Below are 144179 nucleotides of genomic sequence, written 5' to 3' on the forward strand. Positions count from 1 at the left end.
GCCCGCAGCCCCACCCCCCGCCCGCAGCCCCACCCCCTCCCCCTGCCCGAAGCCCCACCCCCTCCCCCTGCCCGCAGCCCCACCCCCTCCCCCTGCCCGCAGCCCCACCCCCCCCCTGCCCGCAGCCCCACCCCCTCCCCCTGCCCGCAGCCCCACCCCCTGCCTGCAGCCCCACCCCCTGCCTGCAGCCCCACCCCCTGCCTGCAGCCCCACCCCCTGCCTGCACCCCCTGCCTGCAGCCACATCCGCTGCCTGCAGCCACATCCGCTGCCTGCAGCCACATCCCCCGCCCTCAGCCCTACCCCCCGCCCGCAGCCCCACCCCCTCCCCGCAGCCCCACCCCCTCCCCGCAGCCCCACCCCCTCCCCGCAGCCAAACCCCCTCCCCGCAGCCCCACCCCCTCCCCCTGCCCGCAGCCCCACCCCCTCCCCCTGCCCGCAGCCCCACCCCCTCCCCCTGCCCGCAGCCCCACCCCCACCCCCTGCCCGCAGCCCCACCCCCTGCCCGCAGCCCCACCCCCTGCCTGCAGCCACATCCGCTGCCTGCAGCCACATCCCCCGCCCTCAGCCCCACCCCCCGCCCGCAGCCCCACCCCCCGCCCGCAGCCCCACCCCCTCCCCCTGCCCCACCCCCTCCCCCTGCCCGCAGCCCCACCCCCTCCCCCTGCCCGCAGCCCCACCCCCTCCCCCTGCCCGCAGCCCCACCCCCTCCCCCTGCCCGCAGCCCCTCCCCCTGCCCGCAGCCCCACCCCCTCCCCGCAGCCCCACCCCCTCCCCGAAACCCCACCCCCTCCCCCTGCCCGCAGCCCCAACACCCCCCCGCCCGCAGCCCCAACACCCCCCCGCCCGCAGCCCCAACCCCCCCTCCGCCCGCAGCCCCAACCCCCCCTCCGCCCGCAGCCCCAACCCCCCCCCGCCCGCAGCCCCAACCCCCCCCCGCCCGCAGCCCCAACCCCCCCCCGCCCGCAGCCCCAACCCCCCCTCCGCCCGCAGCCCCAACCCCCCCCCCCCCCGCCGCAGCCCCAACCCCCGCCCGCAGCCCCAACGCCCCCCCGCCCGCAGCCCCAACGCCCCCCCCCCCCGCCCGCAGCCCCAACCGCCCCCCCCCGCAGCCCCAACCCCCCCCCCCCCCGCCCGCAGCCCCAACCCCCCCCCCCGCCCGCAGCCCCAACCCCCCCCCCCCCGCCCGCAGCCCCAACCCCCCCCGCCCGCAGCCCCAACCCCCCGCCCGCAGCCCCAACCCCCCCCCCGCCCGCAGCCCCAACACCCCCCCCCGCCCGCAGCCCCAACACCCCCCCCCGCCCGCAGCCCCAACACCCCCCCCCGCCCGCAGCCCCAACACCCCCCCCCGCCCGCAGCCCCAACACCCCCCCCCGCCCGCAGCCCCAACACCCCCCCCGCCCGCAGCCCCAACACCCCCCCGCCCGCAGCCCCACCCCCCTCCCCCCGCCCGCAGCCCCACCCCCCTCCCCCCGCCCGCAGCCCCGCCCCCTCCCCCCGCCCGCAGCCCCGCCCCCTCCCCCGCCCCACACCCTGCCCCCTCCCCCCGCCCCACCCCCTCCCCCCGCAGCCCCACCCCCTCCCCCCGCAGCCCCACCCCCTCCCCCCTCCCCCCGCAGCCCCACCCCCTCCCCCCTCCCCCCGCAGCCCCACCCCCTCCCCCCTCCCCCCGCAGCCCCACCCCCTCCCCCTCCCCCCGCAGCCCCACCCCCTCCCCCCTCCCCCCGCAGCCCCACCCCCTCCCCCCTCCCCCCGCAGCCCCACCCCCTCCCCCCTCCCCCCGCAGCCCCACCCCCTCCCCCCTCCCCCCGCAGCCCCACCCCCTCCCCCCGCCCGCAGCCCCACCCCCCGCCCGCAGCCCCACCCCCTCCCCCCGCCCGCAGCCCCACCCCCTCCCCCCGCCCGCAGCCCCACCCCCTCCCCCCGTCCGCAGCCCCACCCCCTCCCCCCGCCCGCAGCCCCAACGCCCCCCCCCGCCCGCAGCCCCAACCCCCCCCCCCGCCCGCAGCCCCAACCCCCCCCCCCGCCCGCAGCCCCAACCCCCCCCCCCGCAGCCCCAACCCCCCCCCCGCCCGCAGCCCCAACCCCCCCCCCCCGCCCGCAGCCCCAACCCCCCCCCCCCGCCCGCAGCCCCAACCCCCCCCCCCGCCCGCAGCCTCAACCCCCCCCCGCCCGCAGCCCCAACCCCCCCCCCCGCCCGCAGCCCCACCCCCCGCCCGCAGCCCCACCCCCCGCCCGCAGCCCCACCCCCTCCCCCGCAGCCCGCAGCCCCACCCCCTCCCCCGCAGCCCGCAGCCCCACCCCCTCCCCCGCAGCCCGCAGCCCCACCCCCTCCCCCCGCCCGCAGCCCCACCCCCTCCCCCCGCCCGCAGCCCCACCCCCTCCCCCCGCCCGCAGCACCACCCCCTCCCCCCGCCCGCAGCCCCACCCCCTCCCCCCGCCCGCAGCCCCACCCCCTCCCCCCGCCCGCAGCCCCACCCCCTCCCCCCACCCGCAGCCCCACCCCCTCCCCCCACCCGCAGCCCCACCCCCTCCCTCCCCCCGCAGCCCCACCCCCTCCCTCCCCCCGCAGCCCCACCCCCTCCCTCCCCCCGCAGCCCCACCCCCTCCCTCCCCCCGCAGCCCCACCCCCTCCCCCCGCCCACAGCCCCACCCCCTCCCCCCGCCCGCAGCCCCACCCCCTCCCCCTGCCCGCAGCCCCACCTCCACCCCCTGCCCGCAGCCCCACCCCCTGCCCGCAGCCCCACCCCCTACCTGCAGCCCCACCCCCTGCCTGCAGGCCCACCCCCTGCCTGCAGGCCCTCCCCCTGCCTGCAGGCCCATCCCCGCCCTCAGCCCCAACCCCTGCCTGCAGCCCCACCCCCTGCCTGCAGGCCCACCCCCTGCCTGCAGGCCCACCCCCTGCCTGCAGGCCCACCCCCTGCCTGCAGGCCCATCCCCTGCCTGCAGCCCCACCCCCACCCCCTGCCTGCAGCCCCACCCCCACCCCCTGCCTGCAGCCCCACCCCCACCCCCTGCCTGCAGCCCCACCCCCACCCCCTGCCTGCAGCCCCACCCTCACCCCCTGCCTGCAGCCCCACCCTCACCCCCTGCCTGTAGCCCCACCCTCACCCCCTGCCTGTAGCCCCACCCTCACCCCCTGCCTGTAGCCCCACCCTCACCCCCTGCCTGTAGCCCCACCCTCACCCCCTGCCTGCAGCCCCACCCTCACCCCCTGCCTGCAGCCCCGCCCCCTGCCTGCAGCCCCGCCCCCTGCCTGCAGCCCCGCCCCCTGCCTGCAGCCCCGCCCCCTGCCTGCAGCCCCGCCCCCTGCCTGCAGCCCCGCCCCTGCCTGCAGCCCCGCCCCCTGCCTGCAGCCCCGCCCCCTGCCTGCAGCCCCGCCCCCTGCCTGCAGCCCCGCCCCCTGCCTGCAGCCACGCCCCCTGCCTGCAGCCCCGCCCCCTGCCTGCAGCCCCGCCCACTGCCTGCAGCCCCACCCCCACCCCCACCCCCACCCCCTGCCTGCAGCCCCAACCCCTCCACCTGCAGCTCCACCCCCCCACCTACAGCCCCCACCTGCAGCCCTGCCCCCCTACCTGCTGCCTCACCAGCCCCCACCCCGCCTCCCCACTTGCAGCCCCGCCTCCCCACTTGCAGCCCCACCCCCCACCTGCAGCCCCACCCCCTGCCTGCAGCCCCACCCCCTGCCTGCAGCCTCACACCTCCCACCTGCAGCCCCACCCCCTGCCTGCAGCCTCACACCTCCCACCTGCAGCCCCACCCCCTGCCTGCAGCCTCACCACCCCCCACAGCCTCCCCCCCCCACCTTCAGCCCTGACCTCCCCAGCAGCCTGGCCCCAATCCCACTGCCCCTCCCCCCCCCCCACCCTCCCACCCTCTCCCCCACCCTCTCCCCCCCCCACCCTCTCCCCCACCCCCCCACCGTGATGGCCAGTCCTAATTGCTGGCCTCCCTCCCTCTGTCACTCATTCCAAATGCAGAGTGGCAGTGAGACACCCCCATCCCCACTGATCGCCACCCCCCCCTCCCCCGAGGCTCTACCCCCCCACCAGGCCCTGCTCCCATTAGGCCCCACTCTCTTGGCACTGCCTGATGCCCGGTGGACAGTGCCAGGGGACCAAGGCTGAAACTGCCAAGGCGGCAATGCCCAGGGGGCACCCTCCCCGGTGCCCGATCCCCTGGGGAGACTCGATTGTCCCCACTTCACTCCAGCAGGGCTGGGCTCCCAGTTCGAAACCCCGCTGGAATGAACCACTCCTGGCGGAGGGGTGGCGGCTAGCGGGACCCAAGCCTGCTAACGCTATTCAAATTGTATTAACATGAGGGTCTGCATAAATTATGCAGTTCTGTGCCGATTTCTGGCACGGTGTGGATGGCATCGGAAATCTGGCTTCCAGAGACGTGCGGAGACCTTGGCACCCAGGGGAGATCCTGGGAAACGGCCTCTGCTGGATCTGCCGGTCCGCTGTGCTCCAAAAGGCGGCACGGTAGCACAGTGGTTAGCACTGCTGCTTCACAGCTCCAGGGACCTGGGTTCGATTCCCGGCTCGGGTCACTGTCTGTGTGGAGTTTGCACATTCTCCTCGTGTCTGCGTGGGTTTCCACCGGGTGCTTAAAATTGCCCCTTAGTGTCCTGAGATGCGTAGGTTAGAGGGATTAGTGGGTAAATATGTAGGGATATGGGGGTAGGGCCTGGGTGGTATTGTGGTCGGTGCAGATTCGATGGGCCAAATGGCCTCTTTCTGTACTGTAGGGTTTCAATGATTCTATGATTCTATGAAAAGCAGTGCAGTGGGATGGGGGAATCGCCCCCGCTGTGTTTGCAGTTTCAATGGATGTTTACTGAAATAACCATCAGTTTTATCATTAAAACATTCTCACTGCATGAAAGTTTCTAACAGCTGTCATTAGCAGTGTGGGTGCTGCAAGTTCACAGTTTGACAGACAGCTCCTATCGACTCTATTCAAGCATTAGGCTTGATGTTTAGCAGCGCAGCTGAGACAAAGGCCCAGAGCACTGAGGTGGGCCTTGTAGCCTGTCCACCTTGGCAGCCCCTGTGGTCACCTCCCATCAGCACTCCGGGACGGCAAGGCTGACCCCAGCACTAACGTGCCTCACAGCGCCAGTGACCTGGGTTCGATTCCCGGCTTGGGTCACAGTCTGTACGGGGTCTGCACGTTCTCCCTGTGTCTCTGTGGGTTTCCTCCAGTGCTCCAGTTTCCTCTCAGAGTGTCTCAGACATTGGGTCATTTAAGAGGTTGAAGTTTGGGATTGCTTTCTTTGAATCATTAGAGTTGACGGACAAAGAGCTTTTATCCATCAGTTTGATTGAGTTGGCCTGTGGTAAATCTCTACAATTCCTGTGGCAATAGGTTATCTGGAAGGGCAGACATTACTCAAACTCACTGGGGTTCTGACTCAGTATGGGTGCGGTGTATTTTGGTGATTCACACAGCTGCAGTACGAAACGCGATTACAAGCTGGAAGCAGTGAGACTGACGCTTACCTGTGCCGTGGCACTGATGATCATACTGCCACCTGATGCTCCCATCACCATCACTGATTCTTTGTCCTGTGATATTAATATGGACGGAGTCATGGACGAAGGTGGCTGTTGCCCTGCAACTGAGAATGACCGAATGTCAGAATGCAGACTTATCTCCCAGCTTCACTTTAACTGCGCCAGCGAGACTGCTGGGGTGTGAATGGAGGGAGATTCAAAATAGAATTCTCTACGTAGCGACAGGCTATTTGACCATGGTGGACTTCACAACTGGATCTCATTCCATCATTTTCGACACACTGGCCAGAAGGTGTCAATACAGAGTCAACAGGATCCAAAATCCAGGCTCCAGTATCCCGAATGCCATTCCCTAACTCAGCTCAGATCCAAGACGCAACCTCACAACCTTTTCCAGTTATCCAGAATAAATGCACTGATAACTGGATCTGTACCTAAAGCATTAAGCTCAAAAAGGACACGATTCATTTTACTTTGCTTTGAAACATCAGCCCTTTCCTCCCCTCACAGATGCTGCCAGACCTGCTGAGATTTTCCAGCGTTTTCTCCTTTGGTTTCAGATTCCAGCATCCGCAGTAATTTGCTTTTATCGTTTTACTAATGACTGCATTAGTAATAATTTGTGCCGGATATTATCTAATATATTGAGAAAATGACTCTATTGCAAAGTATTTGATCCCTAACATTTTTTGGTGACCTCTATAATAGCTGGAAATTTACACTCACAGGAGCAAGAAGGTTGGCTCCCCAGAATTAAGGCTTCAGTTCTTTTATCTGTACTTACCTGTTTTGATATCTGGAAATGTGCCATCTGCTCTGCAGAAATCTGCCATCTGATTATTCAAGATGATCCCCGTACTGCTGGAAAAGACCATGGAGCCAAATCTATAGAAACAAAAATACACCTTACCTCAAACCTCATAGAAGAAATCATAGAAACCCTACAGTGCAGAAGGAGGCCATTCGGCCCATCGAGTCTGCACTGACCACAATCCCACCCAGGCCCTACCCCCCACATATTTACCTGCTAATCCCTCTAACCTACGCATCCCAGGACTCTAAGGGGCAATTTTTAACCTGGCCAATCAACCTAACCCGCACATCTTTGGACTGTGGGAGGAAACCGGAGCACCCGGAGGAAACCCACGCAGACACGAGGAGAATGTGCAAACTCCACACAGACAGTGACCCGAGCTGGGAATCGAACCCGGGACCCTGGAGCTGTGAAGCAGCAGTGCTAACCACTGTGCTACCGTGCCGCCCACTGTGCTACCGTACCTTACCCAATTCCACTTAGAATCAGAGAATCCTACAGTGCAGGAGGAGGCCATTCAGCCCATGGAGCACAATCCCACCCAGACCTTATCCCCATAACACCATGCATTTACCTTAGTTAGTCTCACTAACACTGAGGGGCAATTTAGCACGGCCAATCCATCTGTGGGAGGAAACTGGAGCACTGGAGGAAACCCACATAGACACAGGGAGAACGTGCAGACCCCACACAGACTGTGACCCAAGCCGCGAATCGAACCCAGGTCCCTGGCGCTGTGAGGCAGCAGTGTTGACCACTGTGCCACCCCCCCCCCCCCCAAAGCCAATGTTCCAATTTCATCCCAAAACTGGCCATGCCAGATTCAATTTATATCTCAGCTGATTCTAACTCCCATCCTTTATCATATCCCAATTTCCCATTAGGTAGGGGGTCGGTTTAGCTCAGTTGGCTGGACGGCTGGTTCGAGGTGTGGAGCGACGTTAACAGCGCAGGTTCAATTTCTGCACTGGGCTGAGGTTATCCACCAGCTTTGCAGTGCCAACTTGTGCCAGGAGGCAGTGCTATTGTTGTAAAGTTCATTGATGAGGTGTCACATCGGCATGGTATGAATATTCAAAGGGGGGGTGGGAGGAACCATGTGGTGGGAAGCCCGTTAATAATACTGACATGTATTTAAATGAGGGAAAATCAGGAAATGAGAACTCGCCGGCAAGAATCCTTAAAAGAATCACAAATGGTCACTCAACAAAAAAGTCCAGAAAATGATGAATGTTTCCTCGGATGGATCCAGGAACGTTCCAGTTTGTTTAATACTGGCCCACTATTTTTTAAATCCATTCGTGGGACGTGGGCATTGCTGGCTGGCCAAGCCTAGTTGCTTTTGAACTAAGTGGTTTGTTAAACCATTTCAGAGGTCAGTTGAGAGTTGACCACTTTGCTGTGGCTCTGGAGTCACATGCAGGCCAGACCAGGGTAAGGATGGCAGATTTCCTTCCCTGAAGGACATTAGTGAACCATGACTTGAGGACCAATGGGAACTGAAAGTGAGTGATCGCCCCACAGGGTAAAGTCCTCTCTCAGGCAGAATATCTCTGGCAGTCATGTAGTCAACACCTGAAGACTTGAGCGCTGCTCCAGGCAGCCTCAGGTCAGACTGCTGCACATTGGCCTGGAAAAGATGTCACCTTCAGCTGTGAAGGGCTTTAGGGTTTCACTGTACAGACTGGCGCCAGTGTAGTCTGCTTTGCCACCAGTCAGTTACCATAAGGGAAACAAACGCCCGATATGTGTGCCACGACAGGAATGCAGGCACCTGCTCGTGCTGTCTCTGAAGATATACAGCAGCAGCCTGACTTTCCACCAGCCCCCTGCCTGCATCGTAGCAGTGAGGGTACAGAAGGTGAAGGCTGAAACAGGTCCATCGCAGTGACACTGGGGATGCAACCCTGGGGATAGTCCCTTCCCCAGAAACAGGAGGAGGGTGGGCGGGGATAGAAACAGCGGGTGGTGACCTGGTAGGCTGGTCATTTTTACACCTGCAGTTTTCCATCGCAGGAACCTGTGACAGGTACTCAGTGGTTGGTATCCAAACACAGGAATCGAGCTGTTACACGTGTCTGAAGCCCTGTGTGGTAATATTCTGGTTGCTGAACTTGATCGTCAATTAATGCTTCTTTACGTTCCAATCCCACAGAAATTTGATATGTTTATTGGCATCAAACTTGACTTATCATAGAATCTCTAAGTGCAGAAGGAGACCATTCAGCCCATTGAGCCTGCACCGACCACAATCCTATGGGATCATTTACATTCATCTGAAAAGGGCAGCTAGGGCCTTATCAGCAACATCAGACAGTGCAGCACTCTCTCAGTGCAGCAATGTGTATCAGTATGGATTTGGTGTATCAGTCTCTGCAATGGAATATGAAGCCAAAACCATCTGTGCCACAGGCCACGGTGCCACTCACTATGCCTCAACTGAGAACACAGTGACAGCATTCATTTAATCCGATGGCTGGGGAGTGCCTGATACTGTCTCAATGCGACATTCAACTAGACAAGGAATGATGGGTGAGAGTCCCTGGTCTCCCCGCGGCTACATGCCGCCACCATCAATGGGATTTCCCAGTGATTCCACCTCACGCTGCCTGGAAACCCGCGGCAGGCGGTGTGCTGTTGGCAGGACATGAAAATCCCGCCGGTGCAAACAGCTGGAAGACTCCACCTGATATCCTCACAACACATTCCATTCCCATTTCTGCTGCACCACAGAATCATAGAATCCCTACAGGGCGGAAGGCGCCCATTCGGCCCATCGAATCTGCACTGACCACAATCCCACCCAGCCCCAATCCCCGTCACCCCATGTATTTACCCTGTTAATCCCCCTGATAATAAGGGCCAATTCAGCATGCCCTATGCATCTAACCTGCACATCTTTGGAGTGTGGGAGGAAACCGGAGCACCCAGAGGAAACCCACGCAGACACGGGGAGAATGTGCAGACTCCGCAAAGTCAGTGGCCCGAGGCTGGGATTGCACCCTCACTGCGCAGTGAGGCAGCCGTGCTAACCACTGTGCCACCGTGCCACCCAGTAAATGGATTTGAGTCAAGTCCCTGTTTATACTATTTTAACAGAGCAATTGATTTGAACAGGAAAGATTCTAATGTGACTCAGAGGAATCACAGGCCTTTGGTTACGTGTCGTAGCTCGATTCCTGTGTTTGGATACCAGCCACTGAGTACCTGTCACAGGTTCCTGCGATGGATTTTCCTGGTATGTAACAAGCGAGTGGTTAAGTTGTGATACGTGGCAGGAGATTCCTGTACTTACGGGTAATTGATTGAACTGGTGACAGCTACAGCATTGCCATCTCTGTCTATGGCAGAAACATGACTGGTGCCATACTTGTCAAGTGCCTGAAGCCCTGTGTGGTAGTATTCTGGTTCGTGGACTTGATCGTCAATACGTTGTTGTATAAAGTTCGCAAACTGATCAGATAGCAGCTCAGATACCTGAATTAGAAGCAAAGAGAGGTCACAAGTCATGCCTGGGATCACTGCACAAACCTATCTCCTTTCCCACTCTAGGTTCTTAATTGGCAAGGGGATCAAAGGTTACGGGGAAAAGGTGGGAGAATGGGGTTGAGTGATTGAATGGTGGAGCAGACTCGATGGACCGAATGGCCTAATTCTGCTCCTATACTGAGGGCATGATATATCACAGGGTGCTGTTCTGAGACATATGGTGCATCAGAATGTTACAGTGAGGTCTCTGTAAAAGTTATTGATAAAGCTGTCCATTTTGGTATCTTTTCTCACCCAGTTTCCTACGTCTTACACACACTTTACACACTCACCTGGTGAAGGAGCAGCGCTCCAAAAGCTAGTGCCAAATAAACCTGTTGGACTTTAACCTGGTGTTGTGAGATTCTTACTGTGCCCACCCCAGTCCAACACCGGCATCCCCACATCACACACTTTAAATGTTGTGTCATCAAGAAAAACAACACAAACGTGCAGAAATATTTCCAAATAATGTTTAAGGCTTTTCAGGAAAGCAGGCAGTAAAATTCCCCTTGTAATGGGGTTCTGGTGAGCTGATTCAGTGATTAAATGCATCGTGCCTGGTGACACCAGGTCTGACATTCCACAAGGTCAGTGAGGGCTGTTCTATTCGATGGAATTGTTGGGCATCTGATGACCATGTGATCTGATTGCTGCTTCTGCATCAAGAACACAGGAAAGGGGAGCAGAAGCAGACCACTCGGCCCATCGCACCTGCTCAACCATCCAAAGCCATCATAGCTGATTTTGGCCTTCAACTCCACTTTTCCTTAATTCCCCAGAGTAATTTCAGCCTGGATAATACTAGACAGAACCATAGAATCATAGAATCCCTACACTGCAGAAAGAGGCCATTCAGCCCATTGAGTCTGCATTGACTCTCTGAAAGAGCATCCGACCCGGGCCCTCCCCCCCCAGCTCTATCCCTGTAACCCCATGCATTTACCATGGACAATCCACCTAACCTACATATTTTTGGACTGTGGGAGGAAACCGGAGCACCCGGAGGAAACCCACGCAGACACGGAGAGAATGTGCAACCTCCACCCAGACAGTGACCCGAGGCCAGAATTAAATGGCCATTACTACATGGATGGGGTCTGTGATTTTGTTAGTGACTTTCCCCTGGGTGAAATTGTCTGTCTAGGCTGACACAGAAGAATGTCAAATTCAATAAAGGTAATGGAGGGTTAACCTTGCCTCTGGAACTCTACTCCAGAAAGAATGTGAACTTCAGGCCGTTACTGAGCAAGAGATAGAAATACAAGTGTGATTATACATTGATAATCTTCCTTGCTGGTGTTGGTGAAGAGAGTATAAACAGGGGAACACTAACGTATGAGTGGTGCCTCTGATCTATCATTTTACTCAGCTGTCCATTTCCAAATTTCAAGGCCTCGATGATTCGATGGTACGTCTGCACCTTTCGCCTTCGCCCCATGGATTCTGGAGTAAATTTAAAACCTGTCGAGATCAGAACAAAATCTATTACCGTTCAATTCACTCGGAGTGAAATGCTGATCTACTTATTGCCGGGAGTAATCTCTGTCGATTTGATAAAAGAACTTGCATTGCCCATAAATAACCCTCAGAGCAGGTGGAACATGTTGATGCCAGGTTTATAATCACCCCTTGTTTGTATTCAGAAGCCACAGATGGAGGAATAAGTGACTGTGCGTGCCAAATCACCAGGGAAACTAGGTTTTGGTCAGCGATGTTGGCATCCCAAAAATGAATGAAAGCAGCATGGGTGAGATACAGAGTAAAGCTGCAACTACACTCTCCCTGTCAAACGCCCTGGGACAGGTACAGTTATATAAGGAGCAAAGCTCCCTCCACATAGACACAGCAAAGGTCTGCAGTGGAGGTAAGCTCCCCCTGCACTGACAATGTGCGGAATTTTCCTGTCCCACCCGCCATGGGGGGGGGGGGGGGGGGTGCATGCACAGGTCCATCGACCTGAGGTGGGATTTTCTGGTCTTGGGGCAAACCTGGCTGGGAAATCCTGCCCAATGTATCTCAGCCATGCTCTCATTATCGCACACACAGATATAAAGGAACATTTTCTCCTGATCATTCACGTATGTGGCCTCTCCGCGCTGTTCACTGGCGGCGGAATCCTTTGGTCCCAACACCGTCAATGGGATTTCCCACTGACTGCAGCCCCCACCGCTGGGAATCTGGCAGCGCGGGCGGCAGGAGGGGGGTGTGCGCTGATACAGGGCCAGAGGGTCCCTCCAGCGTAAACACCTGGAAAATTTCAGCCATATCTCTCTGGGGTTTCAGCAATCCTTCCAATCAGGTTATGGTAGCTAACTGGAGAACTGGCACAGAAACACAGACAGCTACATACCAGGCAGAAACACCAACAGATATCAATGAGGAGACAGGTTGGTGGGTGCAGTTCCTGGTCTAAGGTGATAATGTCAGACCTACCTTTCAGTACGTTGAGGATGAAGCTGAGAATGGCTCCCCTTGAAGGCAGGGGTGGAGTGTACATCGTGTAATCACCCAGCGAAATAGTCAGCGGCTCCGTCACTGAAACTCTGTACTGCTTCAAATCTTGTAATGTTATAAAGCTACCTACACACAAGGAGAGAACAAAGATCTCAGCTCCCTCTGAATGTCTATGAAATGCCCAGTGTTTGACCAGGAAGATCAGTCCAGCTTGCCAGGCCCCAAGGATCAGGCTGGAACCAACTCTTGGACAATCCCCAGCCCTCCGACAGTCCCTAGACTCTCCAACACCCTCCTGATGCCCCCTGACACTTTGACTCCCCCGTGACCCTACAACCCGGCACGGTAGCACAGTGGTTAGCACTGCTGCTTCACAGCTCCAGGGACCTGGGTTCGATTCCCGGCTCGGGTCACTGTCTGTGTGGAGTTTGCACAGTCTCCTCGTGTCTGCGTGGGTTTCCTCCGGGTGCTCTGGTTTCCTCCCACAGTCCAAAGCTGTGCGGGTTAGGTTGATTGGCCATTCTAAAAATTGCCCCTTAGTGTCCTGGGATGCGTAGATTAGAGGGATTAGTGGGTAAAATATGTAGGGATATGGGGGAAGGGCCTGGGTGGGATTGTGGTCGGTGCAGACTCGATGGGCCGAATGGCCTCTTTCTGTACTGTAGGGTTTCTATGATTTCTCTGAACCCCTCCCGTTTCTCAGTGTCTTCCCCCTCCTCCCCCCACCACACAACCTGACCCCAGCCTCCCATCTGACCCAGCTGGTATCCTACCAACCCAGCCACCCTACCCACACACACTCACTAACGTGGTGAAAAGCCATTTAAATGTCCCTAGGTTTTACACTGTGCGAGTGAATGAAGACATCAAAATACAACAGGCGGTGCTGCAAAAACTGGGAGTGAGGCTAGACTTCCCCACAAGATACTGACCAATGAGGGAACCTCTGAGAACAAGTGACTGTAACACTGTATCCCGCACCCTCTCCTTCTCCTATGTACTCTACAAACGGTATGCTTTGTCTGTGTAGCGCACAAGGAACAATACTTTTCACATGTCATAAATCAAATCAAATCATTTCTGGTTCTAAATTCTAGGCCAGAAATGTAAAGCACTGTGTAAACAAATAATCCAATGGCCATTGCCCTTGGAGTTTCACTCCTATTTATTGGTAAGAAAGGTATTGGAAGCACTGGGCGGCAGGGTGGCCAGGCTCGATTCCGGCCTTGGGTGGCTGTCTGTGCAGAGTCTGCAAGTTCTCCCCGTGTCTGCGTGGGTTTCTTCCGGGTGCTCCGGTTTCCTCCCACAGCCCGAAAATGTGCAGGTTAGGTGGATTGATCATGCTAAATTGCCTGTTAGTGTCCAAAGATGTGTAGGTTAGATGAATTAGCCATGGGAAATGTGTGAGGTTACGGGGATAGGACGGAATAGAGGGCCTGGGGACTCTGTCAGAGAGTTGGTGCAGGCTCGATGGGCTGAATGTTCTCTTTTGCACCGTAGGGATTCGATGATATGGGAAAAATGACCATTTTCCTGACAGCCAGGCATCATCCAATTGGTTTACTTGTGTTTGCTTGCCAACTGGCCAGAGGGAAGTGGGTGCTACAGGGCTTGATGTGTGTGGAGCATTGTCTATAAAACTTTGGAGCAAGCAAGGAGATGGATTAAGGGCTTGCCTTGTCGACTCTGAGTATTGGCTTTGTAATAGAAACATAGAAACATAGAAAAACTACAGCACAAAACAGGCCCTTCGGCCCCACAAGTTGTGCCGAACATATCCCTACCTTTTAGGCCTACCTATAACCCCCCATCCTATCAAGCTCCATGTACTCATCCAGGAGTCTCTTAAAAGACCCTATTGAGTTTGCCTCCACCACCACTGACGGCAGCCGATTCTACTCGCCCACCACCCTCTGTGTGAAAAACTTCCCCCTAACATCTCCCCTGTACCTACCCCCCAGCACCTTAAACCTGTGTCCTCTCGTAGCAGCCATTTCCACCCTGGGAAAAAGCCTCTGAGAGTCCACCCGATCTATGCCTCTCAACATCTTATATACCTCTATTAGGTCTCCTCTCATCCTACGTCTCTCCAAGGAGAAAAAACCGAGCTCCTCAGCCTATCCTCATAAGGCATGCCACTCAATCCAGGCAACATCCTTGTAAATCGCCTCTGCACCCTTTCAATCTTTTCCACATCCTTCCTGTAATGAGGCGACCAGAACTGAGCACAGTACTCCAAGTGGGGTCTGACGAGGGTCTTATACAGCTGCATCATTATCCCCGGACTCCTAAACTCAATCCCTCGATTGATAAAGGCCAGCCAGCCTTCTTATCCACCTCCTCCACCTGCGGGGCCGATTTTAGAGTCCTATGGACCCGGACCCCAAGGTTCTTCTGATCCTCTACAGTACTAAGAGTCTTTCCCTTTATATTGTACTCCTTCATCCCATTTGACCTGCCAAAATGGACCACTACGTATTTATCTGGGTTGAAGTCCATCTGCCACTTCTCCGCCCAGTCTTGCATCCTATCTATGTCCCTCTGTAACTTCTGACATCCCTCCAGACTATCCACAACCCCACCAACCTTCGTGTCGTCGGCAAACTTACCAACCCATCCCTCCACTTCCTCATCCAGGTCATTTATGAAAATGACAAACAGCAAGGGTCCCAGAACAGATCCCTGATTGACAACCATGAAACCATTGTCGATTGTCGGAAAAGCCCATCTAGTTGACTAATGCCCTTTAGGGAAGGAAATCTGCTGTCCTTACCTGGTCTGACCTACATGGGACTCCAGAGTCACAGCAATGTGGTTGATTCTCAACCGCCCTCGGGCAATAAATACTGGCCAGCCAGCGATGCCCATGTCCCACGATTGAATAAATTAAAAAAACCTCTGGGAATGGAGTAAATGTGAAAACATGTCCAGAGTAGCAGGTGGAGTGATTGCAACCCCATGTACTGGATCTACACACTGTGAGGTTCAGAGGAGTTGGTAAGTAACAGCAAAACAAGAACAGCTTCAAAGTGGTGATGCCGTGATCCATTGCTATCCGCAGGGAATGTCATTACAGGAAGTGAGCCACAGGTAGAATCCCTATAGCACATGAGGAGACCATTTGACCCATCGAGTCTGCACCGACAACATTCCCACCCAGGCCCTATCCCCGTAACCCCACATATTTACCCTCCTAATCCCCTGACTAAGGGACAATTTAGCATGGCCAGTCAACTTAATCCGCACATCTTTTGGACTGTGGGAGGAAACCCACGCAGACACGGGGAGAATGTGCAGATTCCGCGCAGATAGTGACCCAAGCCGGGAATTGAACCCGGGACCCTGGCGCTGTCAGGCAGCAGTGCTAACCACTGTGCCACACTCGGTCCAGAGCCTCAGAGATTCTGAGTGGAAAATCCATCCTCACTGCACTTCATCATTGCTACCACCTTTCACACCCCACTGGTATCATTGCATGAGACAACATAAGAGAAATACCTGAATCATTAACAGCTTGTATATCTCTGATGAGATTCTGTGCGATTTTGCCACTGTAGAAAGCATCAGGTCCTTCTTCTGCAATGACCTTCAGTGTTTCAGCAAGCTGAGGGTACGTCACATTCTTCAGTAGATGATCATCTTTGTAAAATAGTGAACTAAAGGGACGACAAGTGTGATTAATTTAAATCCCTGAACCATTTTGAACCGAAACTTAACAAACTGATACTGTGTCTCCCTAGCATTCACTCATAGTCAGAGGTTTGACTTCCTCCCTCTGTTATTTGGAATACGCTGATCAACACCTTCCAACTTTCTTAATATATCATTCCAACAACTTCCCATATCCAATCACATACCATGGCTGGGATTCTCTGCCCTCGCCCGGGGCTGGGATTCTCCGCCCTCGCCCGGGGCTGGGATTCTCCGACTTCGCCCGGGGCTGGGATTCTCCGACCTCGCCCGGGGCTGGGATTCTCCGACCTCGCCCGGGGCTGGGATTCTCCGACCTCGCCCGGGGCTGGGATTCTCCGACCTCGCCCGGGGCTGGGATTCTCCGACCTCGCCCGGGGCTGGGATTCTCCGACCTCGCCCGGGGCTGGGATTCTCCGACCTCGCCCAGGGCTGGGATTCTCCGACCTCGCCCGGGGCTGGGATTCTCCGACCTCGCCCGGGGCTGGGATTCTCCGACCTCGCCCGGGGCTGGGATTCTCCGGCCTCGCTGGGATTCTCCGGCCTCGCCTGGGACTGGGATTCTCCGGCCTCGCCTGGGACTGGGATTCTCCGGCCTCGCCTGGGACTGGGATTCTCCGGCCTCGCTGGGATTCTCCGGCCTCGCTGGGATTCTCCGGCCTCGCTGGGATTCTCCGGCCTCGCTGGGATTCTCCGGCCTCGCTGGGATTCTCCGGCCTCGCTGGCAGCAGTGACATTGCAGAATTCCGGTCCAAATCCCATTCAGCCACAGCACTCGTTCACTGACCTCCTGGTCACCAATGCTTCCAATTTAAAATTCCCATCTTCCTGCTTAAATCCACCATGACCTCCTCCTCTTTATCTTGAATCTCCTCCAGCCTCTACAGCCTCTGCAATATGTAATCTTGCTCTGACTCTCGCCACTTGTGTATCTCCCTAGTTCCCTTCTCTCCACTATTGGCAGCCCTAAATTCTGAAATTCCCAATCTAACCCTCTCTCTTACCTCCTGTAAGACATTTCTTTAAACCGACCTGTGATCACTCCTCCAATATCTCTTTCCTTCAGTCGATTTTTCACTGATTATACTGCAATGGAGCCCTTTTCCAATTAAAATTAATATTTAAACTCAAGATGTTAAGATATTCTTATAGGAACACGTGAATGAGTCTGTGAAAGGCAGCAGGGAGAAATGAATTCATCCCTTGGTGGGAAGACTAAGGAAACTTGGCATGTCCGCTACGCCTCTCACCAACTTTTACAGATGCACCATAGGAAGCATTCTTTCTGGTTGTATCACAGCTTGGTATGGCTCCTGCTCTGCCCAAGACCACAAGAACTACAAAAGATCGTGAACGAAGCCCAGTCCGTCACTCAAACCAGCCTCCCACCCATTGACTCTGTCTACACTTCCTGCTGCCTCAGAAAAGCAGCCAACATAATCAAGGACTCCACGTACCCCGGACATTCTCTCTTCCATCTTCTTCCATCCGGAAAAAGATACAAAAGTCTGAGGACACGTACCAACCGACTCAAGAACAGCTTCTTCCCTGCTGCTTTCAGACTTTTGAATGGACCTACCTTGCATTAAGTTGATCTTTCTCTACACCCTAGCTATGAATGTAACACTACATTCTGCACGCTCTCCTTTCCTTCTCTATGAACAGTATGCTTTGTCTGTGTAGCGCGCAAGAAACAATACTTTTCACTGTATACTAATACATGTAACAATAATAAATCAAATCAAAAGCAAACCATTTGGGTTTTGAGACAGTCTCACAGCTTCATGGTGGCTGAGCAGAAACTGAATTTCAATGGCATGAGAGGATATGAATGAGGACCAGGAGACATTCGGCCCCTCGGCTGAAATGATTGTGGCCTAAACTCCATGGTGGGGGAGGGTGATTCTCCCAGCCCGCTGTGCCAGGCTCTGATCAGGATCTGCTCCAGAGTGAGTGCGAACCTAGTCCCAGCTGATTTACATTTGAAACTTCTTACCCGGCTGAATGCCGTGTGTTTTCTCTCCTCCCAGTACGCAGGATGCAAACTGATTTCATGCTGGCCCTCTGGCAGGAATTGCAACCTGTCCATGACGGCTGGGAGAGAAAGATCTCACACTCATTCAACGCTGGCCTGAAACTGATTTTTCAGCTGCCGACACCCCTGCACCCCCCCCTCTCCCTCCCCATCCACCCCCACACTCGTCAATAAACCTGTTGTGGTGGGGACAGAAACAGTGCACCCTGGAACTGAATCCATTTGACTGAGCAATTAATCCGGTCACCCCATCTCTGTAATCTCCATCAGCACCACATTGGTGGAGGGACGGCACGGTGGCACAGTGGTTAGCACTGCTGCCTCGCGTCCTCAGGGACCCGGGCTCGATTCCTGGCTTGGGTCACTGTCGGTGCGGAGTTTGCATGTTCTCCCCGTGTCTGAGTGGGTTTCCTCAGGGTGCTCCAGTTTCCTCCCACAGTCCGAAAGGCGTGCTGGTTAGGTGCATTGGCCATGCTAAATTCTCCCTCAGTGTACCCGAACAGGCGCTGAAGTGTGGCGACTAGGGGATTTTCACAGTAACTTCATTGCAGTGTTAATTGTAAAGCTACTTGTGACTAATAAACTTTAAACTTTTTAAACTTTCATTCTCCAAGATCTCCGCACTCCTCCAATTCCAGACCCTTAAACTTCCCCAATATTTTTGTAACACCAGCTGTGGCCGTGTCTGTATTGGGCTAAACCGTTAATAATTGAATCTCTAATCCTCTCCATTTCTCCTTCCTCCTTTCAGACAGTCCTTAAAACACCTTGGACATAGTTTTTAATCTTTATGAGGTTAGGTGTCAGATTGTGTCTGATATTACTTCTGTGCATAGCTTTGGGGTGCTTTATAATGGTAAAGGTGCCACAGGAATGGAAATTGCTGTAAGGAGTTTGGCCAAAATACTGGAATGTTGCAGGATCACGAGGCCCTAACTCAATGCCAATTTTCAAATTAAACTCTGCACACGCTACCCGGTGCAAGGCCTTATCCTTACCTCAGTGACGACTTCTTTAATTGCTCACGAAACATCCGATGTGAAACAACTCTCTTTAAATACTCTGGGAACTGGAATCCATGTTCTGCAAGCTTAATTGAAGGTTCAAACAGGGATTTCCAGGGTAATTTCCCAAATTTCTGGTGTGCCTCCTCGTAACCCCGCAGTTCTCCAGGTACAGCAATCCATTGGGAACCTGGGCCTGGGGCAGAGTTAACACAGACACACATCAGCCTAATACTCCGTACAGCAAATACACAGCTTAATACCCCATATAGCAGATACACAGACAATTACTCAATACAACAGTGACACAGCCTAATACTCAATGCAGCAGTGACACAGGCTAATACTCCATACAGCAGACACACAGCCAAATACCCCATACAGCAGACACACAGCCAAATACCCCATACAGCAGACACACAGCCAAATACCCTATACAGCAGACACACAGCCTAATACTCAATGCAGCAGATACACAGCCTAATACCCCATACAGCAGACACACAGCCTAATACTCAATGCAGCAGATACACAGCCTAATACCCCATACAGCAGACACACAGCCTAATACTCAATGCAGCAGATACACAGCCTAATACTCAATGCAGCAGACACACAGCCTAATACTCAATGCAGCAGATACACAGCCTAATACCCCATACAGCAGACACACAGCCTAATACTCAATGCAGCAGATACACAGCCTAATACTCAATGCAGCAGACACACAGCCTAATACTCAATGCAGCAGATACACAGCCTAATACCCCATACAGCAGACACACAGCCTAATACTCAATGCAGCAGATACACAGCCTAATACTCAATGCAGCAGATACACAGCCTAATACTCAATGCAGCAGACACACAGCCTAATACTCAATGCAGCAGACACACAGCCTAATACTCAATGCAGCAGATACACAGCCTAATACTCAATGCAGCAGACACACAGCCTAATACTCAATGCAGCAGACACACAGCCTAATACTCAATGCAGCAGACACACAGCCTAATACTCAATGCAGCAGATACACAGCCTAATACCCCATACAGCAGACACACAGCCTAATACTCAATGCAGCAGACACACAGCCTAATACTCAATGCAGCAGATACACAGCCTAATACCCCATACAGCAGACACACAGCCTAATACTCAATGCAGCAGATACACAGCCTAATACCCCATACAGCAGACACACAGCCTAATACTCAATGCAGCAGATACACAGCCTAATACTCAATGCAGCAGATACACAGCCTAATACTCAATGCAGCAGACACACAGCCTAATACTCAATGCAGCAGACACACAGCCTAATACTCAATGCAGCAGATACACAGCCTAATACTCAATGCAGCAGACACACAGCCTAATACTCAATGCAGCAGACACACAGCCTAATACTCAATGCAGCAGACACACAGCCTAATACTCAATGCAGCAGATACACAGCCTAATACCCCATACAGCAGACACACAGCCTAATACTCAATGCAGCAGACACACAGCCTAATACTCAATGCAGCAGATACACAGCCTAATACCCCATACAGCAGACACACAGCCTAATACTCAATGCAGCAGATACACAGCCTAATACCCCATACAGCAGACACACAGCCTAATACTCAATGCAGCAGATACACAGCCTAATACCCCATACAGCAGACACACAGCCTAATACTCAATACAGCAGTGACACAGGCTAATACACAGCCTAATACCCCATACAGCAGACACACAGCCTAATACTCAATACAGCAGACACACAGCCTAATACACAGCCTAATACTCCATACAGCAGTGACACAGGCTAATACTCAATACAGCAGACACACAGCCTAATACTCCCGACAACAGATACACAGCCTAATACTCCCGACAACAGATACACAGCCTAATACTCCCGACAACAGATACACAGCCTAATACTCCCGACAACAGATACACAGCCTAATACTCCCGACAACAGATACACAGCCTAATACTCCCGACAACAGATACACAGCCTAATACTCAATACAGCAGACACACAGCCTTATACTCCTGACAACAGATACACAGCCTAATACTCAATACAGCAGACACACAGCCTAATACTCCCGACAACAGATACACAGCCTAATACTCAATACAGCAGACACACAGCCTAATACTCCCGACAACAGATACACAGCCTAATACTCAATACAGCAGACACACAGCCTAATACTCCCGACAACAGATACACAGCCTAATACTCCCGACAACAGATACACAGCCTAATACTCCCGACAACAGATACACAGCCTAATACTCAATACAGCAGACACACAGCCTAAGACTCCCGACAACAGATACACAGCCTAATACTCAATACAGCAGACACACAGCCTAATACCCAATACAGCAGACACACAGCCTAATACTCCCGACAACAGATACACAGCCTAATACTCCCGACAACAGATACACAGCCTAATACTCCCGACAACAGATACACAGCCTAATACTCCCAGACAACAGATACACAGCCTAATACTCAATACAGCAGACACACAGCCTAATACTCCGACAACAGATACACAGCCTAATACTCAATACAGCAGACACACAGCTAATTCCGACAACAGATACACAGCCTAAAACTCAATACAGGCAGACACACAGCCTATTACTCCGGACAAACAGATACACAGGCCTAATACTCAATACAGCAGACACCACAGCCTAATACTCAATACAGCAGACACACAGCCTAATACTCCCGACAACAGATACACAGCCTAATACTCAATACAGCAGACACACAGCCTAATACTCCCGACAACAGATACACAGCCTAATACTCAATACAGCAGACACACAGCCTAATACTCCCGACAACAGATACACAGCCTAATACTCAATACAGCAGACACACAGCCTAATTCTCCCGACAACAGATACACAGCCTAATACCCAATACAGCAGATTCACAGCCTAATGCTCCATACGTGGAAGCATTGGAGAGAGTGCAGAGGAGATTTACCAGGATGCTGCCTGGTTTGGAGGGTAGGTCTTATGAGGAAATGTTGAGGGAGCTAGGGCTTTTCTCTTTAGAGCAGAGGAGGATGAGAGGTGACTTAATAGACGTTTATAAGATGATGAGGGGGATAGATAGAGTGGACGTTCAGAGACTATTTCCTTGGGTGGATGTAGCTATTACTAGGGGGCATAACTATAAGGTTCATGGTGGGAGATACAGGAAGGATGTCCGAGGAAGGTTCTTTACGCAGAGAGTGGTTGGGGTGTGGAATAGACTGCCTGCTTTGATAGTGGAGTCGGACACTTTAGGAACTTTCAAGCAGTTATTGGATAGGCACATGGAGCACACCAGGATGATAGGGAGTGGGATAGTTTGATCTTGGTTTCGGACAAAGCTCGGCACAACATCGAGGGCCGAAGGACCTGTACTGTGCTGTACTGTTCTATGTTCTATATAGTACTGACACAGCCTAATACTGAATACAGCAATGACCCAGCCTAATATTCCAGAAAGGCGGCACGGTAGCACAGTGGTTAGCACTGCTGCTTCACAGCTCCAGGGACCTGGGTTTGATTCCGGCTCGGGTCACTGTCTGTGTGGAGTTTGCACATTCTCCTCATGTCTGCGTGGGTTTCCTCCGGGTGCTCCAGTTTCCTCCCACAGTCCAAAGATGTGCGGGTTAGGTTGATTGGCTATGCTAAAATTGCCCCTTAGTGTCCTGAGATGAGTAGGTTAGAGGGATTAGCGGGTAAAATATGTAGGGATATGGGGGTAGGGCCTGGGTGGGATTGTGGTTGGTGCAGATTCGATGGGCCGAATGGCCTCCTTCTGCACTGTAGGGATTCTGTGACAGCAGTGACACAGCCAAATACTCCATACAGCAGTGACACAGCTTAATACTCCATACAGCAGTGTCACAGCCTAATATTGCCTACAACAGATACACAGCCTAATACTACATACAGCAGATATACAGCCTAATACACAATATAACAGTTTCACAGCCTAATACTCGGTACAGCAGATACACAGCCTAATATTCAATACAGCAAGATACACAGCCTAATTCTCAATACAGCAGTGAAACAGCCTAATACTCCATAGGGCAGATACACAGCCGAACACTCCATACAAAAGACACACAGCCAAATACTCAGTACAAGGAGTGACACAGCCTAATATTCAGTACAGCACTGACACAATGTAATACTCCATACAGAAGATACACAGCGTAATACTCAATACAGCAGATACACAGCCTAATACTCAATACAGCACTGACATAGCCTAATACAGTAAGAAGTCTCACAACACCAGGTTAAAGTCCAACAGGTTTATTTGGTAGCAAAAGCCACTAGCTTTCGGAGCGCTGCTCCTTCGTCAGGTAAGTGGTTCTGTTCACAAACAGGGCATATAAAGACACAAACTCAATTTACAAAATAATGATTGGAATGCGAATCTTTACAGGTAATCAAGTCTAAAAGGCACAGACAGTGTGAGTGGAGAGAGCGTTAAGCACAGGTTCAAGAGATGTGTATTGTCTCCAGACAGGACAGTTAGTGAGATTTTGCAAGCCCAGGCAAGTCGTGGAGGTTACATAGAACATAACAGCGCAGTACAGGCCCTTCGGCCCTCGATGTTGCGCCGACCTGTGAAACCAATCTAAAGCCCATCTAACCTACACTGTTCCAATATCATCCATATGTTTATCCAATGATCCTTTAAATGCCCTTAATGTTGACGAGTCCACTACTGCTGCAGACAGGGCATTCCACACCCTTACTACTCTCTGAGTAAAGAACCTACCTCTGACATCTGACCTATATCTATCACCCCTCAATTTAAAGCTATGCCCCCTCGTGCTAGCCATCACCATCCGAGGAAAAAGGCTCTCACGGTCCACCCTGTCTAATCCTCTGATCATCTTGTATGCCTCTATTAAGTCACCTCTTAACCTTCTTCTCTCTAACGAAAACAGCCTCAAGTCACTCAGCCTTTCCTCATAACACTTTCTCACCATACCAGGCAACATCCTGGTAAATCTCCTCTGCAACCTTTCCAAGGCTTCCACATCCTTCCTATAATGCGGCGACCAGAACTGTACGCAATACTCCAAGTGTGGCCGCATCAGAGTTATGTACAGCTGCAACATGACATCATGGCTCCGAAACTCAATGCCTCTACCAATAAAAGCTAACACACCGTACGCCTTCTTAACAATCCTATCAACCTGGGTGCCAACTTTCAGGGATCTATGCACATGGACACCGAGATCTCTCTGCTCATCCACACTACCAAGTATCTTACCATTAGCCCAGTAGTCTGTATTCTTGTTACTCCTTCCAAAGTGAATCACCTCACACTTTTCCGCATTAAACTCCATTTGCCACCTCTCAGCCCAGCTCTGCAGCTTATCTATGTCCCTCTATAACCTGCAACATCCTTCCGCACTGTCCACAACTCCACTGACTTTAGTGTCATCCGCAAATTTACTAACCCAGCCTTCTACGACCTCATCCAGGGCATTTATAAAAATGACAAACAGCAGTGTCCCAAAACAGATCCTTGTGGTACACCATTAGTAACTGAACTCCAGGATGAATATTTCCCATCTGTCTTCTTACAGCTAGCCAATTTCTAATCCAAACCTCAAAATCACCCTCAATCCCATGCCTCCGTATTTTCTGCAATAGCCTACCATGGGGAACCTTATCAAATGCTTTACTGAAATCCATATACACCACATCAACTGCTTTACCCTCATCCACCTCTTTGGTCACCTTCTCAAAGAACTCAATAAGGTTTGTGAGGCTCGACCTACCTTTCACAAAACCGTATTGATAACCACTACAGATAGTGTGACATGAACCCAAGATCCCGGTTGAGGCCGTCCTCATGTGTGCGGAACTTGGCTATCAGTCTCTGATCAGCGACTCTGCATTGCCGTGTGTGGTGAAGGCCGCCTTGGAGAACGCTTACCTGAAGATCAGAGGCCGAATGCCCGTGACCGGTGAAGTGTTCCCCAACAGGAAGAGAACAGTCTTGCCTGGTGATTGTCGAGCGGTGTTCATTCACCCATTGTTGTAGCGTCTGCATGGTCTCCCCAATGTACCATGCCTTGGGACATCCTGTGTTTGTCTTCTGAGGAGGTCGGTGCGGCTTTTCGCTGTGGCGCATCGGAACTGTCGATCGATGAGTCGAGCGCCACAAACATGGGACACGGTGGACAGAGCACCCTTCGTTGTCCAGTACTTCCCCGGAGCGGAGAAGCTACGACATCTTCTCCGGAGCCTTCAACATGTAATTGATGAAGGCGAACATCTCGCCAAGGCCATCCCCACACCCCCACTTGCCTTCAAACAACTGCACAACCTCAAACAGACCATTGTCCGCAGCAAACTACCCAGCCTACAGGAGAACAGTGACCACGACACCACACAACCCTGCCACAGCAACCTCTGCAAGACGTGCCGGATCATCGACACGGATGCCATCATCTCACGTGAGAACACCATCCACCAGGTACACGGTACCTACTCTTGCAACTCGGCCAACGTTGTCCACCTGATACGCTGCAGGAAAGGAATTCCTGAGGCATGGTACATTGGGGAGACCATGCAGACGCTACGTCAACGGATGAATGAACACCGCTCGACAATCACCAGGCAAGAGTGTTCTCTTCCTGTTGGGGAACACTTCACCGGTCACGGGCATTTGGCCTCTGATCTTTGGGTAAGCATTCTCCAAGGCGGCCTTCACGACACACAACAACGCAGAGTCGCTGAGCAGAGACTGATAGCCAAGTTCTGCACACATGAGGACAGCCTCAACCGGGATCTTGGGTTCATGTCACACTATCTGTAACCCCCATGACTTGCCTGGGCTTGCAAAATCTCACTAACTGTCCTGTCTGGAGACAATACACATCTCTTTAACCTGTGCTTAATGCTCTCTCCACTCACATTGTCTGTACCTTTCAGACTTGATTACCTGTAAAGATTCGCATTTCAACCATTATTTTGTAAATTGAGTTTGTGTCTTTATATGCCCTGTTTGTGAACAGAACTCCCACTTACCTGATGAAGGAGCAGCACTCCGAAAGCTAGTGACTTTTGCTACGAAATAAACCTGTTAGACTTTAATCTGGTGTTGTGAGACTTCTTACTGTATTTACCCCAGTCCAACACCGGCTTCTCCACATCATGACAGCCTAATACTCCATACAGCAGTGAAACAGCCTAATACTCAATGCAGCAGTGACACAGTCTAATACTCCACACAGCAGATACACAGCCTAATACTCAATATAGCAGTAACATAGCCTAATACTCAATGCAGCAGTGACACAGCCTAATACTCCATACAGCAGATACACAGCTTAATACTTCATACAGCAGATACACAGCCTAATACTCCATACAGCAGATACACAGCCTAATACTCCAGCACCGTGGGGTATATAACTATGTTACTCACATTATATAAATGCGATTTGGCATTGCTATTGTGAGAAAGCATGAGAGCCCCCGCTCCTCCAAATTTCCCTGCCCCCCTCCCAAACCGCCCCACCTCCCCCGTCCCCCACTCTCCGCCTCTGCCCATGTTAGTAATTACGTGTATTTAGCTTAGCTCGGACTGCCAGGCACAATCATCCTTCGGGGCAGCACACCGCTTGGATTGGTGATGCACAGTCAAGATGCCTGCATACTGGCCCACCCAGCAATTCAGCACTGCTCAAGTGCAAAGCAAAGCTTTGTGGTCCCCCCAACCCTCCAGTCTCACTCTCCACTGCACCATTGTGACATCCATCCATTTATCATAGCTGCCTGGAAAATATTTCCCGCTGAATTGGGGCAGCATCGTGGCACAGTGGTTAGCACTGCTTCCTCACAGTGCCAGGGGCCCGGATTCAATTCCCAGCCTCGGATCACTGTCTGTGGAGTTTGCACATTGCCCCTGTGTCTGCATGGGTTTCCTCCGGCTGCTCCAGTTTCCTCCCACAGTCCAAAGATGTGCGGGTTATGTGACTGGCCGTGATAAATTGCCCCCTAGTGTCCAAAGGTGTGCAAGTAAATGAGAGTGGTTACAGGGAAAGGCTGGGGAGGGGGGTTGGACCTAGGTGGGATGCTCCTTTGGAGAGTTGGTGCAGCTTCTAAGGGCCGAATGGCCTCCGACACTGTAGGGATTCTGTGGTTCAGAGCCACACAGCAATTATGGGGTTAAAATGATTCTCGGATGCTCAGCTTATGAAGTACAGACTTGTGAGTCACATGTTTTTGTTTCAATGAACAACATCACAAAAACCTCTCACAAGGAGATCGGGCTGGAAGATTGGTGCTTAGCACCCACTCTGAGCCTGCATGCCCACCCCAGTGTTATTTCCTCATGTTAGTGTGCAAATGTTGTTTCCACAACTGAACACAATGGACCCTGGGCTGTCTCTGACTCCAAAGCAGAGATTCCTCTTCTTCTGTGACATGGGTGAATGGGTGTTGTCTGGGGCCATTTGGCTCGGACAAGGTCTCCTCTATTCCTTAATTGGATGGCATGTGGTAATTATCCTGTGCCATTGTTCAAGCTCCCAATGCCTTTGATAGTGTCAGCTGTGCTGTGATTGTAATGAAACTAGAATAATACATAATTAACATAAAAGCAAATTACTGCCGATGCTGGAATCTGAAACCAAAAGAGAAAATGCTGGAAAATCTCAACAGATCTGGCAGCATCTGTATAATAAATATTTATATATTTCTTTATCTGTATCTATAATAATACATAAACTGTTTAGAAACTCTATGGCTAGGGAAATCTCCTGGTTTACGAGTGAAGATTGCCTCCTCACCTGGGTAAGATTAAAGGCTGCTTGACATTTGAATGAATCTGACATCTGTGTGAATGTTGGTTTAAAATACTCCCCAACACTGCAATAGATTTCCAATGCTGGGGACAGTTAGGGGCAGTGAGTCACATTCCTGAACTATACCAGTGTCAGTTCTCCTTGCAATCCACAGGCAAACAGATTTCAATCCCAACCAGGCAGTTCAGAACATAGACGCAGAAATCTGTGCAGTGCCAGAAGGGTGGCACAGTGGTGAGCACTGCTGCCTCACAGTGCCAGGGACCCGGGTTCAATTCCCAGCTTGGGTCACTGTCTGTGTGGAGTTTGCACGTTCTCCCCGTGTCTGTGTGGGTTTCCTCTGGGTGCTCCGGTTTCTTTCCACAGTCTGAAAGAGGTGCTGGTTAGGTGGATTGGCCGTGATAAATTCTCCCTCAGTGTACCCGAATAAGCGCCAGAGTGTGGCAACTAGGGGATTCTCACAGTAACTTCATTGCAGTGTTAACTGTGACATTAATAATCTTATAAATAAGACTGGCAGATGGCTAATCATAGTCCAATAATTATGGATTTCAAAAGGGAAAGTTTTGCTTGATTAATTTAGCCTTGTTGAATTTTTTGAAGACATAACAGAGTAGTCAAGGGCAACACAATAGATGTAATTTATCTGGATAGATTACCACATAATAAATTAATGAATGAAGTCAGAGAGTGCACTGTCATGGAGGAAGCAACAGAATGGATAGCAAACTAACTTCAAGTCAGAGGGAAGGGGGTAAAGAATAGTTATATAAAGTTACAATGTGTAGGAAGCAGTGCTCCACAAGAATTAGTTACTGGGACCACAATCTGTATTAACAGTTTACATTAATGATATAGACTTTGGAATCTAATCTTTAAATTTGCAGATGACTCCAAACTGTGTGTGTTGGAGGTGGGGACAGGGTGGTGGCAACAGATAATTAGTTGATACCAAGAAGAGCTCAAATTGCATGAAGATATTAGCAAACTTATAGAATGGGTGTATAATTGTCGAATTAATTTCAACACATAGACATTACATTCAGAAAAATACGGAATTGCAGATTATTCAGGAAATAAGAATCGAAATGGGGTATAAGACAAAGGGATCTGGGAATGCAAATACACAAATCATTAAAAGTAGTGACACAGATTAACAAGACCATAAAATAGCAAACTAGGCACTCCTTTACTTTTAGCAAGGGAGAATCGAACAGGAAAAAAGTTATGCCAAGTTTGTGTCGAACTTTTGTTAGTCCACACAGTGCTGTATGTAGATCTGGTTGATATATTATGAAAAGAATCAAGGGGCAGGGTCAGGAAAGAATAAGAAGGGTGGTAACAGGCATGCATGAGAAGACATGTCAGCAGCGGAGAAACAGGCTGCGTATCTTTTCTCTTGGAGAGAGAAGGCGGAATGGTGACCTCACAGAGCTCTTTAAAATGATGTCAGATTTTGCTCGGGTTTTCAGGGAAAGAATGTTTCCCTTTTTCCACTTGTGAGAAAGTTCAAAACTAAGGACCACTGATTTACAAGGAATGAAGAAGCAGACAGAGTTAGATGTCAGGAGCTGCAGTAGAGCATAAGGATCAGTATGAAGTGGTTAGGCTGAATGGCCTATTTCTGGGCTGTATGTCCTACCTGCATAGGGACTGGAAGAGCGGTGACCACAAAGTTAACCGATATCTCACATGACCCTCTTCCATCCCCACGGATCTCAATCACATTCACCCCCTCAACCTTTCCCCTTTACCACCTCCCCCCCCCCCCCCCCCCCCCCCCCGCTGCTCCTCTCTCTCTCACACCCTTCTTCCCCTGCTGCACCCTCTCCCCATCCCACACAAGTCCCACCTTCCTCACACCCTTTCCATCTTCCACCAGCCCAATCTCCAACACACCCCACACTCCCACTTCAACCCACATCTTCCTCCCTGTGCCAACCTTCTCCCTCCTCTCAACACCCTTCCCTCTCAGTGCCCTGCCAACCCCCTCCACCACCCACCAACCTCCTTCCCATCACACCCACCACCTGCTCCCTTTCCTTTCTTACCTTGCTCATTGTTCCACAGGAGCAGGCTGAGGGTAAGGGAGCTTGTGTGTGCACTAATTTATTTAATTATTTTTTCAGTTAAATTAGTGAAAAAAATCGGAGGTTTTTTTTCTAAACAGGAAATAGGCCCAGCAGCAGCCTGGGAAGGTTTTGGAGGGTTTAAAAGTAGGCCGCACCTTTGAGCGGGCAGCGTCGTTAGCGGGCAGTGGAGTGAGCAGGGGACAGAGTGAGAGCTAAAAGGGCTTTGGCTCACAGGGCTTCGGCGAAGGCGAGGAAGGTTGTTTGTTTGTTTTTCTTCTGTTACACCCCCTTTTTGTTTTATCCCCAAAAACTAAAAAGGGCATGGCTGGTATGAGTGGGAGGCCAGTATACTGCATTCGGTGTGGGATGTGGGAGTTCCTGGAGACTACTTGCCTCCCGGAAGTCCATATCTGTGCCAGATGTGTGGAACTGCATCTCCTGAAGGATCGTGTAAGGGAGCTGGAGCTGAGGCTCGATGAACTCAGTTTAGTTAGGGAAAATGAGAGAGTAATAGATAAAAGTTATAGTCAGGTAGTGACACCAGGGTCTCGGAAGGAAGACACATGGGTCACAGTTAGGAGGGGTAATAGTCAGAAGGGTGATGTGCCAGAAAGTACCCCAGTGGCAGTCTCCCATAAAAGAAAGGAATCGGCAACAGATGGGAGAAGGGAAGGGAGTGAGCAGTCTGTGGAGGGATCCCCTGTGGTTGTCCCCCTCCAAAATAGGTATCTTGTTTTGGATTCTGTGGAGGGGGATGACCCTCCAGGGGTAAGCCACGAGGACCAGATCGCCTCCACGGAGACAGGCTCAGGGGTCCAGAAGGGAAAGAAGGGGTTTAGGAGAGCGATAGTTGTGGGGGACGCAATGGTTAGAGGCACGGACAGGCGGTTCTGTGGGACTGAACGAGAATCCAGGATGGTAGTCTGCCTCCCTGGTGCCGGGGTACTGGATGTCTCCGAGAGGGTAGGAAGCATATTTAAAAAGGAAGGTAGTCAAACGGATGTGATTGTACACATTGGGGGAAATGATGTAGGTAGGAAGAGCAGGGGGGATATACGAGAGAAATTCAGGGAGTTGGGTGCTAGGCTAAAAAGTAAGACCTCCAGGGTAGCAATATCTGGACTGCTCCCGGTGCCTAGTGCAAGTGAGGCTCGGAACAGGGAGATTCTACAGTTGAACGCGTGGCTAAAGGACTGGTGCAAGAGGGAGGGTTTTAAATTCATAGATAACTGGGAAATCTTCAAGTCAGGATGGCAACTGTACAGAAAGGATGGCTTACACCTTAACTGGAAAGGTGCAAATATCCTGGCTGGGAGTTTTGCTAGAGTGTTTCGGCAGGATTTAAACTAGTGTGGCAGGGGGGTGGGGAACAAAACAGGAGGTCAGTAAATACTGAGGCTGGGGTCGAGCTGGGGGCCAGGGCAAGGCTAGCTAAGAAGAGGAGCACTCTGGAGGAGGAGGACCTGACTGGGCCTGGAGGTCTGGAGTGCATCTGCTTCAATGCGAGGAGTGTAACGGGTAAAACAGACAAACTTAGGGCCTTAATGCTTGTGCGGAATTTGGATGTGGTTGCGGTGACGGAAACTTGGTTAAAAGAAGGACAGGACTGGCAGCTGAATATTCCGGGGTATAAGTGTTTTAGGCGAGACAGAGGAGGGGCTAAAAAAGGTGGGGGAGTAGCGATATTAGTTAAGGAGCATATTACCGCGGTGCAGAGGGTAGATAACTTAGAGGGGTCATGTACTGAGTCGCTGTGGGTGGAACTCAGAAACAGGAAGGGTGCAGTCACTATGCTGGGGGTGTACTACAGACCACCCAACAGCCCACGGGAAGTGGAGGAGAGGATATGTCAGGAGATTCTGGATAGGTGCAGAAAACATAGGGTTGTTGTAGTGGGGGACTTTAATTTCCCTGGCACAGACTGGAAAGTGCTTAGAGCTGGGGGACCGGACGGGGAGGAATTTGTAAAATGCGTACTGGAAGGTTCTTTGGAACAGTATGTAGATAGCCCGACACGAGAGGGGGCTATACTGGACCTAGTTCTGGGAAATGAGCCCGGTCAGGTCGTCAAAGTTTCGGTAGGGGAACATGTGGCAAATAGTGACCACAACTCTGTTAACTTTAGGATAGTAATGGACAAGGATGAGTGCTGTCCTACGGGCAGGGTGCTAAATTGGGGGAAGGCTGACGATAGCCGGATTAGGCAGGAATTGGTGGATGTTGATTGGGAGAGGATGTTCGAGGGTAAGTCCGCGTCTGGCATGTGGGAGTCTTTTAAGGAACTATTGATAAGGCTGCAGGATAGGCATGTGCCTGTAAAAAGGAAAGATAGGAAAGGTAGGATTCGAGAGCCGTGGATAACCAGGGAAATTGAGGATCTGATTAAAATGAAAAGGGAGGCGTACGTTAAGTCCAGGCAACTGAAAACAGATGGAGCTCTGGAGGAATACAGAGAGAGTAGGAAAGAACTCAAACGGGGAGTTAGAAGGGCAAAAAGAGGTCACGAGATGTTCTTGGCAGGCAGGATTAAGGAGAATCCTAAGGCATTCTATTCATACGCTAGGAACAAAAGATTTGTCAGGGAGAAAATCGGACCTCTCAGGGACAAAGGAGGGGAATTATGCTTAGAACCCAAGGGAATAGGGGAGATCCTAAATGAATACTTTGCATCGGTATTCACGAAGGAGAGGGGCGTGTTAACCGGGAGTGTCTCGGAGGGAGGTGTTGACCCGTTAGAGAAAATCTCCATTACAAGAGAGGAAGTGTTAGGTATTTTAGGGAACATTAAAACTGACAAAGCCCCAGGGCCTGATGGCATCTATCCTCGACTGCTCAGGGAGACGAGAGGTGAAATTGCTGGGCCTCTGACGGAAATCTTTGTCGCTTCTTTGGACACGGGTGAGGTCCCTGAGGATTGAAGGATAGCGAATGTGGTCCCGTTGTTTAAGAAGGGTAGCAGGGATAACCCAGGAAATTATAGGCCGGTGAGCTTGACGTCCATGGTAGGGAAGTTGTTGGAGAGGATTCTTAGAGACAGGATGTATGTGCATTTAGAACGGAACAATCTCATTAGTGACAGACAGCATGGTTTTGTAAGAGGGAGGTCGTGCCTTACAAATTTGGTGGAGTTTTTTGAGGAAGTGACAAAAACGGTTGATGAAGGAAGGGCCGTGGATGTCGTCTATATGGATTTCAGTAAGGCATTTGACAAAGTCCCACATGGCAGGTTGGTTAAGAAGGTTAAGGCTCATGGGATACAAGGAGAAGTGGCTCGATGGGTGGAGAACTGGCTTGGCCATAGGAGACAGAGGGTAGTGGTCGAAGGGTCTTTTTCCGGCTGGAGGTCTGTGACCAGTGGTGTTCCGCAGGGCTCTGTACTAGGACCTCTGCTATTTGTGATATATATAAATGATTTGGAAGAAGGTGTAACTGGAGTAATCAGCAAGTTTGCGGATGACACGAAGATGGCTGGAATTGCGGATAGCGAAGAGCATTGTCGGGCAATACAGCAGAATATAGATAGGCTGGAAAATTGGGCGGAGAGGTGGCAGATGGAATTTAATCCGGATAAATGCGAAGTGATGCATTTTGGAAGAAATAATGTAGGGAGGAGTTATACAATAAATGGCAGAGTCATCAGGAGTATAGAAACACAGAGGGACCTAGGTGTGCAAGTCCACAAATCCTTGAAGGTGGCAACACAGGTGGAGAAGGTGATGAAGAAGGCATATGGTATGCTTGCCTTTATAGGACGGGGTATAGAGTATAAAAGCTGGAGTCTGATGATGCAGCTGTATAGAACGCTGGTTAGGCCACATTTGGAGTACTGCGTCCAGTTCTGGTCGCCGCACTACCAGAAGGACGTGGAGGCATTGGAGAGAGTGCAGAGAAGGTTTACCAGGATGTTGCCTGGTATGGAGGGTCTTAGCTATGAGGAGAGATTGGGTAGACTGGGGTTGTTCTCCTTGGAAAGACGGAGAATGAGGGGAGATCTAATAGAGGTATACAAGATTATGAAGGGTATAGATAGGGTGAACAGTGGGAAGCTTTTTCCCAGGTCGGAGGTGACGATCACGAGGGGTCACGGGCTCAAGCTGAGAGGGGCGAAGTATAACTCAGACATCAGAGGGACGTTTTTTACACAGAGGGTGGTGGGGGCCTGGAATGCGCTGCCAAGTAGGGTGGTGGAGGCAGGCACGCTGACATCGTTTAAGACTTACCTGGATAGTCACATGAGCAGCCTGGGAATGGAGGGATACAAACGATTGGTCTAGTTGGACCAAGGAGCGGCACAGGCTTGGAGGGCCGAAGGGCCTGTTTCCTGTGCTGTACTGTTCTTTGTTCTTTGTTCTTCGACCTCCTCCCTCCCAACTTAGAATCCTACAGTGCAGAAGGAGGTCATTCAGCCCATCGAGTCTGCACTGACCATAACCCCACCCAGCCCCTATCCCCATAACCCCATGCATTTACTCTAGCTCGTCCCCCTGACACTGAGGAGCGATTTAGCATGGCCAGTGCACCTAACTTGCACATCTTTGAACTTGTGGGAGGAAACCGGAGCACCCGGAGGAAACCCACACAGACACGGGGAGAACGTGCAGACTCCACACAGGCAGTATCTGAGGCTGGAATTGAACCCCAGTCCCTGGTGGCGTGAGGCAGCAGCACTAACCACTGTGCCACCATGCCGCCCTTCCCAACACTGTCTTGACGGTGGGAGTGGGTGAGGTAGTGGTGTGGGCAAGGAGAGGATTGGGGGGGATCCTTCACCTAGGATCAGCCTCATGCCCGTGTTGTCCACAGATTTCTGATGGCAGCCTTCTTCTTTTACCTGGTTTTGGAAAAGAGCCGCATCCAGTGAAGGTTTCTGGCTTCAGATTCTGAGGGGCAGTTTCTCTGGCATTAATCACCGTCACGCGGCCTGAGGGAGAGACAAACCGAGGTTACACAGAGCACAGTACAGGCAGAAACGGGCTTTGTACACAGATTAACTGATCTTCACTGGCTCGTATAACAGGCAGCGCGTGCAATACTGACCGTTTAGTGATACAACATTGCTATTCAGGGATTGTAAGTACCTGCGAGTAATTTGATCACTGTAATTGGCTAACTTTGTTCTATGGCTCACATTCTGCTTCATAGGAACACAAGCTGGAACAATTTGGACTGATAGTGAGTCACCACAGCTTGGCTTGGCTCGAGGGCTGTTCAAGTATCAGTGAAAGTGAGAAAAGGCAGGAATCCGACTGACAGAAAAGTGAAACGTGAGCAGCAAGGGAAGAGCCAACAGCTTGGAGGGCTGAATTCCACACACGTTACAGCAAAAACAGTCAAACACCAAAAGGAACATGTCTCCTCCAATCAACATAAACCTTTACTCCAACACGCAGACACCAAGTGCTGAGCTTTGTCAATGATTCTGTTCCTGTGCTTGGCAATGCGAGGATTATTGATGCGATATTAATGCTGGAGATTGGAAAGCCCTTTCTCCCCCCCCCCCCCACCCACCCCATGCTGAGTCTGAGTCCGGAGAGGAGGAAATCTTAAACCAATGAAGAGCAAACTCCTGGCAGAACGGATCTGACTCCAGGCAGCTCACATCCGGAGAACCTTTCCTCCTGGAGGAATAGCGAAAAACCATCTAAAAAGGGCACGGGATAAAAGAAACAACAAAAATGATATATGGCCAACCTCAGAGCTACGTGGGAGAAAGGGAAAAGCTATCGATTGTCCATAGCTGCAAATCACTTCCACTGTGTTCATTGTGAATCAGAAACACAATTTGTAGTTGAAGTTATCAAGGTTATGCTGCAGCTTTATAGAACCTTAGTTAGGTCGCACTTGGAATATAGTGTTCAATTCTGGTCGCCACACTACCAGGAAGATGTGGAGGCTTTGGAGAGGGTACAGAAAAGATTTACCAGGATGTTGCCTGGTATGGAGGGCATTAGCTATGAGGAGAGGTTGGAGAGACTTGGTTTGTTCTCACTAGAATGACAGAGGTTGAGAGGTGATGCGCACGGAGGTTTACAAGATTAGTTAAAGTTAAAGTTTTATTTATTAGTCACAAGTAAGGCTTACATTAACACTGCAATGAAGCTGCTGTGAAATTCCTCTAATCGCCACACTCCAGCACCTGTTTGGGTCAATGCACCTAATTTATGAGTGGCATGGACAGAGTGGATAGAATAGAATAGAACCCTACAGTGCAGAAAGAGGCCATTTGGCCCATCAAGTCTGCACCGACCACAATCCCACCCAGACCCTACCCCCATATCCCTACATATTTTATCCACTAATCCCTCTAACCTACGCATCTGAGGAAACTAAGGGGCAATTTTACATGGCCAATCAACCTAACCTGCACATCTTTGGACTGTGGGAGGAAACCGGAGCACCCAGAGGAAACCCACGCAGACACGAGGAGAATGTGCAAACTCCACACAGACAGTGACCCGAGCCGGGAATCGAACCCAGGTCCCTGGAGCTGTGAAGCAGCAGTGCTAACCACTGTGCTACCGTGCCGGGTTGAAGGTGGTGGAGGCTGGAAACCTTACAACATTTTAAAAATATTTGGATGAGCACTTGAAATATCATAACATGCAAGGATATGGGACAAGTGCAGGAAAATGGGATTAGTGTGACTTTAATTGTAGTGATTGTCGGTGCAGACTCGATGGGCTGAAGGGCTTTTTCTGCGATGTACAACTCTATGACTATGACTCTATAACACCAGAAAGTGCAATATCCTTCTCAGCCATTTTAGCTCAGGCACAGCAAGATCCAAGATCATTCGCAGAATAATTAATGGACAGAAGCCTCTTTGCTTTCTCCATTTCCATCACTCCCCCACTGGCACTTTGTGCCTTCAGTTGTTAAGGCTCTGGAACCCAAACCCTAAACCTCTCTATCTCTCTCCCTCTGTTAAGATGCTCTTTAAAAACCTACATCCAGTTTTTGATTAAGCATCCTGCGATTTACTTTTGGGGCTGTCAGGCCAGTACAAAAATAACAAATAAGAATAAAACCAGACAGGACCATCTGACATCGACCTAAGCAAGTTGACTGATATCTAGACCCTTATGTCAAAACTGGGAGATGAGTCCCCCGCACCAATGGTCTGGCATAGTCATAGTCACAGAAGCTTCCAACGCTCCCTCAGATGATGAATCAATGCTTCACCACTGGCAAGAAGCACTGAGGGTAGCAAAGGGCACAAAACGTTCTCTGGGAGGGGGCTTCAATGTCCGTCACTGAGTGGCTCAGAAACCCTGGGCCAGTACTAGTATATAAGTGACCAGAGTGAGTTAGGGGTTTCACACGGACAGGCATCTGGTTCTTGGGGAAGGAGGCCATGTTGGATCACATGTTTACCACTTAATAAAACCCCTCAGCCTTCATGGAAGAAATGGGACACTGCACATCGACAAATGAGACATATTGCCACCCTCAGCACATCAGTGCAAAAGATCAGGCTGAAGCATTCACAACAATCTTCAGCCAAAAGTGCCAAGAGGATGATCCACCTCGGCCTCCTCCAGTGGTCCCCAGCATCACCCATGACAGTCTTCAGCCAATTCGATTCACTCCGTGATCAAGAGCTGAAGGCACTGGATGCTACAAAGTCCAGTGATGGTCCTGAAAGCTTGTGCTCCAGAACTAATCGTGTCCCTAGCCAAGCTCTTCCAGTACAGTTACAACACTGGCATCTACCCAGCAATATGGAAAATTGCCCAGGTATGTCCTGTACACAAAAAGCAGGACAAATCCAACCCGGCCAATTACCGCCCAATCAGTCCACTTTCAATCATCAGTGAAGTGATGGAAGGGGTCATCAACAGTGCGATCCAGCAGCACCTGCTCAGCAATAACCTGCTCAGTGGCGCCCAGTTTGGGTTTCGCCAGGGTCACTCAGCTCCTGACCTCATTACAGCCTTGGTTCAAACATGGACAAAGGAGCTGAATTCAGAGGCGAGGTGAGGGTGACAGCCCTTGGCAGCATTTGACCGAGTGTGGCATCAAGGAGCCCTCACGAAACTGGAATCAATGGGAATCGGGGGAAAACTCTCCACTGTTTGGAGTCAAACCCAGCACGAAAGTGGCTGATTGTGGTTGTTGCAAGTCAACGATCTCAACTCCAGGACACCATTGCAGTATTTCATCTGGTCCTGGGCCCAACCATCTTCAGCTGCTTCATTAATAACCTTCCCTCCGTCATAAGTCAGAAGTGGACATGTTCGCTGATGATTGCACAATGTTCAGCATCATTCACTTCTCCTCAGATACTGAAGCAGTCCATGTTCAAATGCAGGAAGACCTGGACAATCTCCAGGCTTGAGCTGGTCAAGTGGCATTTAGCATTCATGCCACACAAGTGCCAGACAATGGCCATCTCCAATAAGAGAGAATCTAACCATTGCCCTTTGACATTTAATGGTATTATGATTGCGGAATTCCCCACTATTAACATCCTGGGGTTATCATTGGTCAGAAACTGAACTGGACTAGCCATATAAATGGCTACCATACTATAAGTGGCTACCAGAGCAGGTCAAAGACAGGAAATTCCACAGTGAGTAACTCATCACCTGACTCCCCAAACTCTGTCCATTATCTACAAGGCACAAGTCAGGAGTGTGATGGAATACTCCCCACTTGCCTGGATTAATGCAGCTCCAACAACACTCAAGAAGCCTTACATCACCCAGGACAAAGCAGCCCCGCTTGATTGCTACCCCATCCATAAACATTCACTCCCTCCGCCACTGATACACAGTGACAGCTGTGTCTACCATCTACAAGATAGACTGCAGCAACTCATTAAGGCTCCAGGAGTTTGTCCCAATGACAGTGAAGGGATGGCAATATTTCAAGTCAGGATGGTGGGTGACTTGGAGGGGAACTTCCAGGTGGGGATGTTCCCAGGTATCTGCTGTTCTTACCCTTGTAGATGGTAGCGGCTGTGGGTTTGGAAGGTTCTGCCGAAGGATACTTACTGAGTTTCTGCTTCAAATGCTGGTTTTTATGTCCCATATTAACCTCCACCAGCAACTCTTCATATTCGCCTACCAACTGTTTGTCTGTTCCTATCCCTCTTTATGTAGTTTCCCTTTGAACACGTTATAATCTCTAACAATAAATATTCCTCCTCCCTCAGAAAGTGCAGAGGAATGACTGTGAAACATAGTTTTTAACTAGACTTTATGTATTGAGTTTTTTTAAGAAGTATCTGAAACGCCTCCTATGAATGTGAGCAGGCGCTGAACTCCAGTTACACCAGAATCAACTGTGTGGAGTTTGCACGTTCCCCCCCGTGTCTGCGTGGTTTTCCTCTGGTGCTCCCGTTTCTTCCCACACCCCAAAGATGTGCGGGTCAGGTGGATTGGCCATGCTAAATTGACCCTTAGTGTCAGGGGATTAGCCGGGTAAATATGTGGGGTTATGTGGGATAGGGTCTGGATGGGATTGTTGTCGGTACAGACTCAATGGGCCGAATGGCCTCCTTCTGCACTGTAGGGATTCTATAAACTTCACCCCCCTATCGAGGAACGTTTAACATTTGACACATGACAGACATTGAGCCTCAGCAACACGTCACTCAACCCAATCACTGACAGGGATTACCTGTTGATGCATTATAGATGGTGAAAATGGCTCCTCCGCCAATACCAATACTCTGGGGGTTGACGAGAGAGGTACAGAGCAGTGCAGCAATCGCACCATCAACAGCTGACCCACCATCCAGCAGGATGTTCCTAGAACAATGAACAGGAAAAATGTGTCACATGTAGATAAGTCAGAGAAACTCAAGGACAATAATATAAGTGTAACAGTCAGGCCTTGGGGTGGGGGTGGTGAGCATTGGGGCAGGGGTGGAATTAACTAACTGGTTGTAGCAGATCCATTCAGATTTTCTTCCATGCATTAGACTGAGTCAATCTAATAGAAAATAACAATACCAGGAAACTCTGCTTGCAACGTTAATCCACTGATTAAATCCACAGGAATGTTTTGCTATTTTAATGTATTTCAGTGTGAGCTTACTATGGGTTCATTCCTTCCAATGTAAACTTACACATCACAAAAGGAAACCAAAAGAGAAAATGCTGGAAAATCTCAGCAGGTCTGGCAGCCTCTGTAAGGAGAGAAAAGAGCTGGTGTTTCAAGTCCTTATGCCTTTTAGCTTTGACTAAGGGTCATCTGGACTCGAAACGTCAGCTCTTTTCTCTCCTTACAGATGCTGCCAGACCTGCTGAGATTTTCCAGCGTTTTCTCTTTGGGTTTCAAATTCCAGCATCCGCAGTAATTTGCTTTTATTACGAAAGGAAGCTATGTGTTCAAATTTTAAAACTCATGAAAGAGGGTACAGAAAAGATTTACCAGGATGTTGCCTGGTCTGGAGGGCATTAACTATGAGGAGAGATTGGAGAAACTTGGTTTGTTCTCACTGGAGCGACGGAGGTCGAGGGGCGACCCGATAGAAGTCTACAAGATTATGAGGGGCATGGACAGAGTGGATAGTCAGAAGCTTTTTCCCAGGTGCAAGGGGCAAGGTTTAAAGGAGATGTACGAGGCAAGTTTTTTACACAGAGGGTGGTGGGTGCCTGGAACTCGCTGCCGGGGGAGGTAGTGGAAGCGGATACGATAGTGAGTTTTAAGGGGCGTCTGGACAAATACATGAATAGGATGGGATTCGAGGGATATGATCCCCGGAAGGGTAGGAGGTTTTAGTTCAGTCGGGCAGCATGGTCAGTGCTGGGTTGGAGGGCCAAAGGGCCTGTTCCTGTGCTGTAATTTTCTTTGTTCTTTGACTGCTGTACGAGTTCTCTGCACTAATCGCATTTTTGCTGCTTAATAAATTAACATTCTCACCAAACCAGGAAAGAAGTAACAAAGTGAACAACTTTAGAAATGAAAAGGAAGCACAGAAATGTATGTTTGGCAGCATTTGTGCAGAGGGAAACAGAGGCCACAAATTTTCAGCATGGCCTCAGGAATTGGAGTCAGAAATGTTCCCAACATTGTGATCCTGCCCAGAGTCCAGGGAGCACGGGCTTGCACATGCCTGGTGGAAGGGGAAACTGCCTGGAGTCAGGCTGAGGTGGAAATGAAGGCAGATCCATGGTGAGGTGGCTGGGTTAAAAATCCCTCCTTCAGTCACAGAGACAGCAGCCCAGTGCTACAAATCAGTGTGAGGCCTTCCTACTGTCATTTGCTACCCCCTCATCCACACCCTTACCCATCTACCACTCCCCTTATCTCCCTACCCTCTACCATTCCCCTTGTCCCACCACAACCTCTTACGCCCTCAAACATCCTTACTCTCCCTTACCTATTTGCAACCCTCCTCCACTTATTCCCTTCAGCACTTTACTTCCTTTATCCCCCCTGCAACCCATTATCCCAGTATCCACTATAAACAGAACTCACACATCCTATAATAACTGTTAGAATTCTCTGAATAGCTCATAAATCTGTCAAAATAAACAAACACTTGAAAGCCACTTAAAAATTATTGATCTCTTCAGAAGCTGTTAATTCTGCTGAGATAAACATGGTCACATTCATCTGAAAGCTGATAAACAAACCCTGCTCAGCTGAACCCATTAATGGTTTGGTCGTAAGACAAGCCCAAAAATTGACATTCCCCTGAACAACTATGTAAACTAACCCTGCTGAGCAAAATCCATTTGAAGACAGCTAAAAGCTCATACATCTGTCACAGCTTTGAAACAGCAAAATAGATGGCTGTGCTGAAATTCAGAGTTAAAGTGAAAGCAATGGGGACAACTCCCACAATGGACTCTGGAATTCAAATATGCTAACTTTTCAACATTGTTCAACATAGATTTATATAATATATAAAAAGCAACATAAATAAGTGTTCTAGTGGTAATAGAAGTGGGAACCCTCATAACTTTTAACAAGTATTTTAATTTGATTTGATTTATTATTGTTACATGTATTAACATACAATGAAAAGTATTGTTTCTTGTGCGCTATACAGACAAAACATACCGTTCATAGAGAAGGAAATGAGAGAGTGCAGAATGTAGTGTTACAGTCATAGCTAGGGTGTAGAGAAAGATCAACTTAATGCAGGGTTGGTCCATTCAAAAGTCTGATGGCAGCAGGGAAGAAGCTGTTCTTAGAACCATAGAAAAACCATAGAAAATTACAGCTCAGAAATAGGCCTTTTGGCCCTTCTTGTCTGTGCCGAACCATTTTATGCCTAGTCCCACTGACCTGCACTTGGACCATATCCCTCCACACCCCTCTCATCCATGAAGCCGTTCAAGTTTTTCTTAAATGTTAAAAGTGACCCCGCATTTACCACTTTATCCGGCAGCTCATTCCACACTCCCACCACTCTCTGCGTGAAGAAGCCCCCCCTAATATTCCCTTTAAACTTTTCTCATTTCACCCTTAACCCATGCCCTCTGGTTTTTTTCTCCCCTAGCCTCAGCGGAAAAAGCCTGCTTGCATTCACTCTATCTATACCCATCAAAATCTTATACACCTCTATCAAATCTCCCCTCAATCTTCTACGCTCCAGGGAATAAAGTCCCAACCTATTCAATCTCTCTCTGTAACTCAGCTTCTCAAGTCCCGGCAACATCCTTGTGAACCTTCTCTGCACTCTTTCAATCTTATTTACATCCTTCCTGTAACTAGGTGACCAAAACTGCACACAATACTCCAAATTCGGCCTCACCAATGCCTTATATAACCTTACCATAACACTCCAACTTTTATACTCGATACTCCGATTTATAAAGGTCAATGTACCAAAGGCACTCTTTACGACCCTATCCACCTGTGACGTCACTTTTAGGGAATTCTGTACGTGTATTCCCAGATCCCTCTGTTCACCTGCACTCTTCAGAGTCCTACCATTTACCCTGTTCGTTCTACTTTGGTTTGTCCTTCCAAAGTGCAATATCTCACACTTGTCTGCGTTAAATTCCATTTGCCATTTTTCAGCCCATTTTTCTAGTTGGTCCAAATCCCTCTGCAAGCTTTGAAAACCTTCCTCACTGTCCACTACACCTCCAATCTTTGTATCATCAGCAAACTTGCTGATCCAATTTACCACATTATCATCCAGATCATTGATATAGATGACAAACAATAATGGACCCAACTCCGATCCCTGCGGCACACCACTAGTCACAGGCCTCCACTCAGAGAAGCAATCCTCCACCCCACTCTCTGGCTTCTTCCATTGAGCCAGTGTCTAATCCAATTTACTACCTCCCCATGTATACCTAGCGACTGAACCTTCCTAACTAACCTCCCATGAGGGACCTTGTCAAAGGCCTTGCTGAAATCCAGGTAGACAACATCCACCGCCTTCTCTTCATCCACTTTTCTGGTAACCTCCTCGAAAAACTCTAATAGATTGGTCAAACACGACCTACCACGCACAAAGCCATGTTGACTCTCCCTAATAAGTCCCTGTCTATCCAAATATTTTTTAGATCCTATCCCTTATCACACCTTCCAATAACTTGCCCACCACCGACGTCAAACTTACTGGCCGATAATTTCCCGGATTTCTTTTGGAACCTTTTTTAAACAACGGAACAACATGAGCCACCCTCCAATCATCCGGCACCTCCCCCGTGAATACTGACATTTTAAATATGTCTGCCAGGGCCCCTGCAAGTTCAACACTAGCTTCCCTCAAGGTCCGTGGGAATACCCTGTCCGGTCCTGGGGATTTATCCACTCTGATTTGCCTCAAGACAGCGAGCACCTCCTCCCCTTTAATCTGTAAAGGTTCCATGGCCTCCCTACCAGTTTGCCCTATTTCCGTAGACTCCATGCCCGTTTCCTCAGTAAATACGGATGCAAAAAAACCATTTAGTATCTCCCCCATCTCTTTTGGTTCCATACACAGTCTACCACTCTGGTCTTCAAGAGGACCAATTTTATCCCTCACTATCCGTTTGCTCCTAACATACCTATAGAAGCTCTTTGGATTTTCCTTCACTCTGTCTGCCAAAGCAACCTGGAATGCGAGTTTTTACAGGTAATCAAGTCTTAAAGGTACAGACAATGTGAGTGGAGAGAGCGTTAAGCACAGGTTAAAGAGGTATGTATTGTCTCCAGACAGGACAGTTAGTGAGATTTTGCACATCCAGGCAGGTTGTGGGGGTTACAGATCGTGTGACATGAACCCAAGATCCCGGTTGAGGCCGTCCTCATGTGTACGGAACTTGGCTATCAGTCTCTGCTCAGCGACTCTGTGTTGTCGTGTGTCGTGAAGGCCGCCTTGGAGAACGTCTTGCCGGATCATCGACACGGATGCCATCATCTCATGTGAGAACACCATCCACCAGGTACACGGTACATACTCTTCTGACTCGGCCAATGTTGTCTACCTGATACACTGCAGGAAAGGATGTCCCAAGGCATGGTACATTGGGGAGACATTGCAGACGCTACGACAACGGAGGAATGAAAACCGCTCGACAATCACCAGGCAAGACTGTTCTCTTCCTGTTGGGGAACACTTCAGCGGTCACGGGCATTCAGCCTCTGATCTTCGAGTAAGCGTTCTCCAAGGTGGCCTTCACGACACACAACAACGCAGAGTCACTGAGCAGTGACTGATAGCCAAGTTCCGCACACATGAGGAAGGCCTCAACCGGGATCTTGGGTTCATGTCACACTATCTGTAACCCCCACAACCTGCCTGGATGTGCAAAATCTCACTAACTGTCCTGTCTGGAGACAATACAAACCTCTTTAACCTGTGCTTAACCCTCTCTCCATTCACATTGTCTATGCCTTTAAGACTTGATTACCTGTAAGGACTCGCATTCCAACCATTATTTTGTAAATTGAGTTTGTGTCTTTATATGCCCTGTTTGTGAACAGAACTCTCACTTCCCTGACGAAGGAGCAGCGCTCCGAAAGCTGGTGGCTTTTGCTACCAACTAAACCTGTTAGACTTTAACCTGGTGTTGTGAGACTTCTTACTGTGAAATCAGAGATCATAGGAAGTTTAGGAGATGATCATAGAATCCCTACAGTGCAGAAGGAGGCCATTCAGACAACCGAGCCTGCACCGACCACAATCCCACCCACGCCCTATCCCCATAACCCCACGCATTTACCCTGCTAATCCCCTGATACTAAGGGGCAATTTTGCATGGCCAATCCACCTAACCCGCACATCTTTGGACTGTGGGAGGAAACCAGAGCACCTGGAGGAAACCCATGCAGACATGGGGAGAACGTGCAAACTCTACACACAGACAGTGACCCGAGGCTGGATTTGAACCCGGGTCCCTGATGCTGTGAGGCAGCAGTGCTAACCACTGTGGCACAGTGCCGCTCAGTAAAGAAGTACTTTCACAGTGATGTTTAATCGCTGTTATAATGTCAATAATACAGCAGCTAATCTGCGCACCAGCAAGTTCCTACAAGCAGCAATGATACAATTTCCAGATAATCTGTTCTGGTGATGTTGTTTGAGGGATAAATATTGGCAAGGTAGAAATACCCTGTGATCATTAAATAGATCATGTGATCTTTCCTAGCCAGCTGAGAGGCCAACACGGGCTCAGTCTATCTGAACGTGGTCTCTCTCATCCCGGGCACTGCGGGCCTGAGTGGAAACAGACACATACACTGAGGGGCATTGCTTTCAACGTGGGGCTGAGGTGTATTTTGTGGAAGTGTGGAGTGAATTTACTGTTGCTGGCAAGGCTCCCTCTAAACTGTGCAGGTGTGGGGGGTGGGGGGGGGAGGGTGTGGATAGCCCTGGTTTGTGAATCTCATTTAACAATTGAACTACTTATGAAGGAGTGTTACAAACTTTTATCACCTTTTGTGACAGAGTGTTGCCTAATTCCACTTCTGAAAGGTCAGATTTCACTTTTTAGACTGCAGTGCTAGACTCCCCAAGTAGTTACTGTCTCACCACTCTATCCGCACCTGTTAATATTGTGAACATTTCAATCAAATGAACTTGTTATCTTCTGAATTCTGAGTGGTATGACCCCAGTTTGTGTACACCCTCCTTGTAATTTAACTCTTGCAGTTCAAGTATCAAACTCAACCCTTCACTCCATTCAATGTCAATATATCCTCTTCCTCAGGAGGGCAATTGCTTCCAGTACTTACCTCCTTAATCTGTGAGCTGGTATAGAACATAGAAAGCCACAGCACAAACAGGCCCTTCGGCCCACAAGTTGCGCCGATCACATCCCCACCTCTAGGCCTATCTATAGCCCTCAATCCCATTAAATCCCATGTACTCATCCAGAAGTCTCTTAAAAGACCCCAACGAGTTTGCCTCCACCACCACCGACGTCAGCCGATTCCACTCACCCACCACCCTCTGAGTGAAAAACTTACCTCTGACATCCCCCCTGTACCTACCCCCCAGCACCTTAAACCTGTGTCCTCTCGTAGCAACCATTTCAGCCCTTGGAAATAGCCTCTGAGAGTCCACCCTATCCAGACCCCTCAACATCTTGTAAACCTCTATCAGGTCACCTCTCATCCTTCGTCTCTCCAGGGAGAAGAGACCAAGCTCCCTCAACCTATCCTCATAAGGCATGCCCCCCAATCCAGGCAACATCCTTGTAAATCTCCTCTGCACCCTTTCAATGGCTTCAACATCTTTCCTGTAATGAGGTGACCAGAACTGCGCGCAGTACTCCAAGTGGGGTCTAACCAGGGTCCTATAAAGCTGCAGCATTATCTCCCGACCCCTAAACTCAATCCCTCGATTAATGAAGGCTAGTACGCCATACGCCTTCTTGACCGCATCCTCCACCTGCGAGGCCGATTTAAGAGTCCTATGGACCCGGACCCCAAGGTCCTTCTGATCCTCTACACTGCTAAGAATGGTACCCTTCATTTTATACTGCTGCTCCATCCCATTGGATCTGCCAAAATGGATCACTACACACTTATCCGGGTTGAAGTCCATCTGCCACTTCTCCGCCCAGTCTTGCATTCTATCTATGTCTCGCTGCAACTTCTGACATCCCTCCAAACTATCCACAACACCACCTACCTTGGTGTCGTCAGCAAACTTACCAACCCATCCCTCCACTTCCTCATCCAGGTCATTTATGAAAATGACAAACAGCAAGGGTCCCAGAACAGATCCCTGGGGCACTCCACTGGTCACTGACCTCCATGCAGAGAAAGACCCCTCCACAGCCACTCTCTGCCTTCTGCAGGCAAGCCAGTTCTGGATCCACAAGGCAACAGCCCCTTGGATCCCATGCCCTCTCACTTTCTCAAGAAGTCTTGCATGGGGGACCTTATCGAACGCTTTGCTGAAGTCCATATAGACCACATCCACCGCTCTTCCTTCGTCAATGTGCTTGGTCACATTTTCAAAGAACTCAACCAGGCTCGTAAGGCACGACCTGCCCCTGACAAAGCCGTGCTGACTACTTTTGATCATACTAAACTTCTCTAGATGATCATAAATCCTGTCTCTCAGGATCCTCTCCATCAACTTACCAACCACTGAGGTTAGACTCACCGGTCGGTAATTTCCCGGGCTGTCCCTGTTCCCTTTCTTGAATATAGGGACCACATCCGCAATCCTCCAATCCTCCGGAACCTCTCCCGTCTCCATCGACGATGCAAAGATCATCGCCAAAGGCTCCGCAATCTCCTCCCTCGCCTCCCACAGTAACCTGGGGTACATCCCATCCGGTCCCGGCGACTTACCAACCTTGATGCCATTCAATAGTTCATGGAATAAGATTGGAGAGTATATTTACTCACACATTGAGAATCAAGTGACTGATATTTCATATTTCTCCCTCTGTGGTGGACCAACCATCGTTTAAATAACCTCATCCTGTTGTCTTTACTGAGCATCACTTTCAATCCATACAAATGGCCAGGCATGGTGGCACAGTGACACGGTGGCACAGTGGCACGGTGGCACAGTGGTTAGCACTGCTGCCTCACAACACCAGGGACCTGGGTTCGATTCCCGGCTTGGGTCACTGTCTGTGCAAAGTCTGCACGTTCAATAACACGAGACAACAACACCTCCTCCACAATCATCCTCAACACCGATGCCCCACAAGGCTGTGTTCTCAGCCCCCTACTATACTCCTTATACACCTATGACTGTGTGGCCAAATTCCCCTCCAACTCGAATTTCGAGTTTGCTGACGACACCACTGTAGTGGGTCGGATCTCAAACAATGACGAGACAGAGTACAGGAATGAGATAGAGAATCTGGTGAACTGGTGCGGCAACAATAATCTCTCCCTCAATGTCAACAAAACGAAGGACATTGTCATCGACTTCAGGAAGTGTAAAGGAGAACATGCCCCTGTCTATATCAATGGAGATGAAGTAGAAAGGGTCAAGAGCTTCAAGTTTTTAGATGTCCAGATCACCAACAACCTGTCCTGGTCCTCCCATGCTGAACTATAGTTAAGAAAACCCACCAACGCCTCTACTTTCTCAGAAGACTAAGAAATTTGGCATGTCCGCTACGACTCTCGCCAACTTTCACAGATGCACCATAGAAAGCATTCTTTCTGGTTGTATCACAGCTTGGTATGACTCCTGCTCTGCCCCAACCGCAAAGAACTACAAAAGGTCGTGAATCTAGCCCAATCCATCAGGCAAACCAGCCTCCCATCCATTGACTCTGTCTACACTTCCCACTGCCTCAGCAAAGCAGCCAGCATAATTAAGGACCCCACGCACCCCGGACATTCTCTCATAGAGTCATAGAGGTTTACAGCATGGAAACAGGCCCTTCGGCCTAACTTGACCATGCCGCCCTTTTTTTAAAAATCACTCAGCTAATCCCAATTGCCCGCATTTGGCCCATATCCATCTATACCCATCTTACCCATGTAACTGTCTACATGCTTTTTAAAAGATAAAATTGTACCCGCCTCTACTACTACCTCTGGCAGCTTGTTCCAGACACTCACCACCCTCTGTGTGAAATAATTGCTCCTCTGGACACTTTTGTATCTCTCCCCTCTCACCTTAAACCTGTGCCCTCTAGTTTTAGACTCCCCTACCTTTGGGAAAAGATATTGACTATCTAGCTGATCTATGCTCCTCATTATTTTATAGACCTCTATAAGATCACCCCTCAGCCTCCTATGCTCCAGAGAAAAAAGTCCCAGTCTATTCAGCCTCTCCTTATAACTCAAACCATCAAGTCCCGGTAGCATCCTAGTAAATCTCTTCTGCATAGTTTAATAATATCCTTCTTCTTAAAATCCTATCCACCTTCTTCCATCAGGAAAAAGATACAAAACTCTGAGGTCATGTACCAACCGACACAAGAACAGCTTCTTCCCTGCTGCCATTAGACTTTTGAATGGACTTTCCTTCCATTATGTTGATCTTTCTCTACACCCTAGCTATGACTGTAAAACTACATTCTATACTCTCTCCTTTCCTTCTCTATGAACGGTATGCTTTGTATAGCGTGCAAGAAACAATACTTTTCACTGTATGCTAATACATGTGACAATAATAAATCAAATCAAATCAAAACGTACTCCCCGTGTCTGCATGGGTTTCCTCCGGGTGCTCCGGTTTCCTCCCACAGTCTGAAAGACGTGCTGGTTAGGTGCATTGGCCAAGCTAAATTCTCCCTCAGTACCCGAACAGGTGCCAAAGCATGACGACTAAGGGATTTTCACAGTAACTTCATTGCAGTGTTAAAGTAAGCCTACTTGTGACACTAATAAATAAACTTTACTTTAAATAAGCAGCTCTCCAAATTCCTTCCTTACAAGATTGTGTTCAACTCCAGAGTCAGGATTACATAATCCAGGTTAGCACTCGCACTGAGGGGGGTCATAAACTGTTAGAGGTGCTGTGTTTTTTGAGTTAAATGTAAAGACTCTTCCTCTGGGCCAGACCACTGAGTACAATTGCAAAGAATAAAAGGGCTGTTATCAATGGGAAGTATTTATCCCTCAACCAATGGGACTAAAGAGAATGATATGCTCATTGTAGCTTGAGGGACATTTTGTGTGAAAATTGGCTGCTTTGGGTGGGATTCCCCCCGCCCCTCCCCCCACTCCTCTCTGCACATATCACTGCGGCAGAGGCAGTGGGATCTTCAGGTCCTGCCGCTGCCAATGGGCTTTCCAGATGTGTGCACCACTCCCCACCCATCCCCCGGAACCAGGAAACCCATGGTGGGGGTTCGGCATCAGCAGGACTGGGTTTCTCCCTGGTGGGAATGGCTGAGCGCTTGTTTCCAAAATTCCTATAGTAACTAGGCTTCAGCAAAGTAATGGATGCCTTGAGGCCTGAAATGCACCGCATAAATACCAATTATTTTTCTGGTTGATTTAGTCAGAGAGGGGAGGAAGGTTGACGACTGAAAGAAAATCACACATTCTCATTCCGTGTGGCGTGTTTCAGATATTTTAACTTCTGCACATACACGGGAATGACCCAGCCATTAACCCTGGCCTACCCCCCAAGCTCAATCCCTCAGACACCTGTACTCACTGCTGTTTGAGATTTTCAGTAGCTGGAGGAGAGCCTTGCTCCTTTGGGACTGCCATTTATCAGTGACTTGCCCTCGGATAGAAAGGCATTGCTGCTCTGGCACGGAAACGTACCCAGACTGACGGCACTCAGCAATTAATGCTTCTCGGAAAGATGAACCCAAGAAACACAAAACTGACCTCGAGCCATTCGAGCGTGTTATCTATCTGCAAATAGACAGCCTGTCCCAAACAGGCGCCACTGGGGGATTTTCACAGTAGTTAATGCAAGCTTACTTGTGACATGAATAAATAAACCTTAAAACTTTATCTCAGGCATCACATCACTGTCATTTATGAAATGCCCCCTGAAACCTTGCTCCCTATGGTACAATAACGAAACAGGGTGACACACTGACGGGATGAAGTAAATAACTTGGTGGAGCTTCCTTGAACTTCTTAAGTTAAGCGTTTCTGAATGGAAGGCTGTGACTAGCGGTGTTCCACAGGGATCAGTTCTGGGACCTTTGTTGTTCGTAGTGTATGTAAATGATTTGGAGGAAAAAGGTAGCTGGTCTGATTAGTAAGTTCGCAGTCGACACAAAAATTGGTGGAGTTGCTGATGGTGAAGAGGATTGTCAGTGGATACAGCAAGATTTGGACCTGTTGGAGACTTGGGCAGAGAAATGGCAGATGGAGTTTAATCCAGATAAATGTGAGATAATGCATTTTGGAAGGTCCAATGCATGTAGGAATTATACAGTAAATGATAGAACCCTTAGGAGTATTGACAGGCAGAGAGATCTGGGCGTATATATCCACCAATCACTGAAAGTGGCAACGCAGGTGGATAAGGTATCAAGAAACAGTAAGAAGTCTCACAACACCAGGTTAAAGTCCAACAGGTTTATTTGGAATCACGAGCTTTTGGAACGCTGCCCCTTCATCATTTGACTCACAAATAAACCTGTTGGACTTTAACCTGGTGTTGTGAAACTTCTTACTATGCCCACCCCAGTCCAACGCCGGCATCTCCACATCGTAGTCAAGGCGGCATAGAGCATGCTTGCCTTCATCGGTCAGGGCAGTGAGTATAAAAATTGGCAGCTCATGTTGCAGATGTACAGAACCTTAGTTAGGCCTCATTTGGAATATAGTGTTCAATTCTGGTCGCCACACTACCTGAAGGATGTGGATGCTTTGGAGAGGGTACAGAAGAGGTTTACCAGGATGTTGCCTGTTCAGGAGGGTATTAGCTATGAGGAGAGGTTGGATAAACTCGATTTGTTCTCACTGGAATGACGGAGGTTGAGGGGTGACCTGATCGAGGTTTATTGATTATGAGCGGCATGGACAGAGATAGTCAGATGCTCTTTCCTAGGGTAGAAAAGTCAAGTACTAGGTACATGGGTTTAAGGAGCGTGGGGAAACGTTTAGAGGAGATGTGCGAGGCACGTTCTTTACACAGAGGGTGGTGAATGTCTGGAACGCGCTGCCCGGGGAGGTGGTGGGAGCAGGTACGATAGCAGCATTTAAGCAGCATGACGAATACATGAATAGGATAGAAATGGGAGGATACGGACTCCGTAAGCGCATACGGTTTTAGTTTAGGCAGGCATCATGGCTGGCACAGGTTTGGAGGGCTGAAGGGCCTGTTCCTATGCTGTACTTTTCTTTGTTCTTGACCCATTCACTGAAGCCCCCGTCACGCCTCAGAGAGCCCCTCACAGGAGAATTTGTAATTCGGGAGGGGTGGGGGGGAGGAGGGGCGGGTGGTTAGCAAACCTGGCTGGACAAATTCTTGCAGGTTTTTCCACAGGGTGACACACCTCGAACCACCCCATCCAATCAAACTGCCTTTTCCCCATGGACAGAAAATGGAGCAACTTAACAATCACTTCAATATTGTCCCGACAATTTTTATCCACTTCCTGGGGGTGAAGCCTTCATCTGGAGATACTCCGGGACAATCCTGGGGAGCTAACAACACGAAGGATACTTTCCAAAGCCAAGATTGTGGATGTGAGCTTAGTCTTATCTAAACCACCCCCTGCTGCACTCATACAATTACTGAATCCCTCCAGGGCAGAAGGAGGCCCAAATGGCCCATCAAGTCTGCACCGACTCTCCCAGACAGAGCATCTTACCCAAGCCCCACCTTCCCCCTGCATTCCAATAACCCCGCACATTTAGTGTGGCCAATCCACCCAACCTGCACATCTTAGACTGTGGGAGGAAACCGGAGCACCCGGAGGAAACCCACGCAGACACGGGGAGAATGTGCAGACTCCACACAGACAGTGACCCGAGGCCGGAATTGAACCCGGGTCCCTGGCACTGTGAGGCAGCCGTGCTAACCACTCAATTTACATTCAAGTCCAACCCCTCATCACTCAGTTTGCAATGAGGTGTAGGTACTGTTTAATGTCGGAAACACAGCAGCTGAATTGCCCTCTTTTTAGGTCAAACCAAATAAACAAACTCAGATTAAATCAGGACAAAGTAAAAGGGGCAGCTCCCCAAAAAGGAGGGGGAACAGCCCGAACAGAAATCAAAGTACAAAGGAAACTTAAAAACATCAAATTAAAATGTGATTATTAGGGTCAATGATGCACCCCAACCCCTGCGGTGCCCAGCGGGCGCGGAAAGCGTCAACCGCGCCCGTGGACACCGCATGCTCCCAGCAAGTTCCTATACTCATCAATTTGTTAATGATCAGATAACCTGTGTTGTTCATTAAGTGGAAAATGTCAGCAAAACTCCCCTGTTCTCCTTCTAATAGAGCTGGGTGGTCTTTAACATCCACAAGAAAGTGTGGGCATCTTACCCATTAGAGAGAGTGGGCATCTCACCCAGAAGATGCCCCTCTGACAGTGTGGCAGAGCCCGAGCACTGCATCAGGCATGTTGGCCTGAATTCCTGCTCAAGTCTCCACAGGGACAATCTCTGCTGGGTTCATTTTCCTGTAAATGTTCCTGTCCACCACTCTTTAGTCAATTTCTTTCACTTTCTGTAAATAGAAATCCCCGCTTAAAGGAGCCAAGTTTTTATCTGACTGCTCTCAGTAACATTGTTCCTCATTCTTCTGATTACACACCCTGCCTTTCATCTCCAGTTTGAAATGTTCCCCCGGGACTGTCCTCGCATTTTAATAAAGTTGGATAATGTTTGATACAAAGCTGATTAATCTGATTACAGTGCTAAGCAATAAAAACATGGACAGCTTCCCTCAGTGTTCCTGCCATTATTCTCGAGTGAGCTGATTTGTGGGGTGCAGTGAGGGATTTGGGAGCCATTGCCCATGGGGGAGGGGCGGTTTAGCTCAGTTGGCTGGACAGCTGGTTAGTGATGCAGAGCAATGCTAACAGTGTGAGTTCAATTTCCGTACTGGCTGAGGTTATTCATGAAGGCCGCGCCTTCTCAGCCTTGCCCCTCACCTGAGGTGTGGTGATCCTCACCATAGAATCCTGTCGTGCAGAAGGAGGCCCATCGCACCTGCACCCACAACAATCCCACCCAGGTCCAATCCCCATAACCCCACATATTTACCCAGCTAATTTCCCTGACACGAGGGTCAATTTATCCTGGCCAATCCACCTAATCCGCACATCTTTGGACTTTGGGAGGAAACTGGAGCACCCGGAGAAAGCCCACACAGATACAGGGAGAACGTGCAGACTCCACACAGACAGTGACCCAATCCGGGTCCCCGGCACTGTGAGGCAGCCATGCTAACCACTGTGACACTGTATTGCCCCACTGATCCTCAGGTTAAATTGCCACCAGTCAGCTCACCCCCCTCAAAGGGCCGATGGTCATCTGGGACTTTACCTTTTACTACGTTGCCCAAGTGTTACCCATTCTTCAAACTAGAGAGTGAACATCAGCTGACTGTTCAACTGTGGAGGGCATTGCAGGCAAACCTATTCTGTTCCCGTTTATTGTCCAAACACTTGCCTTGTGAGGAAGGGGGTCAGTGGAGAACATTGGGGAACAGGGGCGAGCTTTGAAGAAAATGAAAGACTTGAATTTATAAAGGCAAAATACTGCGGATGCTGGAATCTGAAACAAAAACGGAAAATGCTGGAAAATCTCAGCAGGTCTGTGGGGAGAGAATAGATGTGGAGATGTGGGGAGAATAGGGCCAACGTTTCGAGTCAGGATGACCCTTGGTCAGAGCTCTCCACACTTGAGGTTTTCCAGCATTTTCTGTTTTTGTATTGAATTTATATAGCACCTTTCATAACCTCAGTACATCGCTAAATGCCTTCCAGCCAATGAAATACTCTGAGATGTGGTCAATCTTATAATGTAGGTCACACAGCAAGATCCCACAAACAGCAATGTAATAATAAGCAGCAGTTTCTGTGATGTTGACCCGGGTAAACTGGCCAAGATAGTGGGGGGACCTCAACCACTCTTCTCTGAAATAATGCCATCCACCCAGGGAGTTAGACAGGCTCTCAGTTAAACAGTTACTCAGGAGGTGTCACCTCCAGCAGGGCTGCACTCCCTCAGCACAACACTGAAGCGACAGCCCACATTACATGCCGCACGGATCCACAACCTCCTGACTCCGAGACAGGAGAATGACACCATGCACCATCACAGCGAGTACTCAGTATCAATGGTCCCAGTGGAATCTGGTATTTCCACTGGTATTGTCACTGAAAGTGGCAATGCAGGTGGAGAAGGTAGTCAAGAAGGCATATGGCATGCTTGCTTCATCGGCTGGGGTATTGAGTTTAAAAATTAGCAAGTCATGTTGACGCTTTATAGAACCTTAGTGAGACCACACTTGGAATATAGTGTTCAATTCTGGTCGCCACACTATCAGAAGGATGTGGAGGCTATGGAGAGGGTACAGAAAAGATTTACCAGGATGTTGCCTGGTATGGTGGGCATTAGCTATGAGGAGAGGTTGGAGGAACATGGTTTGTTCTCACTGGGATGACAGAGGTTGGGGGAGGACCTGATAGGAGTCTACAAGATTATGAGAGGCATGGACAGAGTGGATACTCAGAAGCTTTTTCCCAGGGTGGAAGAGTTAATTACTCGGGGGCATAGGTTTAAGGTGCGAGGGGCAAGTTTTAAAAGAGATGTACGAGGCAGATTTTTTACACAGAGAGCGGTGGGTGCCTGGAACTCGCTGCCGGGGGAGGTAGTGGAAGCGGATACGGCAGTGACTTTTAAGGGGCGTCTGGACAAGTACATGAACAGGATGGGAATAGAAGGATATGGTCCCCGGAAGGGGAGGGGGTTTTAGTTAAGTCGGGCAGCATGGTCGGTGCAAGCTTGGAGGGCCAAAGGGCCTGTTCCTGTGCTGTAACTTTCTTTGTTCTTTGTTCCTCAGCAAAGCTGGAGGGGAAAGGATTCATGTTGAAAACAGTTTAGCTTTGGCAATCAGCCTTTGTCTAAATCAGGCCTGAAGCCTGCCTTGCACTGGCCCAGCTGGTTCACTTCACTCATTATGTTCCTGTGCCTATCAAATTCCTGATTACACCCTGTTCCTGGAATTCTAACTGGAGTTAAAATCACAGAGTGATTGAAGCCACAGTAGTTGGAACAAGGCACTCATGACAAGACTTAACAACCATGAATCTCCATGACATTCTAAATTACAGCTCCGAGCCAGGTTTAAGAGAGATACAGTTCGCACAGAAGCTATCGAAACATTCCCTGAATCAGAGTGGCTGAATGAACATGTCCTGACACAATCTCAGAGCCACACCGTTACTTCACAGCAGCTTGCACTGCATCTATCATTTCTCTGACGAGTGTCATGCAGTTGGGTATTCCAGAATTGCCAAAATGAAAGTGTGATTGATGACAGATCAAACATCAACTAAACCGTTTGGGCTCCCTCAGCATGCATTGCTCAGCTTTGCTCTGACAAGGTAAGCAGCTGAGAGAGAGAGGATATAATGACAGGGTAAGATGAGAAATGTTGAAAGAAAGCTGATCTGGATGATAATTGTGAGTGTCTGTGGCCATTGGCCTGTTTCTGTGTGGTAAATGCTTCAGAATGCAGGCAATAGCTGAAACAGGAGGCTCCATGGCACAAATCGCTGGCCGATGACGGCAACCTCCATTGCCCCAACAAGTCATCCAGTGGAATTCCCCGTCCAACTCTGGGTCTGCTTGCTTGGCGCCAGGGATCCACTAGCCATTTCTGGGCCCTGGTGTCCCCTCGGCCCCGGGCCCTGGTCTCCCCTCGGCCCCGGGTCTCCCCTCGGCCCCGGGCCCTGGTCTCCCCTCGGCCCCGGGCCCTGGTCTCCCCTCGGCCCCGGGCCTCCCCTCGGCCCCGGGCCCCGGGTCTCCCCTCGGCCCCGGGCCCTGGTCTCCCCTCGGCCCCGGGCCCTGGTCTCCCCTCGGCCCCGGGCCCTGGTCTCCCCTCGGCCCCTGGTCTCCCCTCGGCCCCGGGTCTCCCCTCGGCCCCGGGCCCTGGTCTCCCCTCGGCCCCGGGCCTCCCCTTGGCCCCGGGCCCTGGTCTCCCCTCGGCCCCGGGCCTCCCCTCGGCCCCGGGCCCTGGCCTCCCCTCGGCCCCGGGCCCTGGCCTCCCCTCGGCCCCGGGCCCTGGCCTCCCCTCGGCCCCGGGCCCTGGCCTCCCCTCGGCCCCGGGCCCTGGCCTCCCCTCGGCCCCGGGCCCTGGCCTCCCCTCGGCCCCGGGCCCTGGTCTCCCCTCGGCCCCGGGCCCTGGTCTCCCCTCGGCCCCGGGCCCTGGTCTCCCCTCGGCCCCGGGCCCTGGTCTCCCCTCGGCCCCGGGCCCTGGTCTCCCCTCGGCCCCGGGCCCTGGTCTCCCCTCGGCCCCGGGCCCTGGTCTCCCCTCGGCCCCGGGCCCTGGTCTCCCCTCGGCCCCGGGCCCTGGTCTCCCCTCGGCCCCGGGCCCTGGGATCCCCTCGGCCCCGGGCCCTGGGATCCCCTCGGCCCCGGGCCCTGGCTGAGGGGATGCCTCAGAAAGTGATGATGGAAGTTATAAATCAGCCTTCTGGCGATTAGCAGTGAGCCCCCCTCCCCCCCGCCCCTCAGAATGCACAGTTGGGACCTGATCAGATCCTGTATCAATAGGCCGTCGACCATTGCTATTGCACCAATAAACAATTGCTGCTAGCTTTCCAACCCTGCTTTAACAGCCTCCTTACCCCATGTGGGTGTCCAGTGTACATCCCGTAGTGACTGCCAGTCTCCTGAAACTGGTAAGATTCTGGGAATATTAAAGAGCAACATGATCCCACGTTTCATTAATGGAAAAGAAAGAAGTGTGGGATGTAACATTGTCTGCCATTTCATTACAACACCCGCCCACTCTGTGGGACCAAATAGTCCAGAGAACTTTTGGATAAGGAAGAAAAGGAAGGCTTAAGGCAGATACATGGGGCTGAAACCAGTGGAGGCCCAAGAGGAGTATAGAAAATACAGGGAGGTATTTAAAAAAAGAAATCAGGAGAGCAAAAATGGAAAAGCGCTGTTGAGCAAAATAAAGGAAAATCCCAAGGTGCTTTATAATATATTAAGGGCAATAGGGTAACCAGGGAGAGGAGAGCCCATTTGGGACCAAAGTAGCAACCTGTCTGTGGAGCCAAAAAATGTAGGTGAGGCATTAAATGAGTATGTTCACTTGGGAGAAGGATGATGTAGGTATAGAAGGGGGACAGTGATAGAATTTAACAGATCAGCATTGAGAGGGAGGAGGTGTTAGCAGTTTTACCAGGCATAAAAATGGATAAATCCCTAGGCCCAGATGAGATGTATCCTAGGTTGCTGTGTGAGTAAGAGAGGAGATTGTGGGAACTCTGAGGCTAATTTTCATATCCTCTCTGGCCACCACCTGACGAAGGAACAGCCTGTTCCGAAAGCTAGTGGCTTTTGCTGCCAAATAAACCAGTTGGACTTTAACCTGGTGCTGTTAAAACTCTTACTGTGTTTACCCCAGTCCAACGTCGGCATCTCCACATCACCGAAGATGTGCCAGAGGACTGGAGGACAGCTAATATGATATCATTATTCAAGAAGGGAAGTAGGGAAAAACCAAGTAATTACAGGCCAATGACTTTAACATCAGTAGTAGGGAAATTATTGGCTAAAATTCTGAGGGACACAATTAATCTCCAGTTGGAGAGGCTTGAATTGATCAAGGAAAGTCAACGTGGCTTTGTCAAGGGGAGATAATGGGCAGAATTTTACCAGCATGTCCGCTCAAGGTTCGTGTGATCCTGCCCGAACCAACGGAGAATGCCGTTCTCCGAGCCTCACCCGCACCCGGAATCGGGGTGGGCGCGCTGGTAAAGTTCTGGCCAATATTTAACAAATTTGACTGAATTTTTGAGGAGGTGACTAGGTGTGTAGATGAGGGCAGTGTAGCTGATTTAGTCTATGTGGACTTCAGTAAGGCTTTTGACAAGATCCCGTATGGGAGACTGATCGAGAAGGTAAGAGCCTATGGGATCCAGAGTAATCTGGCAAATTGGATCCAATCTACTTAGTGGCAGGAGGCAGAGGGTGATGGTCGAAGGTTGTTTTTGTGACTGGAAGCCTGTGTCCAGTAGTGTGCCGCAGGGATCAGTGCTGGGTCCCTTGCTGTTTGTAGTGTACATTAATGATCGATACAGGAATGTGGGGAGTGTGATCAGTAAGTTTGCAGATGACACAAAAATTAGTGGGGTAGTAAATGGCAAGGAAGAAAGCCCTAGATTACAGGATAATATAGACGTCTGGTCAGATGGGCAGGACTGTGGCAAATGGAATTTAACCCTAAAAAGTCTGAGGTGATGCATTTTGGGAGCACTAACAAGGCAAGGAAATACACAGTGAATGGTAGGACGCTCGGAAGTACATAGGACCAGAGGGACCTTGTCCATAGATCCCTGAAGGCAGCAAGACAGAGAAGTTGGTTAAGAAGGAATCTGAGATAATTGCCTTTATTAACCGAGGCATAGAATATAAGAACAGGGAGGTTATGATGAAGCTGTATAAACCGCTCAGTAGGCCACAGCTGGAGTACTGTGTGCAGCTCTGGTCGCCGCACTATAGGAAGGATATGATTGCACTGGAGAAGGTGCAGAGAAGATTCACCAGGATATTATCTGGGCTGGAGCGTTTCAGCTACGAAGAGAGGCTGGATAGGCTGGGGTTGTTTTCCAAAGAGCAAAGAAGGCTGAGGTGTACAAAATTATGAGGGACATAGTGTAGATTGGAAGAAACCTTCCCCCTTGGTAGAGGGGTCAATAACCAGGGGGCACTGATTAAAGGTCAGGGGCTGGAGATTTAGGGGGAATTTGAGGAAAAACCTTCTCATCCAGAGGGTGGTGGGAATCTGGAACTCTCTTCCTGAAAGGGTGGCAGAGGCAGGAACCCTCACAACATTTAAGAAGCATTTAGATGAGCACTGGATGCCACAGCACACAGGACTACAGACCAAAGTGCTGGAAAATGGGATTAGAATGGATAGGTGCCTGATGGCCAGCACAGACACAGTGGGCTGAAGGGCCTCTTTGTGTGCTGAACTCTATTAAAAGATTACTGTTTGTGGGAGTTTGCTGAATATAAATCTGCTTCCTGCACTATCACTTCAAAAATACTTGTTTTTCTAGAAACACTTGGGGATATCCTGAGGAATGAAAGGTGCTGAATAAAAATGCAACATCTTTTTATCGTGAACGTAAAAAAAAAGTTGCACCCAGTTGCCACAGTGTAAACAGGATTGATATGGCGAGAGGCAGAAAGTTCCTCCCTGCATGTTTTATGAGGATAATGGCCCTTATCTGGCAGACTCGAGTCTATTTGCTGTGGTATCACACGATATAATGCTGTGCAAAATCCAGGTATAAGATCCCAGCTAAGGAAGCAACTGGTTCATTAATATGGAAAATTATAGCTTATTTCCCCCCACTGCTGTCCACACCTCTGTCAAGCAGTAAGGATGCTGAGAGGAAGGCTCTATTGTGGGGAGGAAGGCTTTCCACTGACAGGATAAAGATTGTTCTTATGAGGCGAACAATCAAACATGGTCAACAAAGGGTTTAGCTCAGGAAAGAACTGCTGACCTCATTTCTTTTCCATCCTTCCTGAGAATGTTCCAGATTGGATAAATTGGTATCGTGATCGTTGTAACTCATTGTAGGATGGCACAGTGGTTAGCACCGCTGCCTCACAGTGCCAGGTCCCAGGTTCAATTCCTGACTTGGGTCACTGTCTGTGTGGAGTTTGCACATTCTCCCCGTGTCTGCGTGGGTTTCCTCCGGGTGCTCTGGTTTCCTCCCACAGTCCAAAGACGTGTGGGTTAGTTTGATTGGCCATGCTAAATTGGCCCTCAGTGTCAGGGGGATTAGCAGGGTAAATATGTGGGGTTACCGGGATAGGGCCTGGGTGGGATTGTGTTGCTGCAGACTCAATGGGCAGAATGGCCTCCTTCTGCACTATAGGATTCTATTCTATTCTATTCTATTCTAACTCCACCCAAGGATGCTGCTTCATTTAAAGAACTCTTACTGCTCTCACACCCCCTGCTACAGGAGGACACAGAGAGTCTGCAGAGAGATTTGGATAGGCTAAGTGAGTAGGCAAGGATCTGGCAGATGGAGTATAACGTTGGTAAGTGTGAGGTTATCCAGTTTGGAAGGAATAATAGTAAGATGGACTATTATTTAAACGTTGAAAAATTACAACATGCTACTGTGCAGAGGGACCTGGGGGTCCTTGTGCATGAATCACAAAAACACAGTTTGCAGGTGCAGCAGGTGATCAAGAAGGCAAATGGAATGTTGGCCTTTATTGCGAAGGGGATGGAGTATAAAAGCAGGGAGGTCTTGCTGCAACTGTACAGGGTGCTGGTGAGGCCGCACCTGGAGTACTGTGTACAATTTTGGTCCCCTTATTTAAGAAAGGATATAGTAGCTTTGGAGGGGGTACAGAGAAGGTTCACCAGGTTGATTCCGGAGATGAGGGGGTTAGCTTATGAGGAGAGATTGAGTAGATTGGGCCTGTACTCATTGGAGTTTAGAAGGTTGAGGGGAGATCTTATAGAGACATATAAGATAATGAAGGGGCTAGACAGGGTAGAAGCAGCGAGGTTATTTCCACTTACAATAGAAACAAGAACTAGGGGGCATAGCCTCAAAATACGGGGGAGTCAATTTAGAACAGAGTTGAGGAGGAACTTCTTCTCCCAGAGGGTAGTGAATCTTTGGAATTCTCTGCCCAATGAAGCAGTAGAGGCTACCTCGTTAAATGTGTTTGAGTCACAGATAGATAGATTTTTAACCATTAAGGGAATTAAGGGTTATGGGGAGCGGGTGGGTAAGTGGAACTGAACCCACTATCAGACCAGCCATGATCTTATTGAATGGCGGAGCAGGCTTGAGGGGCTAGATGGCCTACTCCTGCTCCTTGTTCTTATGTTCTTATGTTCTTATGATAAACTACTTACTTACAAAATAAACTGATAAAATGTGATGCCGCGATGTCGTCCCACAAATTATGCAAGATTTAATTCTATTATGGTTTTTTCCTGATCTCTGGCTGGATGTGTTTTCGGAGCTCCGAGACCCTTCTTCAGCCCCTGAAGCAGGGGCTTGGAGCTCCGAAAGCTTGTGTGGCTTTTGCTACCAAATAAACCTGTTGGACTTTAACCTGGTGTTGTTAAACTTCTTACTGTGTTTACCCCAGTCCAACGCCGGCATCTCCACATCATGGATGTGTTTCACAGTCATTGGATTCCTGTTGAAGTGTTAGTCACTAGTGCTTTTTGGAAAATGCAACAACCGGCTTCGTCGTAGCAGGTTCCACAACAGCAGTGAGATGATGACCAGATAACCCATTCTTTCACACTGATGTTGGGACAAATCCTCTGAGGAGTGGAAATCACCATCAGATTGTAATGGGGCTCCTCATTTTTCATCCAGACTTCCCAACTGGGCCTCTGAAGAAAGGTGAAGTCATTCAGGGGAAGCCAAGCCACGCTGCCTTTTTTTAAAAAACTGCCTCACTGTCATATTCCAGCAAGTTTAAATGTCCTAAAACCACTTTGGGAAGCTACAGGGAGAAAGTAAGTGTGTGATGAGTGAGTGATGGCTTGGGTGGCAAGTAAATGGGTGAGAGGTACAGTGGGTCATGATAGATTCTTTACACCTGAGGTGTATCCTCAGGAATTCACTCCACGGACAGACGCCCGGGAATGTAGGTATTTATTGCTGTCTTACTCACTCCACACTCTAAACAACTGCCCTTTCTGGGCGGTTCCTGGGCAGATCACCCCACACCCAGGGTCACCTGGCCTGTTCCCTTAAAGGGGTAAAGCCCCAATATACATAACAGGTCGGAGGGTGGTGTTGGGAGATGTAGTGCGGGGGAGGGTAAGAGGGTGGTAGTTAATGTGGAGGTGGGGGGGGGTGGCTCCAGTGCGAAATGTCAGAAGTATAGTTACTAAGGAGCTAGAACTGGTTTTACTCCTAACTTTTCCTGGGTAACTATTCTGCTGGGTAAGTCTGAAGCATCAGCAAAGCCTCCAACTTTTAACTCATGGGGTGCAATCTTATCGGCCGATCACGCCGCGCTCCCGCAAGATCAGAGAATTTAACGCCTAGCCATAGAACCATAGAAACCATACAGTGCAGAAAGAGGCCATTTGGCCCATCGAGTCTGCACCGACCACAATCCCACCCAGGCCCTACCCCCATATCCCTACATATTTACCCACTAATCCCTCTAACCTACACATCTCAGGACAATAAGGAGCAATTTTATCATGGCCAATCCACCTAACCCGCACATCTTTGGACTGTGGGAGGAAACCGGAGCACCGGAGGAAACCCACGCAGACACGAGGAGAATGTGCAAACTCCACACAGACAGTGACCCAAGCCAGGAATCGAACCCAGGTCCCTGGAGCTGTGAAGCAGCAGTGCTAACCACTGTGCTACCGTGCCGCCCTCCATTCACTGCGGTGGGTTGGGAAAATCCTGCCGGCATGGATGGTAATATTCCAGCCACACAGTTTCAGAAGGTTTTAAAAGCAAAATAATTGTCCAATGGAAGTGAAATCTCCTCATTTCCATGTCGTCAGTGAATTTGGAAACCCTAACTGCTTTAAGCTTAGGAGGTTTGCCTGGATTTGTTAAACTCCTGTTGCAGTAAAGGAGTATTCCCACACTATTCAGTCTTTCACTGATACCCACTGTGGTCATTCGCCCTCCGTGGTAATCATCCCTAAACTTTGTAGAATTGTGAAACTAATTGCTTGCAGCAATTATTAAATAAACCCAGTTCATAGCTTACCTCCCACTGGGTAAGGATGGCAGATTTTCTTCCCTAAAGGACATTAGTGAACCAGATGGGGTTTTCCGACAATTGACAATGGTTTCACGGTCATCAGTAGATTCTTAATTCCAGATATTTATTCAATTTAAATTTCACTATCGGCTGTGCTGGAATTCGAACCTGGGTCCCCAGAGCATCACCCTGGGTCTCTGGATCACTAGTCCAGTGACTATACCACTGCACCGCTGCCATTAAGGGGAAGCAGTCGAGGGTCAAAAGGAACATAAACACTGTTATGTATGCTTTGGGCTGAATGTTTCTGCACCATACACAGTGACAGAATTGCTATAGTGCAGGAGGAGGCCATTCAGCCCATGTGTCTGTCCCAGCTCTCCAAATAAGCATATCAATTACTGCTGCTCTCCTACCCTCTGCCCGTAACACTGTACATTTTCTGCTTTTCTTTCACTTCATTCTCAAAGTTACAAAGCCAATGCTCAGAGCGGAGTGGACTGAATCCATCTCCTTGCTTGCTCCAAAAACCAAATTCCAATCAAATCCAATTCATGGTCCCCTCAAGAGAGACAACAAGATCCAAGCTGACAGGATGAGGCACTGTATCCCATCTTGGGCTTGATCTTGGCCTAAAGGCTGAGAAGTGATAGCCTTACCATTCTAATGAGGATAGAGCTCCTGCACATTGTTGCATTTTAAATAACAATCTAATTCTCTTCTGAATGCCTTGATCTGAACCCGACTCCAGCAAACGTAGGCGTCCCAGACATTAACCATTGTGTAACCAATCCTCCAGAAAAAATTCCCATGACTGTTTCAGAGAGAATTAGGGAAGTTTTCCCTGCTGCCCTGATCAGCAATATTCTTCAGTCTACATTACTAAAGCATTAGTCACTGCTGTATTGCTATTGTGAGAGTTTACTGTATGCAAATTGGCTGCCCTAATTCCTGCATTACAACAGCGACTCCACTTCGAAAGTACATCATTAGTTGTTAATGTTTCAGGATATTCAGGGATTGTGAAAAGTGTTATGTAAGTACAAGACTTTTTTACTCTATCAGTGTATAACACATACCCACAAACTCATACCTACACACTTAATTATACAGGCACAAACAGACTCACCTACTCAACACACAGGTGCTCACACATGTGCTACACATCCTCTCACACAGACATCCGCATTCTCACACGGACATTCACACACGGACGTCCACATTCACACATGTACATCCACATTCACACACGGACATTCACACACGTACATCCACACTCACACATGTACATCCACATTCACACACGGACATTCACACACGTACGTCCACATCCACATCCCCCCCACCCCCCCCCCCCCCCCCCCCCGCCACCCCCCGCACCCCCCGTCCCATCCTTAAAAAAATTTTGAGGAGGTAACAAATGAGGGCAGATAAGGGTCATGCATTTGATGTAGTCTAATGGAGTGCCACAATGCTATTAATAAGGTGAGGCTAGTGACAGAAGTAAAGGCCCATGGGATACACAGCAAAGTGACGCAGAAACATCGAAACTAAAAGCAGGAGGAGGCCATTCGGCCCTTCGAGCCTGCTCCACCATTCATTTTGATCATGGCTGATCATCAAATTCAACATCCTGATCTCCCCCTTACCCCCATATCCCCCTTTAGCCCCTAGAACTATATCTAATTTCTTCTTGAAATCAGACAACGCTTTGGCCTCAATTACTTTCTGCGTTAGTGAATTCCACACATTCACCACTCCCTGGGTGAAGAAATTTCTCCTCACCTCAGTTCTAAAGGTTTACTCCTTATCTGGACTCCCCACCATTGGGAACATTCTTTCTGAATCTACCCTGTCTAACCCTGTTAGAATTTTATAAGTTTCTACAAAAACCCCTCTCACTCTTCAAAACTCCAGTGAATATACTCCTAACCGACTTAGTCTCTCCTCATATGACAGACCTGTCATCCCAGGAATGAGCCTGGTAAACCTTCACTGTACTCCCTCTATAGCAGAGACATCCTTCCTCAGATAAGGACACCAAAACTGCAGAACCCCACTGGTAACTGCTTGCCAATCAGAAAAAGACCCATTAATGTCAACTCTTTGCTTCCTATCTGCTAACCAGCTTTTTATCAATAAGTTGGCAAGTTTATCCTAATATGGCTCAGAAAAAGAAAGTGAAGGGCAATAGACGATAGATGTTTTTGTGACTGGAAGCCTGATTGTACCCAGAAATGATTCTGTGCCATAAAGGAAGAGGAAGTGAGGATGTTCTTAATCTAGACCCCTTGTTTTCTGGTGGTACAGATTAATGCCTTGGACTTGAATGGGGAAGGTATGATTAAGAGGTGTGCAGACAATGCAAAAATTCATGAAGGAGAAAACCGTTGATAGCAGGAAACTATTGATGGATTAGTCAGTGAGGTGGGACAATGGCAAATGGAAATCAATCCCAAGAAGTATGAGATACTATATTTGTAAGAAGTCTCACAACGCCAGGTTAAAGTTCAACAAGTTTATTTGGAGCTTTTGGAGTACTGCTCCTTCATCAGGTGAGTGGAGGTAGGTTCACAAACATGGTATGTACAGGCAAAGACACAATTGCAAGATAATTACAGATTGGAATGTGAAGAATGGTTGGAATGCGAGTCTTTACAGGTAATCAAGTCTTTACAGGTACAGACAATGTGAGTGGAGAGAGGGATAATCACAGGTTAAAGAGGTGTGAATTGTCTCAAGCAAGGACAGTTAGTAGGATTTTGCAAACCCAGGCAGTAGGTTGAGGGTTACAAGTAGTGTGACATGAATGTAAGATCCCAGTTGAGGCCGTCCTTATGCGTGCAGAACTTGGCTATCAGTTTCCTTACTATATTTGGAGAAGGATAAGAAGACAAGAGAATACACAAGAAGTGATACACAAGATGCTGAGAAACATAGAACCTTGGAATGCATGTCGACAGAACTCTGAAGGTGGATAGACAGGGGGACAAGGTGGTCAAGAAAGCATAGGGATATTTACTTGTCTTAAGAGCTGTGAGTTATACTGAGAAAGTTCCAAACGCTGGTTAGGGTAGTGAGTGAAGTTCTGGTCACTGCACTGTCAGAAAGATGTGATTGTAATGGAGATTTAGCGGAATGCTGCTGGCATTGGAGAATTTTAGTTATAAGGAAGGATTGGATAGGCTGGGTTTGTTCTCTATGGCATGGAGGAAGTTGAGGGGAGACCTTATCAAAATGTGTAAAATTCTGACTAGTCCAGATAAAAGTGGATTGGAAAGTCTTATTCCCCTTGGTCAAGAGGTCCAGAACCACTGCTTGAAAGTGTGATAGAGACAGAAACACTCATAATATTTTTTTTAAGTACTTGGTTATGAGTTTGAAGTGCCTTAACCTACAGGGTTACAGACCAGGAGCTGAAAAGTAGGATTTTTTATAAATTATTTTATGGGATGTGGGTGTCGCTGGCTAGACCAGCATTTATTCCCTATCACTAATTGTCCTCGAGAAGGTGGTGGTGAGCTGTCTTCTTGAATCGCTGCAGTCCGTTTGGTGTCAGTACACCCACAGTGCTGTTAGGGAGGGAGCTCCAAGATTTTGACCCGGCGACTGTGAAGGAACAGCGCTATATTTCCAAGTCAGGATGGTGAGAGGCTTGGAGGAGAACTTGCAGGTGGTGGGGTTCCCATATATCTGCTGCTCTTGTCCTTTGAGGTAGTAGTGGTCGTGGATTTGGAAGGTGCTGCCTAAAGAGCCTTGGTGACTTCCTGCAGTGCATCTTGTAGATGGTACACACTGCTGCTACTGAGCGTCGGCAGTGGAGGGAGTGGGTGTTCAAGATGACATGCTGATCAAGTGGGCCGCTTTGTCCTGGATGGTTTAATCCAGGCTTGTCCAACCTTTTTTTTACTCAGGGTGTCTCATTTGCATATTTTTCTCACTCAGAGGCCGATAAGCAAATTTTGGAAAGATAAGGTTTGACACAACAATAAACTGAATTTTTTTTTAAAGTTGAGGTTTTAAGGAAAGAAGCAATTGCTGAACAAATGTAAAGCAATGTCATAGCAATAAACTGTCGAGTTTAAAAAAAGGGTAAGCATCAACATTTATCAAAATGTTGGAAGGTCAGTGTGTGGGTGAGAAAACTGAGAATGTGTGTAAGACAAACTCACACCCAATCACTCACTCCCACTCAATCAATGCAGCACACACACCACCCACACTCACCCACACACACCACACCCCACACACACCCACACACACACACCCACACCCACACACACCCCACACACACCCACACACCACACCCACACACACCCACACCCACACACACACCCACCCACACCACACACACACACACCACACCCCACACACACACTCACTGCCCCACCCCCCCCAACCTCTATCAGAATTGGTGCAGACTTGATGGGCTGAATGACCTCCTACACTGTAGGTTTTTTATGATTCTAAGATACTCACACACCCATATGTACTCTTCCACTCATACATCCATACACACGCACTCTCATTCACACAAACCCACACGGAATTCTTGACACCCACATCCCCTCACTGACACATATGCTCGCTTGGTGTGTGGCTGTTGGAAACCCACTGATGAAGTTTACCCTTAAAACTTTACACATGAATGAAATTGTAACGGCAAAATATTGCCAATAGTTTTTGCTCTGTATTCTGCACAAGTAGCAGAATTTGGGAAAGCTTTATCTTGTTTAACAGTGCCAAAGTTTGCAACTGGTCAAATTTCTCTTGTATTTGTAAAGTTTTTTAAAGTTTATTTATTAGTGTCACATTAACACTGCAATGAAGTTACTGTGAAAGTCCCCTCCAGCTCTCAATGTGAGGCTGTGATGACACAATGGAACATTTATTAACAGGCAGCTCTGTGCCTGCCCTGTATTGCTGGTTCCGATAGCAACGGCCAACATAAGCTGTGAGTTTTTAGTAACCCAACTTCTAAATGATTACTGACAGTTGTGGTTCTTGAATTCCGAGCACTGCTTTCTGGAGCCAGCTCTTTCTGCAGAATGTTCCAAGTACTGAGCTGGAGAGATTTAGGTGGCAGTAACTCAGCTGATGAAACTATCCAGGGATCACACACAGAGGACATGGAAAAAGAGTTCACCCACTCCCCCCAGGTGATTTTACCTGTCCATTTCCCATGAATTCTTACTGGATATCAGTATTCTGAGGCAGCAATTGTAGCGTCTCCATCAGTGGAGTAATAAATGCAAGGTATGTTAAAACATTTTGGGATAGGATTTGGTCTTGGGCGCTGCTACTGGGTTGTCAGTTACACAAAAATACCAAAGTCATATCCACCGCTGTTGTAATGTCCTAACTATGTTAGGAGTTGTGGGTTTTAAACAAAAAGAAAAAAATGTGGTTTGCACACGTAGATTCAAAATAACGACAGGTTTATTGAGGAGCTGTCACCCGTACAGAACAGAAAATGAAACTAAGCCTGTGAAACACCCCAATGACATCACCATCAAATTATGTGACCAGCTCTTAAAGCAATCATGCAACCACTTAAATACGTAACAGCAGTTAACATCTAATGTTAGTGTCAGCCATGACTCAGTAAGGATGGCATATACTCTTATTTCTTGTTAGTAGGCTGTAGGTACAAATCTAAACCCAGGAACACGAACAGAAAGTTCAGTTGATACTCCAGTGCAGTACTGAGGGAGTGCTGCATTGTTGGATTTGCTACCTTTCCAACAAGACATCAGATGGAGTCTGCCTTATCAAATCCATCCAGTTTGAAAATCTATTCCTACATTACAGGTGCAAAGTTCCCCAGTGATGTGATGGATAAACAAAAGCTCTTAAAAACACATTCCTCTTACAATTCGTTTTTGATACAACAGACACATGGCTCTCCATCAAAGGGAGAAAGGTGACTGGACATCAATGATCAAGGCAGAATCTATATGAGGCAACCAAAATGTAGAAAAGGAGGATTTTGAGAAAATGTTTTTAAAAGGAGATGGGGGTGAGGGGGTAAAAATTTCAGAAAATAAGACTCAGTTAACTCAAGGTTTTGCCCTTTCTTGCAGGACTGGCCTCCATCAGGCAGGCTCACAGGACTCAGTTCTGTGACCCCTGCCCTATTCCTATTGCCGTCAATTTGGAAGGGTGTGGGAACAGGTCATAGGTCATGACCCTATTAGCAGTTATCCCAATGTTATTGGCTCCATTGTAGAGTTGGGCATTTCAGATGATTTTGACAAAGTCAAGCCAACTTCTGAAAGCAATATGGATGACACCAGCTCAGAGGTGTTGCTATCTGTGGAGGAACCTTTTCCTGGTGAGGGAACGGGTAAGTTCAAAAGGTGTTGTGAACTTGACATTTCATAATGAAATGTTATATGATAAGTTAAATACGTCTTTATTGCAGTGAGGCAGTAACCATTAAGTTGACTAACATTGTGAAAGTGGAGAAGTCTTCCGATGCATTAGAGTACATTACCCATGGAGAAAGTGTTTGACTGCATTGGTCAATATTGAAATTCAGATTTGATTCTGTCTGTCCCTTATTCTGTCACCTTTTGATTGAATAATAGCTCAGACATCTTTTTGACTACTTCAAAGCTTGAACACAAGGTTAAATTCTTTGAATTACGTCAAATGCTTTAACGTATCCAGCTCTGGAGGTTTTGTTGACAAAGTTGCACAATTGAACCTTATTATAATAGCTTGGTTGAGCTCTGACTTCACTAATGATTCCACTCAGCAAGGATTGGTGACACAGTCATTCCATAAATTATTACAATTGCTTAGCTACAACACCACTAATTGATTCAGCTTAGCAGGGATTGTTGACACAGCTATCGGGGGACTGTGAATTTATTTATATTGATAGTTTGATGAGTTCCTTCTAAGATAGTGGCATTTTAAGATGGTTTTGAATGACAATTTTGACAATATTTTTACTCTTAATAGGATAAGGTATTTTTGAATGACTGGATATTTATTTTTACAGTTTTACAAACATCTCAAAAGATTTCCAAGTGTCATTATAGTGCTCAGGAGTTCTGTAATTGGTTGACAGTGAGTGAATGGGCTTAAGGGAATCGGGGGAAATGTAGGCTATATGGGGATTTGGGAGGGTGGAAAAGAGTTGAGGGGGATGGGTGAGGGTTAGGTGGCCTCACACCCATCTTCTGAACTGGGTCATTGTTCCAGTAAATGAAGGCACACCTTTTAACCTGCCCTCTCAGCATCCACTCCACCATGCAGCCCATTCCCACCATCCCACTATGCAGTTACAAGTAATGACCAGCAGGAGGCAGGTTCATGATGTCGGGAAAGGGCTCCAATCACAACTCCCATCTCCCAGATAGAAATCAGGCCCCAATTCAGTCCCCACGGAGAGAGGTAACAGACCTCAGGGTGCCAGATCAAAGAAGAGCAGGAGAGATCCCTGTGATAGCCTGGCTAATTGAGAGAATCATAAATAGATTGTAGAATGATAAGCTCAGAAAGAGGCCATTTAGCTGACTGTGCCTGGGCTGACTTGTTCAAAAAGCTAGCCAATAACTCTGTGTTTGCTCATCTTTCTGCACAGTGCTATCAATCCTTTCCCTTCAGGCACTTTGATCCAATTCTATCTGGAAAGTTACTTTCACAGCTGCTCCTTCCAAGCAGCGCTCTCCAGATCACAGCTCCTTGCTGGAGACAGAAGTGTTTCCTTGTTTCACTTCTGGGTTTTTTTGCCAATTAATTTAAATCTGTGCCCTCTGATTGCCAACCTCTCTGCCAATGGAAAGTTTCTCTTAATTTATTCTGTCAGGACAATTTTTGCAAGGGCAATTTTTTTCACACAGAGGGTGATGAGTGTCTGGAACAAGTTGCCAGAGGTAGTGGTAGTGACGGGTATAATTTTCTCTTTTAAAAAGCGTTTAGACAGTTACACGGGTAAGATGGGTATAGAGGGATATGGGCCAAATGTGGGCAATTGGGACGAGCTTATTGGTTAAAAAAAAAAGGGCGGCATGGACAAGTGGGGCTGAAGGGCCTGTTTCCATGCTGTAAACCTCTATGACGCTATGACCAGTCGTGTTAAAGTTTATTTAATAGTCACAAGTAGGCTTACATTAACCCTGCAATGAAGTTACTGTGAAAATCCCCTAGTCGCCACACTCTGGCGCCTGTTCAGGTATACTGAAGGAGAATTTAGCATGGCCAATGCGCCTAACCAGCACGTCTTTCAGAATGTAGGAGGAAACCGGAGCACCCGGAGGAAACCCACGCAGACACGGGGAGAATGTGCAGACTTCACACAGTCAGTGACCCAAGCCGGGAATCGAACCCAGGTCCCTGGCGTTGTGAGGCAGCAGTGCTAACCCCTGTGCCACCGTGCTGCTGACTTGGATTACACGTATCAAACTTCCTCTTAACCTTTTTTGCTCTAAGGCGAGGAACCCCAACTCTTTCCCATTCATTCTCGGTCAGTGGATGACTCTGACTGGATTGGTTTCTATTGTCTATTCTGTTGCCTTTGGGGAGGTGGTACTCAGTCTTTATGAATATGTCTGCAGTCCATGTGCTGCCCTTTCCTCGTCACTGACGCTGCCCCTCTCTCTTCTAACTGCCGGGAGATGACCAAACAGTTTGCAATCTGATGTTACACTTAACCACGGGATGAGCTCCCTCTGAGCCGTCATTAAGACCATCTATTTCCACCCAATAACACTGCCTCAATCTACCCCTACCTCAGCTCAGCTGCAGCTGGACCCCTCATCAATGCTTTTGACTATTGCAACTATTGCAAAAGATTTACTGGGATGCTACCGGGACTTGATGGTTTGAGTTATAAGGAGAGGCTGGATAGACTGGGACTTTTTTCTCTGGAGAATAGGAGGCTGAGGGGTGACCTTATAGAGGTCTATAAAATAATAAGGGGCACAGATCAGCCAGATAGTCAACATGTATTCCCAAAGCTAGGGGAGTCTAAAACTAGAGGGCATAGGTTTGAGGTGAGAGGGGAGAGATACAAAAGGGTCCAGAGGGACAATTATTTCACACAGAGGGTGGTGAGTGTCTGGAACAAGCTGCCAGAGGTAGCAGTAAAGCAGGTACAATTTTGTCTTTTAAAAAGCATTTATTCAGTTACATGGGTAAGATGGGTATGGAGGGATATGGGCCAAACGTGGGCAATTGGGACTAGCTTAGTGGCAAAAACTGGGTGCTATGGACAAGTAGGGCCGAAGGGCCTGTTTCCATCCTGTAAACCTCTATATCTCTATAACCCACTGTTGTTAACCTGCCACCTGTGATCCTGCTTAAATCTGGTGTCATTCAAAGCTCTGCTGTCTGCGTGCTTGTTTACACTGATATGCTGACAGTAGGAAGATCTGTGGGAATGTAAGCTGCGAGGAGAACACAAAGAGACTGCATTCTAGTAATAGGAATGAAAAAACAGAATCTTTTTTCAAAAATTCAGAGTGACTTTGGTGTACTCTTAAAAAGAACAGGGAAAGTTAGTGTCCAGATAGAGCAAGCAATTATAAAGGCAAACAGCATGTTGGCCTTTGTTGCAAGGGGAGTGGAGTAGAGTTGGGTGTGGAGTTTTTAGGTGTCGAGATCACCAACAACCTGTCCTGGGCCCCCCAGGCCGACACGATAGTTAAGAAAGCCCACCAACACCTCTACTTTCTGAGGAAACTAAAGAAATTTGGCATGTCAGCTACAACTTTCACCAACTTTTACAGATGCACCATAGAAAACATCCTTTCTGGTTGTATCACAGCTTGGTATGGCTCCTGCTCTGCCCAAGACTGCAAGGAACTCCAAAGGGTCGTGGACGAAGCCCAATCCATCACGCAAACCAGCCTCCCATCCATTGACTCTGTCTACACTTCCCGCTGCCTCAGAAAAGCAGCCAGCATAATTAAGGACCCCACGCACCCCAGACATTCTCTCTTCCACCTTCTTCCGTCAGGAAAAAGATACAAAAGTCTGAGGACATTTACCAACCGACTCAAAAACAGCTTCTTTCTCATTGGGTGTTTTGATGTTAGTTCTCAGCGGGGGAATCAACCTCCGCTTTATAACAATACCAATAGATGGAGCAAAGGCAATGGTTATGCGATGACATCACATAGAGAGAGACAATGATAGTATCTCCTTGGTGTTAGGCAGGGTAATTCGCCATATCTCAGACATTTTGCTGCCACTGGGAGTTTTTCTGTAAAGCGTTTGTCTCAGGTAGCAAGCCACGCTACACAGGATGTGACTCAAAATTCAGAGTTTGTCCTGGCATGTTGCATTTTTCTGAATCTTCTTTCAATGCAAGTACAGTCTAACATGAACTGACACACTCCTTACATGTTATAGAACAAAACATTGCATATTCCAGAAATTTTAAATAAAAACAGAACATTACAGGAACATTCAACATGTGAGGCAGTATCATTCCAGCTCCATAGCTTTTATCTTCCACAGCCTTTTGTGTGGTACCATAATGAATGCCTTCTGAAAATCCAAGTATTCGATATCTAATGGTCCCCTGGTATCTACCCAACTTGTTGCATCCTCAAAAACCCGAATAAAATTTGTCAAATGTGGTATCCCTTTGGTAAAGCCGACTTTGTCGAGAGTCATTGAGGTTTACAGCATAGAAACAGGCTGATGCGCGATAAATCACACGGGAGGCAGGATGTACCCGGGAAATAAAGGCTTTTATTGCCAACAATAACGGAGCTACTATATACAGTATACAATCCCAGACTAAAGGGTCACCAGGCAGAGCAGTGACCTTTATACCTCTCCCAGAAGGCGGAGCCAACTGGGGTGCACCTTAGGACTGTATTAACAGGTAGAACAGCCCAACCCTAACCCCAACAGTAACATATCTACAGACTCATAGTACTGTCCAGACCATGGCTCAGCACTCCTGGTGGTAACCAACAACGGTTCACCACATTCACCCCTCCTTTGAAAACAAAGGCCGGCGGGGTACAAAACACAGAACAACTGTTCATCTGTCTATAAGTTCAAACGGTCTGGGGGACCGCACCGTCGCTGTGACCTCCTCAACACCGGCGATGATGCCGGTTCAGGCAATCGCGGTGACCTTCTCTCCAAGGCGGTGTCCAGTGACTCCTCCAGTGCCTCACGGGCCGGTAGACCACGAGGTGGTGACAATCCGCTGGACTCGGGCACGCCTCGAAGTGGCGACAATCTCCTGGACTCAGGCAAGCTGTACATGGGAGTAAGAGGGTTAGGTGGTGGTCCCGATACTGCCCGCGCCGTGTCAGGAGGGGAGATGATGGTCGGGGGGTCCCTAACTGGGGGTGTGGGAGCAACAGGGGTTTCCAAGCCCCCTGCTGGCGCCAGATCCCGAATCGAGACCGTGTCCTCTCGCCCGTCAGGATATGCCACATAGGCATACTAAGGGTTGGCGTGGAGGAGATGGACCTGTTCAACCAAAGGGTCGGACTTGCGGGTCCTAACATGCCGCCGCAGGAGGACAGGTCCTGAGTACGTCAACCAAGACGGTAATGAGGTCCCAGAGGAAGACTTCCTAGGGAATGAAAACATTCTCTCATGAGGAGTAGCGTTGGTTGCCGTACACAGGAGTGAGCGTTTGGAGTGGAGCGCATCAGGGAGCACCTCTTGCCAACGGGAGACTGGAAGACCTTTAGACCTCAACGCCAGTAAGACAGCCTTCCAGACTGTAGCATTCTCTCGTTCGACCTGTCCGTTACCCTTTGGGTTGTAGCTCGTGGTTCTACTAGAGGCAATCCCATATGAGAGCAGGTATTGCCTCAAGTCGTCGCTCATGAACGACGAGCCCCTATCGCTGTGAATATAACAGGGGTAACCGAACAGGGTGAAAAGATCCCGTAATGCTTTGATAACCGTGGCAGCGGTCATATCAGAACAGGGAATGTCAAAAGGGAATCGTGAGTACTCATCAATCACATTGAGGAAGTACATGTTCCGATCTGTCGAGGGAAGGGGGCCCTTGAAGTCCACACTCAGTCTTTCGAAAGGACGAGTGGCCTTAATGAGGTGTGCCCTGTCAGGTCAGTAGAAGTGCGGTTTGCATTCCGCGCATACCTGGCAGCTTCTGGTTATGGACCTGACATCCTCCACCGAGTAGGGTAGATTCCGGGCCTTTATGAAGTGGAAGAGCCGAGTGACCCCCGGATGGCAGAGGTCATTGTGGAGAGCCAGTAATCGATTCTCCTACACACTAGCACATGTTCCACGCGACAGGGCGTCCGAGGGCTCGTTGAGCTTCCCTGGACGGTACATGATATCATAATTGTAGGTGGAGAGTTCGATTCTCCACCTCAAGATTTTATCATTCTTGATCTCACCCCGTAACGTGTTGTTGAACATGAACGCCACGGACCGCTGGTCCGTGAGCAGAGTGAACCGTTTTCCCGCCAAGTAATGGCGCCAATGCCGAACGGCCTCCACAATGGCCTGGGCCTCCTTTTCCACCGCCGAATGCCGAATTTCAGGGCCTTGGAGGGTGCGAGAGAAAAAGGCGACGGGCCTGCCCACCTGGTTAAGTGTGGCGGCCAGGGCGAAATTAGATGCATCACTCTCCACCTGGAAGGGGATGGACTCATCAATAGCATGCATCGTGGCTTTCGCGATGTCGGTTTTTATTCCTGCAAAGGCTAAGCGAGCCTCTGTTGTTAGGGGAAAGGAGGTAGACTTGATGAGCGGACGGGCTTTGTCCGCGTAATTGGGAACCCACTGTGCATAGTATGAGAAGAAGCCTAAACATCTTCTCAGTGCTTTGATGCTAGTGGGCAGGGGGAGTTCGAGGAGGGGACGCATACGGTCTGGATCAGGGCCAAGGACCCCGTTTTCCACCACGTATCCAAGGATAGCTAGGCGGCGCGTGCGAAATACACACTTCTCCCTGTTATAGGTCAGATTCAGGCGAGATGCAGTGCGTAAGAATCTAAGAAGGTTGGCACCGTGGTCCTGCTCGTCATGGCCGCAGATGGTGACGTTATCCAGGTACGGGAAGGTAGCCCGCAGCCCGTTCTGGTCCACAATTCGGTCCATAGCACGCTGGAAGACCGAGACCCCATTCGTGACACCAAAGGGAACCCTTAAAAAATGGTACAGGCGACCATCCACCTCAAAGGCTGTGTATTGTCGGTCCTCTGGGCGAATGGGGAGCCGGTGGTAAGCAGATTTTAAGTCGATGGTGGAGAACACCCGGTACTGCGCAATCTGATTGACCATGTCAGATATGCGCAGGAGGGGATACGCATCCAGCTGCGTGTATCTGTTAATGGTCTGACTATAGTCTATGACCATCCGGGGTTTGTTCCCATTCTTAACCACCACGACTTGCGCTCTCCAAGGACTAGCGCTAGGTTGGATGATCCCTTCCTTGGGGAGCCGCTGAACGTCAGATCGAATGAAGATCCGATCCTCAGCGCTGTAACACCTGCTCTTTGTTGCGATGGGCTTGCAGCCTGGCACGAGATTCTGGAATAGGGAGGGTGTGGTAATCCTGAGCGTCGAGAGACTACATGTGGAGCGCGTTGGGCAATTTAGAGGCTGTGGATCTCCCACTGAAAGCGGAGGGAGTGGCCCATCGTACTGCAGGGTTACACTCTTCAGGTGGACCATAAAATCTAGTCCTAGGAGTATCGGCGCGCAAAGGTGCGGTAACACAAGGAGCCTGAAGTTCTCGTAAACCGTGCCCTGCACCGTCACGTTGACCACGCAGCTCCCTAGCACGGTGACAGACCGGGACCTTGACGCCATCGAAATTGTCTGCTTGACAGTCCGAATCTGGAGACCACACCGCTTCACGGTGTCCGGGTGAATGAAGCTCTCCGTGCTCCCGCTGTCAAACAAACAATAAATCTGGCGTCCGTTTACCTGTATGTCCATCATGGACTTGTCGAGTCTGTGAGGCTTGGCCTGGTCCAGGATGATTGACGCCACCGTTGGTTCGTGGGTGCAACTGCAGGCAGCTGAGATGGTTGATGACGGCCCCTGCTGGTCATTCGCGGTCGATGCCGACCAAAATGGCTGTCCCCATAGGTCGCACGTGGACGATGGCGCCAAAACCTGCGGCCCCTGCAGGTCGCATGTGTCTTGCGACTCCGTCGTTAGGAATGGCGACGTCCTGGAACCGCACGTGTTGGAAGACCTCGAAGACGCAGAAGACCAGGATACCAGCTCCGGGGAATCACACGCCGCACTGCTATGTTTGGAGGGTGGTTTGGTCCGGCAGACTTTGGAACAATGTCCCTTCTTGCCACAGGCGGAGCACAATACCGCTTTAGCCAGACATCGCTGCCGAGGGTGTTTCACCCCCCCACAGAAGTAACACCGCGGGCCACCTGGAGCTGCTGCCGTCGTCAGGTCCGAGGCTGGAAACACAATCGCGCAGTTTTTCGAACCCGCTGAATAAAGTGGAGTCTGAGGCTGCCCCTGCCACAATGTCCCCACGCGGTCGTCGGGGTACATCTCCAGACTTTTGGAGGCCGTTTCTAGAGCGTCAGCTAACTCTATGGTTTTAGTGAGATCGAGGTTACCTTGCTCCAGGAGCCGAAGGCGGATGTACGACGAGCCGATTCCCGCCACGAACGCATCTCGAACTAAGTCGCTCATATACTGGGCTGCCGACACTGGCTTGCAGTTGCAGGCTCTGGCTAGCTGCTGAAGTTCACACACGTACTGTTCTGTCGTTTCGCCGGGCTGCCGCCGTCGAGTGGCTAGAAGGTGTCGAGCATGGATCTCATTCGGCGGTTTGTTGTATCGCTTTTTGAGAAGCTCGAGGGCCCCTTTGTAATCTGGGGCCTCACGGATCGCTAAGTATACAGCGTCGCTTACCTTCGCGTGGAGGACCCGGAGTCTGTCGGCGTCGTCGGTGACCGCTGTGGAGGCGTCGAGGTAATCTTGGAAACACTTCAACCAGTGGTCGAAAGTGTTCGATGATCCCGCCGCACGTGGGTCCAACGTAAGCTGTTCGGGTTTAAGCATTTGCTCCATGGTTTTCTTTTGTTGTTTTTTTTTCAAAAAATTTTACTTGTTGGCAATAAAATTGATGCGCGATAAATCACACGGGAGGCTGGATGTACCCGGGAAATAAAGGCTTTTATTGCCAACAATAACGGAGCTACTATATACAATCCCAGACTAAAGGGTCACCAGGCAGAGCAGTGACCTTTATACCTCTCCCAGGAGGCGGAGCCAACTGAGGTGTACCATAGGACTGTATTAACAGGTAGAACAGCCCAACCCTAACCCCAAGAGTAATATATCTACAGACTCATAGTACTGGCCAGACCATGGCTCAGCACTCCTGGTGGTAACCAACAATGGTTCACCACACAGGCCCTTCGGCCCAACCTGTCCATGCCACCTAGTTTTTAAATTAAGCTAGTCCTAAGTGCCCACATTTGATCCATATCCTTCTATACTCATCTTACCAAAAGCTGTCTAAACGCTTTTTGAAAGACAAAATTGTACCCGCCTCTACTACTACCTCTGGTAACTCATTCCAGACACTCACCACCCTCTGTGTGAAAAAATTGCCCCTCTGGACCCTTCTGTATCTCTCCCCTCTCACCTTAAACCTATGCCCTCTAGTTTTAGACTCCCCTACCTTTGGGAAAATATATTGACTAATTAGCTAATATTTTAGCTCATTATTTTATAGACCTCTATAAGATTACCCTTCAGACTCCAATGCTCCAGGGAAAAAGTCCCAGTCTATCCAGCCTTTCCTTGTTACTCATACCATCAAGTCCCAGTAGCATCCTAGTAAATCTTTTCTGCACTCTTTCTAATTTAATAATATCCTTTCTATAATAGGGTGACCAGAACTGTACACAGTATTCCAAGTGTGGCCTTACCAATGTCTTGTACAACTTCAACAAGACGCCCCAACTCCTTTATCCAATTTTCTGACCAATGAAATCAAGCATGCCGAATGCCTTCTTCACCACCCTGTCCACCTTTGACTCCACTTTCAAGGAGCTATGAACCTGCGTCCCTTGATCTCTTTGTTCTATAACTCTCCCCAATGCCATACCATCAACTGAGTAAGTCCTGCCTTGGTTCGATCTATCAAAATGCATCATCTCGCATTTGTCTAAATTAAACTCCATCTGCCATTCATTGGCCCACTGGCCAATTTGATCAAGATCCCTTTGCAATCCTAGATAACCTTCTTCACTGTCCACCATGCCACCAATCTTGGTGTCATCTGCAAACCTACTAACCATGCCTCCTAAATTCCCAGCCAAATCATTAATATAAATGGCAAATAACAGTGTACCCAGCACCGATCTCTGAGGCATATCACTTGTCACAAGCTTCCAGTTAGAAAAACAACCCTCTACAACTACACTCTGTCTTCTGTCAGCAAGCTAATTTTGTATCCAATTGGCTTCCTCACCCTGGATCCCATGAGATTTAACATTATGCAACAACCTACCATGCGGTACCTTGTCAAAGGCCTTGCTAAAGTCCATGTAGACAACATCAACCGCACTGCCCTCATCTACCTTCTTGGTTACCCCTTAAATAAACTCAATCAAATTCATGAGACATGATTTTCCACTCATAAAGCCATGCTGACTGTCCCTAATCAGTCTTTGCCTCTCTAAATGCCTGTAGATCCTGTCTCTCAACCATCCAACAACTTACCTACTACAGATGTTAGGCTCACTGGCCTGTAGTTCCCAGGCTTTTCCCTGCAGCCCTTCTTAAACAAAGGCACATTTGCCACTCTCCAATCTTAAGGCACCTCACCTGTGGCTGTCAATGATTCAAATATCTCTGCTAAGGGACTCGCAATTTCCTCCCTAGACACCCACAACATCCTGGATACACTTCATCATGTCCTGGGAATTTATCTACCTTGATGCTCTTTAAGACTTCCAGCACCTCCTTATCTGTAATATTTACACTCCTCAAGATATCCCTATTTATTTCCCCAACTTCCCTAACATCCATGCCTTTCTCAACAGTAAATACTGATGAGAAATATTCATTTAGGATCTCACCCATCTCTTGTGCATTGCACATAGATGACCTTGTTGATCCTTAAGTGGCCCTATTCTCTCCCTAGTTACTCTTTTGGCCTTTATGTATTTGTAGAAGCTCTTTGGATTCTCCTTTGCCTTATCTGCCAAAACAATCTCGTGTCCCCTTTTTGCTCTCCTGATTTCTCTCTTAACTCTACTCCTCCACCCCCTATACTCTTCAAGGGATTCACTTGATCCCAGCTGCCTATGCATGTCATGTGCCTCTTTCTTCTTCTTGACCAGGGCCTCAATATCCTGAGTCATCCAGGGTTCCCGACTTCTACCAGCCTTGCCCTTCACTCTAAGAGGAATGTGCTTACCCTGAACCTTGGTTAACGCATTTTTGAAAGCCTCCCACTTACCAGACCTTTACTTGCCAACAGACTACACCAATCAACTTTTGAAAGTTCCTGCCTGATACATCAAAATTGGCCTTGCCCCAATTTAGAATTTTAACTTTTGGGCCAAACCTATCATTCTCCATAGCTATCTTAAAACTAATAGAATTATGGTCACTGCTCCCAAAGTGATCCCTCACTACACTTCTGTCACCTGCCCTTCCTTATTTCTCAAGCGGAGGTGAAGTTTTGCCCCCTCTCTTGTTGGGCCATCCACATACTGAATGAGAAATTCCTCCTGAATACATTCAACAAATTTCTCTCCATCCAACCCTCTAATACTATGGCTGACCCAGTCAATGTTGAGAAAGTTAAAATCTCCGACTATTACCACCCTATTTTTCTTGGAGCTATCTGTAATCTCCTTACATATTTGCTCCTCAATTTCCCACTGACTATAGGGGGCCTATAGTACAACCCTTTCAAAGTGATTTCCCCCTTCTTATTTCTCAGTTCTACCCATATAGACTCAGTGGCCGAACCCTCAGATATATCCCATCTCAGTACTACCGTGATGTTCTCCCTAATCAAAAATGCAACTCCCTCCTGCTCTCTTACCTTCTGTTCTATCTTCCCTACAGCACCTGTACACAGGAACATTGAGCTGCCAGTCCTATCCCTCCTTTAGCCATGTTTCAGTAATAGCTATAATATCCCAGTCCCACGTACCCATCAATGCCCTGAGTTCATCTGCCTTGCCCGTCAGGCCTCTTGCATTGAAATAAATGCAGTTTAATCTGGACTTTGCTTGCTCTCTGCCCTACTCTTGTCTGATCTGTCTGGTACTAGCATTACTGACACTGCCTTTATTATTTAATGTGCTCTCTTTAACTTGCGTGCTGTCCTCAACCTTCTCTTCTGTCTCCCTACTGCTTTGGGTCCCACCCCCCCCTGCCAAACTAGTTTAAACTAGTGCTTCTGGCAAATCTCTCCGCCAGGATGTTAGTCCCCTCCAGTTCAGGTGTAACCCATCCCTCTTGAACAGGCAAAGAGCAAGCGAGCAGTAGTACATAGAACATAGAACAGTACAGCACAGAACAGGCCCTTCGGCCCACAATGTTGTGCCGAGCTTTATCTGAAACCAAGATCAAGCTATCCCACTCCCTAGCATCCTGGTGTGCTCCATGTGCCTATCCAATAACCACTTAAATGTTTCTAAAGTGTCTGATTCCACTATCACTGCAGGCAGTCCATTCCACACCCCAACCACTCTCTGAGTAAAGAACCTACCTCGGACATCCTTCCAATATCTCCCACCATGAACCCTATAGTTATGCCCCCTTGTAATACCTCCATCCACCTGAGGAAATAGTTTTTGAACGTTCACTCTATCTATCCCCTTCATCATTTTATAAACCTCTATTAAGTCTCCCCTCAACCTCCTCCGCTCCAGAGAGAACAGCCCTAGCTCCCTCAACCTTTCCTCATAAGACCTACTCTCCAAACCAGGCAGCATCCTGGTAAATCTCCTCTGCACTCTTTCCAGCGCTTCCGCATCCTTCTTATAGTGAGGTGACCAGTACTACACACAATATTCCAAATGTGGTCTCACCAAGGTCCTGGACAGTTGCAGCATAACCCCACGGCTCTTAAACTCCAACCCCCTGTTAATAAAAGCTAACACACTATAGGCCTTCTTCACAGCTCTATCCACTTGAGTGGCAACCTTCAGAGATCTGTGGATATGGACCCCAAGATCTCTCTGTTCCTCCACAGTCTTCAGTACCCTATCTTTGACCCTGTAATCCACATTTAAATTTGTCCTACCAAAATGAATCACCTCACATTTATCAGGGTTAAACTCCATATGCCATTTTTCAGCCCAGCTTTGCATCCTATCTATGTCTCTTTGCAGCCTACAACAGCCCTCCACCTCATCCACTACTCCACTAGTAATCGGGGACTCGCTAGTTAGAGGCACAGACAGGCATTTCTGTGGCCGCAATCGAGACTCCAGAATGGTGTGTTGCCTCCCTGGTGCCAGGGTCAAGGACATCTCTGAGCGATAACAGGACATTCTCAAGGGGAAGGGAGAGCAGCCAGAAGTTGTTGTACATATTGGTACCAACGATATAGGTAGGAAAATGGATGAGGTCACCCCTGCCCCAGAAGAGATCCCAATGATCCATAAATCTGAATCCCTGGCCCCTGCACCAGCTTTCAAACCACACATTCATCTGCCTGATCTTCCTATTCCTACTCTCTCCAGCACGAGGCACCAACAGTAGTCCAGAAATCACTACCCTCGAGGTCCTGCACTTTAGCCTTTTGAATATAGAGAGCCTAACTCTCTATATTCAAAATTCAGGACCTCATTCCATTTTTGTCTGCAGAGTGCGCAAGAAACAATACTTTTCACTGTATACTAATACATGTGACAATAATAAATCAAATCAAATCAGTTAGATTACCAAGAGACAAGCTTCATCATATGCTTTAGTGATAGTTCAACGGCTTCCACTTTAATTTACACAATGTTGATTATGCCAAAGAGAAACATAAAGAAGGAAGCTGGTATCTGCTATCGACGTAGATATCAGCCGTGGATCATCTTGGAGTTAAAAGACTGTGGTTTCAAGCCCCAATGCGAAGACTTAAGTAGAAACTCCAGTTGACACTATCAGTATTTTAGTACTACTGCAGTACAGCAGTGGCACAGTGGTTAGCACTGCTGCCTCACAGCGCCAGGGACCCAGGTTCCATTCCTGACTTGGGTCACTGTCTGTGGGAGTCTGCACGTTCTCCCTGTGTCTGTATGGGTTTCCTCCGGGCATTCCGGTTTCCTTCCACAGTCTGAAAGAAGTGCGGGTTAGGTGATAGTTGCCCCTTAGTGTCCCAAGATGTCTGGTTTAGGGGAATTAGCGGGGTAAATGCGTGGGATAGGGTGGGGGATGGGCCTGGGAAAGATGCTCTGTCAGAGGGTCGGTGCAGACTCGATGGGCTGAATGACCTCCTTCTGCATTGTAGGGATTGTACGATTGTTGAGGTCAGGGTTTTGGATGAGGTTATCTGGTCACTTTGCTGTTTGTGGGATTTTGCTCTGCACATACTGGCTGCTGCACTTCCCACATTACAATCCTGAATACACTGGCTGGAAAGATCACCCGACATTGTAACAGTACCATTTCCTGCTCTCAATACCCAACCCCCCCCCCCCCCCCCCCCCAGGCAGGCAGCCTCACCGGGGAAAGGCTTCTGGAAATGTTTATATACACAGGTCTAGAAACACCAGGTCATTGAATTTTTTGTCCCGGTGTGTAATGATTAAACAATTTGAAAGCGGCTTTATTATGGAGAGGCTGTCTGGAGAATCCCCCAGCCCGTACAGCAAAACCCCAATCCCAAACTCTCACCCCCAAATATAGACCACAGCACCAACCCCGAGAGCTGCTCAACATGCATCAGCAGCATTGAAACCTACACTGATGTGTGAATTCACCAGTAAACAAGCTTGTTAAAATATTCCTGTAATGTTTTTAAAGATTTTAGACATTTTGGATTTTACCCTTCATTTGAACTCTCGGAAGTTCTCTGAAGTTTTTGTCAGCCTCCAATGAATGTCGGGGTGGCGGTGGGGGGGGGGGGTGGGGGGGAGTCTGGGGGTTGGAGTCTGTGTATGGTGACTCTGGAGTGTTACTGTGTAATGGGGGCTCTGGAGTCTTGCTGTATAATGGAGGCTCTGGAGTCTTGCTGTGTAATGGGTGGCTCTGGAGTTGTGATGTGTAATGGGGCTACTGGAGTCTTCCTGTGCAATGGGGCTACTGGAGTCTTGCTGTGTAATGGGGCTACTGGTGTCTTGCTGTGTAATGGGGCTACTGGAGTCTTGCTGTGTAATGGGGCTACTGGAGTCTTGCTGTGTAATGGGGCTACTGGAGTCTTGCTGTGTAGTGGGGCTACTGGAGTCTTGCTGTGTAGTGGGGCTACTGGAGTCTTGCTGTGTAGTGGGCTACTGGAGTCTTGCTGTGTAATGGGGCTACTGGAATCTTGCTGTATAATGGGGCTGCTTGTGTCTTGCTGTGTAGTGGGCTACTGGAGTCTTGCTGTGTAATAGGGCTACTGGAGTCTTGCTGTGTAATGGGGCTACTGGAGTCTTGCTGTGTAATGGGCTACTGGAGTCTTGCTGTGGAATGGGCTACTGGAGTCTTGCTGTGGAATGGGCTACTGGAGTCTTGCTGTGTAATAGGGCTACTGGAGTCTTGCTATGCAATGGGGCTACTGGAGTCTTGCTGTGTAATGGGGTACTGGAGTCTTGCTGTGTAATGGGGCCACTGGAGTCTTGCTGTGTAATGGGGCCACTGGAGTCTTGCTGTGTAATGGGGCTACTGGTGTCTTGCTGTGTAATGGGGCTACTGGTGTCTTGCTGTGTAATGGGGCTACTGGTGTCTTGCTGTGTAATGGGGCTACTGAATCTTGTTGTGTAATGGAGTCTTGCTGTGCATTTACAATGGAGTCTTGCTGTGTAATGGAGTCTTGCTGTGCATTTACAATGGAGTCTTGCTGTGTAATGGAGTCTTGCTGTGCATTTACAATGGAGTCTTGCTGTGTAATGGAGTCTTGCTGTGCATTTACAATGGAGTCTTGCTGTGTAATGGAGTCTTGCTGTGCATTTACAATGAAGTCTTGCTGTGTAAATGGAGGCTCTTACCTGCCGATCTCTGAGCATCTCTGGGAATCGGCCGCCACCGCAGCCTCGGGGAACAGGTTGTCCCCCTGGCACCGCGCTCTCCACAGCAGCAGCAGCACCGTGAGTGCGGCCAGCAACACCGCCACCAGCAACAGCACCACGCAGCAGCAACTCCTCCGGTTCTTCATCCTCCCGTCCTGGGGCTCCGCACCCTCTGTCAGCGCTCTCTATCCGGGGCTCCGCACCCTCCTGTCCCGGGGCTCCGCACCCTCTGTCAGCGCTCTCTATCCGGGGCTCCGCACCCTCCTGTCCCGGGGCTCCGCACCCTCCTGTCCCGGGGCTCCGCGCCCTCCTGTCCCGGGCTCTGCTGCCTGTCTATCGCTCTCTCTCTCTCAGTGACTGAGCCTTTCTCAGTGTTCCTCTCTGCGTGTCTGGATCTTTCACTCCGGCTATCCTGCCTCTCCCTGTGCCTATTTATTTCTCCCTGCGTTTCTCTTATTCCCTCCTTCTCCCTTGCTCTCCTTTTATTTCTGTCTCAGCCTTGCTCTCTCGGTCTTAATGACCTTCCCTCTCTGTCCCTATATTCCTCGCCTCCAATCGGAGGGGGGGGGGGGATTTTCCTTCCGTTCGAGTTCCTGGTACAGATTTTGCATTTCTTGCGAGTCCGTAATTGCACGGAGTTGATGAAAATATTTAAACCAACTGTGCCAACAATTCAACCATTGGGAGCTGAAAGCCACACTTTCCCCCTGTGGAGTGGCTCTGCCACAGACTGGCGCTTTAATGCTGTTTGCTTCATTTATTAGACATGAGAACAGCGCAAGTCTCCTCCTCACCTACATTCCTCACGACTCTTGGTTTTCTGAGAATAGCTTCACTCTCCAGTCCCTCTCCGAGCTCCGAAACTCTGCCAACCGTGTCCACTCGCTCACACTCACCCATCGCTGCTGACCTGGATACCGAGCCCTGGAATTCCTTCCTCAACTCTTACACCTCCACTTTTTTTACTATTACACAGGATGTGTGCATCTTTGGTTAGGCCAGCATTTATTGCCCATCACTAATTGCCCCTGAGGTGGTGGTAAGCTGCAGTGCCCGTGGTGTAGGTACACCCACAGTATTGATAGGGAGTGACAGTGAAGAAATGGCAGATACATTTTTATGATGTGGAGATGCTGGTATTGGACTGGGGTGGGCACAGTAAGAAGTCTCACAGCACCAGGTTAAAGTCCAACGGGTTTATTTGGAATCACGAGCTTTCGGAGCGTTGCACTCACCTGATGAAGGAGCAACACTCCGAAAGCTCGTGATTCCAAATAAACTTGTTGATACATTTACAATGTCATATTTTAAATGTCAGTATTCACGAGGGAGGTGCTGGATGATTGGAGGGTGGCTCATGTTGTTCCGTTGTTTAAAAAAGGTTCCAAAAGAAATCCGGGAAATTATCGGCCAGTAAGTTTGACGTCGGTGGTGGGCAAGTTATTGGAAGGTGTGATAAGGGATAGGATCTACAAATATTTGGATAGACAGGGACTTATTAGGGAGAGTCAACATGGCTTTGTGCGTGGTAGGTCATGTTTGACCAATCTATTAGAGTTTTTCGAGGAGGTTACCAGGAAAGTGGATGAAGGGAAGGCGGTGGATGTTGTCTACCTGGATTTCAGCAAGGCCTTTGACAAGGTCCCTCATGGGAGGTTAGTTAGGAAGGTTCAGTCGCTAGGTATACATGGGGAGGTAGTAAATTGGATAAGACACTGGCTCAATGGAAGAACAGTAAGAAGTCTCACAACACCAGGTTAAAGTCCAACAGGTTTATTTGGTAGCAAATACCATAAGCTTTCGGAGCAATGCTCCTTCGTCAGTAGGAGTGGTCTCTGTTCTCAAACAGGGCACAGACACAAATCAAATTACAGAATACTGATTAGAATGCAAATCTCTACAGCCAGCCAGGTCTTAAATGTACAGACAATGTGGGTGGAGGGAGCATTCAACACAGGTTAAAGAGATGTGTATTGTCTTTAGACAGTACAGCTTGTGAAATTGTGCAAGTCCAGGAGGCAAGCTGTGGGGGTTACTGATAATGTGACATAAATCCAACATCCCGGTTTAGACCGTCCTCATGTGTGCGGAACGTGGCTATCAGTTTCTGCTCAGTGACTCTGCGCTGTCGTGTGTCGTGAAGGCCGCCTTGGAGAACGCTTACCTGAAGATCCAAGGCTGAATGCCTGTGACTGCTGAAGTGCGCCCCCACAGGAAGAGAACAGTCTTGCCTGGTGATTGTCGAGCGGTGTTCATTCATCCGTTGTCATAGCGTCTGCATGGTTTCCCCAATGTACCATGCCTCGGGACATCCTTTCTTGCAGCGTATCAGGTAGACAACGTTGGCCGAGTTGCAAGAGTAGGTACCGTGTACCTGGTAGATGGTGTTCTCACGTGAGATGATGGCATCCGTGTTGATGATCCGGCACGTCTTGCAGAGGTTGCTGTGGCAGGGTTGTGTGGTGTCGTGGTCACTGTTCTCCTGAAGGCTGGGTAGTTTGCTGCGGACAATGGTCTGTTTGAGGTTGCGTGGTTGTTTGAAGGCAAGAAGTGGGGGTGTGGGGATGGCCTTGGCGAGATGTTCGTCTTCATCAATGACATGTTGAAGGCTCCGGAGGAGATGCCGTAGCTTCTCCGCTCCGGGGAAGTACTGGACGACGAAGGGTACTCTGTCCACCGTGTCCCGTGTTTGTCTTCTGAGGAGGTCGGTGTGGTTTTTCGCTGTGGCGCGTCGGAACTGTCGATCGATGAGTCGAGCGCTATGTCCTGTTCTTATGAGGGCATCTTTCAGCGTCTGGAGGTGTCTGTTGCGATCCTCCTCATCCGAGCAGATCCTGTGTATTCGGAGGGCTTGTCGGTAGGGGATGGCTTCTTTTACGTGTTTTAGGGTGGATGCTGGAGAAGTGGAGCATCATGAGGTTATCCGCCAGAGAGTGGTTGTGGAGGATTGCTTCTCTGAGTAGAGGCCTGTGACTAGTGGTGTGCCGCAGGGATCGGTGTTGGGTCCATTGTTGTTTGTCATCTATATCAATGATCGGGATGATAATGTGGTAAATTGGATTAGCAAGTTTGCTGATGATACAAAGATTGGAGGTGTAGTGGACAGTGAGGAAGGTTTTCAAAGCTTGCAGAGGGATTTGGACCAACTAGAAAAATGGGCTGAAAAATGGCAAATGGAATTTAACGCAGACAAGTGTGAGATATTGCACTTTGGAAGGACAAACCAAAGAAGAACGTACAGGGTAAATGGTAGGACTCTGAAGAGTGCAGGTGAACAGAGGGATCTGGGAATACAGGTACAGAATTCCCTAAAAGTGACGTCACAGGTGGATAGGGTCGTAAAGAGTGCCTTTGGTACATTGGCCTTTATAAATCGGAGTATCGAGTATAAAAGTTGGAGTGTTATGGTAAGGTTATATAAGGCATTGGTGAGGCCGAATTTGGAGTATTGTGTACAGTTTTGGTCACCTAGTTACAGGAAGGATGTAAATAAGATTGAAAGAGTGCAGAGAAGGTTCACAAGGATGTTGCCGGGACTTGAGAAGCTGAGTTACAGAGAGAGATTGAATAGGTTGGGACTTTATTCCCTGGAGCGTAGAAGATTGAGGGGAGATTTGATAGAGGTGTATAAGATTTTGATGGGTATAGATAGAGTGAATGCAAGCAGGCTTTTTCCGCTGAGGCTAGGGGAGAAAAAAAACAGGGGGCATGGGTTAAGGGTGAAATGAGAAAAGTTTAAAGGGAATATTAGGGGGGGCTTCTTCACGCAGAGTGGTGGGAGTGTAGAATGAGCTGCCGGATAAAGTGGTAAATGCAAGGTCACTTTTAACATTTAAGAAAAACTTGGACGGGTTCATGGATGAGAGGGGTGTGGAGGGATATGGTCCAAGTGCAGGTCAGTGGGACTAGGCATAAAATGGTTCGGCACAGACAAGAAGGGCCAAAAGGCCTGTTTCTGAGCTGTAATTTTCTATGGTTCTATGGTTCTATATATTTTCAAGTCAGGATGGTCAATGGCTTGGAGGGCAACTTTCAGGAGCTGGTGTTACCTTGCTACATGTACTGCCTGTGTCCTACCAGGTGGTAGACGTCACGAGGGTTTGAAATACACTGTCGAAGGAGCTGTGATGAGTTGCTGCAGTGCATCTTGTAGATGGTTCACACTGTTACCATTGTGTGCTAGTGGTGGAGGGAGTGAATGTTTAAGGTGGTGGAGAGGTGTCAATCAAGCTCTCCTTTAAGATCTCTTACATTTATGTGTCTGCTATAATACAGCAAACCATTGCAACAGAAGCATTAGCTACCATATACAGCAAAATCCATTGCAGGTGAGCCTGTGTGGGATGCTCTGTCAGAGAGTCAGTGCAGACTGGATGGTCTCTTTCCACTCTGAAGGATAAGATGGGTTCTATGAACACTTGGGTAACCAAAAGGTATTTTTAAGGGAACACCTGGAGAGAGAGAGAGATAAAGTTCAGGAAGAGATGGCAGTTGAAGGAATGGCTGTCATTGGTGAGTTGAATGAAACAGGAGATGGCCAGAAGTGGAGGAGTGCAGAGGTCTTTGAGGGTGATAGGGCTGGAGGAGCTGACAGAGATGGGGAACAGCAACGGCCATGGATGAGTGTGAGAGAGGGGAGAATGAGTGAAGCTGAATGTCATTGCAGGAATCCGAGGAAGATGGTGAATGAGGTGACTTGCTCTCAACGTTAATAAACTAAACAGACTGGAAGCCTCTGCATGTAACCACCAGTCTCTGTCCCAGTGGGTGAAGGAGGCTTTCTATAAGAGTAGTGGGGTTGTTCTTGGGTGTCCTGACCTATATTTTGAAAAAAGGGTGACACGGTGGCACAGTGGTTAGCACTGCTGCCTCACAGCGCCAGAAACCTGGGTTCAATTCAGGCCTCGGGTCACTGTCTGTGTGGAGTCTGCACATTCTCCCCGTGTCTGTGTGGAGACACGGGTGTCCTGGTTTCCTCCCACAGTCCAAAGACGTGTGGGTTAGATGCATTGGCCATGCTAAATTGACCCTTAGTGTCCGGGGATCTAGCAGGGTAAATGTGTAGGATTACGAGGATAGGGCCTGGATGCAATCGTTGTCGGTGCAGACTCGATGGGCCGAATGGCCTCCTTCTGCGCTGTAGGGATTCTATGATTCAATAGGCTTTGCGCTTAGGGCTGATGAAATGCTGGCATAGTTATTTGAAGTATTTTAACAGGCTTATACAATTCCAGACTTGTGAGAAAGGCAGGGGGAATGAACTCAAGCTCATGGAGCTTATTTCTCTCATTCTTATCTCATGAATCCCCTTGAATAAATTCCCAGCTATCCTCCAAGCCTGTCTTGGCAGATTGTGGCACCAGTACTGATCCTTCCAACAGCATCAACTGACCATCCTGGTCTCTGTAGCATACGGTTCACCCTCTCCAACCTCCTCCCTATCCATTTCATTGTGCCCCATCGGAATGCCACCCCCACCCCCAAACCAGGCATTACTGTTGCACTCTCACCTCTACAGGCTTCCAGAATATTCACTTACTGAGAAACAAGGCCCTTGTCACCCATGACCTTTTTGGAGAATGTTGATGATTGTATTGGCTTCATGTCATAACAGGTTGAGCTGTCATTAACTGCTCTTCCCCACTGAGTTGTTGTTGTTTCTCTTCTCCAACTAGTGGTGCACGGGGTAGCCCTCCACCTGTTCCCATCGTTGAACAGGTCACCAGAGGCTTATAGCCGACGGGAGGGAGAGTGGGGGGCACTTCACTCCACTTAACATCACTCCACCCCGCTCCGCCCCACTCTGCTCCACTTCACACCAAGCTTGGCTGAGCAGAAGTCTCTCCTGCTCTTACAGCCTGCCATTGACTTTGCCATAACGTCCTGGATTGGGACTTGAACCCAGAGCTACTGGCTCAGAGGCAGCGATACCACCACAGGACCTCCTGGGTTATACTATAGCCCTGTCTAAATCGCTGCTGTGCAGACACAGCCCTGATCTCCAAGTTATGCCCTGAACTTTCACCATAATCCTTTGGGATCCATTCCTCCTCACCAGTTTATAGCCCTTAGAGTTTTATTTACATTTTTGTCATTTATTTCCCCCCTGCACCTCCCACTCCAAATTCCTCCCCATTTTGTCCCTTAATGCTTCTTTCAATTGTTACCTCCAACGTTCTCTGGATTCACCCTCCCCCTGTTCTTGGTCATCGCATGAATTAAAGGCAGCATATTGTGGAACTGTGCAACTAAGTCCTGCTGAATGGGATTGTGCTTAAGCAAGACGTGGTTTATTAACTTAAAGTGAAATTAACATTTTTATTGGAAATATCTTTTTCCTGTGAATTTGTATGTAATTAGTGCTGGCTCTCACCACGTTAATGTACTAAAAGTGAATGCTGTTGGTAATCTCTTCAGTGGAGGGTGGTTTGGTGGATGGTGTTATTTTGGTTTACAGTTCTCCCATGGGAATCATAACGGAAGCTGCAAACTCCTGGGAAAAGGTGGACACTGCCAAAGTAGGAAGCAGAGAGTAAGGGTGGTCCAAGACAGCGGTACCCTCTGGCAGCTGTGGCGCCAAGGGGATGGTGGGACCATTAAAGGAGACTTTGCCTTTCACCTGTTTTCAGCCAACTGCCGGACTTTGACCTGAGTGAGGGGGGGGGGGGGGGGGGGGTGGAAACAGGTATTTTTTTTAAAGTTTATGTATTATTAGTCACAAATAAGGCTTACATTAACACTGTAATGAAGTCACTGTGAAATTCCCCTAGTCGCCACACTCCAGCACCTGTTCGGGTCAATGCACCTAACCAGCGCGTCTTTCAGACTGAGAGGAAACCAGAGCACCCAGAGGAAACCCACGCAGACACGGGTAGAACGTGCAAACTCCACACAGACAGTCACTCCAGCCAAAATTGAACCAGGTCCCTGGCGCTGTGAGGCAGCAGTGCTAACCACTGTGCCACAGCCGTTTGCCATTGGGAAGATCCCAGTCATGTGATCATTCTGCTCCTAGCTGTGCCCCACATTGCCAATGATTGACAAATGTTGCTGTTCTGGACTCTCCTCAGCAAGGCTGCTCAGAGGTGGGAACGTGTTGGGTCCAATCCCCAACTCATTACTTTCTAAAATTCTCAACTCCTGCCCCCAGAGCCTCCTCCATGCAATCGGTCAGAACATTGAATACAGGAGTTGGGACGTCTTGTTGAAGTTGTACAAGACATTGTTAAGGCCACACTTGGAACACTGTGTACAGTTCTGGTCACCCTCTTATAGAAAGGATATTATTAAACTAGAAAGAGTGCAGAAAAGATTTACTAGGATGCTACCGGGACTTGATGGTTTGAGTAACAAGGAAAGGCTGGATAGACTGGGGCGTTTTCTCTGGAGCGTAGGAGTCTGAGGGGTGATCTTATAGAGGTCTATAAAATAATGAGGGGCATATATCAGCTGGAAAGTCAATATCTTTTCCCAAAGGTAGGGGAGTCTAAAACTAAAGGGCATAGGTTTAAGGTGAGAGGGGAGGGATACAAAAGTGTCCAGAGGAGCAATTTTTTCACACACAAGGTGGTGAGTCTCTGGAACAAGATGCCAGAGGTAGTAGTAGAGGCGGGTACAATTTTGTCTTTTACAAAGCATTTAGATAGTTACATGGGTACAATGGGTATAGAGGGATATGGGCCAAATGCAGGCAATTGGGATTAGTTTTGGGGGTTTAAAAAGCAGCATGGACAAGTTGGGCCGAAGGGCCTGTTTCCATGCTGTAAACCTCTATGACTCTATAAACTGGAAATGTTCCCTTGTACCACGAAGACCACATTTCCATCGATGACCCTTTGCTAATCAATCCTAATCTTCATTACCTCCAGACTTAACTATTTTAATACTATGATAAAGGCAAAATACTGTGGATGCTGGAAACAAAAACAGAAAATGCTGGAAAACCTCAACAGGTCTGTCAGCATCTGTGGAGAGAGAGTAGAGCCAACGTTTCGAGTCTGCATGACCCTTCTCTTCATTTTCTGTTTTTGTTAGTTTTACACTAACCCGACCAACCTTCCCTTCTGGAGGCCTTGAGAGCTCTGACTTGTCCAAAACTCTGACACATACATTCTGTCCTGCACTATCCAATTTGCTCACTCTCCATCTCATCATATCAGACTTGCACTGGCTCCGTGCCTTCCCATGTATTAACATTGAAATCCTTATCCTAGTCTTTCATTACTCTATATCCTATATAGGGCAGCACGGTGGCACAGTAGTTAGCACTGCTGCCTCACAACGCCAGGGACCCGGGTTCAATTCTGACCTCAGGTCACTGCCTATGTGGAGTTTGCACATTCTCCCCGTGTCTGCATGGGTTTCCTCCGGGTGCTCCGACACTCCAAAGATGTGCTGGTTAGGTTGATTGGCTGTGCTAAGTTACCTCTTATCGTCAGAGGGATTAGCAGGGTAAATATGTGGGGTTACAGGGATGGGGGCTGGGTGGGATTGTTGTCAGTGCAGGCTCAATGGGCCAAATGGCCTCTTTCTGCACTGTCGGGATTCTATGATCCTACCTCTCTCTGTCATCTCTCCGATCCTGTGACTCTGATATTCTGTGTGGTGTCTCTCCATCCATATGCTATTCTGTACCTTCACCCATCTGGGTCCTACTCTGAAATCCTTCTAATACCGGCAGCAGAGGTTAGGATGAGCTCAGGTTTCTGGAGGATACTGGCTGGGAGACCAGTCAGGGGAGGTATAAGTACAGCCGAGTCTGGAAATCACCACAAGGAAAAAGGTAGGTTTCAGCAGCAAATGGGCAGAGATAGGCAATGTGGCCTTGATGATGGAGAGAGTGTGCGGTTGGAATATTGTGCTCATTAGTGGGTTGGTGTGATCACAGCAGGGAGTATACTAGTCCGTACAGTGTCAGGCTGAGTACTGCAGGGTTAGTATTTGCATTGTGCCCCATCTCAATGTGGTTCTTGGATAAGGATGTGTGTTAACACCGGGGAGGGTGGTGGTGAGCTGGAAGACTTTCCTTTCAGCACATTATCCACCTGAGAAACTCAGATCACATTCTACGTCACTCTGCATTGTAAGAAGTCTCACAACACCAGGTTAAAGTCCAACAGGTTTATTTGGTAGCAAAAGCCACACAAGCTTTCGGAGCGCTGCCCCTTCATCAGGTGAGTGGGAATTCTGTTCACAAAAAAACAGGGCATATAAAGACACAAAGACACAACCCTCTGCATTACCAGACAGGAGACGTCAGGTTAAACTGAGTAGTAATCTGTGGTGATATAAACAGGGTCTAGTTTTAAGGCTGATAAAATTGGATATCCTAAATTAAAGAATTGGGCATATTGAAATCAAACACAGTCAAACCTCAGGCAGGCCAATTGTACAAATACACAAATGTGTCTGGGCCTGACCCATCAACCACCCATCAAAGGTCGTTACACTCTACTTGAGACTTAGCAGGAGATCATGGCACCTCATTGAAATGCTTCGGTCTATTGTTAGAAGCCCAGATCGGGCCAGACTTCCTGTCACCAAGAGTTCCTGTAGATACCTTACCGGATAACAAGTTCAACAACATGGAGATGGACACCTGGGGGGTGGACCCTGGTGTCCTGTCAGGCAGACATCAAGAAATCCACTGGGTATTGGAACCCCCTCCTGGGACCTCATTGGCCGGAAGCCAGAGAAGTTTCTAGAAAGGCAAGCAGGCTGGGGATAAAGGGACACACTCAGAGGCACACTGCAGCCAAGACTCGATGAGGGAGGCAGTTGTGACCATTCGGAAGACTGACCAGAGAAGGAAGAAGCTGCCATCGAGACTCACCTTCGTGACGACAGACCAGAGGGACTCAGAGAATCGGGCCTGCAGTTCAACCAAACCATCTTTACGGGTAGTATACTTGAATCTGGGGTATCCTCTTGTTTTATGTGGGTAATTTAAGGGTTAATAGTGTTATTATTAATAAACTTGTTGAACTTTTACTTGTGTTTGTCCTTTGTCCACCTTGCAAATAAGGGCACCAGGGTAAAACCTTGGAGTAAGCAAACTGGTTGAAAGTATCTGAGAATTAACAGGTGCAACAAATCAAACTATCAAGATGGTCATTATGTTGCTGTCTGGAGGTTTGGCGGTATACATTCTGGGCATCAAGGGAGAGAGCTCACATTAATGGGAACACAAAAAAATAACCAACAATCACTTTGGATTCAATTATCAGGATAAACCAATCCAACAGGACAATCCAATCATAGAATCCCTACAGTGCAGAAGGAGGCCATTCAGCCCATCGAGTCTGCATTGACCACAATCCCACCCAGGCCCTATTCCCATAACCCCACATATTTACCCCGCTCATCCCTCTAACCTACACATCCCGGGACACTAAGGGACACTACAGGATACTGCGAGGCTTGGATAGAGTGGACGTGAAGAGGATGTTTCCACTAGTAGGAAAATCTAGAACCAGAGGGCACAGCCTCAGGCTGAAGGGACGATTCTTTAAAACAGAGATGAGGAGGAATTTCTTCAGCCAGAGAGTGGTGAATCTGTGGAACTCTTTGCCGCAGAAGGCTGTGGAGGCCAGGTCATTGGATGCCTTTAAGACAGAGATAGATAGATTCTTGATCAGTAAGGGATACAGGGGTTATGGGGAAAAAGCAGGAGAATGGGGATGAGAAAAATATCAGCCATGATTCAATAGTGGAGCAGACTCAATAGGCCGAGTGGCCTAATTCTGCTCCTATATCTTATGGTCTAATTTACCATAGCCAATGCACCTAACCTGCACATCTTTTGGACTGTGGGAGGAAATGGTGCACTTGGAGGAAATCCACACAGACACAGGGCGAACATGCAGACTCCACACAGACAGTGACCCAAGCTGGGAATCGAACCCAGGTCCCTGGTGCTGTGAGGCAGCAGTGCTAACCACTGTGCCACCATGCTGCACCATCCCCCAATCCATCAGAAACAATCAGGACAAACGCAGAAGGTGAGTCTGATAACCTAGAGTCTGCAGGAAATCCAGTTGTGTGAGTTTGTATGAGGTTATTGAATGATTACAATAGTTATAGTTGCTGGTATCTGAGTAATGAACATGTGTTTTAAACATTATTCTTGAGCCTGAACCACAAGGCATCGCATCAGTGAGTTTGAGGTTTCCCACATGCTCACATTCCCAAATGGCTTTGAGTTAAATCTGCAGACAAGCATGAATTGCTGGACACAATTCCGATGGAAGGGGGTATAGTTTGAGACCAAGTAAACTAAAGCAGTGGCCTACCCTTTCAGTGGTGTAGTGAAGTAAATCAGTGGATGGTGTGTAGGGTATTTCTGATTGTGTGAGGGCCATTCAGCCTTACTGACCACGGCTGAAATCATTTCTTTACGTCTGGAGGTCTGGGTTTACATTTCTGAAGCACACTGAAGGATGGTGAATAGTACAATCCCACATGGCCTCTAGATTTCGGATAAGAAGAGAATGTTTATTAACATAGAGTTAGCCTAGATTTGGCTCGGTTAAACATTCTTATGTGCTAATAACAAAACACATTACTACCCCTCCTGCTTCACTGGAATAACCCCTCCGGCTTCATAGAACCATAGAACATTACAGCACAGAAACAGGCCTTTTGGCCCTTCTTGTCTGTGCCGAACCATTTTTCTGCCTAGTCCCACTGACCTGCACCTGGACCATATCCCTCCACCCCTCTCATCCATGAACCCGTCCAAGTTTTTCTTAAATGTTAAAAGTGAGCCCGCATTCACCACTTCATCTGGCAGCTTATTCCACATTCCCTTTAATATTCCCTTTAAACTTTTCCCCCTTCACCCTTAACCCATGTCCTCTAGTTTTTTTCTCCCCTAGCCTCAGTGGAAAAAGCCTGCTTGCATTCACTCTATCTATACCCATCATAATTTTATACACCTCTATCAAATCTCCCCTCATTCTTCTACGCTCCAGGGAATAAAGTCCTAACCTATTCAACCTCTCTCTGTAACTCAGTTTCTCAAGTCCCGGCAACATCCTTGTAAACCTTCTCTGCACTCTCTCAACCTTATTAATATCCTTCCTGTAATTAGGTGACCAAAACTGCACACAATACTCTAAATTCGGCCTCACCAATGTCTTCTACAACCTCACCATAACATTCCAACTCTTATACTCAATACTTTGATTTATAAAGGCCAATGTACCAAAAGCACTCTTTATGACCCTATCTACCTGTGACCCCACTTTTAGGGAATTATGTATCTGTATTCCCAGATCCCTCTGTTCTACTGCACTCTTCAGTGTCCTACCATTTATCTTGTATGTTCTACTTTGGTTTGTCCTTCCAAAGTGCAATATCTCACACTTGTCTGCATTAAACTCCATCTGCCATTTTTCAGCCCATTTTTCTCGCTGGTCCAAATCCCTCAGCAAGCTTTGAAACCTTCCTCACTGTCCACTACACCTCCAATCTTTGTATCATCAGCAAACTTGCTGATCCAATTTACCACATTATCATCCAGATCATTGATATAGATGACAAACAACAATGGACCCAACACCGATCCCTGCGACACACCACTAGTCACAGGCCTCCACTCAGAGAAGCTTCACTGGAATAACCCTTCCGGCTTCACTGGAATAACCCCTCTGGCTTCACTGGAATAACCCCTCTGGCTTCACTGGAATAACCCTTCTGGCTTCACTGGAATAACCCCTCTGGCTTCACTGGAATAACCCCTCTGGCTTCACTGGAATAACCCCTCTGGCTTCACTGGAATAACCCTTCTGGCTTCACTGGAATAACCCTTCTGGCTTCACTGGAATAACCCCTCTGGCTTCACTGGAATAACCCCTCTGGCTTCACTGGAATAACCCTTCTGGCTTCACTGGAATAACCCCTCTGGCTTCACTGGAATAACCCTTCTGGCTTCACTGGAATAACCCTTCTGGCTTCACTGGAATAACCCCTCCGACTTCACTGGAATAACCCCTCTGGCTTCACTGGAATAACCCTTCTGGCTTCACTGGAATAACCCCTCTGGCTTCACTGGAATAACCCCTCTGGCTTCACTGGAATAACCCCTCTGGCTTCACTGGAATAACCCCTCTGGCTTCACTGGAATAACCCTTCTGGCTTCACTGGAATAACCCTTCTGGCTTCACTGGAATAACCCTTCTGGCTTCACTGGAATAACCCCTCTGACTTCACTGGAATAACCCCTCTGGCTTCACTGGAATAACCCTTCTGGCTTCACTGGAATAACCCTTCTGGCTTCACTGGAATAACCCTTCTGGCTTCACTGGAATAACCCTTCTGGCTTCACTGGAATAACCCCTCCGACTTCACTGGAATAACCCCTCTGACTGCACTGGAATAACCCCTCTGGCTTCACTGGAATAACCCTTCCGGCTTCACTGGAATAACCCCTCTGGCTTCACTGGAATAACCCCTCTGGCTTCACTGGAATAACCCTTCCGGCTTCACTGGAATAACCCCTCTGGCTTCACTGGAATAACCCCTCTGACTGCACTGGAATAACCCCTCTGACTGCACTGGAATAACCCCTCTGGCTTCACTGGAATAACCCCTCTGACTTCACTGGAATAACCCCTCTGGCTTCACTGGAATAACCCCTCTGGCTTCACTGGAATAACCCCTCTGACTTCACTGGAATAACCCCTCTGACTTCACTGGAATAACCCCTCTGGCTTCACTGGAATAACCCTTCCGGCTTCACTGGAATAACCCCTCTGACTTCACTGGAATAACCCCTCTGGCTTCACTGGAATAACCCCTCTGGCTTCACTGGAATAACCCCTCTGGCTTCACTGGAATAACCCCTCTGGCTTCACTGGAATAACCCTTCCGGCTTCACTGGAATAACCCTTCCGGCTTCACTGGAATAACCCTTCTGGCTTCACTGGAATAACCCTTCTGGCTTCACTGGAATAACCCCTCTGGCTTCACTGGAATAACCCCTCTGGCTTCACTGGAATAACCCCTCTGGCTTCACTGGAATAACCCTTCTGGCTTCACTGGAATAACCCCTCTGGCTTCACTGGAATAACCCCTCTGGCTTCACTGGAATAACCCCTCTGGCTTCACTGGAATAACCCTTCCGGCTTCACTGGAATAACCCCTCTGACTGCACTGGAATAACCCCTCTGACTTCACTGGAATAACCCCTCTGGCTTCACTGGAATAACCCCTCTGGCTTCACTGGAATAACCCTTCCGGCTTCACTGGAATAACCCCTCTGACTGCACTGGAATAACCCCTCTGACTTCACTGGAATAACCCCTCTGGCTTCACTGGAATAACCCCTCTGGCTTCACTGGAATAACCCCTCTGGCTTCACTGGAATAACCCTTCTGGCTTCACTGGAATAACCCCTCTGGCTTCACTGGAATAACCCTTCTGGCTTCACTGGAATAACCCCTCTGGCTTCACTGGAATAACCCCTCTGACTGCACTGGAATAACCCCTCTGGCTTCACTGGAATAACCCCTCTGGCTTCACTGGAATAACCCTTCCGGCTTCACTGGAATAACCCCTCTGGCTTCACTGGAATAACCCTTCTGGCTTCACTGGAATAACCCTTCTGGCTTCACTGGAATAACCCTTCTGGCTTCACTGGAATAACCCCTCTGGCTTCACTGGAATAACCCTTCTGGCTTCACTGGAATAACCCTTCTGACTGCACTGGAATAACCCCTCTGGCTTCACTGGAATAACCCTTCTGGCTTCACTGGAATAACCCCTCTGGCTTCACTGGAATAACCCTTCTGGCTTCACTGGAATAACCCTTCTGGCTTCACTGGAATAACCCCTCAAACCTCACTGGAATAACCCTTCTGACTGCACTGGAATAACCCCTCTGACTGCACTGGAATAACCCCTCTGGCTTCACTGGAATAACCCCTCTGGCTTCACTGGAATAACCCCTCTGGCTTCACTGGAATAACCCTTCCGGCTTCACTGGAATAACCCCTCCGGCTTCACTGGAATAACCCCTCTGGCTTCACTGGAATAACCCCTCTGGCTTCACTGGAATAACCCCTCCGGCTTCACTGGAATAACCCCTCTGGCTTCACTGGAATAACCCCTCTGGCTTCACTGGAATAACCCCTCTGGCTTCACTGGAATAACCCCTCCGGCTTCACTGGAATAACCCCTCTGGCTTCACTGGAATAACCCCTCCGACTTCACTGGAATAACCCTTCTGACTGCACTGGAATAATCCTTCCGGCTTCACTGGAATAATCTCTCCTGAGGTCAACGGACCTCTCCTGCCCCAACCTCCCAGGGGGGTCTTAATGGCCTCTGTCCCTACCAGTGCGGTGATCAGGCCTGGTCCCCGTTGATGAGTACGAGCTTTAATCCCTGCTGGTGGGAACCTCTCCCAGAGGGGCAAGTTGGGGGGGGGGGGGGGGGTGGGGGCGGGGGGGGGGGGGGGGGGGGAGAGGGGTCGGTGACATTAGCGAGTCTGGAGGTTACCACCCCAGCTCGCTAATTAAATGGAAATGTGATTTTCCATATTGTGATCAGCCTCGTGCTGATTTCCGATGCGAGGCTGATTATGCCTGGGAAAGTTACAATTGGCCGGATGCCAGTCGTGACTCCCGCTACAGGCCCCCCACTGACATTCCCTAGCCCGCTGTGCTACTCGGGCAGCGGGCCGGGAAAATCACTCCCCTCAATCGTTTCTGAAAACGTTGTATCTGTGAATATGAAGTGCCAGCTTCCTCACCGTGATCCGTTATTACTATTGTCACATTTTCACAGTGCCTGTTCGTGCCTGCATTATTGGACTCACAGCAACATATGAATGTGGTGGTCAATGTTTCTCATATTTGAAGATTTCACTCTGTTCTGTGAACTGAGCTGCTGATTTTTCTGTCTCATTCATTTGGATCAGATCCTCATTGAAAGTTGTCTTTTTCCAGTGTAAATCCTGGCCCTTTAGTTTTCGTACTGAGTTATGGTTGCAATCCTCTCATTCCCAAACACTCGCATGACTTGTTGAACCCAATTCATTTCCCAGAACTACTTTTACCCCTCATTGGTCTAGAAACACACCAATCGCCAGAGCAGAGATTTACTGGATTTCTTTCTTCCCTTTTCCTCTTGGTTGGTCAATTGCTTTCGTGCCAAGTGTTCTCACATGGTCACACCTCTTGTGTTCCCAATAAAGACATGGCTTTCCTTCACTCCCATTTTTCCAAGGTGCCATTGGGATGCCAGGCAGATCGGACAGAGATTAGGCTGCACTCGAGGCTGGCTACACCCACCTGTTAATGATCAACTTCCAGTTTTTCCAGGAACAGGTCCACGTCGCTGGTGTTAGCTGCAGAATTGATTACCTTTAAAAACTCAACTGAGTGCTTCAGGCTGGGACTGAAATCACAGAAACCCTACAGTACAGAAAGAGGCCATTCGGCCCATCGAGTCTGCACCGATCACAATCCCACCCAGGCCCTACCCCCCTATCCCTACATATTTACCCACTAATCCCTCTAACCTACGCATCTCAGGACACTAGGGGCAATTTTAGCATGGCCAATCAACCTAACCCGCACATCTTTGGACAGTGGGAGGAAACCGGAGCACCCGGAGGAAACCCACGCAGACACGAGGAGAATGTGCAAACTCCACCCAAGCCGGGAATCGAACCCAGGTCCCTGGAGCTGTGAAGCAGCAGTGCTAACCACTGTGCTACCGTGCCGCCCGTTGTCCAAATAAAATTACTCAGACACTTGAGGCCCTATTTTACCATTTTGATTCTAAGGGCTGGGTGGACTTGAATCTGGGAGTGTTTCAGATCCGATTTTTAGACCCGTTCTCCGGCACCCCCCATACGCATTCTGCCTGAAAAAACATCAGCGATTCTGAATCGCGCTGCAGTAGCCTGTGGGCGGGGCTTATTGTGCCCAAAACACTGCTGCTCCGATCGGCACCTCCAACCGCGAATGCTCACAAAAAAAGATGGAATGCTGCTCCCCTACCACATCGCGTCCAGGCCGGATAACTCCTCCCCCCGGGGCCCACAGACATTGCCCCACCCCCACAACATTCCTGACCCCCTTATCCCCCCCACCCGCCCACCACCCAGACCTATCTTGATCCCTTTCCCCCCGCGATCTCAAGCAGAGTGGCAGTGGACCCCCCCCCCCTTCCCCCTCACTGATCTCAGGCAGAGAGATCCACCCTGCTTCCTCCACCCTACAGATATCAGGCAGGGTGACCCCCCTCACCCCAGCCCAGACCCTCCTGCACAAGGCCCCCATCTCCTCTGGACTCTGATGGCTGTGTGACGCCTCTCCCTCTCTCCCCTGTCCCCAATCATTGAGGCACTGATCTACCCCGCCCCTCCCCATCAGCACACCTGCAAGTGCTCACGTGCCTTCCCCTCAATGCTAACAAGCAAACTGCATGGAACTTGCTGCAATGTTCTGCCAAACTGCCTGCAGCTGATCTGCCTTAACGAGGGGCATCTCCATTAAAAACTCAAGAATGGACAGGCAGGCAGGCATTCCTGCACAAAATGTGCGCACGACCAGCCCGTCCCCGATTCTCTGAGGGTGACCTGGGGAGGCTACTGGGTGCAGCAGAGGCGAGGCGGGACACCCTCTTCCCCCCAGGAGGATGCAGACCAGGGGGAGGCTGTTGAAAAGGCGGCCTGGGAGGAAGTCGCCGCCTCGGTCAGTGCCAGGGCACTGGCAGGGGCGGAGCCAGGATCTAAAGTTAGGGGGAGCGAGCACATAAAAAAGGCGCCACGACGCACACCAAATAATTTCAGTGATGAGTAATAAAGTTTCGATAGAGTTAAGAACTATTAAAAAGTGTATTTACTTTTTGGAAGCTGGACCAAAGGGCAAGTCTGGAATAAAAACAAATCTTGTGGCAGGCTGGGGTGTTCCCGCTCTTTGGTTGGAGTTAAAGGGTTTACACTTGGCAGCTCTCTCGGGATTAATCGCCACTGGCGGTGGACATGTCAAAGCTGGTAGAGCCCCCACTACCGGCAAAGGCATTTCCAACACGGACAGTGCGACCCGGGCACACACCGAGAGGTCTCAGCCGCATCCAAACATCCTGCGAGCGGACTGGACTCCCTGCAACGTCCCGGCCATTCCTGCAGCAACTAATTTAAACTGGACGGATAAAGCAGACTGGGCACTGACCCTCCCTGATCCTTCCCCCGCCCAGGGAGGTGAGCCCTCCATTGCCCTTCCTCCATTCCTCTTCCTCCATTGCTCTTCCTCCATTGCCCTTCCTCCATTGCCCTTCCTCCATTGCCCTTCCTCCATTCCCCTTCCTCCATTCCCCTTCCTCCATTCCCCTTCCTCCATTGCCCTTCCTCCATTCCCCTTCCTCCATTGCCCTTCCTCCATTCCCCTTCCTCCATTCCCCTTCCTCCATTGCCCTTCCTCCATTGCCCTTCCTCCATTGCCCTTCCTCCATTCCCCTTCCTACATTGCTCTTCCTCCATTGCCCTTCCTCCATTGCCCTTCCGCCATTGCCCCTCCTCCATTGCCCTTCCTCCATTGCCCTTCCTCCATTGCCCTTCCTCCATTGCCCTTCCTCCATTCCCCTTCCTCCATTGCCCTTCCTCCATTGCCCTTCCTCCATTCCCCTTCCTACATTGCTCTTCCTCCATTGCCCTTCCTCCATTGCCCTTCCGCCATTGCCCCTCCTCCATTGCCCTTCCTCCATTGCCCTTCCTCCATTGCCCTTCCTCCATTGCCCTTCCTCCATTCCCCTTCCTCCATTGCCCTTCCTCCATTGCCCTTCCTCCATTGACCCTCCTCCAGCTCCACTCACCCAACTCCGAAGCCACCGCCATCCTCTCGCGTGCGCGCCAGCCCTGCCGCGATTGCACAAGCTCCCCGCCTTCCAAACTCCAACCGCCCCGCCTTGCGCCCAGTCGGCCACACCCTCCGGCTGACAGCTCTCCCAATCAGCAACTGGGAAATGGAGGCAGGCTTGAGGACTTCAGATCTCGGGAAGAGATCTGAGGGGCCCGTGAGGAACACCCAGTTGAAAAGCCGCCACTTTTGAAGAATGCGCTCAGGGGGAGCGGTCGCTCCCTCTGCTCCCCCTCTAGCTACGCCACTGGGCACTGGCCCCCCGAAACGGGAAGCGGTGCTGGGAAAAAGTCAATGACCTCCTCCGTGCAGCAAGGGGGAGTGCTGAACCCCATTTTGCATCTCCCCCCATATCTCCCCCAGATCCTCCCATCCCCAGCACCCTGCATGTTTCCAGCTCTTGACCCCCAAGCACCTCGTTCCTCTCCCCCCAATGAGCCTGTGCTTGCCCTCTAAGGGCCACCACCTGATACTCTGCAGGAGTCACGACACCATTTCTTTTATGGCTCCTTCTGTCGCCACAGGAGAAGACCGAGCACAACACTCGTGAGAGGGCAAAGACAGGGTGGTGAGCCAGACCTCCGGGTCCTCACCCCCTTTGAGGAGCGGGCGCTGGAGCTCTCCAGAGAAGGGGAGAAGCGGGCCGTCAGCGACAGCATGGTCGGGCTGCCATCCAGACGTGAGCACCTGTCATTCCTTCAATCACTTTGAGGCAACTTCTTGGGGGCACGACTTTCGGGTACGAGGGGCAAGGTGTAAAGGAGATGTACGAGGCATGTTTATTTGCACAGAGAAGATAGTGGGTGCCTGGAACTCACTGCGCGGGGAGGTCGTGGAAGCAGATACGATAGTGAGCTTTAAGGGGCTATGTGAATGGTCCCCAGAAGGGTAGAGGGTTATAAATCAGATGGGCAGCCTGGTCCCTACAGGCTTGGAGGCTTGGAGGGCCGAAGGGCCTGTTCCTGTGATGTAGTTTTCTTGGTTCTTTGTTCTATGTTCAATGGAGAAATGTGAATCATGTGTTTGGCATCCCGGATTCCTCTCCCTCCCTTGCACTTAACCTTGTGCCCTGTGTTGCAGGGACAGATCTCGATGGCCCTGGGGCCTTCTGGAGTACAGGCCCCAGCTACAGCTCCCGCCCCTCCTGGTCCAGACAGTTCGGATGATATGGGTGAAGGGACCTCCGAGAGTGGCACCGGTTTGGCATCAGCTTCCGCCTCACAACTCACCATCCCAGGAACTGACACGGTGGGTCCATTTAGTGTTGAGGCTTCTAGGTCACTCTCTGGTGACCATGACACATCTGCTGATGTACATCGGGTGGAGGAGGGAATGGCTGAGGCCTCTGGCATGTGAGGGTCTGCCGGCGGCGTGGACTCGGTGGCCCCAGGCTACATGCTGGTCCTCTGAGACCACTTCTCCCTCAGCTGCAGGAGATGCAGCAACAGAACCAGGGAATTCAGGAGGGGCTGACGGCCACTGTAAATTCAGTGAGGAGTTGAGATGGAAAATTAGAATAGCTTACAGCATGGAAGTGAGGCAATAATATAGAAGAGAATAAATGTTTTTTGTAAGTATGATGAAAATTAAAAGATCAAAGCACTGCCCGGTGATTTTAAAAAACTAGGTTTCATCAGAAGTTGCAGATAAGACAGGGAAATAATTAACTACTTTGTACCAGTGCTTTGAAGCAATGATGTTTATCTTACTGATGCGCGATATAACACACGAGAGGCTGGATGTACTCGGGAAATAAAGGCTTTTATTGCCAACAATAACGGAGCTACTATATACAATATACAATCCCAGACTAAAGGGTCACCAGGCAGAGCAGTGACCTTTATACCTCTCCCAGGAGGCGGAGCCAACTGGGATGTACCATAAGGACTATATTAACATGTAGAACAGCCCAACCCTAACCCCAACAGTAACATATCTACAGACTCATAGTACTGGCCAGACCATGGCTCAGCACTCCTGGTGGGAACCAACAATGGTTCACCACAGTTACTAAAGCAAGATATGAAATCAAGTAATAACGGGATTGATTCCAAAAAGGATTAGTGAAACTCTAGATAAGTGCAGACAATGTAACATTTGTGTTCAGAGAGGGGGAAGGATTGCACAACAGGTAACTGATAACTTGTTCAACTGTCAGTTAAAAAGAAAGCAAATCCTGAAATCATGGAGCACTTCTCACAACCACTGGACATCCCAAAGCAGTTCACAACCAACGAATGACTTTCCAAGTGCAGTCACTTAGTTATGTATGGAGCTGTGGGCAAACACTCAGGGTGCCATCTTACCTGCCATTCCCGCCAGGCTCCCGCCACAGCCAAGGCGGAGAATTTGGCACCCAGCCAAATCTCCATTCACTGCGGCAGGATGGGAAAATCCCACTGGTGTGAACGGTGGTAAGATTCCAGTCTTAGAATCAACAGTCTGAGGTAAAGTTGGCGAGGATTTAGAAGGCAGAGGTGAGTCAGGGATAGTCAGCATGATTTTGTTCGGGAAAGGTGAGTGTCTTATTGATTTAATTATAGCTTTTGAGGAAGTAACGAGGAGGATTGATGAGGGCGGTGCAGTGGATGTTTTGTACATGGATTTCAGTAAGGCAGTTGACAAGGTCCCACATGGCAGACTGGTCAGAAAAATCCAATCCCATGGGATACGGGAAGGGGGCAGGTTAGATTCAAAACTGGCTCAGTGACAGGAAACAAAGGTAATGATCGATGGATGGTTTTGGAAATGGAAAACGGTTTGCAGTGGTGTTCCTCAGGGCTCAGCCTTGGGGCCCTTGCTGTTTGTTGTATATATTAATGAGTTAGACTTAAGTGTGGAAGCATGATTGGGAAATTTGCAGATGATACAGAAATTGGCCGTGTACTTGATAGTGAAGAGGATAGCTGTCAACTCCAGAATCATCAATAGTTTGGTGGAGTGAGTGGAAAAGTGACAAATGGAATTTAGTCCAGAAAAGTGAGAGGTAATACATTTGGGGAAGGTAAACAAAGTAAGGGAATACTCACGAAACAGGAAGATAGTGAGAGGGACTGAGAAGTGAGACACCTTGGAGTGTATGTCCACAAGTCCTAGAAGGTGGTAGTTCAGGTGGACAAGTGGTAAAGAAAGAATATGGAATGCTTTCCTTCATTGGGTGAGGTATTGAATATAAAAGCAGGGATGTAATGCTGGAACTGTATAACACGCTGGTTAGGCCACAGCTGGAATTTTGTGTACAGTTCTGGTCACCATATTATAGGAAGAACATAATTGCACTGGATTGAGTACAGAGGAGATTTACAAGAATGTTGCCAGGGCTTGAAAATTGCAGCTATGAGGAGAGATTGGATAGGCAAGGGTTGTTTTCCTTAGAACAGGGGAGGCTGAGGGGTGACCTGAATGAGGTGTACAAGATTATATGGGGCCTGGATAGAGTAGACAGGAGAGACCTGTTTCCCCTAACAGAGGGTGACACGGTGGCACAGTGCTAGGGACCCAGGTTCAATTCCAGCCTCGTGTCACTGTCTGTGTGGAGTTTGCAGATTCCCCCCATGTCTGCGTGGATTTCCTCCCACACTCCAAAGATGTGCAGGTTAGGTGGATTGGCCATGCTAACTTGCCCCTTAGTGTCAGGGGGACGAGCTAGGGAAAATGTGTGGGGTAGGGACAGGGTGGGATTGGTGTCAGTGCAGACTCGATGGGCCGAATGGTCTCCTTCTGCACTGTCGGATACTATGGTTCAGTGAGGGGCCAATTACCAGAGGGCATAGATTTAGGTAGAAGGATGAAAGGGGACATGAGAAAAAAGGTCTTCACGCAGAGGGTGCTGGCTGTTTGGAGCTTGCTGCCTGGTTTGGTGTTAGAGAAACGTTCAGCTCATTTAGGTGCATCTGCCGTAACCTGCAAGGCTACAGACTGGGAGCTGGAAGGTGGGATGAGAATGAACAGCTGGTGCCAGTTTCTGTCCTGTAATGTTCCGTGGTTCTAATGAAAAACAGCACAAATTTATTAAAGGCAATTGTAGTTTCCACAGATCAGAAGGGTTTTTTTGGAAGTATTGGCTGATTATGTAGATAAAGGAAATGCTGTGTGTGTTTGTGTGAGAGTGTGTTTGTGTGTGTGTGAGTGTGTGTGTGTGCGTGAGTGTGTTTGTGTGTGTGTGTTTGTGTGTGTGCGTTTGTGTGAGTGTGTTTGTGTGTGTGTTTGTGTGTGTGAGTGTGTGTTTGTGTGTGTGTGAGTGTGTTTGTGTGTGTGTGTGAGTGTGTTTGTGTGTGTGAGTGTGTGTGTTTGTGTGTGCGAATGTGTTTGTGTGAGTGTGTTTGTGTGAATGTGTTTGTGTGAGTGTGTTTGTGTGTGTGTGAGTGTGTTTGTGTGTGTGTGAATGTGTTTGTGTTTGTGTGATTGTGTTTGTGTGTGTGTGAATGTGTTTGTGTGAGTGTGTTTGTGTGTGTGTGTGTGTTTGTGTGTGTGTGTTTGTGTGTGTGAATGTGTTTGTGTGAGTGTGTTTGCGTTTGTGTGTGTGTTTGTGTGTGTGAATGTGTTTGTGTGAGTGTGTTTGTGTGTGTGTGAGTGTTTGTGTGTGTGAGTGTGTTTGTGTTTGTGTGTGTTTGTCTGAGTGTGTTTGTGTTTGTGTGAGTGTGTTTGTGTGTGAGTGTGTTTGTGTGTGTGAGTGTGTTTGTGAGTGTGTTTGTGTGTGAGTGTGTTTGTGTGTGTGTGAGTGTGTTTGTGTGTGTGTGTGCACTGAGGGACTGCCGCACTGAGGGACTGCCGCACTGAGGGACTACAGCATTGAGGGACTACAACACTGAGGGACTGCCGCACTGAGGGACTGCCGCACTGAGGGACTACAACGCTGAGGAACTGCCGCACTGAGGGACTGCGCACTGAGGGACTGCAGCACTGAGGGACTACAACACTGAGGAACTGCCGCATTGAGGGACTGCCACACTAAGGGACTGCCGCACTGAGAGACTGCCGCACTGAGAGACTGCAGCACTGAGGGACTGCAGCACTGAGGGACCGCCGCACTGAGAGACTGCCGCACTGAGGGACTGCTGCACTGAGGGACTGCAGCACTGAGGGACTGCCGCACTGAGAGACTGCCGCACTGAGGGACTGCAGCACTGAGGGACTGCCGCACTGAGAGACTGCCGCACTGAAGGACTGCTGCACTGAGGGACTGCAGCACTGAGGGACTGCCGCACTGAGAGACTGCAGCACTGCGGGCTGCTGCACTGTGGCACCGACGGACTGCTGCATTGAGGAACTGCCGCATTGCAGGACTGCCGCACTGAGGGACTACAACACTGAGGGACTGCCGCACTGAGGGACTGCCACACTGAGTGCTGCTGCACTGTGGCACTGACGGACTGCTGCATTGAGGGACTGCCGCATTGCAGGACTGCCGCACTGAGGGACTGCCGCGCTGCGGCACTGAGGTATTGCGGGTCTGTGGCACTGAGGGACTGCCGCACTGCAGGACTGCTCGACTGTGGCACTGAGGGACTGCCGCACTGCAGGACTGCTCGACTGTGGCACTGAGGGACTGCGGCACTGCGGGACTGCCGCACTGCGGGACTGCTCGACTGTGGCACTGAGGGACTGCGGCACTGCGGGACTGCTCAACTGCGGCACTGAGGGACTGCGGCACTGAGACCCTGCTGCATTGAGGGACTGTAGCACTGAGGGACGACAACACAGAGGGACTGCCGCACTGAGGGACTGCCGCACTGCGGCATTGAAGGACGGCGGCACTGAGGGACGGCGGCACAGAGGGACTGCGGGACAGAGGGACTGCCGCATTGAGGGACTGCGGCACTGAGGAACTGCCGCACTGAGGGCCTGAGGCACTTGTGCACTGAGGAACTGTCGCATTGAGGGACTGTCGCACTGAGTGACTGCAGCACTGAGGGACGGCAGCACTGAGGAACTGCCGCACTGAGACCCTGCCGCACTGAGGGACTGCAGCACTGAGGAACTACAACACTGAGGGACTACAACACTGAGGGACTGCTGCACTGAGGAACTGCTGCACTGCGGAACTGCCGCATTGAGGGACTGCTGCACTGAGGGACTGCCACACTGAGGGACTACAACACTGAGGGACTGCTGCACTGAGGAACTGCTGCACTGCGGAACTGCCGCATTGAGGGACTGCAGCACTGAGGGACTGCCACACTGAGGGACTGCAGCACTGAGGGACTGCTGCACTGAGGGACTGCCGCACTGAGAGATTACAGCACTGAGGGACTACAACACTGAGGGACTGCCGCACTGAGGGACTGCCGCACTGAGGGACTGCTGCACTGAGGGACTGCAGCACTGAGGGACTGCTGCACTGAGGGACTGCTGCACTGAGGAACTGCCGCACTGAGGGACTGCAGCACTGAGGGACTGCCGCACTGAGAGACTGCCGCACTGAGGGTCTGCAGCACTGAGGGACTGCTGCACTGAGGGACTGCAGCACTGAGGGAATGCAGCACTGAGGGACTGCCGCACTGAGGGACTGCAGCACTGAGGGACTGCTGCACTGAGGGACTGCCGCACTGAGGGATTACAGCACTGAGGGATTACAACACTGAGGGACTGCCGCACTGAGGGACTGCCGCACTGAGGGACTGCTGCACTGAGGGACTGCTGCACTGAGGAACTGCCGCACTGAGGGACTGCAGCACTGAGGGACTCCAGCAACGAGGGACTGCCGCACTGAGGGACTGCCGCACTGAGGGACTGCAGCACTGAGGGACTGCCGCACTGAGAGACTGCCGCACTGAGAGACTGCCGCACTGAGAGACTGCAGCACTGAGGGAATGCAGCACTGAGGGACTGCCGCACTGAGGGACTGCAGCACTGAGGGACTGCAGCACTGAGGGACTGCAGCACTGAGGGACTGCAGCACTGAGGGAATGCAGCACTGAGGGACTGCCGCACTGAGGGACTGCAGCACTGAGGGACTGCAGCACTGAGGGACTGCAGCACTGAGGGACTGCCGCACTGAGGGACTGCAGCACTGAGGGAATGCAGCACTGAGGGACTGCCGCACTGAGGGACTGCAGCACTGAGGGACTGCTGCACTGAGGGACTGCCGCACTGAGGGATTACAGCACTGAGGGACTACAACACTGAGGAACTGCCGCACTGAGGGACTGCCGCACTGAGGGACTGCTGCACTGAGGGACTGCTGCACTGAGGAACTGCCGCACTGAGGGACTGCAGCACTGAGGGACTCCAGCACTGAGGGACTGCCGCACTGAGGGACTGCCGCACTGAGGGACTGCAGCACTGAGGGACTGCCGCACTGAGAGACTGCCGCACTGAGAGACTGCCGCACTGAGAGACTGCAGCACTGAGGGACTGCAGCACTGAGGGACTCCAGCACTGAGGGACTGCCGCACTGAGGGACTGCCGCACTGAGGTACTGCAGCACTGAGGGACTGCCGCACTGAGAGACTGCCGCACTGAGAGACTGCAGCACTGAGGGAATGCAGCACTGAGGGACTGCCGCACTGAGGGACTGCAGCACTGAGGGACTGCAGCACTGAGGGACTGCCGCACTGAGAGACTGCTGCACTGAGGGACGGTAGAAAACAGTACCACTACAGGGAAGTCCATTGTCAACTTGTCGGACTACACACTTCAACCAGATGAAATCGAAATTCTCAGCCATCAGTCTTGCAGCAGACACAGTGGAATTCATCAGGCGAATGAGGCTGCGGGAGTTCTTCCACAAACCTCAAGAGGCCAACAGGGAACACAATGAGACAGCCAATGAACCGGAACAGCCAACAGAGAGATCCGCGGTGCAACCAAAGAGGAAAGAGTCGAATTGGACTCTTCCGGAAGTCTGTTGCCCTCGACTTGACATGTATGCCCAAGCTGTTAGGAGGTGCATCAACACCAGATTCATCAGCCGCACTCACAAGACAGCCCCGAACATCACCCAAGCACAACGCAACGCCATCCGCGCTCTCAAGACCAACCGCAACATTGTCATCAAACCAGCAGACAAAGGAGGGGCCATCGTCATACTGAACAGAACGGATTACTGCAAAGAAGTGACCGACAACTCAACAACGAGGAACACTACAGACAGTTACCCACAGATCCGACTAAAGAACACACCCATCAACTCAACACTCTGATCAAGACCTTTGATCCGGACCTTCTGAGCACCCTCTGTGCTCTCATCCCACGTACTCCCCACGTTGGAGACCTCTACTGCCTCCCGAAGATACACAAGGCAAACACATCCGGCCGTCCCATCGTATCGGGCAATGGGACCCTGTGTGAGAACCTCTCTGTCGAGGGCACCCTGAAACCCATTGTACAAAGAACCCCCAGCTTCTGTCGCGACACTACGGACTTCCTACAGAAACTCAGCACACATGGAGCAGTTGAACCAGGAGCACTACTCATCACAATGGATGTCTCAGCACTCTACACCAGCATCCCCCACAATGATGGCATTGCTGCAACTGCCTCAGTACTCAACACCGACAACTGCCAATCTCCAGATGCAATTCTACAACTTATCCGCTTCATCCTGGACCACAACGTCTTCACCTTCAACAACCAGTTCTTCATCCAGACACACGAAACAGCCATGGGGACCAAATTCACACCTCAATATGCCAACATCTTCATGCACAGGTTCGAACAAGACCTCTTCACCGCACAGGACCTTCAACCGATGCTATACACTAGATACATCGATGACATTTTCTTCCTTTGGACTCATGGTGAACAATCACTGAAACAACTATATGATGACACCAACAAGTTCCATCCCACCATCAGACTCACCATGGACTACTCTCCGGAATCGGCTGCATTCTTGGACACACGCATCTCCATTAAGGACGGTCACCTCAGCACCTCACTGTACCGCAAGCCCACGGATAACCTCACGATGCTCCACTTCTCCAGCTTCCACCCTAAACACGTTAAAGAAGCCATCCCCTCCGGACAAGCCCTCCGTATACACAGGATCTGCTCGGATGAGGAGGATCGCAACAGACGCCTCCAGACACTGAAAGATGCCCTCATAAGAACAGATCGGATCTGGCGCTCGACTCATCGATCGACAGTTCCGACGTGCCACAGCGAAAAACCGCACCGACCTCCTCAGGAGACAAATACGGGACACGGCGGACAGAGTACCCTTCGTTGTCCAGTAATTCCCCAGAGCAGAGAAGCTACATCTTCTCCAGAACCTTCAACATGTCATCGATGAAGACGAACATTTCGCCAAGTCCATCCCCACACCCCCACTTCTTGCCTTCAAACAACCACGCAACCTCAAACAGACCATTGTCCGCAGCAAACTATGATGTGGAGATGCCGGCGTTGGACTGGGGTAAACACAGTAAGAAGTTTAACAACACCAGGTTAAAGTCCAACAGGTTTATTTGGTAGCAAAAGCCACACAAGCTTTCGAGGCTCTAAGCCCCTTCTTCAGGTGAATGGGACTCACCTGAAGAAGGGGCTTAGAGCCTCGAAAGCTTGTGTGGCTTTTGCTACCAAATAAACCTGTTGGACTTTAACCTGGTGTTGTTAAACTTCTTACCGCAGCAAACTACCCAGCCTTCAGGAGAACAGTGACCACGACACCACACAACCCTACCATAGCAACCTCTGCAAGATGTGCTGGATCATCGACACGGATGCCATCATCTCACATGAGAACACCATCTACCAGGTACACGGTACATACTCTTGCGACTCGGCCAACGTTATCTACCTGATACGCTGCAGGAAAGGATGTCCCGAGGCATGGTACATTGGGGAGACCATGCAGATGCTATGACAACGGATGAATGGACACCGCTCAACAATCACCAGGCAAGAGTGTTCTCTTCCTGTCAGGGAACACTTCAGTAGTCACGGGCATTCAGCCTCTGATCTTCGGGTAAGCGTTCTCCAAGGCGGCCTTCACGACACACGACAACACAGAATCACTGAGCAGAAACTGATAGCCAAGTTCCGCACACATGAGGACGGCCTCAACCGGGACCTTGGGTTCATGTCACACTATCTGTAACCCCCACGACTTGCCTGGGATTGCAAAATCTCACTAACTGTCCTGTCTGGAGACAATACACATCTCTTTAACCTGTGCTTAACCCTCTCTCCACTCACATTGTCTGTACCTTTAAGACTTGATTACCTGTTAAGATTCACATTCCAACCATTATCTTGTAATTGAGTTTGCGTCTTTATATGCCCTGTTTGTGAAACAAATCCTGCACTCACCTGACGAAGGGGCAGTGCTCCGAAAGCTTGTGCTACCAAATAAACCTGTTGGACTTTAACTAGTGTTATGAGACTTCTTACTGTGCCTTTCTCAAGTAAGGAGACCAAAACTGTACACAGTACTCCAGGTGTGGCCTTACCAGCACCTTATACAGCTGCAACATAACCTTGCTGTTTTTAAACTCCATCCCTCTAGCAATGAAGGACAAAATTCCATTTTCATTCTTAATTACCTGCTGCACCTGCAAACCAACTTTTTGCGGTCCCTCAGTCCAAGAGTCCTGTGCCAATTTTATGCTTCCCTCAAGCCTCCTATCCCCATTTCCCCTCAGTCTATCAGGGTATTCCTTTAGTTTTTATCTCATTTCTTTTTCAGTGTGTCTGAGCTGAGGGGTTGCTGGGGAGGATGAAGTGCCATTTTTGTCTAAAATATTATAAATTACAGGAGGCTGTGTGTGTGGCCTGAGGTAGCATGTGGGAGTGGCTCTTGGTTTGATACCAGAGAATCACAGAATCCCCACAATGCAGTAAAAGGCCATTCAGCCCATCGATTCTGCACTGACTCTCCAGCAGAGCAATCACTCAAGTACAAGCACATTAAACAACTAATCAGATACACTGCCCCCGTGCACAACGGCCTGGAAGCCACTGGTCCCAACAGGCTGCGGGCTCCATGGGGAAATGCTTTTAAGAGCAATCTTCCAACTAAGAGGGGATCTTATTGAAACATATAAGATGATTAGAGGTTTAGATAGGGTGGATAGTGATAGCCTTTTTCCTCTGATGGAGAAATCCAGCACGAGGGGGCATGGCTTTAAATTGAGGGGGGGTAGTTATAGAACCGATGTCAGGGGTAGGTTCTTTACCCAGAGGGTGGTGAGGGATTGGAATGCCCTGCCAGCATCAGTAGTAAATGCGCCTAGTTTGGGGGCGTTTAAGAGATCCGTAGATAGGTTCATGGACGAAAAGAAATTGGTTTAGGTTGGAGGGTCACAGTTTTTTTTTTTTAACTGGTCGGTGCAACATCGTGGGCCGAAGGGCCTGTTCTGCGCTGTAATGTTCTATGTTCTATGTTCTATAACTCTCCATTCCAGCCTCCAGTCCTTGATCTGAATCCTGGGATTGTAGTCACACCTCACCCCCACCGTCTTCATCTGCAGCCTGCTCTCTGGCCACCATTGCAGCTGCTGTTCCCAAGGCCCTGACCTCCTGTCACTGGTTTCTTTGTTTGAGAGCACATTTCCACTCCATCTGACGAAGGAGCAGCGCTCCGAAAGCCTATGGTATTTGCTACCAAATAAACCTGTTGGACTTTAACCTGGTGTTGTGAGACTTCTTACTGTGTTCACCCCAGTCCAACGCCGGCAGCTCCACATCATGACTGGTTTCTTTGCCCAGGGTACTGTCTTGACCAGTTACTGGGCAGGAAATAGATTGAAAAGACAAGTTCCTGAGATCCTGCTATGAAATGTACTCGGAAGCCTGCAATCCCAGCCTCGAGAGCTTCATAGCAACATCGAAACCAGAAGCAGGAGGAGGCCATTCGACCCTTCAAGCCTGCTCCGCCATTCAGCATGATCATGGCTGATCATCGAATTCAATATCCTGACCCAGTCTTCCCCCATATCCCTTGATCCGTGGAGCCCCAACAGCAATATCTAATTTCTTCTTGAAATCAGACAACGTTTTGGCCTCAACTACTTTCTGTGGTAGTGAATCCAAACATTCACCACTCCCTGGGTGAAGAAATTTCTCCTCACCTCAGTCCGAAATTATGACTCCTAGTTCTGGACTCCCCCACCATCGGGAACATTCTTTCTGAAGCTACCCTGTCTAACCCTGTCAGAATTTTATAAGTTTCTATGAGATTTCCTCTCACTCTTCTAAACTGGTTCCTGAGCATGACTACGAGTAGCAAACCACCCCACACCCATTCGAGCATTCTAGAATGACTCCGCACAGAGGGAGCTTATTCTGCCCTTTCAATCTACTTAGAGGAACTAGAGTGCATCTGAAGACTCTCTCAACGAGCGATCCAGTTAGTACCACATCCCCCAGTCCTTTTTTTGCACGATTTGATTTGATTTTGGGATGATCAGCACACAAGAGGTTAAACCTTGGCAGGAGTGAGAGGTGGGAGCAGTGACTAATGTGTGAAACTCTGACTGAAGATCAAACTATGTCAATGTCAACAATGAACTGGCAAAACCTTTGAATCATACAAGACTTAGGCCCAGATTTTCATCTTTGGGGCGGGAATCATAAGTGGGGCCATGTTACGATTCTGCCTCCTTCGTGATCTCAGATTTTTGTATCTTTTTCCCAACGGAAGAAGGTGGAAGAGAGTATGTCCGCGTAACGGCAATTAACCGTAGTTAAGGACCATAGGCATCTCCCTTCATTAGAGAGAGAGAGAGTTGGTTAAATTCCTTACAACCACTCCACATTCATCATGGAGCAAGGCAAGGAGGCAGCCCTTCATAAACTTTGGGAGATGGAGTTTAACACTGATAAGTGCGAGTGATTCATTTTGGTCGGAAAAATTTGAATGCGGATTACGGGGTCAGCGGCAGGGTTCTGAGGAATGTGGAGGAACAGAGAGATCTTGGGGTTCATATCCACAGATCTCTAAAGGTTGCCACTCAAGTGGATAGAGCCGTGAAGAAGGCCTATAGTGTGTTAGTGTTTATTAACAGGAGGTTGGAGTTTAAGAGCCGTGGGGTTATGCTGCAACTGTACAGGACCTTGGTGAGACCACATTTGGAATTTTGTGTGCAGTTCTGGTCACCTCGCTATAAGAAGGATGTGGAAGCGCTGGAAAGAGTGCAGAGGAGATTTACCAGGATGCTGCCTGGTTTGAAGGGTAGGTCTTATGAGGAAAGGTTGAGGGAGCTAGGGCTTTTCTCTTTAGAGCGGAGGAGGATGAGAGGCGACTTAATAGTGGTTTATAAGATGATGAGGAGGATAGATAGAGTGAACGTTAAGAGACTATTTCCTCGGGTGAATGTAGCTGTTACTGGGGGCATAACTATAAGGTTCATGGTGGGAGATATAGGAGGGATGTCGGAGGTAGGTTTTTTTACTCAGAGAGTGGTTGGGGTGTGGAATGGACTGCCTGCTGTGATAGTGGAGTCGGACACTTTGGGAACTTTCAAGTGGTTATTGGATAGGCACATGGAGCACACCAGAATGATAGGGAGTGGGATAGCTTGATCTTGGTTTTGGACAAAGCTCGGCACAACATCGAGGGCCGAAGGGCCTGTACTGTGCTGTACTGCTCTATGTTCTATGAACTAAACACCCAGTATGGGCAGTGAATCTGAATGAACTATTGTAATTCTGTGCCACACTCTAGCCATTTAGCCAAATGAGCAACCTATTCCTGTACTTCACTTCACAATGCTGGTTTATTTAATAGTTACTTACCTTTCAGAACAAAGAATTCTCATCAATTCCTGTATTAAATTCCTATGTTTAACTTGCTACGTGACATTTCATTATGACGTGTGAAGTTGGCAATACTTCTTGAATTTACCTGGCATGTGGGAGTCTTTTAAGGAACAGTTGTTAGGGCTGCAGGATAGGCATGTATCTGTAAAAAAGAAGGATAGGAAGGGTAGGATTCGAGAACCGTGGATAACCAGGGAAATTGAGGGACTGGTCAAAAAGAAAAGAGAGGCGTACGTTAGGTCCAGGGAGCTAAAAACGGAGGGAGCTCTGGGGGAATAAAAAGAAAGTAGGAAAGAACTCAAACGAGGAATTAGAAGGGCAAAAAGGGGTCACGAAATGTCCTTGGCAGATAGGATTAAGGAGAATCCCAAGGCATTTTATTCATACGTTAGGAACAAAAGGGTTGTCAGGGAAAAAATCGGACCTCTCAGGGACAAAAGTGGGGAATTATGCTTAGAGCCCAAAGAAATTGGGGAGATCCTAAATGAATACTTTGCGTCGGTATTCACAAAGGAGAGGGATGTGTTGACTGGGAGTATCTCGGAGGGGAGTGTTGACCCGTTTGAGAAAATCTCCATTACAAGGGAGGAAGTGTTAGGTTTTTTAGGGAATATAAAGACTGACAAATCCCCAGGGCCTGATGGAATCTATCCAAGGCTGTTCAGGGAGACGAGAGATGAAATCGCTGGGCCTCTGACGCAAATCTTTGTCTCATCACTAGACACAGGTGAGGTCCCAGAGGATTGGAGGATAGCTAATGTGGTCCTGTTATTTAAGAAGGGTAGGAAGGATAACCTGGGAAATTATAGGCCGGTGAGCTTGACGTCCGTGGTCGGGAAGTTGTTGGAGAGGATTCTTAGAGATAGGATGTATGCGCATTTAGAAAGGAATAAACTCATTAACGATAGTCAGCATGGTTTTGTGAGAGGGAGGTCATGCCTCACTAACCTGGTGGAGTTTTTTGAAGAAGTGACTAGAATGGTTGACGAGGGAAGGGCCGTGGATGTCGTCTATATGGATTTTAGTAAAGTGTTTGACAAAGTCCCTCATGGTAGGTTGGTGCAAAAGGTTGGATCTTACGGGATAAAGGAGGAGGTGGCTAGATGGGTGGAGAACTGGCTTGGTCACAGAAGACAGAGGGTGGTAGTGGAAGGGTCTTTTTCCGGCTGGAGGCCTGTGACTAGTGGTGTTCCGCAGGGCTCTGTATTGGGACCTCTGCTGTTTGTGATTTATGTAAACGATCTGGAAGAAGGTGTAACTGGGGTGATCAGTAAGTTTGCGGACGACACGAAAATGGCTGGACTTGCAGATAGTGAGGAACATTGTCAGAGGCTAAAGAAGGATATAGATAGGCTCGAAATTTGGGCAAAGAAATAGCAGATGGAGTTCAATCCAGATAAGTGCGAAGTGATGCATTTTGGTAGAACTAACGTAGGGGGGAGCTATACGATAAATGGCAGAACCATAAAGGGTGTAGATACGCAGGGGGACCTGGGTGTGCAAGTCCACAGATCCTTGAAGGTGACGTCACAGGTGGAGAAGGTAATGAATAAGGCATATGGCATGCTTGCCTTTATAGGACGGGGCATAGAGTATAAAAGTTGGGGTCTGATGTTGCAGTTGTATAGAACGTTGGTTTGGCCGCATTTGGAATACTGCGCTCAGTTCTGGTCGCCACACTACCAGAAGGATGTGGAGGCTTTAGAGAGAGTGCAGAGGAGGTTTACCAGGATGTTGCCTGGTATGGATGGGCTTAGTTATGAGGAGAGATTGGATAAACTGGGGTTGTTCTCACTGGAAAGACGGAGGATGAGGGGTGACCTAATAGAGGTGTATAAAATTATGAAAGGCATAGATAGGGTGAACGGTGGGAAGCTTTTTCCCAGGTCGGTGGTGACGTTCACAAGGGGTCATAGGTTCAAGGTGAGGGGAAGTGAGGTTTAACACGGATATCAGAAGGACGTATTTTATACAGAGGATGGTGGGGGCCTGGAATGCGCTGCCGGGCAAGGTGGTGGAGGTGGACACACTGGGAACGTTTAAGACTTATCTAGATAGCCACATGAACGGAGTGGGAATGGAGGGATACAAAAGAATGGTCTAGTTTGGACCAGGGAGTGGCATGGGCTTGGAGGGCCAAAGGGCCTGTTCCTGTGCTGTATTGTTCTTTGTTCTTTAAAAGGTTCCCGACTCCAGACGAGGTGCAAAGCAGACCGTTCATAGAGTACATCGGGGAGAAGGAAAGGAGAGGGTGCAGAATGTAGTGTTACAGTCACAGCTAGATTGTAAAGAAAGATCAACTTAATGTAAGGTAGGTCCATTCAAAAGTTTGATGGCAGCAGGGAAGAAGCTGTTTTTTTTGCATTTTCCAACAAGTTTGTTTTCCCTTCAGTTTATCCATTTCTGATTTGAAGGTTACTTTTGAATCCATCACCCTCTGCAGGCCCAGTCACAGCCACTCAATCCAGGAAAAAGAATCTCTTCATGTCTCCTTATGTCTGTGTCCCCGGAGTTTCCACAAACATTATCCACCGTTCAATCATTTAATGTTATTTACTCTTCACTATTTACCTTATTATTCACCAGTTCCACGTGACGGGTAGCTGCCCAGGAATGCTGACTCAGCTAGATCAAGGATTAGCAAGGAATGTCTCTGCAAACAGTGAAGTTGAAACTTTATTGACAGATAGCTCACAGAAACCAGCTGAGTTTACTGAACTGCTGGGTTTTTATTCATTCATGGGCATCGCTGGCAAGGTCGCCACTTGTTGCCCATCCCTAATTGGCTAACAGGGCCATTACTCCGCCATTTCAGAGGGCAATAAAGAGTCAACCATTTTACAGTGGGTCTGGAGTCACATGTAGGCCAGACCGGGTAAGGACGGAAGATTTCCTTCCCGAAAGGACATTAGTGAATCAGATGGGCTTTTTACAACAACCAAAGATAGTTTCATGGCACCATTACTGAGGCTGAATTTCATTTCCAGCATTTATTTTAATTAATTGAGTTTAAATTCCACCAGCTGCCGTGGTGGGATTTGAATCCATGTCCCCAGAGCATTAACCTAGGTGTCCCGATTACGAGTTTAGTGGCATTACACTATGCCGCTCGCTCCCTTAAGTACTGTGTGATGCACTATCAATCAAGCAAAGACTAGTTTGTATGCAAGAACAAATAGGCTTTATTAGCAAAAGACTTGGAGCACAGCCATGCCGATGAACTGGTCCCGAGACTGAGGCAGGGGGTGGGGAGCAGTCACCTTTATACCTGGACCCGGGGGGGGGGGAGTCCCAGGCAGGGCCAGCAGGGGCATGTCCAGGCATGTCACACACACACACACAGACAGGCAATAAGCTAACAGTGGTTTACCACATTCACCCCCTGCTTTTAGAAAAAGAGTCCGGCGGGGGTGAGGTGGGTGGAACGATATTTACAGAATTACAAATTTACAAGTTCAGTCTCTCTGGGGGCTTGATCTGCCGCTGCGACCGCCGTAGTGCCGGTTGTGGTGTCGGTTCCGGTGGCTGTGGTGTTGGTTCAGGCGCCAGACCGTAGTCACTCAAGTCGTCTGTAGTCCCTTCCGATTGTCGAGTGCATGCTCCTGGGGCTCAGGCGTGCTGTATATGGGGGTTGGGGGTGTGGGGTTGTGGGTCGTAGTGGTCCCTGGGGCACCTGCGGGTGCCAGGTCTCGAATAGAGACCGTGTCCTCCCGCCCGTTGGGGTACGCTCCATAGGCGTATTGGGGGTTGGCGTGGAGGAGTTGGACCCTTTCGACCAGGGGGTCTGACTTATGGGTCCTCACGTGCTTCCGGAGCAGGACACAGCCTGGGGACGTCACCCACAATGGTAGTGAGGTCCCCGAGGAGGACTTTCTGGGGAAGACAAACATTCTTTCATGAGGGGTAGCATTGGTAGCTGTGCAAAGGAGTGATCTGATCGAGTGTAGTGCATGAGGGAGGACCTCTTGCCAGCGGGTGACTGGAAGACCTTTAGACCTCAGAGCTAGTAAAACGGCCTTCCAGACTGTCGCGTTCTCCCCCTCTATCTGTCCGTTCCCCCTGGGGTTGTAGCTGGTGGTCCTACTCGAGGCTATGCCTTTGGAGAGCAGGTACTGTCGCAGCTCATCACTCATAAAGGAGGATCCCCGGTCGCTATGGATATAGCTAGGGAAACCGAACAGGGTGAAGAGGCTGTGCAGGGCCCTGACGACCGTGGCTGAGGTCATATCCGGGCAGGGAATAGCGAAGGGGAAACGTGAATATTCGTCAATGACGTTGAGGAAGTAGATGTTGCGGTCAGAAGAGGGGAGGGGGCCTTTGAAGTCGACGCTTAGACGTTCGAAAGGGCGGGTGGCCTTTATGAGGTGTGCTCTGTCTGGCCGATAGAAGTGCGGCTTGCACTCTGCGCAGACCTGGCAGTATCTGGTTATAGACCTGACTTCCTCAATGGAGTAGGGCAGGTTACGGGCTTTAATGAAGTGAAATAACCTGGTGACCCCCGGGTGGCAGAGGTCGTTGTGGAGAGTCTGCAATTGGTCTATTTGTGCGATGGCACATATTCCCCGGGACAGGGCGTCTGGGGATTCATTGAGCTTCCCGGGCCGGTATAAGATGTCGTAATTGTATGTGGAAAGCTCGATTCTCCACCTCAATATTTTATCATTTTTGATCTTGCCCCACTGCGTGTTATTAAACATGAATGCAACCAACCGTTGGCAGTGCCGTACAGCTTCCACTATGGCTTGGGCCCCCTTTTTGACAGAGGAGTGTCGAATTTCAGGGCCTTGAAGGGTTCGTGAGAGGAAGGCCACGGGTCTGCCCACCTGGTTAAGGGTGGCGGCTAGGGCAAAGTCAGGCGCATCGCTTTCCACCTGGAACGGATGGATTCGCCTATGGCATGCATCGTGGCCTTCGCGATGTCTGCTTTGATGCGGTCGAAGGCCAGGCTGTGCAGGGTCCTGATGACCGTGGCCGAGGTCATATCCGGGCAGGGAATAGCGAAGGGGAAACGTGAATATTCGTCAATGACATTGAGGAAGTATATGTTGCGGTCAGAAGAGGGGAGGGGGTCCTTGAAGTCCCTCTGCCGTCAGGGGAAAAGAGGTGGATTTGATGAGCGGACGGGTTTTATCCGCGTAATTGGGGACCCACTGGACGTAATACGAGAAGAAGCCCAGGCATCTTCTCAGTGCTTTGAGGCTGGTGGGGAGGGGGAGTTCCAGGAGGAGACGCATGCGGTCGGGATCGGGACCGATGAGCCCGTTTTCCACAACACAACCAAGAATGGTGAGGCGGTGGGTGCGGAATATGCACTTCTCCTTATTATAGGTCAGATTTAGGAGTGTAGCGGTGTGGAGGAATTTGTGGAGGTTGGCGTCGTGGTCCTGCTGATCATGGCTGCAGATGGTGACGTTATCCAGGTACGGGAAGGTGGCCCGCAGCCCGTTCTGGTCCACCATTCGGTCCATCTCACGCTGGAAAACCGAGACCCCGTTGGTGACACCGAAGGGGACCCTCAGGAAGTGATAGAGGTGGTGAGGAAGGTTTCGAAACAGCCCAGCCAGTGATCGAAGCTGTTAGAGGCTCCTACAGCTTGGGGATCCAATTCGAGTCCATTGGGTTGTAGTATCTGCTCCATCCCAAAAACCTTTGCTAATAAAATTGATGCACTATCAATCAAGCAAAGACTAGTTTGTATGCAAGAACAAATAGGCTTTTATTAGCAAAAGACTTGGAGCACACCCATGCTGATGAACTGGTCCAGAGACTGAGGCAGGGGGTGGGGAGCAGTCACCTTTATACCTGGACCAGGGGGGGAGGAGTCCCGGGCAGGGCTGGCAGGAGCATGCCCAGGCATGTCACACACACACACACACACACAGGCAATAAGCTAACAGTGGTTTACCACACTGTGTCACTGGAGTGGTGAATTCAGGGAATTTGGTGAGTGAGGGTATTTGGTGCAATGAGTTAAAAGGTGATGCTCTGGTCTTTTATAGAAACAGGAGCAGGTCAGAGTGAGAGGGCAGGAGGCAGCAAGACGTGGCAGTAGCAGCGACGGATGATAAATCAAAGTTTGGGGGGGAGGGGTGCGGGGCCAGTGATTAATGGAAATTCAACAGTTAAAGCTAAGAACAACATCAGAGGACAGAATCCTGTCCACCATCCACACGGCACGAGTCAGGAGTGTGATGGAATACTCTCCTCTTAGCTGGATGAGCGCAGCTCCAACAGTCAAGATGCTGAACACCATCCAGGACAAAGCAGTCCTGTTTGATTGGCACCACATCCACAAACATTCGCTCCCTCCACGACCCCAATGCACAGTAGCAGCCGTGTATACCATCTACAAGATAGACTGCAACTATATATATATATTATATATATATATACATATATCAGATGCCAGGACTTCCAACCCTATTTCCATTGTGGACAATTTTGAGAGGCAGAATAGGGGGTGCCAGTGCGAGCCTGCACGAACCAGTCCCGACTCCATTGCAGAGGGTGAACATGTCAGAACCCCACCGTTCTGATAGGCCAGGGATTCATAGCTTGGCTTGTCTGACCCTCGCCTGATTTTCCACCGCCTTCAGAATGTGTTCAAGTCTTTCCTCACCGACAGCGACATCTTGCCCGACGTCGGCAAAGATGTTATGAGGGAAGCACCTCGTTTGGAGTCAGAACCTTTTGACAGGTAAGTTCAAGAAGTATTGCCAACTTCACATGTCATAATGAAATGTCACGTAGCAAGTTAAACGTAGGAATTTAATACAGGAATTGATGAGAATTCTTTGTTCTGAAAGGTAAGTACCTGTTAAATAAACCAGTGGAGAACAGGAATAGGTTGCTCATTTGGCTAAATGGCTAGAGTGTGGCACAGAATTACAATAGTTCATTCAGATTCACTGCCCATACTGGGTGTTTAGTTTATGAAGGGCTGCCTCCTTGCCTTGCTCCATGATGAATGTGGAGTGGTTGTAAGGAATTTAACCAACTCTCTCTCTCTCTCTAATGAAGGGAGATGCCTATGGTCCTTAACTACGGTTAATTGCCGTTACGCGGACATACTCTCTTCCACCTTCTTCCGTTAGGAAAAAGATACAAAAATCTGAGATCACGAAGGAGGCAGAATCGTAACATGGCCCCACTTATGATTCCCGCCCCAAAGATGAAAATCTGGGCCTAAGTCTTGTATGAATCAAAGGTTTTGCCAGTTCATTGTTGACATTGACATAGTTTGATCTTCAGTCAGAGTTTCACACGTTAGTCACTGCTCCCACCTCTCACTCCTGCCAAGGTTTAATCTCTTGTGTGCTGTTTATCCCAAGATGGAACCTCAAGTCTCACTAAGACTTGTTTTTTTTTATTCATTCGGGGGACATGGGCGTCGCTGGCTGCCCAGCATTTATTGCCCATCCCTAATTGCTTGAAGGCAGTTGAAAGTCAACCACGTTGCTGTGGCTCTGGAGTCACATGTAGGCCAGACTGGGTAAGGACGGCAGATTTCCTTCCCTAAGGACATTAGTGAACCAGATGGGTTTTTCTGACAATCGACAATGGTTTCATGGTCATCAGTAGATTCTTAATTCCAGATATTTTTTATTGAATTCAAATTCCACCATCTGCCATTCCACCACAATGGGGGGATTTGAATCCAGGTTCCTCGAACATTAGCTGAGTTTCTGGATTAATAGTCTAGAGAAAATACCACTAGGCCTTCACGTCCCATTGATCACGTATGTTCAACTCCAGAATGTCAACTTCCTACATCACTGCTTCATTGAATCATAGAATCCCTACAGTGCAGAAGGAGGCCATTCAGCCCATCAAATCTGCATTTACTCGCACACAAAGTAACTAACCCAGGCCCATCCCTGCCCTATCCCCTAACCCCACACATCATACTGCCTAATCGACCTCACCAACACATCTTTGGACACTAAGGTGCAATTTGTCATGACCAACCCACCTAACCCACACATCTTTGGTGTGTGGGAGGAAACGGGAGCACCTGGAGGAAACCCACGCAGACACGGGGAGAATTTGCAAATTCCACACAGACAGTGACCTGAGGCTGGAATTGCACCCGGGTCCCTGGAGCTGTGAGGCAGCAGAGCTAACCACTGTGCCACTGTGCTTCATCCCTACAGGATTGCAGTCTTCATCAGAACCTTTAATTGGCGGCAGTTGCGTCTTTCTACAGACCGGGCACAATACAGCACTGGATTTAGATGAGCTCCATGTGAGCTCAGACTCTGAGCTCTGACACACACATACTGGCTGTGTTTCACCAGTTAGGAGCAGACTGAGTTTGTTGATCCTCAAGAATGTAGCTTTCCCACGGCGAAATCAAATCCCTTCTTTGGTCCTGCAGGGTCTTTGATGTATAGCTCTGGACATCGATTCCTCAGAGGAACCTATTCCTTCTGATGGCACAACATCACACAATCAACAACCAAGCACCAGTCCAGATACTCGCACTCCACTGCATCCACTTAAACACTGAGTTGATGATTCATGCTTCAAAAATGGGCGGCACGGTGGCACAGTGGTTAGCACTGCTGCCTCACAGCACCAGAGACCCGGGTTCGATTCCGGCCTTGGATCATTGTCTGTGTGGAGTCTGCACGTTCTCCCCATGTCTGTGTGGGTTTCCTCTGGGTGCTCCGGTTTCCTCCCACTGTCCAAAGATGTGCTGGTCAGGTGGATTGGCCGTGATAAATTGTCCCTTTGTATCCCTTGATATGTATGTCAAGGGGATTAGTAAGGTAAATATGTGGGGTTACGGGGATAGGGCCTCAGTAAGATGCTCTGTGGGAGAGTCATTGCAGACATGATGGCCTCCTTCTTCACTGTCGGGACCCTGATGAAATGGACCTGAGCAGACACTGGTTGCAGTGTGAAGATTCCACTTGAGGAACACAAACCTCTCCAAACTTTGCACATCTGGACACAGCTGCTGAGACACAGGGTCTATCAGGACATCGAGAGTGCGAGAGGCACATCAAAAACATTGTCAGACACATGCTAATCACTGGGCCACCAGTGCCACCCAGGTTGGTACTCTTTTCCCCCAGTGTCTCAGTGCTTTTGCTTCAATGCGTTTTCTCTTTTCTGACATATTGAATGGCCTCACACTCTTTTTCTAGGGATATCACTTTCCCCACAAGCAAGTCCTCTGTCTTGCCTCATAAGCTCGCTCTGTCACACTATCTGTCCTGCCTCGTGACAGTGAACTCTTCCCTCATTTGCAAGTGAACTGATAGGGTTTCATCGAAGACTCCAACTATGTGATCACATATTCATCCATCTCTGAGAATCCCTCAGTCACAATGTTCTGCTAGCTGTAGAGGTCTTTTATGATTGAATCCATCCATTCACCTGGTTTTTGTCTCCTCCTCTTAAATTTTGCTTGTTCAATAATGAAATGTTTTCAAATGTTCAAGTATACCTCAGATGCCTGGAGGATTTCAACATAAGAATGTGAAGCGTCATCAATTCCGTGTCCTGCTGTTACATCATCTGCAATGATCCCTACTGCATTGAGTAAAGTACTGATCTGATCCTTTTGTTCCTTCTCATGCAAACCTAATGCTGTCCTGTAGCTGGAGAATCTCTTCCTCCAATTGTCCCAGTGTGGAGCCTGTGGTGAGCACTTCAGAATGGTTCTGGGAATTTTGGAAGATTACAACCAATGCATCCACTGTCTCTGCAACCACTTATTTAAGACTCTGGGGTCCAGGCCATCAGGTCAAGGAGACTTGTCAGACTTTTGTCTCAATATTTTTCTTTGTTCTTTTTCTCTAGTGAATCATTCCTCCCTCCCTTTTCCTTCTGGATTTTCTCCTATTTTGGGGATTTTTTTGTGCCTTCTACTGTGATGACAGATACAAAATATTTGTTCAAAGTTTCCACCATTTCCCTATTCCCATTATTAATTCCCAGTCTCATCCTCTAAGGAACCAACAGATACTTTAGCTGTTCTTTTCCTTTTTATATTCTTGTAGAAGTTCTCACTGTCTGTTTTTCTCATGCTAGGTTGCTCTCATACTCTAATTTCTCCCTCTTTAGTTTTCAGTCATTCTTTGCTGGTTTCTGGGGTTTTTTCCCAATCATTTGGCCTACGATTCATTTTCACAGCATTGTATACCTTGTCTTTCAATTCTTAACTGCTATAGTTATCCACGATGTTACATCTTTCCCAAAGAGTCTTCCTTTCTGAATGGAATATATTTTTGTTGAATCAGGAAATATCATCTGAAGGATACGTCACATCTTGTCTACCATCTTTTCAGTTTTTGCCCCTTTCACTTACCCAATTCTGACTTCATATCCTTGTAATTGCCTTTATGTAAGTTTAAGACACTAATCTCAGACTCAAATTTCTCACCCTCAAACTGAACTGAAAATCTGTCATATTATGATCACTCTTGCTTAGAGGATCCTTTACTATGAGGTAAGTAATTACTCTGTCTAATTACATATTACTAGGGTTAAATAGCCCGTTTCCTGGTCAGTCCCATAATGTATTGTTCTAGGAAACTGATCCAGATACACTCTATGAGTTTTCTCGCCTGTGCACCTCTGACCTGTAAACCCTGAAGATGCAGAATGCCATTGCTGCCATGGATGCTGATGGTCTTCTTGATGTGTTATGTAACATATTCAAGACATCAACTATCCTGATTAACCTCAGGATTGAAAAGTGCTGTGTCCACACGGCAACTCTGCCAGATATTTGCCAGAGGGAGCGGAGTTCAGCAGTTGTACCAAGTGAGCTTGAGTTCCAGTGGAGCAAGGAGAGGTTTCCACATCCACCTGGATTGCTGCTCTACTGCACCTCTGGTCAGCCTCTCAATTCTTTTGGGTTAAAACAACTAACCCAATTAAACTAAATCAAACAAACTGAGGGACAAAATAAAAGGAGCAGCTTCCTAAAGGGATACAAGGGGCACAACCTCAGGCTAAAGGGACGAATCTTTTAAAACAGAGATGAAGAGGAATTTCTTCAGCCAGAGAGTGGTGAATCTGTGGAACTCTTTGCCACAGAAGGCTGTGGAGGCCAGGCCATTGAATGTCTTTAAGACAGAGGTAGATAGGTTCTTGATTAATAAGGGGATTGGGGTAATGGGGAAAAGGCAGAGAATGGGAATGAGAAAAATATCAGCCATGATTGAATGGCAGAGCAGACTCGATGGGCCGAGTGGCCTAATTCTGCTCCTATGTCTTATGGTCTTATACTGCCCCCAACAAAAACAAATCACAAATCAAATTTAAAACATCAAACTAAAATGTGATTAAAGGGTCAATGAAGCACCCCAGTCTCTGCGGTGCCCAACAGGTGTGGAAAGCCTCAATTTGGTCCAGGAAAACTGAGCTACTCAAGTTAAATTTGGAACCTAATTAAAAATAATTTTGAAAACTCCCCATCAATCTCATTTAAGGATGTCACTTGTGTTAATATGTACACACCCAGTTATGGTCAGGAACCCCTTGACTTGGGCAAGTAGGTTGTCATTGGGACCTTCCGTGCCCATTGGGCACTGCAGGGCTGGAGTGTTTTAATGACCCCTTGAATTTTAGTTTGATGTTTTAAGTTTCCCTTATGCTTTGTTTTTTTGTTTCAGGCAGTTCTCCACCCCCCTCCCCCCCCCCCCCCCCCCCCACCCCCCACCTCCCCTTTTAAGGGGCTGCCCCTTTTACTTTGTCCCTCAGTTTGTTTAATTTAGTTGAATTGTTTTCCTTTAAAGAATAGCAAGTAGGATTCTCACCAGCAACTGTAAGTGGCTCTCTTAACCCTACAAGTGGGAAACTTGGAGTTGGATTGCACTGCTATTCCAAACAAGATTCATTTCTCCTGCCCTCCTTCCCCCAACCTACCCAATCCTCCCAACAAATAATTAACAAGGAACTGCAATGGTCTTGATACAAAAAACAATCTCCTATTGTTCACATGGGTTGCAGCAGTCAGTCGGGATTCAGACACTTCACTTTTGTAAAAACCATTTGTTAAATGGGGACCAGTTAACTGATTGGAAATGTGACATCTAAGCAAATAAAAACTGACTATTCGCACCTACTATTCTTAGAAACATGGAGTTGGCAGTTCCTTGAGGTCTCGAGTTTGAAGCTAAGTCCTTCGGGAATACCTAACCTTACAAGCAGATTTATATTTTTGTAATCTACATATATAACAGTCCGCCCACTGTTAGTTCATCAAATAAACATGGAATCTGATCTGTAATGGAGCGGTAATCACGGGGGCATTGCCATTCCACTCCCAGTTACTGATATTAAAACAGAGCCACATTCCCAACAAACATTCCCCATCAGAAAGGTGCAATGGATTCCCGAGACCTTGTGTAGGAGAGTTGGGAGAAAGGAAAACTGTGCTGCCCTGAAGTAGGTTTAACAGGAGATGATAAGTGTGTAGTCAAGTGGCCAGTTTGGATGGGGAACAGGTTGGGAGGGGGGGGTGAATGGGTTGGGGGTGAATAGGTTGGGGGAGTTAATGGGTTGGAGGGTGAATGCGTTGGGGGGGTGAATGTGTTGGTGGGGGGTGAATGGGTTGGGGGGTGAATGAGTTGGGGGGGTTGAATGGGTTGGGGGTGACTGGGTTAGGGTGTGAATGGGTTGGGGGGTGAATGGGCTGGGGAGGTGAATGGGTTGGGGAGGTGAATAGGTTGGGGGGGTGAATGGGTTGGGGGTGAATGGGCTGGGGAGGTGAATGGGTTGGGGGTGAATGGGTTGGGGGTGAATGGGTTGGGGGGGTGAATGGGTTGGGGGGGTGAATGGGTTGGGGGGGTGAATGGGTTAGGGGGGTGAATGGGTTGGGGGTGAGTGGGTTGGGGTGAATGGGTTGGGGGGAATAGATTGGGGGGTGAATGGGTTGGGGGTGAATGGGTTGGGGGGGTGAATGGGTTGGGGGGTGAGTGGGTTGGGGGTGAATGGGTTGGGGGTGAATGGATTGGGGTGAATTGGGCTGTGAATGGGTTGGGGTGAATATGTTGGGGGGTGAATGGGTTGGGGGGTGAATGGGTTGGGGGGCGAATGGGTTGGGGGTGAATGGGTTGAGGGGGTGAATGTGTTGGGGGGTGAATGAGTTGGGGATGAATGGGCTGGGGGTGAATGGATTGGGGATGAGTGGATTGGGGGGGTGAATGGATTGGGGGGTGAATGGATTGGGGTGAATTGGGCTGTGAATGGGTTGGGGTGAATATGTTGGGGGGTGAATGGGTTGAGGGGTGAATGGGTTGGGTGGTGAATGGGTTGGGGGGGTGAATGGGTTGGGGGGTGAATATGTTGGGGGGTGAATGGGTTGGGGGGGTGAATGGGTTGGGGGGGTGAATGGGTTGGGGGGGTGAATGGGTTGGGGGAATGAAAGAGTTATGGGGGTGAATGGGTTGTGGGGGATGGCACAGTGAGTGCTGCCAAACTGTGGGCAGTGCTTTTGGAGTTGGGTGAAAACAGGGAGTGGTAAGTTATAAGGAGGTAAGTAGTCATTAAACTTGCTTTCAGGGTGAGCTAAATTTGTTCTTATTTGGGAAGTTAAAAGCTGCAATTTAGTGCATTCCTGCAACAGGAATCAGCTGAGTCAGCTCTCACCTGAACTTGGCTGGTTGTTTGTACAACTAGTTAAAACCAGTTCCAGGGCCTTGTAAGTTGTGCCTTTAAAAACAAAGGCCTCACAATGCTGCTCTGACTGCGCGGTGAGTGCTGCTCTGACTGCACGGTGAGTGCTGCTCTGACTGCACGGTGAGTGCTGCTCTGACTGCACGGTGAGTGCTGCTCTGACTGCACGGTGAGTGCTGCTCTGACTGCACGGTGAGTGCTGCTCTGACTGCACGGTGAGTGCTGCTCTGACTGCACGGTGAGTGCTGCTCTGACTGCAGGGTGAGTGCTGCTCTGACTGCACGGTGAGTGCTGCTCTGACTGCACGGTGAGTGCTGCTCTGACTGCACGGTGAGTGCTGCTCTGACTGCAGGGTGAGTGCTGCTCTGACTGCAGGGTGAGTGCTGCTCTGACTGCACGGTGAGTGCTGCTCTGACTGCAGGGTGAGTGCTGCTCTGACTGCAGGGTGAGTGCTGCTCTGACTGCACGGTGAGTGCTGCTCTGACTGCACGGTGAGTGCTGCTCTGACTGCAGGGTGAGTGCTGCTCTGACTGCACGGTGAGTGCTGCTCTGACTGCACGGTGAGTGCTGCTCTGACTGCACGGTGAGTGCTGCTCTGACTGCAGGGTGAGTGCTGCTCTGACTGCAGGGTGAGTGCTGCTCTGACTGCACGGTGAGTGCTGCTCTGACTGCAGGGTGAGTGCTGCTCTGACTGCAGGGTGAGTGCTGCTCTGACTGCACGGTGAGTGCTGCTCTGACTGCAGGGTGAGTGCTGCTCTGACTGCAGGGTGAGTGCTGCTCTGACTGCACGGTGAGTGCTGCTCTGACTGCACGGTGAGTGCTGCTCTGACTGCACGGTGAGTGCTGCTCTGACTGCACGGTGAGTGCTGCTCTGACTGCACCGTGAGTGCTGCTCTGACTGCACCGTGAGTGCTGCTCTGACTGCACGGTGAGTGCTGCCTGACTGCGAGAAGCGCTTTTGGAGTTGGGTGAAAACAGGGAGTTAGGTGAAATAGGCAACAGAGGTTGTAAGGGAGAGTGCTGATTGGTCAGTAAGGGAGAGTGCTTATCAGTCAGTAAGTATTATTTTTTTCTTTTTGTTCTTGGCATTGTAGTAGTTGTTGTTGTACACTACAATAGTGTTTGTGTGTAATTTCTATGGTTTATAGTTTGAAAAGGTTATACTCGGTAGTAACGTGGAACGGGAAAGAAGGGCCCTAGAGAATTGGATATAATCTGAAACAAAACATCTTTCAAAGGTTTAATTTAAAGGGGTAAGATGACAGGAGAGCTCCAAGCTGTGGTTTGCTCCTCTTGCTCCATATGGCAGGCTGGGGATGGTTCCAGTCCCCTGGGTCAGCATGTGTGCAGGAAGTGTCTCCAGCTACAGCTCCTGGAAGCTTGAGTTTTAGAGCTGGAGCGGTGGCTGGAGACACTGTGGATCACCCGCGAGTCAGAGAGTATCATGGATAGCACGTGTAGAGATGTGGTCACACTGCAGGCTCAGACTCTGCAGGCAGGAAGGGAATGGGTGACCACCAGACAGAGCAAGAGAGATAGGCAGGTAGTGCAGGAATCTCCTGTGGCCATTCCCCTGCAAAACAGATATACGGCTTTCGATACTATTGAGGGGAATGACCTCTCTGGGAAAAGCAGCAGCAGCCAAACTCATTGCACCACGGTTGGTTCTGCTGCAGAGGGGAGGGGTAAAATGTGCGCCAGTGCAATAGTTATAGGGGATTCAATTGTAAAGGGAATAGACAGGCGTTTCTGTGGTCGCAAACGAGACTCCAGGATGGTATGTTGCTTCCCTGGTACTAGGGTCAAGGAGGTCTCGGAGCGGCTGCAGGACATTCTGAAGGGAGAGGGTGAACAGCCAGTGGTCGTAGTACACATTGGTACAAACAACACAGGTTAAATAAAGGGATGAGGTCCTAAAAGCAGAATACAGGGAGCTAGGAAGAAAGTTAAGAAATCGGACCTCAAAGGTAGTGATCTCAGGATTACTACCAGTGCCATGTGCTAGTCAGAGTAGAAATGACAGGATATATCGGATGAATACGTGGCTGAAGAGATGGTGTCAGGGGGAGGGTTCCAGATTCCTGGGCATTGGGACCGGTTCTGGGGGAGGTGGGACCTGTACAAATTGGATGGGTTACACCTGGGCAGGACTGGGACTGATGTCCGAGGGGAAGTGTTTGCGAGAGCGGTTGGGAAGGGTTTAAACTAATATAACAGGGGATGAGAATCTATGTAAGGAGTCTGAGAAGGTGGGATCAAGGACAAAATGTGGGGAGAATGTTCCAACTACATGAAAAATCAGGAAAACAGTTAAAAGGAAGGAGAACTCAGGCGGTGTTATTAATGGAAGTGTTAGAATTCAAAAAGAAGGTACAAAAACTAGCATAAGGGCACTTTATCTGAATGCTCGTAGCATTCGAAACAAGGTAAATGAGTTGACAGTACAAATCATCGCGAATGAGTATGATTTGGTGGCCATTTCAGAGACATGGTTGCAGGGTGGTCATGACTGGGAGTTGAATATCCAGGGGTATCAGATTGTTCGGAGGGACAGACAGGAAGGTAAGGGAGGTGGTGTAGCTCTGATATTTAAGGACGACGTGGAGATGCCGGCGTTGGACTGGGGTAAACACAGTAAGAAGTCTAACAACACCAGGTTAAAGTCCAACAGGTTTATTTGGTAGCAAAAGCCACTAGCTTTCGGAACAGGCTGTCCCTTCGTCAGGTGGGTGGGAGTTCTGATCACAAACAGGGCACAAAGACACAAACTCAATTTACATGAATAATGATTGGAATGTGAGTCTTTACAGCTAATCAAGTCTTAAAGGTACAGACAATGTGAGTGGAGGGAGTATTAAGCACAGGTTAAAGAGATGTGTATTGTCTCCAGACAGGACAGCTAGTGAGATTTTGCACATCCAGGCAGGTTGTGGGGGTTACAGATAGTGTAACATGAACCCAAGATCCCGGTTGAGGCCGTCCTCATGTGTGCGGAACCTGACTATCAGTCTCTGCTCAGCGACTCTGCGCTGTCGTGTGTCGTGCGGCCTTCATGACACATGACAGCGCAGAGTCGCATGGGCAGAGACTGATAGTCAGGTTCCGCACACATGAGGACGGCCTCAACCGGGATATTGGGTTAATGTTACACTATCTGTAACCCCCACAACCTGCCTGGATGTGCAAAATCTCACTAGCTGTCCTGTCTGGACACAATACACATCTCTTTAACCTGTGCTTAATACTCCCTCCACTCACATTGTCTGTACCTTTAAGACTTGATTAGCTGTAAAGACTCACATTCCAATCATTATTCATGTAAATTGAGTTTGTGTCTTTGTGCCCTGTTTGTAATCAGAACTCCCACCCACCTGATGAAGGAACAGCCTGTTCCGAAAGCTAGTGGCTTTTGCTACCAAATAAATCTGTTGGACTTTAACCTGGTGTTGTTAGACTTCTTACTGTATTTAAGGATGACGTCAGGGCAGTAGTGAGAGATGATATAGGTTCTATGTAGAAAAAAGTCGAATCCATTTGGGCGGAAATTAGAAATAGTAAAGAGAAAAGGTCACTGATAGGCATGGTCTATAGGCCGCCAAATAATAACATCACGGTGGGGAGAGCAATAAACAAATAACTGATCATGTAAAACTGGTATAGCAATTATCGTGGGGGATTTTAATCTACATGTCGATTGGTCAAGTCAGGTCGGTCAAGGCAGCCTTGAGGAGGAGTTCATAGAATGTATCCGCGATAGTTTCCTCGAACATAGTGTAATGGAACCCACGAGGGAGCAAGCTATCCTAGATCTGGTCCTGCGTAATGAGACAGGAATAATTAATGATCTCACAGTTAGGGATCCTCTCGGAAGGAGCGATCACAGTATGGTTGAATTTAAAATACAGATGGCGCGTGAGAAGGTAAAATCCAATACCAGTGTCTTGTGCTTAAACAAAGGAGACGATAAAGGGATGAGAGAGGAGTTAGTTAAGGTAGACTGGGAGCAAAAACTTTACAGTGGGACAATTGAGGAACAGTGGAGGACTCTCAAAGCAATCTTTCACAGTGCTCAGCAAAAGTATATACCAGTGATAAGGAAGGACTGTAGAAAAAGAGATAATCAGCCATGGATTTCTAAGGAAATAAAGGAGGGATCAAATTGAAAGAACATGCATACAAAGTGGCAAAGATTAGTGGGAAATGAGAGGATTGGGAAATCTTTAAAGGTCAACAGAAAGCCATGAAAAAGCTATAAAGAAAAGTAAGATGGATTATGAGAGTAAACTAGCTCAGAATATAAAAACAGATAGCAAAAGTTTCTACAAATATATAAAAGTGGCTAAAGTAAATATTGGTCCTTTAGAGGATGAGAAGGGGGATGTAATAACTGGAAATGAGAAAATGGCTGAGGTATTGAACAGGTATTTTGTGTCGGTCTTCACAGTGAAAGACACAAATAACATGCCAAAAATTGATGACAGGGAGGCTATGGCAGGTGAGAACCTAGAAACTATCATTATCACGAAAGAGGTAGTGTTGGGCAAGTTAATGGGGCTAAAGGTAGACAAGTCTCCTGATCCTGATGGAATGCATCCCAGGGTACTAAAAGAGATGGCGAGGGAAATAGCAAATGCACTAGTTGTAATTTACCAAAATTCGCTGGACTCTGGGGTGGTTCCTGCAGATTGGAAAACAGCAAATGTGACGCCACTGTTTAAAAAGGAGGTAGACAAAAGGCGGGTAACTATAGGCCAGTTAGCTTAACTTCTGTAGCAGGGAAAATGCTTGAATCTATCATCAAGGAAGAAATAGCGAGACATCTGGATATAAATTGTCCCATTGGTAAGACGCAGCATGGGTTCATGAAGGGAAGGTCATGTTTGACTAATTTAGTGGAATTCTTTGAGAACATTACATGTGCAGTGGACAATGGGGAACCTGTGGATGTGGTGTATCTGGATTTTCAGAAGGCATTTAACAAGGTACCGCACCAAAGACTTCTACATAAGATAAAGGTGCACAGTGTTATGGGTAATCGATTAGCATGGATAGAGGATTGGTTAACTAACAGAAAGCAAAGAGTGGGGGTAAATGGGTGTTTTTCTGGTTGGCGGTCAGTGACTAGTGGTGTGCCTCAGGGATCAGTGTTAGGACTGCAATTGTTTACGATTTACATAGATGATTTGGAGTTGGGGACCAAGTGTAGTGTGTCAAAATTCGCAGATGACACAAAGATGAGTGGTAGAACAAAATGTGCAGAGGATGCTGAAAGTCTGCAAAGGGATATAGACAGTCTAAGTGAGTGGGCGAGGGTCTGGCAGATGGAGTACAATGTTGGTAAATGTGAAGTCATCCATTTTGGTCGGAATAACAGCAAAATGGACTACTATTTAAATGGTAAAAAGTTGCAGCATGCTGCTGTGCAGAGGGACCTGGGTGTCCTTATGCAGGAATCTCAAAGAGTTGGTTTGCAGGTGTAGCAGGTAATTAAGAAGGCAAATGGAATTTTGTCCTTCATTGCTAGAGGGATGGAGTTTAAAACAGCGAGATTATGTTGCGGCTGTATAGGGTGCTGGTGAGGCCACACCTGGAGTACTGTGTACAGTTTTGGTCTCCTTACTTGAGAAAGGATATACTGGCACTGGAGGGGGTACAGAGGAGATTCACTAGGTTGATTCTGGAGTTGAGAGGGTTGGCTTACGAGGAGAGACTGAGTAGGCTGGGGCTATACTCATTGGAATTCAGAAGAATGAGGGGAGATCTTATAGAAACATATAAGATTATGAAGGGAATAGATAAGATAGAAGCAGGGAAGTTGTTTCCACTGGCAGGTGAAACTAGAACTAGGGCGCAGGCTTCAAAATAAAGGGAAGCAGATTTTGGACTGAGTTGAGGAGGAACTTCTTCACACAAAAGTTTGTGAATCTGTGGAATTCCCTGCCCAGTGAAGCAGTTGTGGCTACCTCATTGAATGTTTTTAAGGCAAGGATAGATACATTTTTGAACAGTAAAGGAATTGAGGGCTATGGTGAGCGGGCGGGTAAGTGGAGCTGAGTCCACGAAATGATCAGCCATGATCTTATTGAATGGCGGAGCAGGCTTGAGGGGCCGGATGGTCTACTCCTGCTCCTAGTTCTTATGTTCTTATGAATGGGTTGGAGGTGTATGAATGGGTTGGGGGGGTGAATGAATTGGGGGGTGCAGCAGAATGGGTCTGGCGGTTAGGAGGGTGTAGATCAGTTGTGAGTGATCATTGTGGGGTCAACCAGTCAGTGGGGGGAGGGGGTTGTGCCTTATGGGGGTGGGGTGTCCAGTGGTCTGTGGGGGAGATTGAGTCATCATTGGAGGTTCATGAGGTCAGTGGGGGGGGGGGCATGCATTCAGTGGCAGGATTAGGGAGTCAATAGGGGGGTTGGGTTGTCAGTGAGGGCATTGGCCAGTCAGTGCTGGGTCACTTGCTGAGTGCTGGGGTCACATAACTTGAATAATACCACTTGAACTAACTGACTTCAAGTGAGTCCATGCAGTTCTCCACCAAGCGAGCCTACTTACATATAGAACCATACAATATCTAAAATGTAGAAGAAGGCCATTCAGCCCATTGAGTCTACACTGACTCTCCAAAAGAGCATCGTACCCAGCCCACCCCTCCTGCCCTATCCTCATAAACCTGTGCAATCCCCCTAACCTGCACATCTTTGGACTATGGGAGGAAACCAAAGCACCCGGAGGAAACCCATGCACACATGGGGAGAACGTGCAAACTCCACACAGACAATGTCCCAAGCCGGAAATTGAACCTGGGTCCCTGGTGCTGTGAGGCAGCAGTGCTAACCACTGTGCCACCGTGCCACCCCACTTATGTCAGATCTTGATCCTTACTCTAAAGTTAAACCTGGACTTCCCAGAACCTACCATGTGAAACAAATTCACTCCTAAATCGGTCTCCATCCCACTCCAACAGGAATGAGATGGAGGGTGCAGAGGGCACAGATGTGCAGAGGATGCAGAGGAGATTTACCAGAGTGTTTCCAGCATTTCAGTTGAGAGATTAGCAAGCTGGCATTGTTTTCCTGGGAGCAGAGTCAGGAAGGCTCCTCATAACCCTGCAGCATTAACTCCTTCCTCACCATAGATGCTGTCTGACCCAGTGAGTGCCCATGATGTGGAGATGCCGGTGTTGGATTGGGGTAAACACAGTTAGAAGTCTCACAACACCAGGTTAAAGTCCAACAGGTTTATTTGGTAGCAAAAGCCACTAGCTTTCGGAGCGCTGCTCCTTCATCAGGTGAGTGGGATTTCAGTCCACAAACAGGGCATATAAAGACACAAACTCAAAAATAATGTTTGGAATGCGAGTCTTTACAGGTCATCAAGTCTAAGAGTTACAGACAATGTGAGTGGAGAGAGGGTTAAGCACAGGTTAAAGAGATGTGTATTGTCTCCAGCCAGGATAGTTAGTGAGATTTTGCAAGCCCAGGCAAGTCGTGGGGGTTACAGATAGTGTGACATGAACCCAAGATCCTGGTTGAGGCCTCTTCATGTGTGTGGAACTTGGCTATCAGTCTCTGCTCAGCAATTCTGCGTTGTCATGTGTCGTGAAGGCCGCCTTGGAGAACGCTTACCTGAAGATCAGAGGCCGAATGCCCATGACCACTGAAGTGTTCCCCAACAGGAAGAGAACAGTCTTGCCTGGTGATTGTCGAGCGGTGTTCATTCATCTGTTGTTGTAGCATCTGCATGGTTTCCCCAATGTACCATGCTCGGGACATCCTTTCCTGCAGCGTATCAGGTAGACAACGTTGGCCGAGTTGCAAGTGTATGTACCATGTACCTGGTGGATGGTGTTCTCACGTGAGATGATGGCATCCAAGTCGATGATCCGGCACGTCTTGCAGAGGTTGCTGTGGCAGGGTTGTGTGGTGCCGTGGTCACTGTTCTCCTGAAGGCTGGGTAGTTTGCTGCGGACAATGGTCTGTTTGAGGTTGCGTGGTTGTTTGAAGGCAAGAAGTGGGGGTGTGGGGATGGCCTTGTCGAGATGTTCGTCTTCATCAATGACATGTTGAAGGCTCCGGAGAAGATGTCATAGCTTCGCTGCTCCGGGGAAGTACTGGACGACGAAGGGTACTCTGTCCGCCGTGTCCCGTGTTTGTCTTCTGAGGAGGTCGGTGCGGTTTTTCGGTTTGTCACACTCACATTGTCTGTGCCTTTAAGACTTGATTACCTAAAGACTCGCATTCCAGCCATTATTTTGTAAATTGAGTTTGTGTCTTTATATGCCCTGTTTTTGTGAACAGAATTCCCACTTACCTGACGAAGGAGCAGCGCTCCGAAAGCTGGTGGCTTTTGCTACCAAATAAACCTGTTGGACTTTAACCTGGTGTTGTGAGACTTCTTTTACTGTGTTTACCCCAGTCCAACGCCGGCATCTCCACATCAGGTAGTATCAGGTAGACAACGTTGGCTGAGTTGCAAGAGTATGTACCGTGTACCTGGTAGATGGTGTTCTCACGTGAGATTATGGCATCCGTGTCGATGATCCGGCACGTCTTCCAGAGGTTGCTGTGGCAGGGTTGTGTGGTGTTGTGGTCACTGTTCTCCTGAAGGCTGGGTACTCCCAGCATTGTCTGTTTTTATTTCAGCTGGCCAGCACCTGCAGTATTTTATGTTGTGTGAGGTTCAGAGGAGATCAGATAGAGAGAATAAGGAGAGACATTTCTTTGGCTGAAGGGTCAGTCACTGGAGGATACTGAATGAAGGTGGTTCACAAAGGAATGTGGGAGAGAGAAGGGGATAGACAGTGAGCTGGTGTGATCTGGAATAAACTGCCTGAAAGGGCGCTGGAAGCAGATTCGAAACTAAGGCCCATAACTTCCTGGTTCCCCAGGGGATACCCCAATGATACGCTGGGGAATCTCTCCAGGAAGTTGCCATGTAAAGGTTTATCAAACAATTACCCGGCAATGCAAACTTCCCCTGAACAATGGGGCTGGGCTGAGAACCACCCGGCAAAGTGATTTAAATCGCTGACAGCGTCTGGTTCTGCTGGTTTTACCCTGATACTCTGACAGTTAGAAGGAAAGAAACACTTCTAACTCCAGAGTAACTATCCAAACAGCCAGACCCAGCCTTGCATGTGACACCCCACCACACACACAACCACCCTCCCACCCCACCCCCCCCAGGGGACCCGCCACAGCACTCCCACTCAAACCTGACTACCCCTCCCATTCCGACCACCCCACCCCCAAACCAGCACCCGCCCCCGCTCCAACTGCTCCTTGCAGTCTGACTATCCCCTCTCCAGCCTAACCAGCCCTCCTGGGCAGTTCTGCCCCACCTCCCAACTCCTGTTCAACACCCCACCCACCCTCCCGCTCCAAATCCCATCTGGTCCAACCCACACCCACTCACCCTTGCCCCCTCCCGCTCTCAGTCTTCAGAGAATCATAGAATCCCTACAGTGCTGAAGGAAGCCATTCGGCCCATCGAGTCTGCACCAGGAACAATCCCACCCAGGCCCTATCCCCATAATCCCATGTATTTACCCTGCTAAACCCCCTGACACTAATGGTCAGTTTAGCACGACCAATGCACCTAACCCGCACATCTTTGGTCTTCCCCCGATTGCCTGAACCACTTCCCTTTGCAAGGGGGGTGGGGGGGGGGGGGGGGGGGGGGGGGTGGGGGGGGGGGGTGGGGTGGTCCGGGTGAGACAAGGCTGTGCAATTTGAACACGGCTAAATCCATCCAGAGTGGCTGTTCGCTGGAGCCTGCCACTCCGAGGGAGTTACAGGCCCAACTATCAAAGGGAATGGGATAGGTATCGGAAAAGATACCTAGAAACCAGAACTAGAGGGCACAGCCTCAAAATAAGGGGAGGCCGGTTCAGAACAGAGTTGAGGGGGAACTTCTTCTCTCAGAGGGTAGTGAATCTCTGGAATTCTCTGCCCATTGAAGTGGTGGAGGTTTCCTCGTTGAATATGTTTAAATCACGGGTAGATAGTTTTCTGATCGATAAGGGAATTAGGGGATATGGGGAGCAGGCGGGTAAGTGGAACTGATTCACTTCAGATCAGCCATGATCTTGTTGAATGGCGGGGCAGGCTCGAAGGGCCAGATGGTCTACTCCTGCTCCTATTCCTTATGTTCTTAAAAGGAGAAATTTCAGGGCAGTGATACTGCAGCACAATGGGTCATGTGGCCTCCTCAGCGCTGTGAGGTTCTGTGATTGTACACACAGGTCTGGGTAAGGAGAGGATTGAGCCAAGCTTCTGATACAGCACATCATGGAAAGATTTTCATTATCTGTGCTCAGACATGAAGAATTATCTCTGGGATGAGTTATTGGACAGCTGCCAGTGCCAATAAATAAACCTGACACCGACCAGAAAAAGGAGTGCTAAAGTTGAGGGGGAGTCACCCATCAATGTGGAATGACATATTGGCAAAGGGCCAGGGGGATAGCAGCGGCTGTACTGAAGGAACGTGTACATACAGGACTGGAACTCGAATGCAAAACCTGCCAAAGATTACTGTGGGATTCCAGTTTAATGTCCCCTTGATGTCAGAGAAACCCTCCAGGGCACTAAGACTGGCGGAGGTGTGAGAGATACCTGTTCACATTGGAAAAGAATGTGGAGACAACTGGTAGAGTTCCACAATGGTCATTCTCTTAAAGTCAGCATTCACAGCTTTCTTCCAGACCGAGGGCAGGTACAAGGTCAGGGCAGACTATCCACTGCGAATAGAATCACAGAATGTCCACAGCATTGAAGGAGGCCAGCCATGTCTAAATATCGGCTCAATGCAAGAACAGCTAGTCCCATTCCCCCAGCCTTTCCCTGAAGCACCGTAGTGGGTCGGATCTCAAACAATGATGAGACAGAGGACAGGAATGAGATAGAGAATCTGGTGAACTGGTGCTGCAACAATAATCTCTCCCTCAATGTCAACAAACAAAGCAAATAGACATCGACTTCAAAGTAAAGTTAAAAAGTAAAGTTTATTTATTAGTCACAAGTAAGGCTTACATTAACACTGTAATGAAGTTACTGTGAAATTCCCCTAATCCCCTTAGTCCAGCAACTGTTCGGGTCAATGCACCTAACCAGCACATCTTTCAGAATGTGGGAGGAAACCGGAGCACTCGAGGAAACCCATGCAGACACAGGGAGAACGTGCAAACTCCACACATATAGTGACCCGAGCCAAGAATCGAACCAGGGTCCCTGGCGCTGTGAAGCAGCAGTGCTAACCACTGTGCTACCGTCAGGAAGCGTAGTGGAGGATATGTCTACATCAACAGGAGCGAAATGGAAATAGTCGAGAGCTTCAATTTGCTTGGTGCTTAGATCACCAACAACCTGTCCTGGTCTCCCCATGTCGACACTATAGTTAAGAAAGCCCACAACGCCTCTACTTTCTCAGAAAACTAAGGAAATTTGGCATGTCAGCTACGGCTCTCTCCAACTTTTACAGACGCACCATAGAAAGCATTCTTTCTGGTTGTATCACAGCTTGGTATGGCTCCTGCTCTGCCCAAGACCACAAGGAACTACAAACGGTTGTGAATGTAGCCCAATCCATCACGCAAACCAGCTTCCCATCTTCTGACTCTGTCTACACTTCCCACTGCCTCGGCAAAGCAGCCAGCATAATTAAGGACCCCACGCACGCCGGACATTCTCTCTTCCACCTTCTTCCGTCGGGAAAAAGATACAAAAGTCTGAGGTCATGTACCGACCGACTCAAGAACAGCTTCTTCCCTGCTGCCGTCAGACTTTTAAATGGATCTACCTCGCTCTAAGTTGATCTTTCTCTACACCCTAGCTATGACTGGAACAATACATTCTGCACTCTCTCCTTTCCTTCTCTATGAACAGTATGCTTTGTCTGTGTAGCACGCAAGAAACAATACTTTTCACTGTATACTAATACATGTGACAATAATAAATCAAATCAAATCTTCACTTGCTTATCCGATGCTCTTTCAAAAACTTCAGTCCTGAACAGCACATTCCAGATCCTAACCAATCGCTGCGTGAGAAAGCTTTGCCTTATCTTTGCCATCGGTCCTTTTCCAAATCATCTCAAGTTGATGTCGTGTGGCTCTCTTCCATG

General features: G+C 49.2%; 1 protein-coding gene across 1 annotated transcript; it reads right to left on the reverse strand.

Annotated features, from left to right (window-relative positions):
* Positions 1-5054: 5054 nt before the first annotated feature.
* Positions 5055-86564, reverse strand: LOC144503115 (glutathione hydrolase 5 proenzyme-like). The gene is made up of 11 exons (XM_078227626.1): positions 86075-86564; positions 85828-86018; positions 39617-39747; positions 34824-34913; positions 19044-19245; positions 15819-15976; positions 12300-12446; positions 11200-11327; positions 9631-9812; positions 6306-6406; positions 5055-5625 (listed from the first exon to the last, which is right to left on the reverse strand). The coding sequence occupies exons 2-11, from the start codon at positions 85992-85994 to the stop codon at positions 5474-5476; spliced, it is 1458 nt and encodes a 485-aa protein (XP_078083752.1). The 5' UTR covers positions 85995-86018; positions 86075-86564; the 3' UTR covers positions 5055-5473.
* Between the last annotated feature and the right edge of the window lie 57615 nt (positions 86565-144179).

The sequence above is a fragment of the Mustelus asterias genome, chromosome 13, assembly GCF_964213995.1.
Source record: "Mustelus asterias chromosome 13, sMusAst1.hap1.1, whole genome shotgun sequence".
Classification (NCBI taxonomy): Eukaryota; Metazoa; Chordata; class Chondrichthyes; order Carcharhiniformes; family Triakidae; genus Mustelus; species Mustelus asterias.

Excerpts from the sequence above, each read along its gene's own strand:
- LOC144503115 (XM_078227626.1), bottom strand. The coding sequence starts at position 85,994 with ATGAAGAACCGGAGGAGTTGCTGCTGCGTGGTGCTGTTGCTGGTGGCG. Across the intron at positions 11,328-12,299 it reads CATCCTCAACGTACTGAAAG|GTTTTAAATTTACTCCAGAA; the intron begins GTAGGTCTGACA and ends TGATCTCGACAG. Across the intron at positions 6,407-9,630 it reads ACCAGTTCAATCAATTACCC|ATTTGGCTCCATGGTCTTTT; the intron begins GTAAGTACAGGA and ends TTGTTTCTATAG.